This window comes from Taudactylus pleione, unplaced genomic scaffold (genome assembly GCF_031769625.1).
Source record: "Taudactylus pleione unplaced genomic scaffold, aTauple2 ptg000015l, whole genome shotgun sequence".
NCBI lineage: Eukaryota > Metazoa > Chordata > Amphibia > Anura > Myobatrachidae > Taudactylus > Taudactylus pleione.
The window spans coordinates 3,401,713-3,545,891 of NW_028284417.1; the positions used below are offsets into that span (position 1 = coordinate 3,401,713).

The 144,179-nt window shown below is 44.9% G+C and overlaps 2 protein-coding genes across 2 annotated transcripts; one reads left to right on the forward strand and one right to left on the reverse strand.

Moving 5' to 3' along the window:
* Positions 1-15,884: 15,884 nt before the first annotated feature.
* Positions 15,885-77,081, reverse strand: ASRGL1 (asparaginase and isoaspartyl peptidase 1). Its single transcript, XM_088471217.1, has 7 exons — positions 77,020-77,081; positions 69,237-69,428; positions 65,102-65,244; positions 35,780-35,934; positions 25,310-25,428; positions 18,817-18,927; positions 15,885-17,724 (listed from the first exon to the last, which is right to left on the reverse strand). The coding sequence occupies exons 2-7, from the start codon at positions 69,421-69,423 to the stop codon at positions 17,510-17,512; spliced, it is 930 nt and encodes a 309-aa protein (XP_088327343.1). The 5' UTR covers positions 69,424-69,428; positions 77,020-77,081; the 3' UTR covers positions 15,885-17,509.
* A 214-nt stretch (positions 77,082-77,295) lies between these two features.
* LOC148542079 (E3 ubiquitin/ISG15 ligase TRIM25-like) lies at positions 77,296-80,721 on the forward strand. Its single transcript, XM_088470520.1, has one exon. It carries the CDS (start codon positions 77,408-77,410, stop codon positions 79,148-79,150), a length of 1,743 nt encoding a protein of 580 aa, XP_088326646.1. The 5' UTR covers positions 77,296-77,407; the 3' UTR covers positions 79,151-80,721.
* Positions 80,722-144,179: the final 63,458 nt, after the last annotated feature.

Here is a 144,179-nt window from a genome sequence, read left to right on the forward strand (position 1 = left end):
GCAAGGGACATACAGGACGATTTTCGTTGAGGGGAGAAAATAGTCTTGTGTGTATGCTCCTTAACTTGGCGCCCTGGGAAGTGCTGAAAAGTGAGCACAAAACTGCTTCTTCAGCTTGTTGTATAATTGTAATCAACCACCAGGTGGCAGAAAAGCTTTAATGATTTTAAGACTGCCTTAGTGAAGTGGAAACAAATGTAAAACTGCAGCTGAAAATTATCTTTGCTGATTAATCTTCTCAATTAAATCACATTTTGTTTCCATGCAATAGTCTCGCACTTCATCTTTCGATAGAGAAAGGAAACTCACAGATGTTCAGCCAATAATGCAAGTGTAACATAAAAGTAAAGCTGGGTACACACTTGTTGATATAGAATTAGTTCGAACGGCGAATGATATATCGCCATTGCATCGGCGGGTGTGCACACCCGATAGGTCTGTGAATGATGCCATTCACAGACCTATCAAGCTGGCCCTGCAGCACAGTTGATAGATTATCCAGATATATTTGGCTGTGTACAGGTGACCCAACAACTGCCCGTACACTGGTCGCAGGACCCGACTGACATCACAACTAGACGGGCAAATTTTAATGTCAGTCTAGTTCTGATGTCTGGCCAGACATAACGTGTATAGCTTACAAATTGGCCACTGGGTTGCTCAAGTGGGTACCCAGCATTAGAAATGCTGTTAAAGAATTTGTGAAGGAGCACCTTATATTGGGTCCAGGTATTAAATGACATCACAAGTTGCACATACAAGTTGCATGTCATACAGCAGGAGAGAGAAATACTGAAATAAACAAAATAAGCAGTGTGTACACAAAGGTAATTACTGTTTGGCACACAAAATACTCAAGCAATATAAGTCAATCACAATACCAATACAAAGTAAGAGTAGAAATGAAATTATTTAAAACCATAATATTGAGTGTACAGTACAACATTTTCTACTGTTAGACATAAAAATATGAGATATGGTAAGAACTTACCCTTGTTATCTCTATTTCTACGAAGTCCATAGGGTTTCACAGGATACCTTGGGGTATAGGCAGATGATGTCAGACATCGGGCACCATAGAGTTAAATTTTCAGCCTCCCAGGATGCACTGCGGTCCCCCTCCTATACCCCGCCCCCGAGCCAAGGCAAACCAGTTATGTAACAAGCCATAGGCTGGAGGAGGAGAAGAAAGAGAGAGAAGAAAGTCTGTAACACACAAGAATAACATTCTCACCAGAAGGAGACTGAAAAACCGGTGACCAGATTAAAGCCCATCTGCAGTACAGGTGCGACAGGGCGGGAGTCCTGTGGAACCCTATGGACTTCGCAGAAAGAGATAACAAGGGTAAGTTCTTCTCATATTTTCTATTTCAGGGTCCATAGGGTATCCACAGGATACCTTGGGGATGTCCCAAAGCAGTATCCTTTAAGGGTGGGGACACTCCTGTGCTGGAAGGAGAATCCACCGCCCGAAGGAAGCATCCTGAGAGGCGAAGGTATTGAATGCATAATACCTTACAAAGGTATGGACAGAAGACCATGTTGCTGCCTTGCAAAGCTGAACAGCAGAGGCACCACGTCGAGCTGCGAACAAAGGACCCGCAGGCCTAGTGGAATGAGCCCTAACAAAGGATGGAACAGGAAGGCCTTCATGAATATAAGCCTCAGAAATAGACATGCGAATCAGTCATGCCAAAGTTTGCTTAGTGGCAGGCCAACCCTTCTTACGGAAGCCATAGAGGACAAGCAAGGAGTCCGACTTCCTAAAAGAATTGGCACGCTCAACAAATTCTTAGAGCCCATACCACATATAAAGGTGGCCTCACCAACCGAGTGGTCTGGAGAATTAAAGGCCGGCACTACGATTTCCTCGTTAATGTGGAAACTAGATACCACCTTCGGGAGAAAACTAGGGCGAGTACGAAGCACCACCCTGTCCCTATGAAAAATGAGAAAGGGAGGCAGACATGAGAGCCCCCAATTCTGAAACCCTTCTGGCCGAAGCAATGGCCAGAAGATATAGTGTCTTAGCTGTAAGCCATTTCAGATCCACTGAGCCCAGTGGTTCAAATGGCGGTCCTTGGAGAGCCCTCAGGACCACAGCCAGATCCCAAGGAGCCACTGGAGGAGCAAAAGGGAGGCTGAATACGCAGTACACCTTGCAGAAAGGTGCGGACATCCAGAAGAGTAGCAATCCTACGCTGAAACCACACTGATGGGGCAGAAACCTGCACCTTCAGAGAAGCAAGGCAAAGACCGTGATCTAAGCCCGCCTGCAGGAAAGCTCACACCCTGGATATCTGGAACACCTGAGGATCATAACCTCTAGGGCGACACCATTCAAAGAAAGTATTCCATACTCGATGGTAAATTCTTGCAGACGCAGGCTTCCGAGCTCTGAGCATGGTGTTAACTACAGAGCTGGAAAAACACCTGGATCTTAAGAGGGCAGCCTCAACAGCCATGCCGTCAAAGAAACACAACCCAGGTCTGGGTAATGGCAAGGACCTTGAGACGACAGGTCCGGACGTGGAGGCAACAGCATAGGAGTGTCTACGGAGAGACTCTGAAGATCAGAGTACCAGAGCCGTCTGGGCCACGCTGGAGCCATCAGCAGGAGCGTGCCACCTTCTTGCTTGAATTTGCGAATCATTCATGGAAAAAGGGAGAACGGAGGGAAGAGGAATTTAAAGTGGAAGGTCCACCGGACCGACAGAGCGTCTACCAGAAGTGCCTCTGAGTCTCTTGTTCTTGACCCGTACACAAGTAGCTTGTGGTTGTGTCGGGAGGCCATAAGTTCTATCTCTGGAAGGCCCCACTTGTTCACCAGGAGTTGAAACACCTCCCGATTATGAAGAGACTACTCTCGTGGATGCACGTCTTGACAGCTAAGAAAGTCTGCCTCCCAGTTGAGGACTCCCGGTATGAACACTGACGATATGGCAGGGAGATTGCCTTGTGCCCAAGCTAGAATGCGGGACACCTCCGTCAGGGCTGCCTGACTGCGGGTACCTCCTTGGTGGTTTATGTAAGAGACTGTGGTGGCGTTGTTTGACTGCACCTGCACAGGTTTTCCGTGCAAGACAGGTCTTGCTTGCTGGAGAGCTTTAAATACTATACAATATAAAAATCTTCCACCCTTAGGCGCTGCCCCTCAGAGCAGAAGAACAAGAACCGTATTACAAGTCACCAAACTTATCTACACATATGCAAGAACAAATACGATCTTACAGTTCAGCGCTTTGAGTAGTTCCAATGATGCTGAAATCTCCTGATGTTTTATGCCAATCCATACATAAGAAGACAAAACTGAGATAGTATCAATCCCAAATTGAATATTCAACACCCTTTGTGTGGGTAGTATAATAAAAAGTGGAGGGAAAGTACAATGCCAAGAAAGTCTCTGTAATATCCAGGCTCCCAGTGTAGGCACCACACACATGACTGATATATCAATAGCAGTTGTTTACATGTATTCTTACTTTTTATTAGCGTTGTAGATACATATAGCGGTTTCTTTAGGTCCACCTCCGATGTATCCAACTAGGAACCTCACACCACGATGTATGAAGCCCAAGAAATCCAAAAATACAGAATCATCACCAAATGATTGGTAAATTGGCTATCGATTTATTAAAACACACACACACCCTAATAAATGCCAACATGAACTACTGCGGAAGATGGATCCCGGGTATGCCGCCCAGCAGTTAATGTGGATTACAGCGGGTATGTGGGAATGCAATTTAAAAAAAAAAAAAAAAAACGACACTGACAACGCGTTTCGACGCTCTGCGGCATCTTTATCAAGAAAAGTGTCTAAGATCTGAAACATAAATGTATTCCCTTGTAGTAGGGCAATGTATAATGGAATAGTAATCTTAAGGAGATAGTACTTCAAACAGGGACATGTTGTTCAAACACTGCCGCCATATTGAATCTGGAGACTACAGCTCTGTGTTTCGGTGATATTTATATCATAACCGATGTAATCAACCACAGGTAAGGGGCGTACTCCTCTCTGGTATGGCAGTGAATAGTGTCGCCCACATGCGTCGCGCTTACAGCATGACATATTTTCGGCATGTACCACCGGAAATACCTGCTTTCGGGCGTGTGGTGTGACGCATCCTAAGGCGCCATATGGGGATTACCTAGTACGTCACTGGACGGAGGTCACATGACCTTATTCCAAAGTCACGTCTTCCTCCTAGTGTCTATGTGGTTGCCTAGCAACCCGTATTAACCATAGATATTCAAAATATTCTGCTTACAGAACAAGCAGAATTTTTTGAATATCTATGGTTAACACAGGTTGCTAGGCAACCACATAGACACTAGGAGGTAGACATGTGACCTCCATCCAGTGACGTACTAGGTAATCCCCGTATGGCGCCTTAGGATACGTCACACCACGCGCCCGAAAGCAGGTATATCCGGTGGTAAATGCTGGAAACAAATCATGCTGTAAGAGGAACCCTCAAGAATTTGAGGGATTTGAGGTTGAGGATGGGCCGGTAAAACCCATTGGGTACTGTACCAGAAAAAGATTGGAGTAATACCCCGATCCCCACTGGGACAACGGAACAGGCACTATAACTCCAGCCTGGAGCAGAGAGTTTAACACCTTCCGGAATTCCAGGGCCTTGTCTTGATCCAACTGACGGCCCATGGTGAAAAATTGGCTGGGAGGCCTCCGCCGGAAGGAGAGGGCGTACCCCCGAGAGACCACTTCTCTTACCCAAGTGTCCATGGTGGTGAGACACCAGCACTGGGCGTACTGAAGACGGCCTCCCACTTTGGGGTCCCCAAAGAGACGCCCATCCCGTCAGGCGGAAGGCTTATCGTCCGACTTGGGAGCAGGACGTCTTGTACTCCAAGCCTGTTTCTTAGGCTTCGCAGATTTCTTGGCCCCTGACTGTCTGGGAAAGGACTGTACTTTGGACTTACCCTAGGCCCTATAGGGCTGAAAGGACAAAGAACCCGACCCTGATGGGACTGTAGCCGATGGCAGACAGACAAGCAGACTTCGCTGCTGCCAGAGTGGCCACAATTCTGTCCAGATCAGGGCCAAACGGGACCTGTCCATTAAAGGGCAAGCATTCCAAACACTTTTTGGAATCCACGTCCGCTTTCCAAGAGCGCATCCATAGGGTGCGGCGAGCCGCCACCGCTGCTGAGGAGATTCTGGAAGTGAGGAGACCTGGATCCAAGGCTGCCTCATTAATGTACGTGGCTGAGTCTCTGAGATTACCCACTAATTCCATCTGCTCAGGTGAAGAGTCAGTGTCCAGAGACGCCTCCAAGCTATCAGCCCAACGCTCCATGGCTCTGGCCACCCAGCACACGGCCATAGCCGGTCTGGATGCCCCCCCCATCAAGAGAATAAATGGATTTCAGGCATATTTCAACCTTGCGATCCGTAGCATCCTTTAAGGAGGATCCGCAAAGGGGTATGCAAAAGCCAAACATTTTTGAGGCTAGTACAGTTTACCCGGATTTTTCCACGCCTCCTCTAAATGGTCCACTAACCTACCAGATATCTCCCTTAATATCCTTAAAGAGGGCGTATTTGGATTTAGCCACGGCAGGGGGGGGGTTGGGGGGCGCATGGACTGCCTGTATAAGGCCAGGTATATAGACTTTAGACTTAGACTCTGCCTCCTTAGTACGGAGGAGCTCATGGTCTGAAAAGTCAAAAATCTCAGTCATCAGACGACATATCATTCTCATCATACTGAGCCGTCTGAGAACCTAATGGCCGCTCAGGAGGCCACAATGGATGATTTACAGGGGGAGTCATCAACAGGTGTTGCACCGTTTTGGACAATGAATGTACCCACGCAGGCTCCTGCAAGACCTAGGGGGGCGAAAGCAGGAGACACTGGGGTACCATCAACTGTCTGGGGAACCCCTGCATGGGCAACAACACAATCGACTGCTGTGATAACCCCATCTGGGGGAACGCAGGGGGCATCGCTAGCTGGCCCACAAGGGTTGCAAGTGCTTTAGCAAAACAAGCCCAGGGCGGTTCCTGCACAGGCGCAGTGACAGAAATCAGGTGTGATAGAAGATAACACGCCCTACATAACCCCTCAGTGTTTCCATCACCCTCCGCTAATGGTACATTACATGTGGTACACTTTAGCTGAAGAGGAAAATCACGTTCACTCTCAGACATGATGAGTGTAATGGAGTGTATGTGACTCCCCTCATAGATAAATGCCTTTACAGTGAGTCAATGAACACCCTGCAACACCGCACCGCAAGGGCTTTAGCAGAGGAAGAACAGGGATAGTAAAAACAAGAGATATGGTAAGAACTTACCTTTGTTATCTCTGTTTCTACGAAGTCCATAGGGTCCACAGGGTTGACCTTGGGGTATAGGTTGGGAACCAAATCCGGGCACCACGCAGTTAAAGCTTTTAGCTCCCAGGATGCACTTGGGTCCACTCTCCCTATAACCCCGCCCCCCAGCCAGAGGCACATCAGATTGTAAGTAGCCAAAGGCCGGAGGAGGAGAGAAAAAGAGAGAGAAAACTGGAACACTCTAGAACCATACTCACAGAAAAGGAGATGGGAAACCGGTGACCAGCCACACAGCCCATATGAAGCCAGGTGCGTCAGGGCGGGCGCCCTGTGGACCCTATGGACTTCGTAGAAACAGAGATAACAAAGGTAAGTTCTTACCATATCTCTTGTTTTCTACTTCAGGGTCCATAGGGGGTCCACAGGGTTGACCTTGGGGATGTCCCAAAGCAGTTCAACCAAGGGTGGGGACGCTCCTGTACTGAGAGGAGAATCCGTCGCCAAAAAGGAAGCATCCTGAGAGGCAAAGGAAACCAATGCCTAGAACCTTAAAAAGGTATGGACAGAAGACCACGTGGACACCTAGTAAGGCAAAACAGCCGAGGCGCCACGACGAGCCGCCCACGAGGGTTACACGGCCCGAGAAAAAAACAAGCCTCAACGACAGAAATGCCCACCCATGGGTAGGCCCCTGAGGAAGACATACGAGGCCATCCAGTCAACATTTCATTATAGGCCGGCCATCGTTTCCTGTTAAAACCAGAAACTGCAGACCACCAATAAGGAGTCCGATTACCATAAGGAACTTGAACGGATCACATAAAGCCAAAGAGGCCGGACCACAGTCCATGAGGCCACACCAGCCGAGAGGACTGGGAACTGAATGGCCATACCATAAGTTCCAGAATAATATGGAACCTAAAAACCACTTTAAGAAGAAACACAGGGCGAGAGCAACTCACACCCTGACATGATGCCCTCCAGAAGAGGGAGCCACATGAGAACGCTCCCAATTCAGACACTCTCCTGGTTGATTTAAACACCCTGAGAGAGAGAGAGAGAGAGCTTAAACAATAGACCATGTAATGGCTATCACAACCAGCGGTTCCATTGACTGTCCCCGGAGGGAACAAAGAACCACTACTAACTCCCCAGGAGTCCCTAGGGAGGACAAGTGGAGACATAATCCAGAAAACACTCCAAAGGATGAACTGGATACCAGAGCGGAGCAATTCCATATCTTAACCATACCGACAGTGTAGAGATCCGCACTGTCAGGAAGGCCAGGCCAAGGGTGAAACCCAAGCCAGCTGGAAGGAATGCCAGAATATCTGGAAATCCTGGACACCGGAGGATCGTATCGACAGGTACGATACCATAAGAATTATGTATGCCACAGTCCGTGGCAGATCCCAGCAAAGTCTGGCCTATCTGCTCTAAACATCTCAATGAAGACAGAGCCAGGGAAGCCCGAGGACCACAGTAGGGGCGCAGTTAAAGACAAGCGATCCAGATCCAGGGAAAAACAAGGACCCTGAGACAACAGGTCCAGATAGTGAAGCAGTAGGAACGGAGCATCGATGAGGAGACTCCGAAAATCTTAGTACCAGTGATGTCTGGGACGACCTGGAGCCCCCAGAAGGAAAGCCCCTCCGTCTCGAATTAAACTTCCGAAGACCTCGAGGAAGAAGGGAGACCGGAGGACACAGGTACACAAAGTGGAAGGACCACTTCACTGACAAAGAGTCACTGAAGGTAGCTTCAGTACTCCTAGAGCTGGACTGTAACACCGGTAATGTGTGATCGAGTCAGAAGGCCATGGGGATCAATCCCCTCAGGGAGGCCCCCTCTGCTCACCAGGAGTTGAAACCTCTCTTGGAGAAGAGACTAGTCCCCGGGATGCACGCCGTGACGGCTGAGGAAGCCCGCTTCCCAATGGAGAGCTCCGGGAATAAACACCGCAGAGTTGGCCAGGAGAAGACCCTTGGACTATGTCAGAATGGGTGACATTCCTAACATTGCCACCCAACTACCAGTGTTGCCTAGATGGAAGCCACTGTTGTGACACTGTCGGACTGAACCTATTCAGGTTTACCGTGACAAATGGGTTAGGCCAGAGTGAAAGTCCAAGACAGCTTAAAGTATCAACAAGTTAAGTGGCAGGGCAGAAGCGACAGACGTCCAACTGCCCCGAAACGAATGCGGACCAGACACTGTCTTTAGCAAAGAACACCCTGGACGAGATGGCCATAGCCACCCGGACAGAGACCAACTCGCCTCCGGAGAAAGTATCATCGTTCGAACAGCGATCCGATGGAAAAAACTCGATCCATCTGGAGGGGAGTCAATTATGGCAAGGCCTGGAATGGAACTGAGCACATTCCACCCTACCAAAAGGTAGACACTCTGGTAGACCGCGCATCACAAAGAGTAATGACATATGTCGACTGCGTAGATATCCGCACACTCGAAGTTGAAGAGTGGAGATCTTGTCTTACGCCAGAAAAATTCTCAGATTCTGAGAATCCAGCAGTGCTCCCAGATGAAGAAAACCCTGTGAGGGATGCAGGGAGGACTTTTTCTCCGTTGACTAATTATCTGTGCCGAGAAGAAGCCCCGGTTATCCTGACCTGGCGGTAAAGTACCTTGGTGATCCTGCTAAAAGCAGGAGACCGTCCAGAGAAAGGAGCATTCGGATACACTGAACAGGTGAACGGTCAGAAAATCCATAAAGCTGGTAAACCCCGGTGGAGTTGAGGACAGCCCCAAAAGGCAGAGCCCGAAACTTACAAGTGTTGCTGTGGCACAGCAAACCTGAACCCATGCTGATGAGAGGGCTCTGTATGTACCCGTAGGTACGTATCCTGAATACTCGGATATACCATAAAATCCCCAGGTTCCAAACATCGGATGATGGAGCATGGACGATTCCACCTGAGTCAAGGCACCGTTGGAATCTGATTCAGGGATTTGAGACAGAGTATAGGCAAAGGAGGACCAGTCGGTCACCGCCCCAAAAAGAAAGTAGAACAACCAGTCCCTCACTGAGATAGTGAGGTTGGCCGAAATAGCTCTGCTTACCACAAAGACTGTATAGCTTTCTGGGATTGTAAGGCCCTGATCAGTTCTGAAGAAGGGCCCGTGTAACAATGCCTGTGAGGAGGCTGCATGAGCAATGAGAGGCCGTTGAGAATCAGTACCTCACTCTGGAAATTCCCCAGATGTAGACCTGTCCCGTCAGGCTGAGGGTATATCCTCAGGTGTAGAAACAGGGTCGTCCGGAAGTCCAGGACTGCTCGGTACTGGATATGGTGGCCCCCATGGAGGCCGACAGCCTAGGAAAAAACAGGCCTTTAGGCTGACCCTGAGGACAAAAAGACTTAACAGAGTTAGTCCGAATGTAGTGGGAGTAGCTAAAGACGGTATCTCCCCATTAGTGATACTGCCAATGATGCAACGATCTTGTCAAGGTCAGGACCAAACAAGAACTTCCCCATGGAAGGAGTGTGCACCTCTGCTTTCCCATAACGCAGCCATAGGGTACTGCGGCGGATACAGACGCCGCCGAAACCCTGAAAGTTAGAAGACCGGCATCCCATGAGGTAATCCCACATATGCCCACTGCATATTTTGTGAGCGGCAAAAAGATATTTGAACCTCAGACGTGTTGGAGGGGAAAAACGTCACAAAAGCATCACCATGCGATGGCCATGGTAGGACGGGCAACAGGCCCTGAAAACGAGTTGATTTCAGGCAAAGTTACCACCTACGGATCCGTAAAAGTCGTCCAGGCCGGGATGGGAGGCGTATTAATGCCTGTAACCCGATGATTAACATACAAATCCATCCCAGAAGGGGATTTCCATTACTTGTGAGGACCCTCAGGGAATGGGAAACAGGAGGCCTTTGTGACTCCTCGTATCTGGGGACAGCCAGACTCCCGCTATGAGATCCACCCGCTGGGCAGAAAACGGGAGATGTATGATACTGGTGCAGGATCGACATTCTCTATATCCAGAATGAGCCTGGCTACCAGCCCCAAAGCAGGGATAATAATACTTGAGATCGGCTCCCCCCATGTGAGAGGGAAAGAGCCGAATATACCATCCAGTTCACGGCAGAGCCACTGGTCAGTAACCACAGGGCGTATATCACGCCAATTAGTATTTCGTATAAAACGACATCCACCAGGGTGGCCGTTGTGGTAATCCCTGCAAGGGGAATGACAGACCGATGTGGTATCGGAGGTAATTCATGTACTGTGAAAAACCCCGGCGGGGAGCGACAGTCTGTTGCACAGGGGTAAATTGCAAGAAATTGCGAGATACCCCAAGTTCAAAAGGGCAGTATGGTGAAGTAACTCCAAGCGAGTGACGACAATGGGGTCCGCCCGGCGATCCTCAAAGGAGAGGATCCTGAGAAACAACGCCCTTTAAGGGGGTCGTGCAAGGGGCCCGGCACCAGATGGTGCCGCATACATAAACCTTTCTGAGTTAAAATCCTCCGCACTAATTCCTGCAGGCTATGACTTGCAGGATAGCAATAATGGGTGCAGTATCGTGTGCAATCTCCTGGTCAGATATATCTGACTATCTTGACGGAAATATTAAGCAGCGCCATACCGGTCCTGACTGACGCTAAGATTAGCTGCAGGGACCCATTATCAGCGTATGCAACTCACAGTTCCATCTAAAATATGGCAACGTGCAGCACGCAACAGTATGTGACAAACCTCACAGATATTAACAAATATATATATGTGAGGTCTCAGAACCACCCCAGGTACACCTGTATTAGGGCAGATAAAGAAAAGGGATAGATATACACTGACAGGTGAGAGAAAAAGCAGACAGTCAGCACTAGCATAAGTCACATACAATGCAGAAAAATATATATACATACATACATACATACATACATACATACATAAGCATGACATATAATATACTGCACAATGTCGCTACATTCAACTGCCCAGATTCAGTGTCTGGGAAGGCTATAGCGCTGTGTACACTCACCCAAAATGGCCAGGTACGCAGGGGGACTGGGCTCACTGACATCCTAAGAGTTCTGCAGCACCACAGAGAGAAAATGGCCACTGGAGACCTCAGAAGAAGCGTGGCCCGCGGAGGAAGCAGCTCAGCGACGCCAGACTGTAGTATTGAAAGGCGCGCTGAGCTGAGGGGAGGAGCCGCTAGACAGGGAAGGCTTCCTCCCCTGGCTAGCAATTGACCCCCCGGGATGCCGGCTCCCGCTGCCGCTATAATCCCTGGTGGGCTGTGGACACGCGGGGTATGCCACCGCTAGCGCCTCCGGTCTGTCCCCAGAGACCGGAGGCATAAGGCTGCATATTCACACGTGGATCACCGCAAGCGGTGACCACGCGACTTACCTGTCCCCGTCGATCCGGCAGCAGCCCAGGGATTCCTCCAGAGCCCGGCTAGTACAGACTCTGGGGTCCCGCTGCGATCCCCAGATCTGTACTGGCGTCGCAGCGCCGGCGGGGTGTAGGAGCGGCAGCTCAGACGTCCATTGGACAGTCTGATGCTGCCGCTCTGAAGAGTAGTAAAAAATAATAAAACAAAACTCTTTTAAGCTTAGAGGCTGCTAAGCAGCCCCCCTGCAGTAACGGTGACCCAACTCCGGCCGGGCACCAACTTAAACTGAGGTGCCTCTGGCTGGGGGGCGGTGTTATAGGGAGAGTGGACCCAAGTGCATCCTGGGAGCTAAAAGCTTTAACTGCGTGGTGCCCGGATTTGGTTCCCAACCTATACCCCAAGGTCAACCCTGTGGACCCCCTATGGACCCTGAAGTAGAAATGGCTGATAGTCAGAAGTGAAAGTACAGGCAGCAGCGCTAGCAGTAAGTCATACAATGCAGAAATAAATCCCTGCACTACCAGCACTATGATCAACTACACAGACACAGAGCCTGGTAGGAAACTGTGCTGCATACTCTGACCTTAATTGAAGGAGAGGTATGCAGGGTGACCCGGACCGTGATGCCACCTTAATCAGTGTCCAGCAGCGTTTGCACACTCTTAGAAAATGGCCGCAGAGGAGCAGACAGGAGGCGGGCCCAGGGAGGAGCGCTGACACAGCCCGCCATGGAGAGGCACTGGGCAGCGGGGAAGGCGCCGGCTGTGAGACAGGAAAGGCGCGCTCCCCTGGCATGCAATTAACCCCTGGGACACCGGAGCTTTGCCGCTCAGCCGGGGCCCACTGTCCCTGGTGGTCTAGTGGAAGCGCACGTTAATACCTGGCTCCACGTGCAGCCAGTCCCCAGGGAGCCCCCTGCCTGGGGATTTAGGACTGTATCGGTGGGCACTCTCCGCGGGACCCTGCCGCTTACCTGCCCCCTTGAATCTGGCCACAGTCCGGGTAATACGGGGTCACCGCTAGCTGTGACCCCAGACACCCACCAGCATCCCCGGATCAGTACCGGCGTTCTGGTCCGGCGGGGTGGAGGAGCGACAGCACAGACATCAGTACTGACTGTCTATGCTGTGCAGCTCATCTTGTGCAGCCACAGCTGCCTTAAAGAACTTCAGGGGCCATTACAGCCCCCCTCTAGTTTCATAGGTGCCCTGCTCTGAGTCAGATCACCATTTAACAGTTTGCCTTGGCTTGGGGGCAGGGTATAGGAGGGGGACCCCAGTGCATCCTGGGAGGCTGAAAACTAACTCTGTGGTGCCCGATGTCTGACGTCATCCGCCTATACCCCAAGGTATCCTGTGGATACCCTATGGACCCTGAAATAGAAAGTACTGTGAGAATGTACAGTAGTCACAATACAGAGCCAATACAAAAACACAGTAACAGAAAAAATATGTACAGTAGAATATTTTGCATAGAGCAGTGGTTCCCAAACTTTTTCACTTCACAGCACCCTTAGTGTCACATCAGTTTCTTTAAGGCACCCCTAGGCCAAAAGAAAATACCTAACTTTATATCTCAACAACCAAGTAGGATCAGAAAGAATGACATACATAAATAAATTGGAAAAAACAAACAGTACACTGTGCATAGATGCTAGGGATATTGGGAGTAGAGCTATAGGGCCTGAGTCTGAGTTGTATGCTAATGCTGCCACAGCTGCAATTTTTTCAGGTATGGATGTGCAAAAATATGCTAAAACGACAGCGGCCATAACCTGAGCCATCGCAGCTGTAACTGTGTACATACGCAGCACCGGACGACGATCAGGCAAACATCGACTCCTTGAGTATTTGGTCACAGAATGGCCGCCATAACAGAGACACCAGAGCCATGTTTCCTGTGAACAGGATCGCAGTCAGAGGCTGATAGACGCCCTGAAAATGGTTGTGACACGCCCGCGATTTTCTCCCCACTATCCATTACCTCACACAAAACAGCCCGTTTGTCAGTCACTTGTAAAAGATCCTCTGGGCCAGAATATTAGCAATTTAATCGCCTCAAGTGTGTATTGCGGCTGTGACGCATGCCCAGTCGGCCGATAATCGCTCAACCCTATATTTATCTTCACAACTAGACTAATCCTAATGTTGGGGGTGAAAGCAGGATAACTTATGGTGTAACAAATGTATTTTCTGCAGTAGCAGTTGGGGAAATGTTATTAGGGGTATTTGAGTAACTGGCAGTCGTATTACTTATTTAAAGGGGTTATCGATGTATATAATTAAACATTGCATAAAATTGGGAGTACTACCTCTAAATATGTTGGAGACAACAGTTATACCCTTTTTACACCAAAGTCCTGGGTCTGACCTGGGATTTGGAACACGGCCGTTGTCCGACATTTTTCATGTGCTCTGGTGACTGGGCGCAGCCATAACACTTTCAGTCAGCTGGCCACTGATCCTCCAGTCTCCGTGCACCACACGATTCCATGCACCACTCAGCACCTGTTTCCATTTCTCTAATCATATTCACTACAGTGGATACCTGACCCTGTTAGCCAATCAGTGCTCAGGCAGTACTATAAAGCGACTTCCTACTTCATACAGGGGTATTCAATATGAAACGTAAACTTCGCCGTCTATGCGGGTCGAAGTTTTCGCTGCACATCGGAGCTTTTGCCAGTGAAAAGGTATCGGGCGCGCCCCCGATTATACCCGTATTCAATATGAAATCGTCAAAAACGGCACCCGGCGAATGTGAAATCAGCGAAAACTTTGCTGATTTTTGGGGAAATTACCCCAACACGCCCAAAAAGATGGTCTGACATGGGGGATCACTCTGGATATCCCCGATTAGACCTGCTGAAGGTTCTTGGGGTCTTTAAACCGGCTAAATAGCTGCTATTTTGGGGATTTTGGAAGGTGGTGAAGAATAGTATTCATTAGTTTTTTTTTTCAGAAAATAAGTAGTCCCAGCAAATTTGGGGTACTTGAAAATGGGGGCCAACATATTTAAAAGTTGCTAAAGTGAAGTTTTAAAAATCATGAAAAATCCACCTGCCGCAAACACCTGCAATGAAAAAAAACACCTGGGGCATACTTGGGGACTCCCCTAGAATGTAGTTAGTTTTTAACTTTGTACCCCCCAATTTTTTTTTCGACCCCAAACTGAAAGTGCTTTTTTTGGGGTCCTCTGAGGTATTTTTTTAAATATTTTTGACACAGTTTACCTTTGGGGGACTGTCTTAAGGTTGCAGGGTGGTTTCCGAAATGTTGCACCCCAATTCTGCACTTTTTTTCGCCACCCATTCCTTGGTGATACTTTTCCGCAGGGTCGAATGCAATATACTTTTCGCACCGGGAAAAAGTTTTCCAATTGAATACGGTGCAAAAGTAAAACAGTCGAAAATTATGTCATCCGAGCGAAAACCTCGCAGAAACAGTGTTTTCGCTCCAAATTGAATACCCCTAATAGTCTGGTTGCCAGTGCAGCGTCTTCCGAAGCCCTGTCTTTGTCCAGTCTACCTGTGCTCCTCAGAGACCTGTTCCTCAGTCCCTTACAGTGCATGCAACTCCCAATTCCTGTGCTGTCGCAGTTCAGCAAATCCTCTGTACTATTCTTATTAAGTCCAAATCCAGTCGGGTTCAGTCCAATTTCGGTTCCAGTCCATGTCCGGATCCAGTCTGGTTCAGCTCATGTACAGATCTGGACGATTTCAGCCCAAGTCGCCTGAAGTAGCCAGAATCTTCAAGCCTCGCACATTTGTCCTTCTCTCTGTACCCGGGCCGAATTCACAAAAATCTCATAGTGTGACAGTGTATAAACTTGATATGTCTGAACTACATCGTTCACAGACATATAAGGTCAGACCTGGAGCACAGGCGATGCAGATATATCTCAAAGATATTTATCGGTGCATCAGCATGTGTGTACGGGTGACCCACCAACTGCCCGTACACTGGGTGCAGGCCCACCAACACTGACATCACAAAAGTGCAGGCAAATTTAAATGCCTGCCGAGTTGTGATTTCAGGGCAGACACATCGAGCAGCAGATTGGTAAATTGATAGTGTGTACCCAGCATTAATCTGTCTGCTCATTTTACACCTGCCCCACCTGCTGTGCAAAGCTACTTACACTTTTCTGCTTTGCTCCCAACACAAAAAAAGCCTCAGTCAGTATGATTGTGCCGAGGATTATTATTATCCTTTATTTATATGGCGCCACAAGTGTTCCACAGCGCCTTACAAAGTACATAGACAAATAAGTGAGCAAACAACAGATGACGTACAATACAATGCAGGGAAAGGATGAGGTTTATATACAATGTTACATTAGTGATGGTAACACTCCAATAAGCAACAGGTGTTAGGTGCCCGAGTGAGGAGTAGATGGCAGTATAAGGAGTAGGAACAAGAAGGTAGAGGGCCCTGCTCGTGAGAGCTTACATTCTAAAGGGGCAGGGCATACAAACAGGTGTGACACAGATGGGGTAGACAGGGAGGCAGGAGCAAATGGCAGCAGGTTAGGAAGAAAGCTGGAAAGCTTTGGTGAACTAGTGGGTCTTGAGAGCCAGTTTCAAAATTTGTAGAGAGGCGGAGAGTCTAATAGAGGGAGAGAGTTCCAGAGGTAGGGAGCAGCACAGACAAAATCTTGGAGGCGTGAGTGGGAGTACATGGTAGTTTTACATATGCTGCACACCATATTTTGCAGCTTAGTATTTCATACACTAACAATTAAATATTTTTTTTGGTGGTACAGGTTGTCTCCCATATCCAAATATTCCAAAATACGGAATTATTTTGGCATGACTGAGATAATGAAACCTTTCACTTTTGATGGCTCAATGTACACAAACTTATCTAAGGCACAAATTATTAAAAATATTGTATCAAATTACCATCAGGTTGTGTGTATATGAAACAAATGAATTTCATTGCTGTGTGTATAAGTTGTATATAACACAAATGCAGTGTGTGTATATTAGGGTCCCATTCCCAAGATATTTCATTACGATATGCAAATATTCTAAAATACTGAATATTCCGTTATCCAAAATAACCCCATTCCAAGCATTTTGGATATGGGAGACTCAACCTGTACAGACATTGGCAGGAAACAGGTGTGGGGGTAAGAATCACATAATGTGTATCAAGTAATTTAATATGCATACCTATTTTTTTATTTCAAATACTTCTCAAAGTTGCCATATTAGTAAGGCGTAAAACTGGATGTGCAGGTGCATGTGGTTTATTCTAGTAGAGCTTTGTTAATCTAATGACCTATATTATGAAGGCTTGTTCACACACCATGGGTTAGCTATAATGCAGCAACATGCATTGTCTTCTAGGTGAATGCATGAAAACCACACTGAAGATACAGGTACCCATAAAGATTTATAGATCACTATAAGAATTGTTTCTATACCAGTGTCTGCTCACACTTCCATGTGATGAAAAATGAATGGGAAAAAACAGAACGTAGCACTTTCTATGATGTTCATTGTTGGGTAAAAGTATCTACAGTAACTGCTTGTATGTAAACCACCATGTCTGAATGAGCCTTATATCACATTACATATTGTACAGTAAGTGTATGATTGAAGTTTGCAAATAATGTCTCAAGTCAGAGCAGAGCTTTCACATTACAAAAATCAGCAGATTGTATTTTTACATTTCTATACTCAAATCATGTTTGAAGATCACATTTTATATCTATTTGTATCTAGTCAATGGAAGTGGACTACATATATACTTCCATCTATAATCACATTTTGTCTCATTGCGGTATTACAGTGATATGGTAGAGTTTTATTACAATTAAATAGAAGCATCTATAGGAATAGTATTGTTTTCTCCAGTATATAGGCCATATTGAAGTTGGTCATCTTTAACGGCCGCCCATGACATTTGCTTGGTGGAAAACTTGGCTGCCCATTCACCAGTGTTGTTAACAACTATAACACCACCATAGCCATCCACCCTGGTTTTCATGTAGCTTAGACCTGCTTCTGCAGCCTCTTCTGTACACATTCCTGAAACAAAACATGAGTAGATCTTATGTCAGACTTCACAGGAGCACTTGGGGGCAGCCAGCCGTTACACAACTGCTTTCTGCAGGTACCTTCAGTGTTGTTTCAGTATAGCTTTATTAATGAACAAATAAAAGATCTGTTCAGATTGTTATCAATCTGATTTGTATATACACTGATCATTTCAAAGCAAACGATGATGTAAAAAAAACAAATGCTATCAGTCGAATAATGACACTAAATTTGTTTTAATATTGCAAATCTAAACTTGATGGTACCACGGAAGAGGATGGGCATGAAATACCGGCGGCTCAATAGCCACCGGTTCAAATCCAGACACTGGAACCCCGCAGATTCAAGATCCCGACATGGGTGGCAAGTATGCTATCCCTAACCTTCCCTTTGCGGTGACTAACCCTAACCCTCCCTTAGTGGTGCCTAGCCTGCCCAGGGGGTGCCTAAACCTAATCCCCCCCATCCCTGGGGACAATATGGGAGAGTGCGCTACTTACCTCCGTCTGGACATTCGGCATTCCGTTGTTCAGGATGCCGACGCCAGTATTCTGTCATTCGGGATAGTGGCATTTTAACTACATCCCCCATGGAAGGAATGGGTTTGTTTTAATGATGCTATAAACTCCTGGTATGTAGAGGTTAATAAATAAATAAATAAATAGAGTAAATCTCTCTCTGCATACTGTATGTATCATTGACTGTTTATAGAAAAAGGCATTTATACTGGGTATGCATAACACATATAATAAAGTTCTTGTTGAGTAGAACTAAATAACTGACGATGGCCCTCATTTGCAGCCACTTTGTTAATGATTATTTTCTGCAGAGATGGGCATGGCTATAAGGTCACAGATGGCAAACGCAAGTATCTGACTTTATGGATTATGATGTACTGATCTAAAACACTAATAATAAAACATGGGTCACCAACTAGGTAAGGACAGTTGAAGCTTTAATGAGCTACATCAATCCACTAGAATAAATGTAATATATTGCTGCAATAAATTTCAAACTGTACAAGTTCCTCTTTCTTAGTCATCACTGTGGTTACAATGCAACAAAAATATAATGGATGATTACCTTTCTCCATGTAATGTAGGATAAGTCTGCCTAGTGTCACTCTCATAATGCTTTCTCCATGTCCTGTGGTCGAGATTGCGCCTACATTGTTATCAGCATAACCTCCGCAACCTGCAAAACACAGACATAAGTCTAAACACCATAATAAAATGGAGATTATATTATATTCTCCATTAAGGTTTGAACACATCTTTCTGTGTGTATATTGCTACTGAAGAGGTTTCTGAGTAACAGTATATTTGTAGTAATACACATATCTACACTGGGGTGAAACAGTTTTTACCCCCTTCCTGCTTTCTTCTAAGTTTGCATATTTGTTAGACAAAAAGTTATCCAACACCAAATGGCCCTTTGAATGAGTAACTAAGGAGGCAACTACTTTTCTCAATCAATGAACCAAATTTAATTGATAATAGGGATCAATTCGAATAGACACAATAAGGCTTGATTAGTGCCAGTCCTGTTGACTCTAAACATTACTTAAATAGAACCTTTCTAGCAATGTTGGCTAAAAGGTCTCAACAAACAGTACAGTAAAGTGCAATCAAAACAAATTCCAAAAGAGACAAAACAGTTATTGAAATATATCAGGCTGGAAACAGAAGCAAAGCCATTTCTAATGGGGCTCCAGGGCAACTAAATTGTGGGGACCCCTTCAAGCCACACGGAGCTCCCCTCCTTCGCCTACCCCCAAAGCCTATTGCTCCGCAACTAACTAACATAATGTGTCACGTGGCGTCGGTGAGAGGACTTGGGAGCCGCTCTGCGCTGTATGCAGCGGCACGGACTGTGCGCTGCATAAAGTAACACCGGCCCGTGGCAGTGAGCCTCCAATCTGGGAACAGATGCCACTGGACACCTGTTCTCGGCAGGTTCATACCGACCCTTTGTGTGGGCCTCGGGACGACCGCCCCGGTCATCCGCCCCCCCCCCCCTCTTAATCCAGCCCAGAATGGAGCCCATACATCTGCGATGTATTGTCCCAATTCCCTGTACTGTTGATGACGGGGTCGGGGAATTAAGGAGATCCAACATGGTGGGATTCTCAATTCACTGATCCCAACCAAAAAAGTTATCGGGTTCGGCGAGACAGGTATTACCTAAATTTTTTTCTCAATCCGCTGACGGATTGTCAATCATTGGTGTCTGCGGATTAGCGCACACAGAACCTCGGGACATTTATATGAAGTCCTCCTAGTTGATCCGGAAGAAAACACAATTATGAAATTTATCTTCTGTCAAAAAAACACATTTGGATGATTTCATGGGATCTTTTCCACAGGACCACTCTTAGAAAGACTTGGAAGAATTACCTGGCTACGATGCATTCCAGCATTTTAAGACCATTTAGGGGCTTACACAGTAAAGTGATACAGTTACTAAAGTACAAACCAGGCAGATCTCTCTGCCGACCGGCCATTGCGCCGATCAGGTAAGCTATACACACCTACCGATCAGCAGTTCTATGTGTCAGCACGGACATCACAACTGGGCAGGAATTTGCCCACCAAGCTGAGATGTCAAATCACCAGGGTCCCTGCAGCATGTGTACAAGCAGTAGGCTGACCACCCGTACACACAAAATGCGCCAATATATCTGTAGATTGTCTATCAATATGTCTAGCGTTTCTGCTAGGCTGTTTTAGCGGGGCACGGCGCCCTGCCCTCCTTCTGGAGAGCAAAAAGCACCCTGCCCTCACAGCCTGCGGGTGCCGTTCTCACCCGCGGGACGCAGTGTCCCGCGGGTGGACAAACATGCGGTGACCCGGTCACTGCTGGAGAATAGACGCCGGGCGCATGCGCCCGGCATCTATTCTCCCTTTCGGCAGCGCTTGGGGGCTGCCCCGCATGTAATAGCGGCAGGTGCATTTTTGTAGAATAAAAAATATAAAATAAAAAACATTTTAGGGACTAGAAAATGGGTGCAAGCATATTTTTAAGTACCCCAAATTTGATGGGCATAGTTATTCTCCCCAGAAAAATTGCTAAATGCTATTCTGCATAACCAAAGCTGCATTTATGCACCTGCCGCGACTATTTAAAAACCCGACCCATTCAGCATGCAAAAATAGGGGTACCCATAGTGATCCCCCATGTCTGGACATCTTTAGGGGGATGACTGGATGTTTTCCCGAAAATTGCCATTTTTTGCCGCTCCCATTTTCGCCGGGTCCCGTTTCGGCGTCCTTTGAAATTGACTACAGGGATTATCAGGCACGCGTGCGATACTTTTCCGCCTGGAAAACTGTCAAAGGAGGTGAAAAGTCCAGCAGGCGAAAAGTCTGGACTTTTCACCTCAAATTGAATACGGGCCTTAATAGGACTTTGTGATGCAAGTATGTCACTGTGACATCATGTGAGGTCAGCATGGAAATTATGACATCATGCGAAGTCAGTATAGACATTATGGGGCATATTCAATTAGATGCAAAAAGTCCCGTACTTTTCGCTGACATTGCTGGTTTTCCATGCAAGAAGTATCGCACGCGTCCCTGCTTATCCCCGTATTCAATTAGAAATCAGCAAAAACGGGACTCTGTGAAACCTACAGGCGAAAAGTACTGTCAAATTCTGGGAAATCAGCCTGACACCCCCCACATTGGGGATCACTATAGATGCCCCCGAATAGGCCTGCTGAAGGTATTTGGGGCACTTAAATGATCTAAATAGCTGCTATTTAGTGTCTTTGCAGAAGTGGGGAAGAATAGCATTTAGCAGTGTTTTTTGGAGAAAATAAGTAATCCCAGCATATTTGGGGTACATGAAAATGGGTGCTAGCATATGCTAAAGTGAGCTAAACTTGAGTCTATTTCGCTAGTTTTTATGTTTGTCCCCCAACTTTGGAGTTTTTCACCCCCAAAATGAAAGTACTTTTTTGGGGTGATCTAAAGTATTTTTTAAACTTTTATTGACGCAGTTTACCTTTAGGGGACTGTCCCAAGGGTGCAGGGGGTTTTCTGATGTTTGCACCCCAAAACCCCAATTCGGCACTTTTTTTCGCCACCTATTCATAGGTTAAACTCTTTCGCTAACTCCAATGCATTGACTTTCCGCACCGGCTAAAAGCCACCAGCATTGAATACGGAGGAAACTTTTCGCATGGCGAAATGACGTCACTCACGATACTTTTCCGCAGAAACTGACTTATCGCGGCTAATTTAATACGACCCCAAAAGTGAGATTAGGAGCAAGTCAGTCTTCTAACTATAAAGATACCAGAGACAGAACACAAATCAGGAAGTTTAGCAATGCTCCCTTGGAAGTGATCTATTGCAGAATGACCGGTAGAAGAAAAATGTTTCAGGAGTGTAGCCGCACTGCAAGGTGTTTAAATAGTTAAAACTAGCTGAAGTACCCGGCGTTGCACAGGTTTAAATCTTCAAGTTAAGTTTTATGTGATGTCGTCCAAATCCATCCAGTGGAAGGCTCAGTACAAGCTCCTCGGGTTAAAGTTCTGCCCAGTGTACACCAACGGAAGGTCCAACCAGGACCTCAACCCCCTGGTATGTCTTCTGGGATCCAATGTTACCACTCTGAAGTTTTCGTCTAAATCCATCCAGTGAAAGGCACTCGGGTCAAAGTTCTGTACAGCGTACCCCAACGGGAGGTCTGACCGGGACCCTAAGCCCCCCTAAAACCTGGCCAGGATCCACCTGGACCACCTCGCGTTGGTTTCATCCCAATCGGTGCAGGGGTGTCCGAATGCATAACCGGACAAACAGCTCTCCAAAACTCTTTAAACACAAAACCCAAGCCTTTTAGAAGTCTTCCTAACCCACCACTCAGGGCCATGGGCCTGACTCAGTACCAGTCGCAAGTGCAACTATAGAAGCAGATCGAGCAATTGTTTGTCATCGCGCATGCGTATAAGCCGCACTGCATGTGCGCAGCGATCACTCTGATTATGGACGCACAGAGGAATCCATTGCAAAGTGAGTGACGGGATGTCAGTGTTTGGGGGTGGTGACGGGGGAGTGGTCGGAGAAACGCAGACGTGTCTATATGAACGCCGTATCCTGAGCATGCATAAATGATCTACTGCATTTGCATAGGCAGCTTGAGAGCTCTCTAAGTGCAATAAGACTTGCAGTGTCTATGGCTGGTCAGAGCTGCTGTACACGCTGTGCGAGTGGCCGATGTGCGTCGATGCCACCGATGTTTACGCAGAACAGCGAGATTGGACGGATATGAGAAAACAGCAGTGGGTATCTTTATGGCGGCTGAGCTTTGGAAAGCGTTTGCATATTTTAGCAGCTGCGTCCCGTATGGATTCGCAGCTGCGATCCGTACTGAATCAGGCCCTATATCCTCGCTCACTATCTCTCCCCTCTGTCACCAGTCTATCTGCCCCTCCCCTCTAGATTGTAAGTGCTCATGTGCAGGGCCCTCTTTCCTCATGTGATTTTTTGATTAGCTTAATTTGACCAACATCATGTCATTTTTGGGGTGAAAATGTGCATAGTGCAGGAAAATAGGTTAATAGATATGGGACAAGTATATGGGGGTGCTATATGAATGGGACATGTTTTTGAGATCGTGGGTGTTAAGAGGCATATTTTGACTTATTTTTAAAAGTGGCTTAAAAGGACACAAATCTATACTTAGACATTTGTATGCACCCCTAATTAAATAGATCATTATTATACAGAAAAGCTCCTGCTTTCTATAATTTTTTCATTGTTTGAGAAAAATGCTTATAAACAGTCACTGGACACAATTTAAGAACCCCAAATACTTTGATTATGGCTACTAATAGACTTCTGTACTGTTATCCAATAATAGTTTCTCTTTTTTTGGGGTTACAGGCAGATTTCCCCATTTTCACCTATAGTTAACAAGTGTAAAACCAGCAGGAATTATCAGGTGAAACATTTATCACCCATTTTTGTAATTGGATTGCACCCGTGAAAACTTATCACGTTCGCCTCTAATTACCCCATTAGATGCATTTTCTGCAAAAAAAGAGACGTCCCAAGCTAGCAGAGTTGCACAGGACCGGGCAGCTGACTCACGCCAGGCACGTCGCTCTGTGTGACATATTGAGGATAGATGAAGGACGACACATCTGAACCTTGTGGCAAAACATATCCCACAGGAAAATAATTCTGAAGCTTTGTTATAAAAGTTGTGCCAAATAAATTTTATACAAATTTTAACATTTTCTTAAGTTATTAAAGTTCAAATTCATTATTATAAAAAATAAATAAATAAATAAATAAATTTTGGGCCTGATTCAGAGTTGGAGGCAGCCTTCATTTTTGAGTCTGTTGCTGAAGTCACAGCTGCGATAATATGCAAATGCTAGTTTCAGACTGCCCTTTGTGTAGTAGCCAGTGGCTGGATGAGCAAGCACTGAAACGCACACTTTCAGCGTCTCTGTGCACGCTGTAACAACGCCGGTATTTATCGATACGCCACAAGCGACACTTGCACCAGCCGTATGGCAGGTGCAGTTTCTCCATTTGAACATGTCCGGTATGGCTGCTACACTGCATCTGAAAACGCAGCCGCTTTCACCGACACGACCGCGACACTCCCATAACAGAATTTTTTGTGTGTTCACTTCAGGCCAACTCCCAGTCAGCACCCAAGAGCACCCATCACTTTTTTGCCCTATATCAGATACTGTCAGACCCGATCGCAACAGGATGTTTGAGCGCACACTCCGACGCATGCGTCGTACGGGTTTTCAGTACTTTTGTCGCATGTGCATTATGCAAATTATCGTACGAATGCATGATCAACAATGCATTCAAATTGTGCGCACCAATTCCTTATTCCAAATATACATTAAGAAAAATCTGAATATTTGTTAACAAAATTCTGTTCAAGGAGTTTCACAATGATGCTCTTAACCTAATTCAATCATGAAAAATGTACAATTTCTGATAAAGTTTAATCCAAAAGCAATGCGCCTGCTTAGTGAATAGTACACTATGCTGCGAGGATGCTCTGAGAATACATTTCTCAGCTCTGTTAAAAGCAAGCACAAAGAAAAAGTGCACAGCAAGCACATTAAAATTGTGCATAAACAAAGCAGCAACCAGATTAAAACTGAGCATATACCATAAAAGAAAAATTAATCTACAAAATAAATGAATAGGGAAGATCCCACATCTAACCCTTTCTTTATGCAAAGTTCAGGACTGGAGAATTTGAAGTGAGAAAAAAAACCACACATTTCTAGAAAGGCTTTTTCACTTGAATTAAAACATGGAAAGCTACAATGAAGTTTCAAGGACTTGGTATCAATTATATTAAAAGCAGGCAGAAACTTCTTATTAAATCATCTGCAAATAAAATATATCCAATATTTATTTTCAGCTCAAAAAGTAAAGAAAGGAAATATATAGCATTCAAAATTGTACTTCATTTATGGAAGTTATAATTAATTGAATTTTATTAAATAATATTTTACAACATTTTCTGGAAAAAAAAAAAAAAAAAAAATATGAAATTGCACATTGTTAATGAAGACTGAGGTTTCCCTCACCTATACATGCTGTATCGCCAACACGTCCGACCATTTTATTCGTTATGCCGCCGGTAGATGTTGCTGAAGCCACATTTCCTTGACTGTCAACAGCAACAGCCCCAACTGTTCCCAAACCTCTACCAATAAAATAAAATACTGGTTAGTCGATTAGCTTTATTTTTTTTTTCGTTGCATCATGTATGGATCATAGCTAGGTATGTTTTGCTTACATTCTATCTGTAACAAAGGTGCTTAGAAATTCCGGATTTTGTTGGTTTCTTTAGGATGGGAGTGTTAGGGTTAGGTTGTGGGGAGGGGGAGGGGGGGGGGGCACACACAAAGGATTATATAAGAACAAACCAAATCAACTTTTGCACAAGAGCTGCCGCTCGGAAGCCTTTTTATTTAAATATAGCTATAGCAATGTTATAGAGCAGTCTTTCCACACTTCAACATGTAAAACACCATTGTTTTTAAAATAATCCGCTTGCGAAGGTAATTTCATTTGTAGAATACACATTTCCCACCACTGCTATGCAATCAAATTGAGTACAAGCATTTTCAGCAGAGCGAATTATGTTGCACTACAAGTGATATATCTGTGTGTAAGCAGGACCAGCTGCATTTTTCTGAATGCTCTTTAGAGTTGGAAGAGACCACACCCTTATCACAATGCCTCCCCTGGGTTTTCATTTTACATACAGTAACCTATCTGCTGTATAATAAAAAGTTTTGTTTTCAAAGCAACACATTAGGCAATACAGGGGGGATTCAATTCAGTGCGACTTGAATAGAGTTCCTGGAGTTAGACAATTGACTGTGCTGTGTCCTGCACTTAGTCAGGAGATGCCGGTTACCGTGCCTTAAGCTGGGTGTTTAGTTGCGGTAACTATAAATTTTCCGACTTAAGTGTCGGCCGCGATGCTGTTTGCACACAAACTAAGGCCCGTATTCAATTTGAGGCGAAAAGCTGGAATCCGTGGAAAAGTTTCGTCAGGCGGAAAAGTATTGCCGTATTCAATTTGAAAGACTTTCCGCCTAGGAAAATCAATGCAATGTAATAGGCGGAAAAGTTTTGCCTATGAATAGCAGACTGAAAAAAAATAAGAGATATGGTAAGAACTTACCCTTGTTATCTCTATTTCTACGAAGTCCATAGGGTTCCACAGGATACCTTGGGGTATAGGTGATGAAGTCAGTCTTCAGGCACCACAGAGTTAAAGTTTTCAGCCTCCCAGGATGCATCTAGGTCACTCTCCTATACCCCGCCCCCGGGCCAAGGCATCTCAGTTACGTCACAAGCCATAGGCCGGAGGAGGAGAAGAAAGAGAGAAGAAAGATCTGGACACTCACAAGCATCACATTCTCACCATAGGGAGACTGAAAAACCGGTGACCAGAATAAAGCCCATCTGCAGTACAGGTGCGACAGGGCAGGAGACCTGTGGAACCCTATGGACTTCGTAGAAATAAAGATAACAAGGGTAAGTTCTTACCATATCTTTTATTTTCTACTGCAGGGTCCATAGGGTATCCACAGGATACCTTGGGGATGTCCCAAAGCAGTATCCTTCAAGGGTGGGGACGCTCCTGTGCTGAGAGGAGAATCCGCCGCCCGAAGGAAGCATCCTGAGAGGCAAAGGTGTATACAGCGTAATACCACAAAGGTATGGACAGAAGACCACGTAGCAGCCTTGCAGATCTGAACTGCAGAGGCACCACGTCTAGCTGTCCACGAAGGACCCACAGACCTAGTGGAATGAGCCCTCACAGAGGAGGGAACTGAAAGACCTTCATGAAGATAAGCTTCTGAAATTGCCATACGAATCCAGCCTGCCAAAGTCTGCTTTGAAGCAGGCCAACCCTTTTTACGGAGGCCATAGAGGACAAACAAGGTGTCAGATTTCCTAAACAAAGAAGCGCGGTCCACATAAATCTTTAAGGCCTGCACAACATCCAAAGTGGCTTCACCCACTGAAAGTCCAGGTGAATTGAAAGCCGGCACAACAATTTCTTCATTGATGTGAAAACTGGATACCACTTTGGGAAGGAATCCCGGACGAGTGCGAAGCACCGTCCTATTCCTATGAAAAATCAGAAAAGGGGGTCTACAAGAGAGCCCCTAAATCCGAAACCCTTCTGGCCGAGGCAATGGCCAGTAGGAATATGGTTTTAGCTGTAAGCCATTTAAAGTCCACTGAGCCCAGTGTTTCAAACGGCGGTCCCTGGAGAACTCTGAGGACCACAGCCAAATCCCAAGGCGCCAACGGTGGAACAAAAAGGTGGCTGAATGCGAAGAACACCTTGCATAAAGGTGCGCACATCAGAGAGCGCAGCAATCCTATGATGAAACCAGACTGACAGGGCAGACACCTGCTCTTTCAGAGAAGCCAGGCGAAGCCCATGATCCAGTCCAGCCTGTAGGAAAGCCAACACCCTAGACAGGCGGAACTCCCTAGGGGAATACCCTCTAGGTCAGTGTTGGCTAACCTTGACACTCCAGCTGTTGTGGAACTATATATCCCAGCATGCCCTGCCACAGTTTTAGCATGCCCTAATAGCAAAACTGTAGCAGTGCATGCTGGGTTATGTAGTTCCATAACAGCTGGAGTGTCAAGGTTAGCCAACACTGCTCTAGGTCTACACCACCGGAAGAAAGTATGCCACACACGATGGTAGATTCTTGCCGAGGAAGGTTTACGAGCTCTTAGCATGGCTTGCACCACAGAGCCAGAAAACCCTCTGGACTTTAGCATGACCGTTTGAACAGCCACGCCGTCAAAAACAGCCGAGTCAGGTCCGGGTGAAGACAAGGACCCTGTGACAGCAGATCCGGTCGTAATGGTAACCTCAGAGGAACGTCTACTGACAGACTCTGGGGGTCGGAGAACCAGTGCCGTCTGGGCCACTCGGGAGCTATCAACAGTAGCGTACCTCCTTCTTGTTTGAATTTCCGTATTACCCGCGGAAGAAGGGAAAACGGAGGGAAAAGGTAGGCAAACTGGAACGTCCACTGGACAGACAGAGCATCAACCAGAGACGCCTTTTCGTCTCTTGTTCGAGACCCGTACACCGGCAACTTGTTGTTGTGCCGGGATGCCATGAGGTCTATCTCTGGAAGACCCCATTTGTCCACCAGACTCTGAAAGACGTCCTGGTGTAAAGACCACTCTCCCGGATGCACGTCCTGCCTGCTGAGAAAATCCGCTTCCCAGTTGAGGACTCCCAAGATGAACACTGCTGATATTGCTGGGAGATTGCGCTCCGCCCAGACCAGAATACGGGACACTTCTGCGAGTGCTGCCCGACTTCGGGTTCCTCCTTGTTGGTTTAAATAGGCCACCGTAGTGGCATTGTCCGACTGGACCTGCACAGGGTGACCCTGGAGAACCGGCTGTGCCAGCTGGAGAGCTCTGAACACCGCACGGAGTTCCAAAATGTGTATTGGAAGCTCCGGTTCCGCCCGAGTCCACCTGCCCTGAAACAAGTGTGGACCCGTGACAGCTCCCCAGCCCCGGAGACTGGCGTCAGTTGTTAACAGGACCCAGTTCGCCACCCAGAACAGGCGACCCTTGTTGAGGTGGGTCGTCTGCAACCACCAGGTTAGAGACAGGCGAACCTCCGGAGTGAGCACCATTGTCTGGGACTTGCGACACTGAGGCAATCCATTCCATCTGGACAGGATCTGTTCCTCCGTCACAAAGATCCGCTGCTGCCTGGAGTCCAATAAGGCCCCGAGGTGCAGGATCCTCTGAGACGGGGTGAGAGTGGACTACTGACAGTTTATCAACCAGCCGCGACGTTGCAGTACCGCAATCGTCAGATCCAGATGGTGTAAAAGAAGCTCTGGAGACCCCGCTATCAACAGGAGGTCGTCCAGATAAGGCAACAGTCGGACTCCCTGCGTCCGCAGGAGAGCCGCCATGACCTTGGTGAATACCCGTGGAGCAGTTAACAGGCCAAAAGGCAGCGCCCGGAACTGGAAATGTTCGTTGCAGATTGCAAATCTGAGGAACTGCTGATGGTGCAAAAGAATAGGGACATGCAGGTAAGCGTCCTGGATGTCCAATGACACCATGTAGTCCCCAGGTTCCAGTGCCAGAATAATGGACCGCAGGGTCTCCGTCCGAAACAGAGGCACCCTCAAGGACTTGTTGAGGGCCTTTAGGTTTAGAATTGGACGGTAAGACCCATTGGGTTTCTGCACCAAAAATAGATTGGAACAGAAACCCAGGCCCCGCTGGGAAATTGGAACATGCACTATAACTCCGGCCTGGACCATAGTGTGCAAAACCTTCCGCAGTTCCGAGGCTTTGCTCCGGTCTAGCGGAAGGCCTGTGGTAAAGAACCGGAATGGAGGCCTGTGCCGAAAGGAGAGGGCATACCCGTGAGAGACCACCTCCTGACCCCAAGTGTCTGTCGTAGTCCTCGACCAGCACTGGGCGAACTGAAGCAGGCGGCCCCCCACTTTGGGATCCCCCAAAAGGAGGCCCGGACAGTCAGGCCGCAGGTTTGTCATCTGACCTATGAGCCGGACGTCTGGTACTCCAGACCTGTTTCTTGGGCTTGGACAATTTCTTGGTCCCAGCCTGCCGTGGAAAGGACTGTGCTTTAGGCCTACCTTGGGCCCTGTGAGGCCGAAAGGACGACCCACCAGCACTAGAAGGTATCGTAGCAGACGGAGACATGCAGATTTTGCTGCTGCCAACGTAGCTACTATTTTGTCCAGATTTGGACCATATAGTACCTCTCCATTGAAAAGCAGACCTTCTAATCCCTTTTTTGGAATCCGTGTCCGCTTTCAAGAACGCAACCATAAGGTGCGACGAGCAGCCACGGCTGCAGAGGAGATCCTAGAGGTGAGCATACAAATATCTAAGGCCGCTTCATTAATGTGAGTGGCCGAGTCTCGGAGATTGCCCACCAACTTGGTCTGTTCAGCCGAACAGTCAGAGTCCAAAGACACCTCCAAATTATCCGCCCAGCGCTCCATATCTCTGGCTACCCAACACACGGCCATAGCCGGTCTGGATGCTCCCCCTGCAAGGGATGTTAAATTTGTAAATAAACCTTTTAATATATTCCTTCCTATAAACCTCTAAGATTCACCTGCCTAGAACCTCTAAGACAAAACCTGCCTATAAACCTCTAAACACAACGCTAATTGCGTACGCAGTATGACCGCAAATAAAGACAGGAGTGGAATCTTGTGGTTCCAACGCACAAGTATTATTCAGGTAAAAGTACAGTCAGTTACATGCAATCTATACATACATAATTTAGGCGTAAAAGGAAATAATACGGACCAAGTACGGTTATACATACGCTGCGCCTCTGGACCCAGAGATAGACTTCTGACTAGATATCCTCAGTTCACCCAAAATTCAGCATGAACTCCCAAACCAGTGTTTGGACACGTGTATTTATTCCCCCCCCCCAGACTGAAACAGGACAAAGGGAGAACTTCCTGTTGATCTCATTGGTTCCCAGAGGAGAAGCATATGTAACGACACATTTAACAGGTTTGTTTCAAATAGACTTTCCCTGCCTCTAACAGCCAGAGTCTTTCTGGTAATGCCTCCTTTAGCATCCTAACAGTTGAATCTAAAATATATATTTTGGTTGCTTGTAGGTTCTGCGGTCCATAACTAGAGAATGCATAATGCGATCTCCTCACCGATAGCACCGGAAAACTGTGGAAAGAGTATGCATCAGAACAACTCCAAGAATGACATGTTTATCTTGTATAATTCCTTAGTTAACAAATATCTTTATTTCTTAGCATTTAAACTAACTGAACCTTCTTGAATCATACAGTTTGATGCTAATGGAACTTTATGTGCGAATATGTAGTGTGTGGGTATTCGGGGTTTGGTAAGGACGCTAGTTATTAATGGGTGAGATTTAAGTGCATAATCTCTCATACACGAAGTGAACATCCAGCAGTGTGGATGGCTGAGGGTTGTAATTCTACATGCCCTCCGTCAGCAGGCCCCCACCTGCTGTGTTCAAAGGAAAACAAAACCTCTTTTCTTCTCACAGACTCTTGTGTGAAGTGCAAATGTATTATCACCTCAAACTTTTTGGGATTTGGAGCCATCTTGTCTAGGATTCAGGCAAATCCAATTGTGTAGATATTATATTACAATTGCCACAACTATACTTTATCTGCATCCAGGGATTCCCAATTTGTGTATAAAAATACCTATTGTCTCTTCTTATTTACTTCTACTCAGACAGCTGGTTTTTCCCGTTGCCCTTGGTAGGTAAACAAAAACATTGCCATCTGTTCTTAGCTCCTGGGTTATAACTTGAATTAATGCTGACCACACAAAATGGTGTCTTGCGATCTCATTTCCAACATGGAAACTGAACTTGTCTCACTCAATTATTCAGCTTCGACAGGGAATAAACGGATTTGAGGCAGATCTCCACCTTGCGGTCAGTGACATCCTTCAAGGATGACATCGAAGACATAGGCAACGTGGCACTTTTGACTAGGCGTGTGACATGTGAATCCACTTGCGCAGGGGATTCCCACTTAGAAAAATAATTGTCCGCAAACGGATAAGCAACGGCTAAGCGCCTCTGGGGCTGAAACCGTTTACCTGGATTTTTCCACGCCTCCTCTAAATGATCCACTAATTGATCAGAAAGAGGGAACACCGTAGCCTCACCCTTAATATCCTTAAAAAAGGCATATTTGAAATTGGCCACCGAAGGATCAATATCCTCAATAACTAAAGCCGTGCGGACCGCACGAATAAGACCAGGGATATACACCCTGGACTTCGCGTCCGGCTCTTTGGTACGGAGAGGTTCTTGGTCAGATAGATCCAGAATCTCCCCATCATCTGACGTCTCATCGTCATCTCCATAAGCAGCAGATAAAGACGCCATCGGCCTATTATGAGGCCGCAACACAGACTCCCCCTGTAAGACATCGGACAAATGCTGAACCGATGTAGTTAGAGCATTAACCCACGCAGGCTCCGGAGAAACCTGGGAAGGGACAGGGAGACTGTGGGGTACCATCAATTGTCTCGGGAACTTCCGCATGGGTGACGACACCACTGACCGCTGGGACAAACCCGTCTGGGTAAACGCAGGTGGCGGAGCTAGCTGGCCCACAAGGGTTGTAAGCGCCTTAGCGAAATAAGCCCAGGGAGGTTCCTGTACCGGGACCGTGACCATAATCGGCCTTGACAGTGCCAGGCACTGGGGACATAACCCCTCCGCGTTACCCTCCCCCTCCGCTATTGGTACCTTACATTTAGTACACATGAGCTGGAGAGGAAAATCAGTCACAGACATGATGGTAAGTATGTGACACTCACACCTATACTTATTGGTATAGTGTGAATAACACCCTGCACACCGTGCACCGCTTTGAGCAGAGCAAGATCAGGGACAGTAATATGGCTGACAGTAGAAAGTGAAAGTACAGATAGCAGGGCTAGCAGATTAGTCACATACAATGCAGAAGAAACAAATCCCTGCACTATTAGCGCTGATTCTCAACTACTCAGACCCTCAGGCTGGTAGGACTCAGCGCTGCATACACTGACCTCTGACAAACGGAGGAGAGGTATGTTGGGGGACCCAGACCGCAATGCCACCGCTCACAGGCTTCCAGCAGCGTTCACCATGCTTTAAAGATGGCCACCGAGGAGCAGAGGATGAAGGAGGCCGGTCTGGGGGAGGAGCGCTGACACACTATGGCCAATCAGGCAGAGCAGAGAGGCTGTGTGCAGCAGGGGAGGCGCCGGCTGAGAGACAGGGAAAGCGCGCTCCCCTGGCATGCATTTAACCCCTGGGACGCCGCAGCGCATGCCGCTCAGCAGCGGCCCGCTGTCCCAGGGGGTAGTGGAAGCGCAGGTTGGTCGCCTGGCTCCACACTGCAGCCAGTCCCCAGGGAGCCCCCTGCCTGGGGACTCAGGACCATGTGACCATCGGGGACCCACCACGGGACCCCGCTGCTTGCCTGCTATCCCCCTTGGATCCGGCCATGGTCCAAAACATCTGGGGGCACCGCTAGCCGTGACCCCAGATGTCTACCAGCATCCCCGGATCAGTACCGGCGTTCTGGTACCGGCGGGGTGTAGGGGAGACAGCATGGACGTCAGTACTAACTGTCCATGCTGTACTCCCAGATGTGCAGCCACCGCTGCCTTTAAAACAAACTTCAGGGGCTCTTCATAGCCCCCCTCTGCACAGTGCCTCCGACTCCGAGCCAGGCACCGACGAAACTGAGATGCCTTGGCCCGGGGGCGGGGTATAGGAGAGGGACCCAGATGCATCCTGGGAGGCTGAAAACTTTAACTCTGTGGTGCCTGAAGACTGATGTCACCACCTATACCCAAAGGTATCCTGTGGATATCCTATGGACCCTGCAGTAGAAAGTGCAGAATTGGGGATTTGGGGTGCAACGTTGCGGGAACCCCCTTGTAGCCTTCAGACAGTCCCCCAAAGGTAAACTGCGTCAACATTTTTTTTAAAAAACAGTTAATACCCCCAAAAAATCACTTTGAATTTGAGGGCGAAAAAAAAAAAAGTTGGGGGGAGCAAATTAAAAACTAACGAACTAGACTCCAGGGGGGTCCCAAGTATGCCCCAGGTGTTTTTCTCATTGCAGGTGCTTGCAGCAGGAGGATTTTTCACGCTTTTTTAAACTTCACTTTAGCAACTTTAAAATATGCTGGCCCCCATTTTCAAATACCCCAAATTTGCTGAAATAAGTTATTTTCAGCAAAAAACCCTCCTGAATACTATTCTGCACCACTTATACAAAAACGCTATTAAGCAGCTATTGAACCAGTTTAAAAACACCAAATACCTTCAGCAAGCCAAATCAGGGGGTACCATAGCTAACCCCCATGTCGGAGCATCTTTTAGAGGGTGTCAGGCTGATTTCCCCAAATCTGACAGGACTTTCCGCTTGTTTAAGTTTCGCTGGGTCCCCTTTTTCGCATACTTTCAAATTGAATACGGGGATAAGTGGGCACACGCACGTTGCCTTTCCGCCTGCAAAACACACGATGTATGCAAAAAGTCCAGGAGGCGGAAAAGTATTGCGGGTCCGCTCAAATTGAATACGGCTCTAAGCTGGAAACCAGCATCATGGTCCTAGTTTAGTCGGATTTTTGCTCACACCTCAGAACTCCTTCCTGGAGCTAATCACCATCACACTGGATTTAATCGCCCCAAAAAAGTGGATGATTAAAACTGTGCTAACCAAAAAAGAAAAAAATGCTGACTCAAATGTGACATGGAGTCTTCTAGCATTCACAGACATAGAAAACTTGCTTTACCTCCATTTTCCTTTTCCTGCAGATCAGGACCTTTTGTTACTTACACCTGACCCAGCTTGCTGGAGGAATTGTGGCCACAGGGGAACTTTTTATCATATTGGGTGAACTTCCCCGAAGAGTTTCACGTTTTTGAGATAAGATTAATAGGGCTATATTTACTAAGATGATTTTAAAAGCCTCCGATTTTCATTGGTTTTATCTGCGGAATTAAAACCGGCAATAGTGTTTGCATTCATTATTAATTCCATTTTAAACCCTGCAGATTAAAATCACCAAAAACCAGCGGCTTTGAAAACCTACCACTTAGTAATTACAACCTGTAGACTCCTTACCCACATCTTTGAAGAGTCTATACCTAAAGATTCCAGGACCACCTTTCTCAAATCTAACCAAATACACTACAATGCTGGCTTCTGACATTTTGACAGCAACATAATCAGTCATAGCAGCCCACCAGTAACACAAATAGACCCCGCCCGTGCATTATCAATGTTGCTTGCATAGAAACCATTATGTACTACCTCCATGACAGAATGGATTTCTTTTCACTATGGTCTGAACCCCTTGGACCCATAAAGTAGAACAGAACCAACATTGATTTGACACATAATACCTATCTTTAGCCTGGTCCTTATCGCCTCAGCAAAAACAACACCCTTGAGAGATCAGTCTTAAAATTCTTCTTTAGCCTGTAGACTACACCTCTACCCAATCCATTATTTATATATCATAAGTGTATAAAAATCGGTAATTCCATTAATCCCATGTATTCTTATACCAAGCAGATTTGCACTTTGTTATTCAATATAATAGTTAGCTAGCTGTATATTAAACAGTAATCTATAATGACCGATATCTGTTCTGCAATGTCTCCATTTTGAGAAATCCCTTCAGCAAATGCTGCTCAAAACAAATAGGAAATACATTTGTACATTAATGGAAATAACTTACCCTTGCTATCTATTTTGCAGACTATGAAGTAGTTAAATAAGTAGAAAGTCTGCTGTGGCATGCAGTGCTACTAAAAGGGCAGTTTACGCATTGATTCTAGTCAGTGACTTATGTGTAACGGGCTTTAACCGAACGATAGCCGTGTGCAATAAGCAACTTCTTAATCACTTTCTGATTAAATGCTGCTATTATGATAATCAGGATTTGGTTACTTTGTATAGCCTTACATTTGAGATGCCACTGGATTAGAACCAGGCTTCAGATTGTTCTTCCATCTAGCTCTGGAGTATTCAGTGATCAGTTGTTCACCGGGAACTTCTGGAATGCCTTGTGCCTTTGCAAATAAAGAGGCTCCTTTACACGTTAACAGCATGTGATCTGTCTGGGATAAAGAACATTAGAGGCTATATAATCCAGGTGCAAATGGAATTACAATAGGTCTTATGTAAACCATGACATCACAGAGTTCTTGGGAAGGACTCTGAGGCATAGAACACTCAATACTTACAGATAGAACATTATGAAACATATACTTATGGTTAAAATAAATATAACCAGAAATATAACCAAGGATTGGTTTTAAATAGACACTAAAAATATCTATACATAAGATTTCATATATTTGAAATGGAAACCAGACACACCCATCACATACAATGTGATCCATTTACAGAATCTAGACTAGGCTTGAGAGAGAGAAAATTCATTCTGAATTAGAGTGAGAAGCATTGTTACAGTCCTGTGAAACGGAGCACTACACAATTGGCCTGTACATTAGGAAATGTCCTCTAGATGTCACCAAGTTGCTGTGTAACTAAACAATATTTACCGTATATACTAGAGTATAAGCCGAGTTTTTCAGCACATTTATTGTGCTGAAAAAGCCCCCACTCGGCTTATACTCGAGTGATGTTCCAGGACCAGCGGGTCGCGGTGCAGACTGTGTCTCTGTGACACAGCTGCACCGCGTGTGTAGCGCTGACCAGACGGAGTTCGGTCAGCACTACACAGTGCCAAACACATCCGCCGGCAACGGCAGCTGTGTGTTTGTTGTAATCAGCAGCCGATGAGAGTCTGTCAGACTCATCGGCTGCTGCTGCTCCCACTGCGGGAGCCATCTTCCGACTCCCATAGTGGGTAATGGGAGAGACGTCATGTCATGACCTCTCCCATAATGCAAAGCAGCCGGAGGAGCCGGTAGCAGCGTCGGGACCAGGAGCGGGGTTTCAGGTAAGTTTTTTTTTTTTATTACGTCTCTCTCTACTGGGGGGGGGGATTGCTACTGGGGGCACTAGCAGGGGGGGGATATTACTACTGGAGGCACTACCAAGGGGGGGGGGGGATATTACTACTGGGGGCACTACCAGGGGGTATATTACTACCAGTAGCTGCTGCATTTCTCACAAAACATACTGAAAAATCTGAATTCAGATGCGCTATAGTTGCATGCCATATAGACACTTGAAGTAACAAAACAAGTTGGTCATATGACAATATTCGGTATTCAGCTTGCACAATGGTCCTCTTTTGCCAACACTTCTTACACACTTCACAACAATGTTTTGATCAGGCCAGAGAATACAGAACAGAAAATAATTCCCTGTTACGCCAGTGCACAATATGTATGTCGAAATCATACGGTTGTGCCTGAAAAAGTGTTTCAAGACCTAGCTCCATGCTGCATACTAAGTTCATGGAAGTTTTCTATATTCAGTGAAATTCAAAGAGAAGAAATATTTAGAGTTTTATAGGCTAGAAGACTGCAACGTGCAAAATGCATTATTGTTTGGACTACAGTAGTAAGGCCATATAAATGCGAGAGGTTATGTTTCAACAGCAAATCCAAACGTGGAAGCTGTGAGGGTTAGTCTAAACAAAACTCAGGGTATGACTTCTAACCTGGGAGAGTGTATTTTGCCTAATACCCAAAGGAACAAGAAATAAAAGCTGCAAAGTTCTGGGTCATACAGAGCCTAATGTAGTTTATACAACCTATTTATGCTCCAATTTATCAATCCTTGAAATATGAGGAAATGCAACAGGTACATTATTAAAGGTTACCATCCTAATAGAAACATAAATAAACAAGGAACAGGACACGTTTAGGAAGCCGGCGGCCGCAATCCCGACCGCCAGCTTCCCAATCCTCTATCCCGCCTAGGATTAAATGACATGCGTCTAAAATCTAGACGCCTGTCATTTTCCCTACAGCGGGAGACAGGCGCCCGGGATCCCGATCGAAGGGATGCCGGGCACCGCGAGCGGACAGCCGCGGGTTGGGGGATGGGGGGGGAAGGTTAGGTTTAGGGCACCCGGGGGGGAATTAGGGTCAGGCACCCCCCCGGGAGGGTTAGGCTAGGGAGGGTTAGGCACCCCCCCGGGGGACTTAGGTTTAAGCAGCGGGGAAGGGGAGGTTAATGTTAGGCACATTGGGGGGGGTGGTTAGGGTTAGGCACCCCTACGGAGGGTTAGGGGGGTTGGTTAGGTTAGTAAGTACTTACTTTAGGGACAAATCGGGATTTCCAGAGCTGTCGGGCTTCCACTGCCGGGCTCTGCTCTTTTGTCGGGCTGCTGCAGCCGGGAATCAAACTGCCGGTCATGCGGCAGCCAGCTTTTCATACCGAATGCCAAGGAACCAGTACATTATGTATTGAATAAATCATAAACAATGTCTAACAACATGAATTATAATCCAAGATTTGATAATAGCAGCAATAAATCCTCTAATTTAAATTCCAGTGCAAATAAATACAAGTAGGCACAAACTTTCCGCAGGAAACAGTTTTCCTATAACTTGTTTTCCTGTAAAATAGTAATGTTGTAGCATGTGCCTCATTACCACTGAGACCCTCAATTCCAGACATTGGAAAACTCAATGCCATGGCAGATGGGATCAGTAGGATTTGTTGAAAGATAGAATGTGGACTTTGTTATGTCAACCACAGGATGCCAACACAGTAATAATGTTATTTAAAACATTTAAACAGTCTTGGTATTATAACTTTTAATAGGGATGGCCATGGACAGTTAAAAACCATGAATGGTTTTCCACCGATGGTTGATGTTTTTCTCAATCGATGGCTTCCTATTTATTTTTCTTCCAACACAGGGGTCACTGAGTTTAGCCCTGCAACCTGTGTCGTTAAGACACACCCTCCAAATTTGATTGGCCCTTGGCCTGCCTACTTCCCAGCAGAGATGGCCAGCGATGGATGCAAACCTTTGATGGTTTCATGCCATCAATGTTAAATCACCAATGTCCATCCCTAACTGTAAACATGGTGCTTTACCATCATGATTAAAGTTAAAATGCTTTAAATAACATGACTAACGTGTCGGAATTCGGCCAACTAAGTAACTACCTCCCGGAGCACATACAAAGTATAATAGCTGCACATGACACAATAACCTATTTTTTTTTTTTTTTAAATGTTCTTGAAATCAGGCACTCATCAGTCTGCTGAACAGTGAATGGTAAAATGTATGAATATTCATAGAAACAGTATATGTTAAGGTTCATCTAGAAATCATTTAAAGGCAGGATCTATTAATGATCAAAGAAAAAGCATAAATTAACGTTCATCTAGAAAACACTTAAGGGAGAATTTAGCATTCATTCCCCTGGGTTGCATCGTTTGCAACTTAAAGTTTCAATAAGCTTCATGATGTAAAATACACTTAACCTTTGGACGATTACTGAATACGTTTTTATTACCTTTACCTGTTAGCGGATTAGCAGATTGACCTTCATCTGAAAAGATCAAAACAGGACTAGGGGAACATATTTAATTGGGGGCGAGAATAGCAAAATCCCGCACCTGCAAGGTTTTTTCTGCAGGTGCAGGATTTTTGTTATTCAATTAGGTGTGTTTTTTTTCTATTTTGAGCACTGGGAAGTTTTTTTTCCTCGTACCTCCAGAGCAAGTCTGATTTCTCCTAAAATAGTTAATTTTAGGAAAAATCAGTGGGACTTTCTCTGGGACACCGGCAGTAACCCCCCTGAGGACTAATTAAGCAATTAGAAGTTTCCAATTAGCTTAATTACTTACCTTCAGCATCCAGCGTCGGGTCTGTAGCAGCGGGGAGAATGCAGTGTGTGTGTGTGTTTGTTAAGGTGGGTACACACCTGACAGATGTATCTGCAGATGATAGTCGTTCATACACACTGAAAGGCCATCATCTGCTTGTGCCCTCGGGTCCCGGTGGCCGTGTCGGGGGCGCGTCCCACCCCCCTCCTCGCGGCTGCCGCTGTGTGTGTACGGGCAGTCTGCAGACATATCTGTTCATCTGCTGTGCAACACTGCCAATGCGATATGTCGGTGAACGGCGACGTTCACAGACATATCACGGGTACACACTGGCCGACGGGTAGCAGATACATTGGCCAATCAATTGATCGGCCAAAGTATCTGTCAGTGTGTACTCAGCATTAGGGTTTGTGTATGGGTGAGAGTGTGACTGTGTGTGACCCCCGGTATGTGTACCCCCCTAAGAGTATGTATGCCACCCCCGTAATGGGCGCTGAGAGAACTACATCTCCCAGCAGCCCTTGTGCCTCCCTGCAGCCTCCGGGACTCCCAGCAGACCCCTCCTCAGTGAGAATGGAGACCACCGGAGACCCCCTGGCAGGTAAGTGTAGATCTTTATTTATGGTTTTTATGCGGCGCGGGGATCACTTTTTTAAATTGGATACCGCGGGTATTGTTGGAAGCGCGCATACCCACGGTAATCCAAAATTGGGTGCCAGGGGCGCAATGTTTTTTCCTTGCTAAACTTCGCGCTCAATTGAATATGCCCCTAGGTCTAGGATCATATATATTTTATTTTTTACATTCCTCTCTTAAAGGGGCACAGGAAATGCGCTATTTTTACTCATTAAAATGTACCTTAAATGCCCTCATGATTTAAAATATGGACACTTAAGGCATAAACACAAATAATTGTATTGCATATCAATTATTGATGAATAAGCATTTGTTTTCCTAAAAAAGGGCTGTTACAAGAAATACAATAAATTTTAAGCAACCTGTCCGAGAAGAAAAATGAAAAGATAAAATATTAAAACTCTGCCACAGGATCAGCATGTAAAAATTTTAAATATTTATTAGATACATTTGTGAGTATGCATATAGGTTTATCTTTGGCATTTAATAAGTCATCAGATTTATTCCTAAACCAAAACAGCCAAGCCAAAATTTACTTTGAAATCAGTAGCAAAAACTGGACCTGTATTTATTTTAATTACATTTTTTTTAGGGTTTAGGTCTATCAGGGGTATTCAATATGGGTGCGATAACATCGTTTTTGCGTTAATATCGCAATTATGACGTCATTATCGCAGGTTTTACTTTTACACCCTATTCAATTTCAAAGACTTATCGAAGTTTTGACAAGTCTTTGATAAAAAAACGGTGATAAGTTTTCACCATTGAATAGGTGTCGAAAAAAAGTGCAGAATTGGGGTTTAGGGGTGCAGGCTTAAAAGAAATAGCCTGCACCCCTGAGATTGACATTTAAAAAAGAACTGTCAAAAAAAGTAAAAAAAAAAAAAAAAATAGGGACACCCCAAAAAATTTAACAATTTTTTCCCTTTTTTTTTTGCACCCTAATTTTTAAACAATAGGGAAATAGGTTCAGGGCTATTCTTCATGTATGCGGCAGGTGTTTTGAAGAATAGAATTATAGCGGCAGGTGCACAAATGCAGAATTTTAATAGACTTACTTAAAAAACGAAAAAAATAACCTAAGTGCTCTTCTGCATCACTTCTTCAATGTCGGGAAAAAAACACCTGCTGCGGCTATTTAAATCCCCGACTTTCAATTAAAGGCTAAAACGGGGGTACCCATAGTGTTCCCCCATGTTTTTACAACTTTAGGGGGGTCTTACAATTATTTTAAGGAAAAATTCGTAACTTTACGCAAATCCAACTTCGGAGTTTCCCGTTTTCGTTAATTTTATATTGAATACGGGGATAAGCGGGAGCGCGCACCAGACTTTAACGCAGGACAAAAAACTCTGATATGAAACGTTAACTTCACTGTCGAAGTTAACGTTTCATATTGAATACCCCTCTTTGTGTTTTAATAAAGACAAAAAAGACATGAGGTGAATATATATCTTATGCAAATATTTTAGTCATTAATTCAAAGTAGTAAATTTCTTCAGATTTTCTGCAAATTCGGTGGTACTAATTTATTAGTTTACTTGAGTCAATTTTGGAAATAACTTTCTGGGAAGGTTTCTTTATGTGATTTTACAGTAATGTGTCAAGTGCATTTTAGTACATTCAAGAAATGGACTGCAGTAGATTGCCAGGAAGGGTTATACCTGATTCCATCATCACTATATTAAGAAGACAATCAGTAAAACACCAGGAACTGGTAGCATTTTTGGTGAATAAGGAATAGGGAAATTGAAATTTGGCTTTATAGGTAGCTGAAGAAGATAAACATTGCTAAAATACTGAGGCTAGTTACTAATAAATATAAAACATATAGTAATAAAAGTAAGCATAAGTACAAAAAGATAAGAGTTATTGTAGACCATGGGGATATCCTAAAGCACTTCTTTCTGCTCAGGAGTGTACTCCACCCTTGGGAGAAGAACTCGTCGCCGAAAAAGAAGCACCCTCAGAGGCGAAAGTATCAAAGGCGTAAAACCTAAAAAAAAAAAAAAAAAAAAGTGTGGACAGATGACCACGTGGCTGCCTTGCACAATTGTTCAGCAGAGGCACCACGACTAAATGCCCACGATGGCCCTACTGACAGAGTAGAATGTGCTGTCACTGTTTTGAACAGGGAGATCAGCCTGTGTGTACACCTGAGAGATAGTCATACATAACCATCGAGCCAGAGTCTGTCAGCTGGCCATCCTCATTTGTGTGAACCATATAACACAAAAAGATAATCTGATTTTCTAACAGAGTTTGTACGCTCCACATAGATACAGAGAGCACTAACTACATCCAGGGAGACTTCACCTACAGAAAGGTCTGGAGCCTGAAAAGCTGGAACCACAATCTCTTCATTCACATGAAAATGGGATACTACCATAGGAAGGTAACACTCCCTTGTACGAAGAACAGCTCTATCCTGTTGATAAAATAGAAAAAAAAGTGACGAGAGCGCTGCCAAATCAGAGACTTTGTGTGCAGAAGAGATAGCGAGGAGAAAAAGAGTCTTTGCTGTCAACCATTTCAAGTCTACAAAGTCCAGAGGTGCAAATGGGGGAGCTTGTAGCCCTTTGAGAACCAAAACACAAATTCCACGGTGCTACCAGTGGGACAAAAAGGAGGCTAAACTCTGAGAACCCCCTGAAAAAAATTCTAACATCTGATAATGAAGCAATCTTTCTCTAGAACCAGACTGACAGTGCAGAAATCTGCACTCTCAATGTGGCCAAGCGGAGACCATGCCTGGAGAAAAGTCAGTACCCGGGAAACCCTGAACACTTTAGGGTCAGACTTTCTGTGGGAACACTATTGACGAAAAGAATGCCAAACCCTGAAATAGATAAGAGCAGAGGAAGGCTTTGTGCCTTGAGCATCATTTGAAACACAGAGTTGTAGAAACCTTTGTCTCTTAAGACGGAAGTCAGGATGTTAACAGATTCTGCCATCGAGGAAGAAGATACGGACTGTCTATGGATAGATTCCATATGTCGGTGAACCAATGGTGTCTGGGCCATGCAGAAGCCACTAGTATTACTTTTCCGCCTTCCTGGTTGAATTTCCTGATGACCCTTGGGAGGGAAAACAGAGGAAAGAAATATGCCAGCTTGAAGTCCCATCTTACCTCCAGTGTGTCCACGAATGCTGCTGATGGGTCTCTGGACCTGGACCCGTACTTGGGGACCTTGTGGTTGTGGCGTGATGCCATTAGCTCCATCTCTGGTAGACCCAATTTGCTTACCAGGAGCTGAAACAGCCCCGGATGGAGAGACCACTCTCTGGCGTGTATTTCCTGGCGACTTAGAAAGTGTGCTTCCCAAATTAGCACTCCCGGTATGAATATTGCCGAGATAGCTGGAAGATGATATTCTGCCCAAATCAGAACATTTGTCACTTTTCATGTCTGCATAACTTCTTGTGCCTCCCTGATGATTGAGGTAGGCCACTGTAGTCGCATTGCCGGACTGGGTCTGGACCGGCCTGCCCTGGAGCAGGTCCTGTGCCCTGATTAGTACTCTGTATACTGCTCGCAGTTCCAGAATGTTTATTGGCAGATGACCTCCTTGATTTGTTTATCTTCCCTGAAAGGTGTGATGACCTGTCCCTGCGCACCCCCATCCGCAAAGGCTGGCGTCCGTGGTGAGAAGCACCCAATTTTGAATCCAGAACGGGTGCCCTTTGTTTAGATGATCCTTTCTCAGCCACCACAGTAGGTAGTGATGAACCTGCAGAGTGAGAAGGATCTTCTGAGACCTTATAAGATGATGCTGTACGTACCACCTGGAGAGAATCAATCTTTGTAGAGGCCTGGAATGGTACTGGGCATATTCCACCATGTTGAAGGTGCATACCATGGACCCCAAGACCTGCATTGCTGAGTGAATGGATACACTCTAATTTCAGATCAATTTGCGCACCCGCAATTGTAGAGCCGAAAACCTGTCTACTGGTAGAAAGATCCTTTGTGCCAGGTTATCCAGTAGCGCCCCCAGATGTACCATCTTGTTGAAGATAGGAAAGACTTTTTCCAATTGTTTATCCAGCCCTGCTTCCAGCTGACAGGCAGTGGTCAGCTGGAAATGATATTGCAAAACCTCCGTAGACTGTCAATATCAGGAGACCATTTAAGTATGGCAATATCCCAACTCCTTCTGAGATGATCAGTCATGACCGCCATTATCTTGGTAAACAGCCGAGGGGCTGTGGACAGACCAAAAGGGCAATGGTAATGTTGTTGATGAACTGCCAAAACACAGAAACCCTTGGTGGATAGTGCAATACTGTAGGTACATGCAGATATGCATCCTTTATGTCCAGGTTCCATTGCCAGCATAACTGACCGTAGGGTCTCCATACGGCACATGGATGAACCCGTTGAGAGATTTCAGAATAGAGCTATACCCATTTAGCTTCTGAATCAAAAACAAATCTGAGTAATAACTCCTTCCTTGTTAGTTAAAGGAACCGGGATTATCACCCCTGAATTTAGCAGGGCATAAATGGCCTTGATAGGATCTGATGGGGGAGTTGTGCAAACAAACTTCTGGGGAGTAACCCTTTTTTAGGTAGGGGTCACGTAAGAATCCCCAGTAGGGAGGGAGATTTCTCTCCTAATGCACTCTCTGTGGGAGAGGGTAAAAATGAGAGTTAAGGTAAGAAATTAACTGTGTTAACTCTCTTTCTTCGAAGTCCATAGGGTCCACAGGGAGACCTTGGGGTGTAGGTGATGGAACTGAATCTGGGCACCACGCAGTTAAAGCTTTCAGCTACCAGGATGCACTTGGTCCACTCTCCCTAAACCCCGCACCCGAGCCAGAGGCACCTCAGTTCGTAATAAGCCAAAGGCCGGAGGTGGATAAGTGAGAAGGAAGACTGGAACACTTAAGAATCACATTCTCACACAAAAGGAGATGGAAAATCGGTGACCAGCAATATAGCCCATATGAAGCCAGGTGCATTAGGGCGGGTGCCCTGTGCACCCTATGGACTTCAAAGAAAGAGTTAACAAAAGGTAAGTCTTACCATAACTAATTTTCTTCTTCAGGGTCCATAGGCTCCACGGGAAGACCTTGGGGATGTCCCAAAGCAGTCCTTTTAAGGGTGGGGATGCTCCTGCGCTGCGAGGAGAATCCGGGGCCCAAAAGGAAGCATCCTGAGGGGTGAAGGTATCAAAGGCATAGAACCTTAGAAAGACCTGGATAGAAGAACACGTGGCTGCCTTACACAGCTGAACTGCCGAGGCGCCACCGCGAGCTGCCCATGAGTGACCCACAGACCGAGTAGAACGAGCATTAACAGAAAAAAGGACAGGCAGGCCATCCTGCGTGTAAGCCTCTGAGATAGTCATACGAAGCCATCTAGCTAATGTTTGCTTATTGGCTGGCCATCCCTTTTTGTGAAATCCATAGAGCACAAAACAAGGAGTCTGATTTCCGAAGGGAACTGGAATGGTCCACATAAATCCTGGGGGCGCATACCACATCCAAGGAGGCCTCACCTACCGAGAGGTCTGGTGACTGAAAGGCCGGGAAGTTTCTCATTAATGAGGAAACTAGAAACAACTTTAGGAAGGAACGAAGGGCGAGTACGAAGCACAGCCCTGTCCTGGTGAAATATCAGGAAGGGGGAGCGAAAGGAGAGCGCCCCAACTCTGACACTCTCCAGGCAGATGCTACTGCCAGAAGAGTTTTAGCTGTTAACCACTTAAGGTCTATTGAAGCGAGTGGTTCAAATGGAGGACCCTGGAGGGCCCGAAGAACTACTGCCAAATCCCAAGGAGCCAGTGGGGGAACAAAAAGGTGGTTGAATCCGGAGGACACCCTGGTGGAATGTGCGAATATCTGGAAGTGGAGCAATTCTATGTTGGAACCATACAGAGTGCAGAGATATGCACTTTCAGCGAGGCCAGACTGAGTCAGAGCTCCAATCCAGCATGAAGGAAGGTCAGGACTCTGGAAATCCAAAACACCTGGGGGTTGTAATTCCTAGGATAACACCACTGGAAATACGCATGCCACACTCTGTGGTAGATCCTAGCAGAAGCTGGATTACGCGCTCTAAGCATCGTGTTGACAACAGAGCGAGGGAATCCTTTGGACCTTAGGAGGGATGTCTCAAGAGCCACGCCGTCAAAGATAGATGATCCAGGTCCTGGTAAAGGCAAGAACCCTGAGACAACAGGTCCGGACGTTAAGGCAGTAGGAATGGAGTGTCGATGGAGAGACTTAGAAGGTCTGAGTACCAATGACGTCTGGGCCTAGCTGAAGCCACCAGCAGGACAGTGGCTCCGTCTTGTTTGAACTTCCGAAGAACTCGAGGAAGAAGGGAGACTGGAGGAAACAGGTACACAAACTGGTAGGTCCACTTCACTGACAGAGCGTCCACCAAGGTTGCCTCGGCATCTCTTGTTCTGGACCTGTACACTGGTAACTTGTGATTGTGTTGGGAGGCCATGAGGTCCACCTATGGGAGGCCCCATTTGTTCACTAGGAGTTGAAACACCTCTTGGTGAAGAGACCATTCCCCTGGATGCATGTCGTGATGGCTCAAGAAGTCCGGTTCCCAACTGAGAACTCCGGAATGAACAGACGAAATGGCCGGGAGGGGACGCTCTGCCCATGTCAGAATGCGTGACACTTCTGTCATTGCTACCCGACTTAAAGTGCCTCCCTGATTGTTGATGTTGTGGCATTGTCGGACTGAACCTGCACAGGTTTTCCGTGAAGTATGTGTTTGGCCACTCAGTAGACGTCAGTAACCATGACAGAGACAGATGCACCTCCGGGGAGAGCACTATTGTCTGAGCTTTGATCCGGTGGGGCAATCCATTCCATCTGGAGAGGATCAGCCCCTGCAGAGGCCTGGAGTGAAATTGAGCATATTCCACCATGTCGAAGGTGGACACCGTGGATCCTATAACCTGCATCGCCGAGTGTACAGGCACCCGGCAACTGTGGAGGAATCTGCGTATCCGTAGTTGTAATGCTGAAATCTTGTCTGAAATCAGAAAAATTCTCTGCTGTTGAGAATCCAGAAGGGCCCCCCAGATATATCCTCTGTGAGGGATTCAGGGAGGACTTCTTCCAATTGATCAACCACCGTGCGCACCTGTAGAAAGGCAATTGTCAGTTGCAGGTGGTGGCGAAGCACTTCTGCAGATCCTGCTAACAGATGGAGGTCATCCAGGTATGGTAGTACTCTGATACCCTGATTCCGCAAATGGGCTGCCATGATGGCCATAACTTTGGTAAACACCCTTGGAGCAGTGGATAGGCCAAAGGGTTGCACCCTGAACTGGAAGTGCTGCTGTAGTATAGCAAACCGGAGAGAACGCTGATGAGAAGGCGTTATAGGGACATGTAGTTATGCGTCCTGAATATCCAGTGATACCATAAAATCCCCAGGTTGCATAGCCAGTATGATGGAGCTTAAGGTTTACATCCTGAACCTGGGTACCCTGAGGAATTTGTTCAGGGATTTGAGGTTGAGGATAGGCCAATAAGATCCATTCGGCTTCTGCACCAGAAAGAGTAGAATAGTAACCAGTCCTTCTTTGGGCTAGTGGAACTGACACAATAACCCCTGCCTGCAGCAAGGACTGTATGGCTTTCTGGATCTGTAAAGCCTTGTTCTTGTCTGAAGGGCCTGTGCAGAAAAACTGGCGAGAAGGTCTTCGAAGGAATGAGAGGGCGTATCCGTGAGACCACTTCCCTTACCAAAAGCGTCCTTGGTGGTTTGACACCAGCATTGGGCGAAGTGAACAAGTCGGTCTCCCACTCTGGGGTCCCCCAGAGGGAGGCCCACCCTATCAGGCTGAGGGTTTATCCTCTGGCTTGGAGGCTGGACATCTTGTACTCCAGGCCTGTTTCTTAGGTTTGGCAGCCTTTTTGGCAGTGGACTGTATAGGAAAGGACTGCCCTTTAAATTCACCTTGGGGACGAAAGGACCTAAAGGAGGAGGCTCGAGACTTTGAAGGAGCAGATGCTGAAGGCAGAAACGCAGATTTTGATTTTGCCAATGTGTCCACAATCTTGTCCAGGTCTGGACCAAACTAAATCTCCCCAATATAGGGTAAGGCCTCCGGGCCTTTCTTAGAATTGGCATCCGCACTCAGAGAGCACAGCCACAGGGAACGGCAAGCAGACACGGCCGTGGCAGAGTCCCTGGAGGTCAGTAGACTAGTATCTAGAGCGACCTCACCAATATATGCAGCCACATCCCAGATGTGACCAACCAGCACCACCTGATTGTCCGGAGCTTCCGAGGGGAAGGAGTCCTCAAGTGCATCAGCCCAACACTCTATGGCCATAGATACCCGAGAGATAGCCATGGACGGGCGGGCAACAGCTCCTGAAAGAGTATATTGATTTCAGGCAAGTTTCTACTTTCCTATCTGTGGAATCTTTCAAGGAAGGAATGGAAGGCATAGGTAACGTTGCACTTCTAAACAATCTTGTAACATGGGAATCCACTGCAGGGGGCGATACCCATTTCCTGAGGCTCATTGGAAAAAGTGGGAAACATGTGGCCGATTGCCAGGCAGCAGCCATGTGGTCCACTAGCTGATCTGGCAGAGGGATCACTGCTGAGGTCACCTTTATTTGTTTAAATAGAGGGTGTTTGGATTTAGGGGCTGGCTCGTCATCCTCTATAACCTATATGGATCTGACCGCACGTACCAAGTCAGGGATAGTAATCCTAGACTTGGTCTCCGCCTCTTGCAAAGGAGAGTCTGGGTTAGAGGTGTCAGCTACTTCTCCATCATCAGATGACATCTCAGACTTTGATAGCTGAATGGATTGAGATGACACTACAGGACGCTTAGCTGGCCGTACAGGTCTCTCATTCTGCAACATGGTCCGAATGGCAGTAGGGGAAGCAGCCAGACTCTGCACTGAAGTAGAGAATATATCCACCCATGTTGGAGGTATACTCTGTGGTAAGATATACATATTCCACAAGAAGGAGAAAGAATGTCCTCTAATAGTGCACAGAAAATGATATGTAATAACTAAAATATAACCTTTAATATATTGTTAAAACCTTACTATAGTCAAATATCAATAAAATAAACAGATTCAGAAAATGTGAAATAAAGAACAGAAAAATGTGAATAAAATAAGGCTGACACTTGGGCAACTGCTATCCTCTAAATAAAGTTACACTCTGAGTATTCATGACCCTATAATTGAACAATACAAAGGTAATACGTGCAATTATATTACGATGTTATGTCTCACGCTGTACATGAATGATTAAGTACATGGCGAATATTCACCCCAATAAGTATAGGGTACCATTACATGCATAAGGATATATGTCACAATGACAAGGTAGTATTAAATAACATGGAATGGTATAAGACGTCTGATTAAACTATCCAACTTCTACACATCACACACTATCAATATTGGTGGAAAGGATACTTTATTTCTATTTGCATCGTAACGTTTGTTTCCATCACATACAGTCATTAGTACAGAGACTGAATAGAGAGCTTGTTGGTCTTTGAGAACAACCCGTGTATATAATAGATCACAGAAACTGGTTCTTATCACATTATGCTAGATTACAGCTTATTGTAGGATAGCTGATAAACAGGGTGAGATCAAAATAAAAATCTATAGCAATGTTGAATTAATGTATGGCCCTCTAAGTATTTAATGGGAACATTAATTCCACTAAAAATATCCATACATGTGTATACACATTTTAGAGATCATCTGCCAATTCTGACTAGACTCTTATGTTTTGTCAAATCTGTCTGTTATTCTCATATGAACACATGTTAATTGATATATGTGATGACTGGTTATGATTCATTTTTTATTCTCCTATGTGTATCTTACTTTTAAAGCTAATCTATAGCTACACACTTTTTCAATTATCCCTCTCACCTTGGAGAGATAATATGTATTAATCATGATTGTACTATTGTTCTCGTTTCTACAAAAACTTCCACCCCTTTCTTTTCATTTTGGGTTCAATTATGTTAATTGACCAATTGATATATGTGTAATAGAAATCTTTGGTCCAGAATTTGATATATATATGCTGTGAATCTTCACCAATGTGTTTCTTTTTTATTTTATTTTCAATTCATATGGATCTTTTACTATTAAGCACTTAATTTTCACAGAGACAGTGATTTTGAATCTTTCTTGTTCATCCATTAATGGTCTGATTTGACATTGGTTGTGTCATTTTTCATTATACTAATTAGAAACATCAGATTGTGACAAATGTATGCTTTCATTTGTTTTGCATATACAATACCGTTCCGATTGTGATGGATGATGTTATCGCAGCTTACCACATGATATTAGAGTTCATTACAAGTTACTCTGCCGGACCAACTTTATCTGCTTTGCATATAGCCTAATTTATACATTAATGTTCATAATTACTTGAATGATGTGGATTTAGAAGCACATGATATTACATGCAGATCAAGTCTGGCAATTTCCTCAAATTGATTTATGTGGTACAACTAAGGCTTGCTTGTGCATTCCTTTTTTTGTAAGCTGCAATTCACTATAATATGGACTATTAACAACACTAGTCCTACATTTATTGTCTTGACCTGACAATTATGCAATTTTCCCTAAATATTACTACAGCCATACAATACGTGATTGCCCAAACTCGTCTGATCTTGGAAGCTAAACTGTATTTTGCCCTGTCAGTACCTGGTAGGGTGACCCCCAGGGAATACCAGGTGCTGTAGTTTAAAACACACTTTTGGGAGTGATTTTGCATCAGGACAAGCAATACTAATTTGAAATTAATTGTATAATATACCCAATTTCTGAGTGTGTAATAAATTGTCAATTCGCCTTCAGACTTCGTTATGATTCACGTAGTCTGTCTCTCTAAGATGGATCTATACCATCTGAATGTTTGAAGAAAAAAAAAAAGACAAATATGGTACATGATTAATATTTTATTGTCGGAAATAAAAGTTATGTCTTAATTTAATTATCATTAATCATTAAGAGTGCCCCAGACAATAGCCACACTTTTTTCTCCTTTGTTGTTTGATACATTTTGGCTTTGGGAGCACCACCAACAATTATTGATGACAGATAATTATCTGTGATGGTTGAATGGTTGGTTCATTATAAACTTAATCTTAATAGTTCTGTGCAGAATCATTTTTCTTCTTTTCACAATGTACAGGGTGTGAGACATAACATCGTAATATAATTGCACGTATTACCTTTGTATTGTTCAGCAATTAACAACATATATATTCAATTATAGGGTCATGAATACTCAGAGTGTAACTTTATTTAGAGGATAGCAGTTGCCCAAGTGTCAGCCTTATTTTATACACATTTTTCTGTTCTTTATTCATATTTTCTGAATCTGTTTATTTTATTGATATTTCACTATAGTAAGGTTTTAACAATATATTAAAAGGTTATATTTTAGCTATTATCTATCATTTTCTGTGCGCTATTAGAGGACATTCTTTCTCCTTCTTGTGGAATATGTATATCAGACTTCTGTTATTGTCCCTGGCAGCACCCCCAACAAGTGATTCAAGTTAGACCAACAATATTTATGGGGTTGACTTTAAATCAATTCGGCTAGTGCATTGGATTTCCCCTTTTCCTTGACCTATGATACCCTGTGGTAATCCTGGAGTGGGAATGACAGCCTGCTGTGACACAGGAGGGGTCTGCAAAATGAGCGGTAGTCCCTGTGAGGGAATTACAGGTTGTGGCGATAGCCCCATAGGAGCAAAAGGTGCCATTACCTCTAGACAGCCTGCAATGGAAGCCAGCATCTGTGAAAAGACTGCCCAAGGGAGCTCCTGTACCGATGTCGGGGGGTTTGAGCTACCCGGTGGGTTATAGCGGAATCGGTATGATATCCCGGCTGCCGCATGGCCGGGAGTTCGAATCCCAGCAGAAGCAGCCCGACAAACAAGCAGAGCCCAGCAGCGGAAGCCCGACAGCGCTGGAAATCCCGATCGTCCTAAGGCAATTATCTACTAACCTAACCCCCCTAACCCCCCCCCCCCTTCCCCGCTGCCTAACCCTAACCTCCATCCCTGTACCTAACCCTAATCCCCCCCTTCCCCGCTGCCTAACCCTAAGTCCCCCCCGGGGGTGCCTAACCCTAACCCTCCCGGGGGAGGTGCCTATCCCCAAGTCCCCCCCAGGTGCCCTAAACCTAACCCTCCCCCCCGCGGCTGTCCGCTCGCTGCACCCCTTCGATTGGGATGCCGGGCACCTGTCTCCCGGCGTCGGGGAAATGACATGCGTCTAGATATAGACGCCCAGCATTTCACCCTCGCCGGGATATGACAGTCGGGAAGCCGGCAGCCGGCTTCCCGATTGTATACAGTTATAGCACCTCACACAGCCCATCCCGAATCAAATCCTCCTCACTGAAAACTGCATTACATAATCTGCATTGCAGAATGGGTGCAGAAATGTGTTCATTACCCTTGTCGGACATCTCTGCAGGGTAAAACACCACAATATGGCACTGAGTACAATGCAACCACGAGTATGTACAAATACTAGCAGGGAAGCAATATACTGGTCCTGTCTTATGCTTGGGTAAGCTGCAGGGACCTCCTGCCTAAATATGGCAGAGTGCAGCATGCAACAGTATGTGACTGACCTCACAAATATTGTTTATATGAATGAGGTTATATATGAACCACCCTAACACCTGTATTAGGGCGTGAAATAGAGAGAGGGTATAGCCATATGCTGACAGTAGAGACACAGACAGACAGCGCTAGTATAAGTCACATACAATGCAGGAATTACTGAAAAATAGCACTATACTCAACTACCAGTTTTCAGTTTCAGTGTATGGAAGGAAATCGTGCTACATACGCTGACCCTGGGGAGAGGTATGAAGGGGGACCGGACCTCGCGTTGTCCTGGGAGAACTGCGACCGCACCATGAAGAAAATAGCCACTGGAGACCTCAGAGGGGGCGTGGCTGGAGGAGGAGAGCAGCTCAGAGAAGCCACACCTCAGAGGAAAGACGCCCTGAGCTGAGGGGAGGAACAGCTTAAACAGGGAAGCTGTCTCACCTCCCCGATTATTAACCCCTGGGACGCTGGTTTCCCACACCAGAATGTCTTGTGGATCACGATGGCTGGTGCCTGAGTCCACACTCAGCACCTCCAGTCTGTCCCCTAAGACTGGAGGTATCGACTGCCATAACACGCAGGTCACTGCAAGCGGCGACGCACCTTACCTGTCCCCTAAGTCCGGTTGCAGTCTTGGTCCTCTCCAGGGGCCCTGGCTAGCTTTGACCCCCAGAATGCCCGAGATCCCCAGATTGGCACTGGCGTCGCGGCCCGAAGGGGTAACAGAGCGGCAGCCCAGACGTCCCTCGGACAGGCTGCTGCATGCTCAAGATGAAGTAAAATTTAATTAAAATAATAAGCTTAAGGGCTGCCTAAGCAGCACCCTGCATGACGGTGCACCAACGAAAATGAGGTGCCTCTGGCTCGGAGGCGGGGTATAGGGAGAGTGGACCCAGTGCATCCTGGGAGTTGAAAGTTTTAACTGTGCGGTGCCCGGATTCAGATCCATCACCTACACCCCAACGTCTCCCTGTGGAGCCTATGGACCCTGAAGAAGAAAAAACATTAGTCTCTTTTGGAATCTGGAAGAGTCTACCTGGAGTGTTCCATGCTTCCCCTATAAGCTCAATGAGCTGTCCAGAATGAGGGGAATCCAGCCTAAATCACTTTATGGTGTCTGAACACCAGGTTTACATGGCTTTAGGAGCTGGTACTTCATCTTCTATAATGGAGGATTGAATTAACCGCCCCTGCTAAAGAGGAACATCCACTGATGAATGATGCTCCTCCTCTGAGATAGGCCCAGAGGGAAAAACCTGTGTATCCTCTGCCTCCTCAAATGATATATCAGAATCCGAAAGCAGGGTGGACTGAAAGGATGATGCAGTCCATCTATAGGCTTAGATGGCTGATACCTTATTCGCCTGTAACATCTGCAGATAGGTAGATGCTAAAAACCAGATTCTGAACTGAGTGAACACAACTTTCCATCCAGGAAGGATGAATGAGAAGAGGAAACATAGCAGGCTGTAATCACTGTTGGTAATCAAAAGTGGGAGGCAGTGTGGAGGCTGATAAGTGGGGTCCACTAACTGTGTCATAACCTGAGACCAGAAGGACATTCAAGGTGACCCATGAACAGGTGCTGGTGAGATGGACTGTTGTGGTATATAACAATCAAACCACAGTCCATCCTGTATGAAATCCTGAGAGGCCAACTCCACAGGATTTACATGAAACCAGCACAGAGACAACAGTCTCCTATTAACCCTTGTCCTGAGACATGGGAAATACTTGCAAGTAACCTCCAACCAGTGTAGGGTTAACAATGCAATGTGACCCTTTTCACAGAAAAATAAATGTGAAGTACTCTCTAACCCCCTATACATCAGGTAGTTGGGGATTAGGAAAACACAAAAGAAAACTACTTTTTTTCAGCAGAGTTAGCATAAGTCACATAAAATGCATATAATATATTTGCAAAAGGGCATTAAAATGAACTACCTAAAAACACAAGTTTGGTAGGATCTACATGCAGATAAATATATATGCAAATGAGCACTAAATCGCAAATCACATTGGTAGGATATAAATGCAATGCATACAAATATACTTACAAGTCAGCCCCGAATCAACTTATACAAACACAAAAGTTGGTAGGATTCCAGTGCTATATACCTTGGTCCTAGGAGAAAGGTATACTCAGAAGAGAGACCAAATCTCCCCACAGCAAACATTTTCATGATCAATTGCAGCTGAGCATCTCCAATTAATTAGGAGAGAGGGGGACGGCAGCTCAGTCTTGACAAGTAAATGTGAAGTACAATTTAACCCCTACACATCCTAGTAGTTGAGGGTCAAATGGAGCAATAACAGCAACAGTTATAACTGTCTGAACTCCTGTTTCCCTTTATGCTTAGCATATATACGTATAGAGGTAACAATGCAATGTGACCACCTTCAGAAATATCTTAATGAATGTGAAGTACTCAGAGAGAAACTCCCACCCCAAGAGGATGGAGAGAAAACGGTGATGGTTATAAATGGCAGACAGAAATTAAAGACAGTGTCAATACAGAAGCTAGCAAACCGTCACATACAATGCATATGTAATCTAATTACAATCGGCTCTAAATCAACTACAGCCACGCAAAGGAATGGTAGGACATAGAGCACCGTATACCTTAGGGAGAGGTATACAGGGATACTGACCCAGACCCTCCTGAGACCAACAGCTACAGGGTGCACTGAGCGTGGACCGTAAGTGTCTCCAGGGCCGGTGCAAGGTGTCTGGGCACCCTAGGCAAAGATTGACCTTACCACCCTTGCTCCCCGCAGCAATCGGTTGTTAGGACCCCCCCCCAGGGAAGGTTAGGATTAGGGGTGGAAGAGATGGGGGGGCTCCACTGGGAGGACGTAAGGGAGACTTAGGGATAGGAACCACCCCGGGAGTTTTACGGTTAGGTACCAATAAGGGAGGGTTAGGGTACTTACCTTCCCTGTCGGTATCTTCAGCCTTCGGGATACCACAGTTGGGATTGGCTAAACAGCTGTCAGTATTTCAATCCCATTCCATACATACACATAAAATATGTATGTATGTATGTATGTATGTATATATATTTTAACACACACACACACACACACACACACACACACAGTATATACTCGAGTATAAGCCGACCCGAATATAAGCCGATGTACCTACTTTTACCCCAAAAAACTGGGAAAACTTATTGACTCGAGTATAAGCCTAGTGTGGGAAATGGCAGCAGCTGGTAGTGCCCCCAGTAGTAATTCCCCCTGGTTGTGCACCAAGTGGTAATCCCCCCTTTCAGTACCCCCAGTGGTGATCCCCCCTTTTAGTGCCCCCTGTAGTAATCCTCCCCTGGTAGTTCCCCCTGTAGTAATCCCCCCTTTTAGTGCCCCCTGTAGTAATCGCCCCCTGTAGTCCCCCCCCCCAGTAGAGAGAGATGTGATAAGAATTTAAAAAAAAAAAAAAAATCACTTACCTGAAACTCCCGCTCCTGGTCCCGCCGCTATTCGCTCCTCCAGCCGCTTTGCATGGGAGAGACGTCATCATGACGACGTGTCTCCCATTACCCACTGCGGGAGTCCGAAGGTGGCTCCCGCAGTGGGAGCAGCAGCAGCCGCTGAGAGTCTGACAGACTCTCAGCGGCTGCTGATTACAGCAAAAACACAGCTGCCGGCTCCGGCGGCTGTGTGTTTGGCAGTGTGTAGCGCTGACCGAACTCCGTCCGGTCAGCGCTACACTTCACTCGAGTATAAGCCGAGGGGGTACTTTTTCAGCACAAAAAAATGGGCTGAAAAAGTCGGCTTATACTCGAGTGTATGTATGTATGTATGTATGTATGTATGTATGTATGTATGTATACACACATACATATATATACACACACACACACACACACCTATATACATACATACATACATACACACACACACACGAACACATGTATACACACACCCCTATAACCACACACACACACACACACACACACACAGGGACACACCTATATGCACACACACACACAAATTTCCTCACCAAGTAAGCAGCTCCTTGTGTAGACTGGAGGGGGCAGAACTCCTTCCGTGATTGACAGGCTGGAACTCCCAGGTTAGTAGAAGACCCGAGGAGAAGAAAGGGATGGCCACCACACTTCCTGCATGTTCTACTGAATTCAGATACATGACAGACAGGAAAGTAGTTCAGATATGACCCATCGAACCTCCCCCCCCCCACCCCCTGACACGAACCTGCCCTGCACTCTCTGCAGTCAGTGACAGGGAACATACAGGCAGTTTGGTGGCCACCCCCTTCCCTCTTTGGTCTCCGTCCTCAGCACACAGTGACACAGATAGCACACACACATACTGACAGCCCAGGGGCCACGACAGAGACTAGCAGCCTTGAGTCAATGCAGGCGGTACAGGTACAGGTACAGTCGGCTGATTAGACCAGCAGCCACACAAGTGCAGTGTAAAAGAAGGATGTCTCTCTTTCAGACACATCCTTTTTTGTTTGGTAGACTCAGCGACTCCCTCCAGGGTCCGGTACCCTTAGGCAGCTGCCTAAAGTTGCCGAATGGTAGCGCCGGCCCCGAGTGTCTCATACACTTGGAGTGTAGATGGAGCAACATAGACGCGTGAAAACCTTCGTAGGGACTGTGTCTGGGTCGGGAGAGGGGCTGCCGGGGGATATGAATCTGCTGCCAATCCCTGGTGTCAGATGATAGGGCCCCGGCTGGTGTAGTAAGGATGCGGACAATCCCTGGTCCTTACAGCAGCGGCTTCTGGTGAGTCTCTGACACCAAAAGCAAGGACTGCCGCGCGCGATTCCCCATAAGCGAGGAATCGCCTTACCTGATGTTAAAGAATGTGTATCACCATTTGTAGACCAATTATGAATCTATCTATATAAATATTACATTCTTATACAGACATAGTCACAAAATCTGAGCATTATAGTCAGAGCCCAGAAACTAGCTTGGTTGGTCCATTAGTATTTGAACACATGTAGCCGACTCTCACACTATAAGCTAATTAACATCTCAATGCATGTGGCCAAGAGCTCTCTCTTTCATGGCCGCACCTATCAGGTGAGACGGGGGGGTTGGGTTCACACACAGAGACCAGAGAGACAGGCAGTCTCGGACCAGCAGCAACAGCACAAGGATGGGATCTCAACACTCTTCAATGGGGACTCTGGCTCCTCTTCTCCTTGATGGATAACTATCCCTCTCTTTCTCAACCCACAGTTGATTTGCATGGACCTTGATAATGGCATGGTTAAATATTTGTTTAATAATGTAGTGATCTGTACAGTAGTTAGTTTATATGTGTAAGTCTGTAATGATTGGTGTTAGCATGCTCTAGATGCTGTAGTGTTCTCTAGTCTGTTTATACTTTTTGTATTTGTAAAGAGTAATGTTTGGTGGGCAGCATGCAGGAAATTAATTCATAGTGGAATCTTTGTTCGGAAACACAGCAAGGTTATGCTGTCATGCTTTGGTTAGGAGTTAAGAATTATGGTTATTCTGTGAAACAGTCCTATGGTGGTTTGTGAATAAACAGCAAGATATGCTGTTTGTTGTGAAGTTCTGTAGTGATCAATTATAGTTCAAATAGGCTTGTTATAATTAACACTGTGGAATGAAAGCTGCAGTTTGTTAATATTGCAGATTCCATGCGATTCTTTCCCCTCCCCCCATTGAATCATGTGCTTGGAACAATCTATGGGATGCATAGAGAGGAGTTATATTCTTGTGGTTTAGCTGTAATATGATGTTATTTAGGAGATATTGAGATGGAATAATAGGCTCATAAGTACTATACACGGTTTGATATAAGCTTATGTTATGCATTCTAGAATACTATATAATGCAATATTTGCCTGAAAATATCACACAGTTGTGGTGTGAGAATGGTGTCCCTTTTACCAAAATTAGCTTCAAGGTGAGATGAGTTCCACATCTCACTAATAGATATCGTATTTGCGAAAGAGCATTGAAGATTTTCCCTATTACCATGTTTTGTTAGCAATCAGCATACAATATCCAATTTGCATATTTATAATAGTATTGCAAGTAATGTCTGATGAAGTTGGTGTAATGAAGGAAGTGAATGGATAGGTATGTGAATTACTGGATGCATTACAGAGCTATAGCATCATGGGAGTTTATCTTTGAACCATGAGGTTATGGATATAAAGAACATGTGCCATCCCATCCCCCACACTCCCTCTCTCTCTGTAATCCTCTCTGTTTATCTTATATTGTATTTGACTAATGTTGTGAAGTTTGTATAATGTGATATACTATACTGTATGTGGACTTTATAAGCATCAATTTGGTTATATAAATACTTACTTTAGTACATCTGGTGTGCAAATGTTATTGAAATGAAATTATCCTAATTACTTAAAGATTTCTGGGTAACACTTTGCGAGTTAAGATATTAATTATGATCTGTTATTAAAGAATAAAAATAGAATATTTGCTTCAGACATACAAGATTAAAACAGGCACCTGTAGATACAAACATACCTAACTACATCAACCAGCCGGATACGCTGGCCTCAAGGCAGCAAAAGCGTCTGCTGCCGATCCCCGGCGTCAGATGACAAGGCACGGCAGTCTGGTGAGGTCGTGGACGCTCCGGGCCCTGACTGCAGCGGCTTCCGATGCTTCTCTCGGCGCCGGAAAGCAAAGACTTCCGCGCACGATTCCGAGTAAGCGAGGAATCGCCTTACCAGACATCTCCGTGCATCCGGTTGCAGTCCGGGTCCCAGCATTGCTGCTAGCAAGCTCTGCCGTGACCCGCCGAATTCACCAGACCTGTTACTGGTGTTGCGGCCCAGCGGAGGTAGACGGAGTCACAGTGCATGAGTCTTAATTCTGATGCTCAGTACTGCTAACCCAAAAACATACAAAATAAATAAATAAACGCTTAGGACTGTCTGAGCAATCCCGTTGGAAAGGTGCATCTGAATGCGGCCGCACCAAACGAACAACTGAATGCCTGTGGCCAGGGTATATGTGAAGGAGGACCAGAGGCATCCTGGGAGCTGAAAGCTTTAACTGTTTGGTGCCTGGATCTCTCCAAGAATATTACCCCCATGGTATCCCTGAGGATCCCTATGGACCCTGAAGAATAAAAAAAAAGTATGTTGCAAATATAAGAACATTATAACACCAACTATTTGCAATCATGAACAGACCAGATAAAAGAAAGGTATATGGCCCAAAATCTACTTTATGATGTATAATCTGGAACTAGTGATCGTCCCTTATGTAGGGGACTTTAATTTCAGTCTCATTCCACTATAACTGGCCGATTGTGCAAATAGAGCAATGATTTTTATAGAAAGAACTCGGATTTCTAAAATACTGCTCCTTCAGTAGAAGCTAGTTGTATTCAGGTGCAGTTAGCAAGATGCAAGTCACCGCCATGCATTTTGATGTTGAAAAAAGGTCAGTTTTCTAATTTACAAGTTACCACTGCTAACCCAATTGGGAAGGACTTTTTTCAATTATGTTGACAGCAGAGTGCAACATATTCATCTACGTAATTCTCCTTAGCAGTTTCTTCAGCTGCAATTATGAAACCGCTAATCTGTATGAGAAATGCATAAGGCTGTTCAGCTGTTTTCACATTGCGTTTTAAGCAAATATTTCTGTACACTGAATTTTGCTAAGAAAAATATTTTGATAATAAAATTATACTGAGAACAACCTCTCATTCCCATTTATTATTTCGCTCCTATAAATCAGTCAGCAAGGGTTCCTAAAAAAATGTTTGTGTTAGAAGATTGTGATGCAACACTGATAGAAGTGTCACTGTCACCAGAACTAAAAGGTGCCTACACACATGGCGATATTTTACCGGATCTGGTCGATTCCGACACATCGGAACAGATCATGTAAAATATGCCCAAATTGTTAATCCCCACTCACGATCACGATGCGCGTCCCCGCAGGTCACACATCGCATCTTCAGATCTGCCGTGCTGTAGGGCAGATCTGACAATCTCAAGTTATGATGCACTGGAATAGTTAGGAGGCACGATAGATCGTTGGCCGCTTTTTCAGACCAAATCGTTCCCACGACTGCCGGGGAGCTCCCGGGGAGAGTTCAAGGGGAAAGCTTACACATCATGGGATTGTGAGCACATCGCTATGTGTGTAGGCACCTTTACCGTCAGCACATCACTCCCTGAAGGTGGCAAAGTAAAAAAATAAATAAATTCCAATCAATCTGGCCCAATGCATAAATGGACTGTAGTGATCCATGCATACCTTTAAACTTTCATTAAAATAGGCCGCTTATTTTTTCAAAGCCAATTCAAAAATATTTCTGTTGTTGAATGTATTGTAACAAGGGAAATCCAAACATACAGGCTTACCTTATGTAAGGCTAAGGATTTCTTCTCGCACCCCCCCTGGGGATGCGAGGAGGAATCCAACCAAATTGCTTGGCGCGCAGCTATTTTTCTGGTTATTGCGGCTCTAACAGCCGCGCGCCCAGCACTTTGGTCAGAGAATGCTGGTTAATGCGCCTTAACACCCTTGTTAAGGCGCGATAACCGGCATTTTCCAACCACATAGCGCACTGAATCGAATAGCTCCGGCAGCTCGCTCCCGGCGCTATTCAATTCGTGTTTAATTGAATTGAGAGGGATATAGGAGATATATATTTTCAATCCAATACAAAAGTTAATAAAATTAGAATGGGAATTCCTAGAGTCCACTTGTTATAAAAGGTTGCTGGAAAGATGCATACTGTAGAAACAAAGTAACAGTTGGATTGATGGTAATTAAACATGTAAAAGTTGTGGACCAGAGAGGTTCATGTCCACATAAACACTTCCCGTATAGTAGATGGCTAAAATAACAGTACAGATGTCTCTGGATGTTAAATAGTTCAATCTTTATGTGACCGGACTCACGCTGTGTTGCAGATAGGCTGACAGTCTTGCCCGGGGTCGGTGGACAGATAAAGGTAGGTAACTGGGCTAACGCTAATTATACACTGCGATGGTATGCAGTTTAAATAGCGATCCCTGCAGTCCTGGCTGAGGGGGGATATCTGTCGGTGTGTTGGGATAAGGTGCGTCATTACACAGGCAGCGGGTGCGCCGCTGTCACTGTGCAAGCCACCACGTCTCCAAAGCCGGCAGCGTTCCCTTGTGAAGCACACGGACGTAGCTTACCTTTAATAGCAGCTTCAGACGGAGTTGTTGATAATCGCTCAGGGTCAGCTTACTGTCTGCCCTGAGGATGAGTAGTGCCGGTGGTCCTCTAATGGCAATGCAGGGAGCTGTGGTGTTCAACGCGTTTCTGGAGTCTTCGGCTGTCTTTTCAAGGATGTGTATTAGCTTGATAGTGTCCCTGAGATATAGTCGGCAAAGTCCCGTCCCTTGGTTCCTATAGGCTAGGATACCTTCGGCTGTGATAGGTCCCAGTGTAAAACAGAGGGATGTCAATCATCATAAATGATCGGGGTTTGAATAGAATTTGAGGAAAGTTACAAAGGCGAAGGGTCATATAAATACATTCATTTTGAAATTGTGGGCATGAGAATTAAAACAGATTATTCAGGATATGTGGAGAAAAAAAAAAAAAAAAAGAATTGATATATCTTTATATAGATATAAATATGTAAGGTGAAAAATTACAGGAAGAATATAAACAAAATTTTAATTAGTGTTATAACATTAATTTTATATATCTGGTGTTTAAATACATATATGTGGAAGTTTATTATAATTCTGATCTCTCTCTCTATTTTTCTATATGGTCCCTTAGATTTGCACTTATTTTAATGATTGTCCAAAGTAGGTGGTTACACCACCTGGATACATTATGCTTTGTTGTTTATTTTTTCATTGTTCACAGCAAAGTTCTATAGAATTACTTGGAATTAGTAGTTGCGTTTCATTTCACAGAATGGTCTGGAGTTCCAAGTTCAAATTCATGCCCGCTGGAGCGACAGTCTTTAGATAGATGATCCACTTAATTTCTGATTTGCTTAGTATTTTTTCATAGTTGCCCCACTCCAATTTCTCTTTACCAGTTTTATTCACAGAAAGGATAATTGGGTGGGATCTTTATTTTAAAATGATGTGAAACTATGTTCATCGAATCCTTTCAGTATGTTTTTTTCGATGTTCATTATTTCCTTGGTTTTAGGTGTCTTGTTGTCTTCCCTACATATTGCTTCATACATGGGCATGTAATCAGATATATTACCCCTCTGGTATCACAGGTGATCTGATCTTCAATTTTCTATGTATCCTTTGTTGTGTTAGATTCAAATGAAGTTACAGGTTTGGTGGTTCTATATCTGGAGGTTGTACAATTTTTGCATCTTCCACAGTAGAAGAATCCTTTGTTCTTATTTCCCATTATGGAGGCTTAGGTTTGGTGTACAGGTGGTATGTGGTTGGAAACTAATTTTTTCTTTAAATCTGGAGCTTTCTTGAAGACAACCCTTGGGGCTTCTGGTAGATATAGTATATAGTCATAAAATCTTTTCCAGAGTACCAAGTTCGCCCCAGCTGTGTTGTTGCTTTGATCTTCCCATACACTCAAAGAGATTTGCGAACTTGGTGCCCATTGCTGTTCCTTGTAGTTGTAAAAAAATTGTTCCCACCAAACCAAAAATAGTTATGGTGGAGAATGTAATGGGTCCCCTTTAAGATAAAGGACACTTGTTCTTGTCGTAGAGTACTATCTTTTTCAAGAATGTGTCGGATGACGTCCAGCCTTTGGTTGTGGTTTATAACAGTATACAGGGCTGTTGCATCACATGTCACTAGCCAACGATTAGAGTTACAGATTATGGCTCTAAATTCATTCAGAGAGGTATCTTTAAGGTATACTGGTGGTTGCTTTTTTTTCTTCAGGAATACATACAACAAAGTAATGAAACAGGTTTGAGCTTATAGAGTTTATCCATGAGACAATGGGCCTTCCTGGGGGGTTGGTTGATTGTTTGTGGACCTTTGGTAAGGCATAGAAGACAGAGATAGTGAGTTGTTTGTTAAATATAAAATCTCTTTCGGATTTGTTAATGTTTTCCTTCATGCCTTCGTTCAAAATTGCTGCTAGTTTGTCATTGTATTTGCTAGTAGTGTCTGCATCCAGCGTTTTATACGTGGGGTTCTCTCTCTGATGCAAGTCTTTTCATCCAGAATGGCAATGCCCCCCCCGTTTGTCCGCCGCTTTTATTATATCTCTGTTGTCTAAGTTTTTTCAATGTATGTCCTTCTGGTTTTGTAATGTTGAACTTGATTTTCTTCTGTTTATTGGTTGTTAAAATATCTTCCAAATCATCTAATACCCTTCATTCAAAGGCACTTATGAATTCCTCTGTGTTTAGGACAAAATGTCGAATTAGGTCGTAATGTTGAATGTTTGTTTGGGTGTTCTGAATCTAGTACGTTGTTCTATGGTTTAGAATCCCATGCGAAGTGTTTCTTCAATATCAATTTTCTTGTGAATGTGTATATCAATGAAAATTTTAAATTTGTTAGGTAGCTTGGTGGGCGCAAAGTTTAGGCCTTTACTTAGGACTTTAAATGTGGTTTTGATTCAATGTGAAATCACTTAGATTGAAGATACCATTTTCTTCTGGTCCTCCAATTTCTTTTTCTTCACTTCTTGTACCTTGTCCAATGTGTTTGTTGTCCTTCTATACAGCATATTCTTGTTTTGTATTTTTACTTTTATGCTTCCCAACTCACCCATCTCCCCCCTTCTCCCACCACTACCATTCCTACACGATACTAGGCATCGCCTTTCTTTCTCTGAGGCAAAGAGTTGCACAAGATTAAGATAACACTACATTAGACCAGACCACCAAGACAGGAGAATATCTGATTTACCTAAAATAATAGCTACTCCATAAGCGAGAGAAATGGCTGTCAAACATATATACTATAATAATGTGTCACTAGTACATAAATTACAAATATGTTGGCTTATTCACTACCTACCTCCTGCAATTCATATGAATATTAGAAGTCAGAGAAATTTTGTAACCATAAAGGGCTGTAGGACAAGTGCATTTATACAGGTCACTATCAGGGGTGACAACTAAACAGATGACACTAGGAGTCACCAATTAGAAGGTATGACATCAGAAGTAATTTTTTCTACAGATCTTATTCACAGGAGTTTACACATAAACTTATATAAATTGTGTATTATAAGGCTATATTTCAGTGAACAATAATGATTTCTAAAAGATTAAAAAAAGACATAGCATACATCCCTTAGATATTGTAATAGAAATACCTTTTCCATTACAAGACGTGCAAGTTTTATTGGGTTAGCAATACATTTGACTGCAGAGACAGCTCCTGAGGTTAAATCCCTGCCATCCATGATAATAGCATCCATCTCAACTTCTCCCTCTTCATTCAAAACAGATCCATAGCCTAAGGAAACAAATTGTAAGGTTAATACACAAAAGCCTGAATTCTCGTATATGTTCTAGTGAAAGAAAATCATCTCCATTAATCACTCATCTAAAAATCAAGAGCACATTATAAACAAAAGATGTTTGACATCCAATTTCATAGATACGCATAAAAGGAATTACGTAAATGTCAAAAAGACTACTAAAAATACAAATTCATAAATGGAAACCTGGAGTTACTGATAAAACATTCACTGCAGCATCACAATATTTTTTTATTGAAAAAATATTCTGCAACACAATTTGCGTGTGATACGCGTTAACAGATTTTTGTGAATGTCCAGCAGAATTGTGCAAATCAACAATTATCGAGAAATGACTGCCAAACATTTAAGGTGGAACATACATACATCCCTGAATCTATACATCAGTTTTGTTAAAATCAGGTTTTTGCGTGTATTGTACTATTGTGAAGTCACGGTAGTGCCTCAGAAAAAAAAAAACTTCAGAAACTAAAATGGAAATCGACGCTAAAAACAGACAATACATGCATTTGGTATTGCGATAATCATGAACTTCAACAGAATATTTTGAATATGAATTTTGCAAAAACTAATTGGAAAAACAGTGGGCAAATCATGTACAATATTTACTTTGACATAAACTTACGGCCCAACTAAAAAAACCACCATAAAAGACATACCCACTTACTACAAACCATCATCACTAAATGACTATGACAGGAGGAATAATATAAAATATATTACATTATATACACACACACAAACAATTGGATGATCCGGCACTCCAGTGCAAAAGAGTAACAACGTCCCAGGTGCCCTCTGCTTAGAAAGTGTAACAATGTTGCGGCACTCAGGGTATTTCAAATGTCACATATATTTCCAACGTTTCAGATCGACTAGGGCTCTTTTTCAAGGAATACAGACAGAAAAACATACATGCAATGGAGGCTTACCTTAAATACTCTACCAGGTAATGAGCTTGGTGAGGCAGAAGTCCGTCCACCGGATCCCGCGCTGTGCTGTCTTGGGCGTCCTCTGCTGAGGACGTCAGTCGCACAGCACCGACTGTTGCCAAGGCAACACGATGCCATGCGAGTGCACAGTCTCACCGGCCCCACCATAGCTGTAAAAACAATAACAAACCCCCTGGATCCCCTACATATTAATGTTACATATTACATAAAAAGAATATCAATTCATAGGAGAAAAGCACTCAAAGGGAGACGACACTAGCATAGCAATCAATGGCTAAGGACAAAATATATATATATTAGCACAACACATCTGGGCCAGCAATAATAGTCAGGAAAAGTCTTGCACCGCCTGGTACAACAGATCAGTGGTGCTGAACAGAACTCACTAGAAAAAAAAGGGGGATGAGTAATGTGTATAGTAGTTCATACCACACCATGAAAGGGTAACCACAGAGTCATTTAGAAAAGAATACTCCACTGCATCTTCTCATTCAAACCACATGCGTTAGTGGTGTTAAGACTATGGATCCACCGTCCCACACACCTCAACAGTGAACCTCCACGATCACCGCCTCTCAATGACTTTGGGATGTGATCGATTATGATGTGTTTCAATGTTGTCAAACTATGGGTCTTCTCAGATAAGTGTCGAGCCACAGGTTGTTCAGAACTTTTTCCTGTTAAGGCTGAGCGTATGGCAGATCGATGTAAAGCCATACGCTCGCGGAATATCCTTGTGGTTTTGCCCACGTAATATTGGCCGCATGGACAATAATCACATACACTACGTGGGTGGTTGTACATGTTAAGATGAACATTAAGCTTATCCTAACGCCCGAGTGTGGGTGAGAAAACGATGACCCTGTTAGCATATGTCTACAGGTTGTACAGTTTAAACATTTGTAACAATCTGGGCTCTTGGTCAGGAAGTTGATATTAGATGTTAAAGAATCCTCAAAGCCAGAAATGTCCATATGTACAACAGTATCTCAACAGTCAGCATCCCCACAGCCAAAATCCTGACACCCATAGGAAGTAAAGGTAAGTCTTTTCCCTACCCTCCCAAGTGCCTAAACCGAATCCTAACCTCTCCTCACCCTAAATCTAAGACCCCCTTCCTCTGTGCCTAAACCTAACCTCTCCATCCCCGCACCCTAATCCTAACACTCCCTCCCCGGTGCCTAACCCTAACCCTCCCCCTAATGTCTAACCCTAACCCCGCTAACACTACCCTCCCCCTGCACCCCGATACTTACCTTCAGGATGCCGACGGTCGGGATACTGGTGCCGTAGAAATAAAGACATTTTGGCTTCACCTTTATCACAAGTCTCAGAGTGCCGCTGAATTGCGTATACTAGATTGGAAGGTGTGACACACCTTGGATGAAGGCACCTGAGCCAGCTGGGCATGAGCATCCCGTGAGTGCCGGTCCTTCTTTTGGAAAGATAGATAGATACCTATCTATATATCTATCTATGTGTATGTATAGCTATCTATTAAATATGCACACACATGTAGCAAGCGTATATACTACATACACACATATACAGTGTACACACAAAAACACATACATAGTGAATACCACGTACATACAGTGTCGAAGCCGGATGGCTGGCTGAGACCTAAATTGTAAAAATAATATCTGCACAACGCCATTTTGCGTTGCCCGCCCGACGCCATCTTGTGGCGCCTACACAATACCTCCGTGTACGGCGCTATATTATGATTATTAGCGTCTGCCACTGCCCTACATTAAAAGTCCTCACAATACAATACGTACATTAATACACATGATATGGACAACCCCGCAAAGCACGTACCATGGTGTACTCCACAAACACGTAGATGCACAACGCATACTAGCATCTTTACTTAAATAATTAGCCTGTTCTCGGGATGCCGCCAGCGAAAACACATTGGTCCGTGAATTTATCACGGATTATGTGGGTTTTCTCCCTAGAACAGATCTTTTTATGGGTGAAAAGAAATGGGCTTTAATTGAATTGCCCGAAGCCAGTTTTATTACCCCCCAAAAAATTATCAGGGCTAATAGAATACCGGCCTAAGCCGGACTCTTACCCCTGCATCCCCAGCACTATGGATCCACTGTAAAGCTCTGCTGGTGAATATGATTTGCCTACAGAATATAAACTTAATCTGCAAATCTTTGCGAGTGCAAAATGACTGGGTGAATTGCCAATCCATTTTCCAGTCTCCAACCAGGAAGCCAGAGGGGTACGGGGTGAATGAGAGCAGCACTGCTAGACTCTTCTGATGACGCTCATCACAGATGCAGACATTAAGTAAATGCCACATGTTACAGTTCCAGGGTTCCTATAAAATAATCGGACAGTCCTCACACATGGAAATGTCACCCTGTTCCCAAAGATCAACTGCTGAAGATTTGAGGAATGAAAACCAATACCTATTGATAACAGTTACATGAACAGTAAAGGAGATTCGTGGGAGTGAATGGGTTGTTTCAGAATATGTATTAGGCTAGGTGGAATATGATACTTTAAAACATATGCTTATTTTTTTTAAACACTAACTTTATTTTACTTATGTGAGGTGCTAACAATATTATTTTATTTGAAGAAAGGCACTAACAGGTGTACATTGCAAGCAGATGAAACACTGCAGCATTTCCTCCTTTGCACATTGCTAAAGGATTATTGCTAAATGATTATTATAAGGCAAGTTATAGTGCAAGGAACAATATCATGTTAGACATAATGATAACATGATATGTATTTGCTAAGTGGAAGATTCTTGACTTTTGCTTTCTCTTTTCAGCAGCATGTACTAGTAATAGGACATTACCTAGATAAATGTATTAGAGTTAAATGAACATACTAACTATAGGATAACCTATTGCTCACATCTTTGACAGTAACTTATGGGACCTCAACAAGTATATAACCCATTTATTGACCAAAATATGGAATCAAACCTCCATTGTTTACCTGATTAATTAGTTTTGTTCTGCAAGCATTTGGGAGCAAACATTCACCTGCATTGAAATGTGGATCATCTTCTAACACAACCACAGATTCTTCTACTGCAGTCACTGCATCGCCTCCTTGTTTCAGAATATCATAACCTCGTAGAGCAGCTCTCCTAACTCCAGAACAATGCCCTTCCTCTTTCTCCTTCCGGATTGTGCCAGCACCACCATGGATAACAATAACTGGTTTCATAATGACTAGAAGCAATGTAAAATACATAATGAGAATCACAGTACAGTTCAAGTATCACCATAACTTTAATGTAGGAGAGAAAGTATAGTCACAAATAAAATTGGTACCTCCACCACATTCCCATTCCATTTAATACATCAATGACGCAGTACACATTCTTCAATCAGGCTTCCAAAGATAGAAAAGCACCATATCCATAAAAACGGAATCCCCGCAATTGCAGTTTAGGAGAGACACTTTACATCAGTGTGTCAGCACTGCACTGATGGATGTATCACACGGCAATATGGTGGTTTAGTGGTATCAGCACAAGTTATGTGCGCTGATATCTACAAGATAGCGCGCCAATGTGCTAGGCAATGTATGAACGATCAATGGCACGGATTTTGACAGCTGCATCTGTCATTGCCCTATAACCAAAGCAGGGACAGCACTGTCGGTGGCTGCCGGGCTACAAATGAGACCTCATAATGCTTGTGAGATCTCGCGTATGCCAAGTGGAGCCGGTCGGGAGGTAAGAGTGCATCAGTACTAGTCTGCTGCACTGTGGGCTCTGGCAGGGATTGCCGGAGGGGGGAGTTTTCACTCCCTCACTCTGACAAATGAGATGTTAATACACCTAGTCGGTACTGGTTCCTGCTTTGCCTCAGTAAAGAGGCAAAGCAGAAGGTTATAGCAGCATGATGTGTGCCACTATAATACATCTCCCCCAGAGTATTCTATATGCATTCAACTAAATTGGTTTCTTAGCTGTGAACTAACAAAAGAAGATTCGGAAACTGCATTTTACACACAATGATGAAGTCAATAAAATAACAGTAAGCAGCCTTTCAAGACAATGCACCCTAATTGTCGACTGGATGGCTTATATTTTACTTTTAGTCCCTTTTCCTGAAGCTTGTGACATATCACATTTAGTTTTATTTGCCATAAATGGTTAGTGTTCCTGCTAGGCTGTTTTAGCGAGGTGCCACACGCTGGCCTATTTTAAAAGGGCAAAATGTGCCCTGCCCATTTAGCGGAACTCCGCTAAAACAGCATGTCCTGAGCCTTCTCCACCTGGGGAACACAGTGTCGAACTGCGCGGAACGATCCACACCTGGTGAATAAACTACGTGTGCATGGCATCTATTCACCATGAGGGGAGAGCTTGGGTGAAGCCCAACACTTCCTTAAGTGTTGGTCACACCCCCAAGTGTGATGAATGGGGGGTCACAAGGACACACCCCTCCAACTGACCACGCCCCATTTGGAAGCGTGTGCGCAGAAGCTCATGCAGAGACCCCCAGCGCCCTGCCTGCAGTCTAGCGGGAAAGCTAAATGGTTACTAATTTATTGAATGCTGAAGTGACAAAAGTCATGGGATAGAGGCCTAGTATTGTGTAGGACTCAGTCTAGCCTGGTGAAGTGTAGCAACTCAACGTGGCATTGATTCCAAAAGTGGACGGAAGACCTCTGGAGAGACGTTAACCCATGCCTTCTGGATAGTTTCCTACTGCTCCCTGATATTTGCAGGTGCAGGATCTTGGGTACGAATATACCTCTCTACCACGTCCCATAAATGCTTGATTGGGTTCATGTCGGGCGAACGTGGTGGCCAGACTATTCATCGCAACTCTCCAGAATGCTCCTCGAACCAATTTTGGGCAATTTGGGACCAATGACATGTTGCATTATCCTACTGGAATATTCCATCGTTGTGGGGGTCCATGAAGGGCTACAAATTGTCAAGCTATACAACGTAGCAATTACCCATCATTGACGTGTTCAAGCGGACCAGCGGACCCAACCCATGCCGTGTGAACACACCCCACACCATTATGGAACCACCACCAGCCTGCATGGCGCCTTGTTGACATCTGGGGTCCTTGCCCTCATTGGTTCTGCGCCACACCCGACCTTACCATCAGCCCGAAAAAACTGGAACCGTGACTCATCAGACCACGCCACACTGCCAGTCCTCCAGGGCCCAATCAGCAATGTCACAAGCCAAGGTGAGGCGCGATGTCCAATGTTGTAGTGTTAAAAGGGGCACTCTGGTATGTCTTCTGCTCCCATATCCCATGGAAGCTAAAGAACGCTGCACTGATATGCATCTGGTACCGATTGCATTGAATGTGATTTGAGGCAATGTCGCTTGTCTGTTACCATAGACAATTCTGGCCAGACACCACTGGTTAAAATCATTAAGCACCCGTGGCTGGCAACTGAGCAGTCCATGGTGGGTGGTAAAGCATTCCATGAGGTATTCCCGATATACACGTAGCACCATAGATTGAGAAAAGATGAATGACCACACAATTTCAGAAATGGAATGTCCCATCCGTCAGTCACCCACTATCATGCCCCATTTAAACTCTGATAATTCATGTCACCTTGCCATGAGCAGCCTAGCCGGTGTTCAAACTGACTAACGAGATGTCCGATTACAACTGAGGCAGGTCTGGGCATATCCAAGATGTCACAGTACGGTGAGGCCACCTACTATTACCTTTACATACTACTATCCCATGACTTTTGGCGCTTCAATGTATGTTACTAGTTTGTTGTATTATTTTCCAGTACTAAAGTAAAAAGTGACCACCTATACATATTTTACAAACTGTCACAGCATCATACTACTAGGCCTGTGATTTTCAACCTTTTTTAACTCGCGGCACACTACACAAGAATTTAAAATTGCCAAGGCACACTATCCGGCGATGCGGTGTGCGCGGACTATGAAAAAAAAAACCACCACATTAGTTCCCACAGGAACAAAACACACTACATTGGCCCCCACAAGAATAAAACAATCCCATTGGCTGGCCTAACAGAAAAAAAAAAAAAAAAAAAAAAAAAAAAAGACACATTGCTCCCCACAAAAAAAACAACCATACCACATTGCGCCCCACAGAATTGCTCCCCAGAGAAAAAGAAACCTATGGCTGGCCCCACAGAAACAAAACAAACAAAAAAAAAAAAACATTGTTCCCCACTAAATAGGCAAATCTATGGCTGGATAACATATGGCTGGTTCTCACTAAAAAAAAAAAAAAAGTCATGACTGGTACCCACGAAGAAGAAAAAAATGTCTGGTCCCCACAAAACCCACATTTCTTCCCCCCTTGTCACTCACACTGCAGCAGTATCGCGTGCAGGCGGGCTTCAAGGCAGGCTGCAGAGCCTGCCTGGACAGAGCGCGGGCTGGCTGATTGACGCAGGGGTTGGCTGGCAGAGCGGGCTGGAGGGCAGTGGACAACGCGGCGTGCGTGACCTGTGATGTCACGCCGCCGCATCTTTGCAGGTCACTACCTGGTCGCGCCTGAGTCTCCCAGAGGAGCTCAGCGGCCCTGGATGCTGAATTACAGTAAAATGTGCCCGGTGGCTCTGACAGCCCCGCGGCACACTTCACAACCGGCCATGGCACACTAGTGTGCCGCGGCACACTGGTTGAAAACCGCTGTACTAGGCTGTCCATGAGGTATCGTAGTCGGAAATGGTTACTGCAACTCAAACTATTTGCCATTCACTTTCCCTCAGGGCACCAGGTGACTACTTATACCCATTAATGCAATACATTACTAACTTTCCACAATCACCACGTGATTATATAAAAGTATAACTAAGGTCAACCTGATACAGAGTGTTACTTTAAAAAAAAAAAGAAAAAGCTATGTTTGATCCTAAAGGTCTAAATCAAGATAATACTTAAAATAAATAGTTGCAAACAAAGTAAAATCTTGGTCCTAAATCAGAGAATAAAGACAAAATTGATTACAGTTTATATTTAATCTGAGAAAATATTATAAAAGAAATTATTTTTATTCTTACCTGTAAAATCCTTTTCTTCAATCCATGGGGGACACAGGCTTGGCGTTCCCGCTAGGCTGTTTTACCGTGACTCCGTACCCTGTCCATTTTTAAAGGGGCAAAATGTGCCCTGCCCTTTTAGTGTGGCCCGCTAAGACAGCCTGCCCTGTGCATTCCCCACCCACAGGCTCCTGCGGGTGAGAAAAATTGCAGTGACCAATCTCCGCTGGGTGAATAGATGCTGTGTGCATGTGCACAGCATCTTTTCAGCATGAGGGGAGAGCTGGGGAAAATCCCAGCACTTGCATAACTGCTGGGCACGCCCCCCTGGGGCTGCGAGCTGAAATGGTGCGCCGGCAGCTGATTGCGCCTGACGGAAGCAACAATTGAATCGCTCCTGTCGGGCGCGTAAGGGAGCGAAACAATTGAATACCGCCCCAGGTGTTAAATCCAGGCCTTTGCCTGCGTGGTACACACTGCGGGCAATTGAATCTGCCCCATAGACAGCATTTGGATAGTTGCAATACTTCTTCAATCAGATGACCCCTTTAATTTAAAAAAATAAAATAAAATGGGTGCAATTAAATTAGCTGTGATGTTCCATTAAAACTCATGCAATACCCTTTACCCGCAAGTGAGATTCCATAAATAAAAGATTCCATGAAAAAGCTCCTGAGTAAATTACATTAAGGATAAAATGGCTAATTTTTGCTAGAACCCCCTGTAGACATGAACAAAAATTAGCAATTTGAGCATATTTTATCACACAACCATCACCTACATATCAAACAAAACGGAAGGCTACTGTGGAGAGTTGTGGTGAATTGAACAGCTCCCAATATGTCACTACCACCTGGAGGACTTCTACAGCAGTCCAAAGAGATAATGTAGCATGTAACAATACATCACATCCTCGTATGGAGAATCATGTAGTGTGTACAGAGATGCAATGCATCATTACATTGCCACGTCATTTATGTGTGTACCATTAATACAATTATGCAGATTTTACAATTACTATTTAGCAGAGATGACCTGAAAATTCCTGACTAAAAGTTATAAAAAGTCTATTCAACAACCAACCTTTCCATGTACAGGTCTGTGGTATATAGTGGAGAGAGCGTGATCACTATAAAAAAAACAACTAAAAGTAAATGAGTAACTGGTGTGTTTGCACTACTTCTTCAACCTTTGAAGCCAATAAACAGGTAATGACGACAACCCACAAAACTGCAACAATAAAACAAAAATATATAAAGTACAGTGTCTAGTGTGTTTGTGTGTGTATGTATATATAAAAATGTTTATTGTGCTGTGATCCCACCCACATAAAATGTACAGATATATTTTACAGCAAGAAACGTGGAATAATGTGTAGTTGTGTGTGTTAAGCTGCATCCACGTAAAGATTTTCTGTCCAACCATCCAACTAGTTGAATGGTTGGAATGAAAATCTGGTAAGGTATGAAAGCAAATGACAATCAGCAATTTGCTCCCAAATGCCGGAAAATGGACAAAAACTGTTGTTTGAACAAATTGTTTAGATCAAACATTTAACAAACTTGTCTGACCGACCATTTTCATCTGTTTTCTGGCATTTAGGAGCAAATTGCTGATCATCATTTACTCCCATACCTTACCAGATTTTCTTTCCGCCAATCAACTAGTTGGATGGTTGGACAGAAAATCTTTACGTGTGTACCCAGCCTTAAGGTCCCCATACATCAGAGATTGATTGCAGCAATTGTGCAATTTGCAATCTATTGTGTATAAAAATCTTTCCCTTTTTCAATCGATTGCAGAATTGCCACAATCGATTGAAAAAGTGAAAGATTTTTATACAAAATCGATTGCAAATTGCACGATTGCTGCAATCAATCTCTGATGTATGGGGGTCTTTACTCTATGCTTAAAGGCACATGAGAATGACAGAGCAATCTTCCCACTAGATATGCACAAAATAGTGTTATGTATAAAAATGCATATTAGTATAAGCAAGCGTACAGTATCTAAATACTTGCCAGCATAATCCAAGTGCAAAATATGGTGCAGCAGCTCCAAAAAACAAACATTTCGCTTAGTCATGCCAGATTGGTGGAGGGTGTGTGACTGTACCATGTGGGTGCATGTCTTCTGAAGTGCTAGGCCATCCACATTCCTTTACCAATAAAAGAGGCCCAGCATCCTCGAGTCATCGTGTGTACCACAAAAATACCAGTCATCAGAACAATGGTCCTGGCAGGACAGTGGCACGGTCATCGACATCAGCAGTTATTTGCAAGGAACCAAAATACTCTGCAGTACCAGACAGTCAGTGTAACAAGTTATACAAAATAGAATAATAGCACATGAAAAGGGAACAAGAACAGATGGGATTGAGGAAGGAGGTGCGGAGATGACACAAAGTGTAGAGAGGGCCCTACTCCTGAGAGCTTGCAGTTTAGACCAGGGGTTGACAACCCACTTCTGACACGCAGAACACTCTGAAGAAGGGGTGGGAAATACTCAGCCCTACTGCTGCTGTAGAACTATACATCCCAGCATTCCCCGTCAGTTTTGCTAGTCTGCCATGCAAAAAATTTTGCAGGGCAAGCTGGGATGTGTAATTCAACAGCAGCTAAAATGCAGGTTATTGCCCACTTCTGGGGGTATAGTTACTAACGTGCAGGTTTTTAGAAGTGGAGTTGTTGCCCATAGCAACCAATCAGATTCTACTTAACATTTATCTAGCACCTTCTAAAAGATAATAGCTACAATCTGATTGGTTGCTATGGGCAACAACGCCACATCTAAAAACCCACACTTTAGTAAATATACCAACCTTTCTGCATGGGATCCAGTCTTAAAGATGAATGGGGCAGTGGGGGAAATTCCAATGGGCATTTATGAGTTATAGGTGCACATGGAAGGGTCTTGTGGGAGGGAAGGAAGGCAGGAACACACTGGGGGCGATTCAATTCAGTGCAATTTGAATAGCGCCGGGAAAGAGTTTCCGGAACCATTCAATGTGCAGTGCCCTGCACTTAGTTGGAAGAAGCTGGTAACTGTACCTTAAGCTGAGTATTTAGTCGCGGGAACCTGCTCTCTCCAACTTAAGTGCCGCCTGCAATGATGTTAGCACATGCGCTAAGCCAGAAACATTGCCCTTTTTTATATGACTTTCTGCTCACACCTCAGAGGGGTGCGAGCAGATATTTTCTAGTTGGGAGTTTACAGCACAGTCAAAGGAATAGTTTCAGGTACTCCTTCCTGGAACTAATCAACCCAACTGATAGCAAAGTGTTGGCTTCCCCTGGTTTACTGCCCTGCCTAAATCTGACCAGTTAGTTGGGAAGAAGCTATACAGCATTTAATTCAGTAATACAGAGATTCCCAAATGCGGTCCTCAGGGAACCCCAACAGCTCAGGTGTTAGAGATAACCATGGTTGAGCACAGGTGGTTAAATCAAATTGACTGAGATACTAATTATGTCACCTGTGCTCAGCCCTAGATATCTCTAACACCTGAATTGTTGAGGCGCTTTGAGAACCGCATTAGGGAACCTCTAGGGTAATGTTAGAAAACTGAAGATATTATATTTGATTAAAACATTTCTGTTGAGCTTTAACAAGTTGTTTTTTTCTGTAGTTTATTAAACCAGAAAACAAAATTCTATCAACCCGCTAATAAACACCTGCAGCAGAGCTGACACATGGACCCGTGTAACACAGATAACTGCTGAGCGTCATAATAGGAGAGCATGAGAATAGAATCCACACACAGCGGGCAGCATGCGGCGCTGAGACTCCGGCGCAAGTACTCACCGGGCGGAGGCTGCTGTAGTGAACAGGTCAGGTGTCCTCCTCTCTCCTAGTAGTACTGTTATGTGATGTATTAGGGTCAGGTGACCGCTGCATCTTATACCCCACAGACACGCTCGCAGCTGGGAGAGAACTGGTAACAAAAGAATAGTCTCCAAATAACGCGCAGCGGCCATTTGCAGAGAGATCAGGATTATGAGAAAGCCATGTAACTCATTGTCTTCAAAGACATGTCTGCTGCTATCCTAGGGACAAATAAGAAGACGTCAGTGTAATTTCTGTACACAGACTGGTTCTCTAGTGTCCAAAGTAGTCTGCACATTGTCCTGATAGATAAAACTTTCCTCAGTCTCTCTCCGTGCGTGGCGTTGGGACCGTACTGGATGACAGAATGACTTCACCGTTGAAGGCTGAGAGGGCCAGAGCTGAACGTGCACTCACCGAGGAGTTGACCTGCCCCGTCTGCCTGGCCACCTACCAGGACCCGGTCTCCCTGGGCTGCGGCCACTGCTTCTGCAGACACTGCATCACCAAGACGCTCAGCTTCCAGAAAAAGCAGGAGAGACCGTACTCCTGCCCCATGTGCCAGGCAGTGTATGGGGACTACCCCAGTTTGCAGAGGAACCTGCAGCTCTGCAGCATTGTGGAGAATTATAGCTCCCTGCAGAGCCCTGAGCCCTGTGAGGTTCCCTGCAGCTACTGCCTGGGTGCCCCCAACATGGCGGTGAAAACCTGTCTGACCTGTGAGGTGTCCCTGTGCCAGCAGCACCTGGAGAAACACAGCAGCAACAAGAAGGGCCACGTCCTGCTGGAGCCCAGCCAGTCTGTGCAGGAGCGCAAGTGCTGCGAGCATGACAAACTGCTGGAGTACTACTGCGAGAAGGACAAGAGCTGCATCTGTGTGACCTGTTACATCGCCGGCTCCCACAAGGGCCACACCATCGTCACATTAAAGGAGGCTCAGGCCCAGAAGAGATCTACGTTGACCCAGACCGCTGACAGCCTGGCTAATAATGTGGCAAGTATAGCCAAGGACATAGGTGACCTGCACCAAGGCCTAGCTAAGGTAAGGGGCAACACAGTTCAACTTTCTAAGCCCCTAAAGAATCAGTCCGACAAAATCACTGCAGCAGTGAGGTCCCTGTTTGATGCTGTTATAGAAACAATCGTTCAAAAGGAAAAGCAGACTGTGTCCCAGGTGACTGCTCTAGCAAAGCAGATGGAGGATAAAAAAGGAACTCTGCTGCAAATTATAGAGGAATTAAACACGCTGAGGGAACAAGTGGATGACCTGATTTTTGTTAAGGATTATCTAAGGATACAGGAACGGATCAAACAGCACAATGTACAGTTCAACACATTGCATGTCCTGGACATGAACGCTGATCCGGAAATGATCCAAATGATAGAAGACAATACTTCTGATTACATATCAAATCTCTGCAGTGCTCTGGATGACGTACAGACTGACCTCTCTACACAGATCCAGCAGCTTGTATGGTCAGGAGGACGCCGGACTGTTCCAAAACCTCGGAAAGTTAAAGGACCCCGACCCATTCCAAAAAATAATTGTAAGCCTCTTCTTACCACTGACAGCTGCGTGGAACCTAAGAAAATGATTGTAACTTTTGGCCAGCACTGTGACTACAATATGGGGGTTTCCAACAGCAACAAAACAATTACTGCCAAACAAATTAATATGTATAACACAGCAACTTATAAGTGTACACTTTCTATAATTATGAATTGCTCTATTACCAAAAACATGGATCCTAGCACAGTGTACTTTCTATTTGATGTCTCTAAATCTATCAACTGGAGTGTAGGAGTCACAAATGGAATCTCGCAGTGGTATTTAATGCGTAATGGAAAAAGTCTTTCATATGAATCCAATACCACCCTTCTGCTGGGAACACAAGTTGTCAATACATTAAAAATGCAGTTGGACCTTGATGCCAACATACTAGGCTTTTATGATGTGTCATCTTTAAAGGAAATACCTTTGTTAGTATGTAACTGTGACAATTTCTTTGCAGAGCCTACAAATTATTCGCTTGGTAGGTTTAACAATCCTGTTCAAAGGTTTTTAAACCTAGGGGTTGGTCTTCTAAATGGCTCAATGACCCTGCTTTAAGAATATTGATACTGAATTATAATGAGCCAGTAACCTGACAAGAGTCCAGTTTATATACCACTTGAAATACAATTGCTCCAATTTTAACTTTTTTAGGGTTATCACTCATGATGATATTGAATGTCATGGATTTCTTAAATTAATAGTAAAGTGTATGTAAGGCATTGCACTACTCCAGCAAAGTGAAATTAACCTGTTGAATGATTACTACAAAGAACTACACAATGCTTAGCCTATGACAGTAGTGGCTGAATATGTTTGAAATCATGTATGGCAAAAGTACTGTCAAAGGACCTCATTCAGAGCCTGACGCTATTTGCGCTCGCTCTTTCAGAAAAAAGGGGCTGGCTATTCAAATGAACCGTTCGCTCTTTGCGGTCTGTTCACGCCTCTAGGTCTGAACGAGCGAACAAAACTTCCGGTCGTTTTTTGGAAAACTACGCCCCCTGGCCGCTCGCATCCTACGTCATGTCCGCTATTTATTAGATTAATCGAGTACATCGACCAGCGTATGAACTGCTCGCTATTCTTGTGGTTGGTTTTTCCTACCGCAATCTTGCGAGCAGTTCTGAATATAAAATAACCCAGTGACGTGGTCAATGACGCTGCTGTATTAATTATGCACACATAAAACGCCTGTTTTGACCTTTAAGCATGCCTGCGTTCGGATCTCCACTCCCCGTTTCCAAGCACCTTCCCCTGTTACCACCCACATACGCCTCCTCCTGTCACTCAAAATAGCAGGCATTCGCTATTTAGCGAACAAACGATTTTCGGCCGCACTGACTGGTTCGCGCATGCGTATTATGATCCGTACGCATGCGCAGTTGTGCAAACATCGCTCGGAACGAACGAGCGGCCGCTTACGAGCGGCTCTGAATCAGGCCCAAAGGTGGCGTATCAATCTGAAACTGTCACAACCAACCATTTGCTGACCTCTTCAGTAATAAATACCACCTGCTCATTTTAAACTTTTGATGAATACGTTCCATATTTAAACTAGGGGTTGATCTTATCTTTGTGACAAGACTAATTTTCCTATTCTTGAGCTGTGTGATAATGAATCAATGGTAATATTGGTTTACTCGTCCCAGGAAAAAAATGTCTGTTCTATCTTTACTTCAGGAAAGCGTATTTGTAAGAGAGCAGGGCAGATTTCTAAACTTTTTTTTTTTTTTTTTATTGTAGGAAATTAGCTCAATCTACTATCTAATTGTCTAATGCTCGTAAAATACCAAATATTGCTTCTAAATTGCAGCTGCACAATTGCCTTAGATTATTTAAATTGAGGTGTGTGTGTGTGTACATATTTGTTTAAGTAATAAATAACAGTATATTAAACAAATTGGTACATTTATGGTTAGAATAATTCTAGAATTATGTTGTTTGTCTTTTACCTTCTTTTTTCTGCACCAGTCTGTTCCCTTGACAGCTGTAAAAGTGCTTCTCATATCTAGGTATATGTTTTGCCACCGTTAATGAATTACATTGTGTTAATTTGTGCTAAACTATATTTAAAATATTTTTTAATTATGTCAATAAGTACACCCTCTTCAATGATGTTAATATAAAAATATTGGTAACGTGTCATTTTGATGTATACAAAAAAAAAAAAAAAATTCAACCTTACCTGCATACTTAAGTCTTTGTCATCTTTTATAAAAAAAATATATATATTGTTCAATGGTACTGAGGGAAAAAGGCTCAAATGAAGCTAATTAAAAGGCTAGTTCTTGTTTAATCTGAGGTTAAGATTTCAACAATTGTAATGTCTTATAAAGTAAGGAAGTTATTCTTTCTCTTTCATCCACTAGGGGACACTGGAGGTGCTTACGCTGGGATATAGAGGCGTGGATAGCTGGAGCCGGTACTTTAAATAATTTAGAAGTGTGAAGCTCCTCCCCCTCTATACCCCATCAGCCCTCAGTTTAGAAAATGTGCTTCATGGAGCTGGTCACAATCTGCTGTGATCCAGCAGCACATATATGTTTATTATTTTCTTTTATTTAGGTTTATTTATTTTGTACATCTTTTACACTATATTAGGTACCCTTCGCCACCTCTCTAAAGGTGGGGTCCGGGTACCTGGCGCCCTGTTCTTAGTAGAACAGGAAGGAGTGCACAGCTCTTATTACAAAAGCACTGACAGCTCCTTATCGCCACAGCACAGCTCAAATAGGAAGAAGAGTGTGCTGCATTCTGTGAGAGCCTCCGGGGAGCGCAGTGAGTATTGCTGCGCATTCCCCACTCCGACCTGCACCCCCCCCAGCGCACGTCGCCTGCCGCCCGCCCGCCGCCCAATGTGTACAAAGCGCTGCTTCAGGCAGGGGCATACAGACAGTCGGATAGGCTGTAATCAGTCTCTGCTCGCCGCTAAGGGCTGCAGAGGGATGGAGGGGGCCTGCAGTGCGGGGCTGAACTCCGACCTGCACCCCCCCGGCACACGTCGCCTGCCGCCCGCCCGCTTGCCACCCAGTGAGTACGTAGCGCTGCTTCAGACGGGGGCATACAAGAGACAGCCGGATAAGCTGTAATCAGTCCCTGCTCGCTGCTAAGGGCTGCAGAGGGACGGAGGGGGCGTGCATTGCGGGGCTGAACACTCCAGACTCCGCTGAGTCCTGCACAATGAGCTCCTCTGTTAGACGGGGGCAGCCATTTTAGACTGCAGACAGACTTGATAAGGACGGGGGCGGAGCTACGCAGCGCGGTCTCTCACTGCTTAGGCACAGAGCTGTTACAAACAGCGTGCCTGCCATATTTTGCAAAACTTAATGCCTGCATTTTCTCCCTCCTGAAGGCAGAGTGCAGATGCATGGCTACAGAAGGCTGGATTCCTGCACAAACATTAGCCCTACATCCCTGGTACAGAAGGCTGTGAGAAAGTGCAGGGAGTCTAATCTGTGGGGTGTATCTCCTTCTCTGTGTCCCAGACCAGCCTTATGTTTTCAGTGTGTCCTGAGTGACTGTGTGTATCAATGTCAAGCAGAACAAAGGCTTCTCAAAAGTTGTTTGTCTGTTCTAAGTGTAACACGTATGCCGCTGGGTCCACGTTATGTGACGCTTGTATAACAATGGATCCATCTATGGCTGTTACTAACTCACCTCCATGGGCCGCTGACATGGTAGGAGTTATGACGGACTTAACGTCACAGTTAGCTGAGGCACGCAGGTCTCAGTATTGGTATCAGTACACGCATATCTGCGTCTACTATTTTCTTCCTGGGTGGCTGGATTAAACAGATCTGTGGGACACCATGGTACAGGTTATGGGTACAGCGGTGTCAGTACCCTCCAATTCACACCATTAACGGGAGTTAGAGTCCGCCTCTCCCGGGGTGGAATCTCTAATTTTGGCAGTCAGTTATATCCTCAATTTACCTAAGGATATAATTCCTGTGTCCCAGAGTATGAATTAGTTCATGTACACGGCTGTTTTTCCATTGTCACAGCAGCTTTCTGTGACCTAGAAACAGCCGAATAAGCGGTTCAAAATTCCACGTCTGTTTCCGGCTAGCTATCATTTTCCATCGTCCATGTTGGAAAAGTGGGAAATGTCTCTTCATGTAGATGCGTCAATCTCCCGTCTCTAAGAAAACAGCACTTCTAGTACAGGAGCTACTGTACTAAAAGACTATACTGCAGTGGAAGCTCAACATAGACTTACCCTTGTTACTGCCTGGGTTAACAGGGCTGTGGTTTGCCGGGCTGACCAGTTGATACAGGTTTGGACCCAAGTCCTTTCAGAGCAGAATTACGTCTACTAGCACACATACGTGAGTCTGCAGTTTACCTGGGAGAAGCCTCTAGGGACAGCCCGCAGAGCCCTCTGTTTGCGCGCTTGGAAAGCAGATGCAGAATCCAAGCGTGCGGTGGAGTGTTCACCATTCATTGGTGGCTTGCTTTTTGGCCCGGAAATTGGACACGGGAGGGGTAAGTTTTCTTTCCTCCCGTCTACTGCTCCAGCTCCCAGAAGATCTTACACTGGACCTTCATTTCATTCGTGCGCCACATTCCTTTTGTGGTAGAGCCAAAGTTGCTCGCACGCAAGCAAGAAGCGGCAGAGGTAGAGGTCGACCACACACTGTTGCTTGTCGACAGGAGCCTAAACCAGCTGAGAAACAGGTGGCATGACTGTCTTCCGTCCCACCTGGGGTCCCCTGTGGTGGGAGCCCGCTTGCAGAAATTTCAACAAGTTCGGAACCAGACCTCTTTAGAACCGTGGAGACTAATTTCCCTGGAGTACCAAATAGACTTCGAGGTCCCCCCTCCACCTCAGTTCTTCACTATGAGTCTGCCAGTACCTGCAGACAAGAGGGTTCTACAGGAGGCAATCCAGTCTCTAATAGTATCATATGTGTTAATAGTATCATATGTGTTAGGTCTGGAGCATCAACGAGGTATGGGATTTTACTCAAACCTGTTTGTTCTGCCCATGGTTCGGTCAGGCACATCTTAAACCTCAAGTCCATGATTATGTATCTGAAGATATATTGTTTCAAAACTGGAGACTTTGCAGTTAGTCATAGCGAGCTTGGAACCAGGGGAGTTCCTACTATCCTGGATATCAAGGATGCCTATCTCCGTGTTCCCATTTGGGAACCACACCAGGCCTTTCTGCGCTTCGCCATATTGAAAGATCATTATCAGTTTCGGCCATTGCCGTTTGGGTTATCCTCGGCTCCCTGCATCTTCACCAGACTCATGTCAGTCATGATCGCCCTCCTTCGGTCATCAGGAGTGAACATAACCCCTTATTTGGACGACCTGTTACTCAAGGCTCCGTTGGTATCTCTTCTCTTACATCATGCCTTACTGACATATCACACTCTAATCCAACACGGTTGGATAATCAACTTCAAGAAGCCGAATCTCAATACGTTCCAGAAACTTCTGTTTCTGGGCATGATATTGGATACAGAATCACAGAGGATTTTTCTTCTAACAGACAAGGCCAGGGATATCCGGTTATTAGTTCAGCTGGTCCTCAGACCAAAGAAGGTATCAATGCTTCTTTGTCTGCGTCTCTTGGGGATGATGGTAACTGCTTTCGAGGCATTACAGTTTGGCCGGTTCCATTCCAGGGTGTTTCAGCTGGACCTGCTAGCACAGGGGTCAGGGTCCCATCTGCTTCTACATCGACAGATCCGTCTGAGCCCGGTTGCCAGAGTGGCCCTTCTTTGGTGGACACAATCTGTTAGCGGGCAGAAGATGCGGAGTGTGGGACTGGATCATCGTAACAACGGATGCCAGCCTTCGAGGATGGGGAGCAGTAGTCCTCGATTATCATTTTCAGGGTCGATGATCCCTTCTAAAAGAGAAGTGGCCCATAAAGGTGTTGGACCTCAGAGCGATTTACAATGCTCTGATAAAGGCAGAGTTTCTAAAGGCTCGTCCGGTAAGAGTTCAGTCCGACAACACAACGGCCTTCGCTTACATCAATCGCCAAGGAGGGACTCTGAGTCGCATGGCTATGCGAGAAGTATCTCGGATCCTCCGGTGGCCCAAGAACCAATAATCCTGTCGGCGTTATTTATCCCTGGTGTGGACAACTGGGAAGCAGATTACCTAAATCGACAGGATATCCATCCCGGGGAATGGAAGCTTCATCCAGACGTGTTCAACACGATACGTTGATGGGGATGTCCTCAGGTGAACCTCATGGCGTCACGATTGAATCGTCAGCTCCCAGTATACGTGTCAAGAACTCAAGATCCGCAGGCGGAAGCAGTAGATGCTCTGACAAGTCCGTGGGTCTACGACTTCGATTACCTTTTTTTCCTCCGATTCCACTTCCTCGTCTTCTAAAAAGGATGAAACAAGAGTCACCCTCTGCAATTCTCGTGGCTCTGAACTGGCCTCGGAGAAGTTGGTTCTCGGACCTTCGGTTCCTATTGTCAGATGATCCGTAGCCCCTTTCCCTGCGCCCGGAGCTTGTACAGCAGGGCCCTTTCATACACCCCAACTTAGCGCAGCTGCGTTTATCGGGGTGGCTCTTGAAACAGATATCCTAAAACGCAAAGGAATCCCAGACACTGTTATTCCCACCATGCTACGCACCAGGAAGCCAATTTTTCTGCTGTGAATTATCATCGCATCTGGCGTGTTTATATCTCATGGTGTTCCAGTCGGGGTCTTCCGTCTAGGACTTTTCGTTTGTCCCGGTTTCGGTTTTTCCTTCAGACGGGTCTGGATTTTGGCCTTCGTCTGGGAACCTTAAGGGTGCAGGTTTTCTGCCCTTTCCAATTTCTTTCAAAGGAATTGGCCCTCATTCCTGAGGTGCAGACGTTTCTTCAAGGGGTCTTGCGCGTGCAGCCTCCTTTTGTACCTCCAATAGCTCCCTGGGACCTAAACTTAGTGCTTCTGTTTCTTCAGTCGCCCATGTTTGAATCTTTTGGAGGAGGTTGATCTTAAGTACCTGTCTGGGAAGACGGTCCTCCTCCTGGCTCTCACTTTGGCTCGTAGAGTTTCGGAATTGGGTGCTCTGTCCTATAAGCCACCTTACCTTGTGTTTCATGCTGATAGGGCGGAACTCCGTACGGTAGCCGCTTTCCTTCACAAAGTTGTGTCGGCTTTCCATATCAATCAGCCTATTGTGGTACCATCGTTGGTGGAGGACTCTGACACAATCTTCTCGGTTCTTCTACCTTGCATGTGGTTAGGGCTCTCTGCATCTATATTGCCAGGACAACGTCTATCCGTAAGTCTGGGTTGCCTTTTGTCCTCAATGATGCTGTTCGGAGGGGATGGCCAGCGTCTAAGCAGACTTTGGCAGGTTGGATCCGGCTGACTATTCATCAGGCTTATGTTAGTGCCGATCGTCGGCCTCTTTCATCCATTTCGGCTCATTCCACACGTTCTGTGGGTGCGTCATGGGCGGCCGGTAGAGGAGCCTCCACGTCACAATTGGGCCGTGTGGCCACTTGGTCTTCAGTTCACACGTTTGTCAGATTTTACAAATTTGATACGTTTGCTACTTCGGCATCCCGTTTTGGCTGCCTTGTTCTGCAGGCGCCGCAGAGTGCTCCCGCCCGTGGGGAAAACTTTGGGACGTCCCCAGAGTAAGCACCTCCAGTGTCCCCTAGTTAATGAAAGAGAAAATGGGATTTTGGGACCTACCGGTAAATCCTTTTCTCTGATTCCACAGGGGACACTGGACGCCCACCTCAGCGCTCTCAGCCTGCCTGTTCGGCTTGTTCCGTATGATTCAGTTATTGTGTGTTCTTCTCTCCTTTTTCCTCCGCTTGTTCTCCATCTCCCCTCGGTCTTCGTTTTCTAAACTGAGGGCTGATGGGGCATAGAGGGGGAGGAGCTTCACACTTCTAAATTATTTAAAGTACCGGCTCCAGCTATCCACGCCTCTATACCCCAGCGTAAGCACCTCCAGTGTCCCCTGTGGAATCAGAGAAAAGGATTTACCGGTAGGTACCAAAATCCCATTTTCTACTTCAGGGTCCATAGGGTATCCACAGGATACCTTGGGGTATAGGTGTGACGTCAGTTGCAGGGCACCAAAGAGTTAAGCTTTCAGCCTCCCAGGATGCACTAGGTCCCCCTCCTATACCCCGCCCCCGGGCCAAGGCACCTCAGTTTAGTTTGGTGCCCGGCCGGCGTCTGGTGCACCTGTCGGAGTGGGGGCTAGAAGAGCCCCTGAAGCTTTCTTCAGTGCAGCTGTGGCTGCACATCTGGATGTACAGCATGGACAGTCAGTCCTGACGTCCATGCTGTCTTCCCTACACCCCCGTGGTACCAGAACGCCGGTACCGATCCGGGGATGCTGGTGAGCATCTGGGGTCACAGCTAGTGGTGACCCCTGATGTTCCGGACCATGGCCGGATCCAAGGGGGACAAAGGTAAGCAGCGGGGTCCCGCGGTGGGTCCCCGCTGGTCACATGGTCCTAAGTCCCCAGGCAGGGGGCTCCCTGGGGACTGGCTGCATCGTGGAGCCAGGTACGGAACCTGCGCTTTCCACTACCCCCTGGGACAGCGGACCGCAGCAGAGCGGTAGCGCTGCGGCATCCCAGGGGTTAAATGCATGCCAGGGGAGCGCGCCTTCCCTGTCTCACAGCCGGCGCCTCCCCCGCTGCACACAGCCCTCTCTGCACTGTGCTGACTGGTCCTGTGTCAGCGCTCCTCCCCCAGGCCAGCTTCTCTCTGCTCCTCTGCGGCCATCTCTGCAACGCATGGTGAACGCTGCTGGAAGCCTGGAAGGAAGCATCGTGGTCTGGGTCCCCCCGCATACCTCTCCTCCGCTGTGGCTCAGGTCTGTGTATGCAGCGCTGTATCCTACCAGGCCCTGTGTCTGTGTAGTTGAGTGATCAGCGCTGTTAGTGCAGGAATTGTTATTTCTCTGCATTGTATGTGACTGTGCTAGCGCTGCTGCCTGTAACTTTATCTTCTCAAAACTGTCAGCTTTATTACTGTCCCTGTTCTTTCTGCTAAAGCCCTTGCGGTGCGGTGCTGCAGGGTGGTCTCTCGCCTATTTAATACTTAATTGGTGAGAGAGGTCACATACGTGGTGCCATCATGTCTGAAAGTGATTTTCCCCTCCGGCTACAGTGTACCACGTGCAAAGTACCGTTAGCGGAGGGGGAGGGTAGCGCGGAGGGCCTTTGCCGGCAGTGTTTGTCCATGGCGCGGCCTATTACGGTTACAGCACCGGTACAGGAGCCGCCCTGGGCTTGTTTCGCTCAGGCGTTAACAGCTTTAGTGGGCCAGTTAGCTCAGCAGCCCGCGTTTACTCCGATGGGTTTGTCCCAGCAGTCTGTGGTGTCGTCACCCATGCAGGGGTTCCCTCGACAATTGGTGGTACCCCACAGTCTCCCTCTTTCCCCGCTCCCGGGTTCTCAGGAGCCAGCGTGGGTTAACTCCCTGACGAGTTCTGTACAGCACTTGTCGGATGTGTTGCAAGGGGAGTCTGTGATGCGGCCTCATAAAAGGCCGGTGGCGTCTCTGTCTGCTCCTTATGAGGATGACGAAGGGACGTCTGATGATGGGGAGATTCTTTATCCTTATGATCAGGAACCTCTCCATACTAAGGACGCTGATGCTAAGTCCAAAGTATATATTCCTGGACTTATTCGGGCGGTCCGCACAGCCTTGGTGATTGAGGACGAAGTTCCCCCAGCGGCTAAATCCAAGTATGCCTTTTTCAAAGATGTGAAGGGCGATGCCACAGTCTTTCCTCTTTCGGGTCAGTTGGTGGACCATTTAGAGGAGGCGTGGAAACAACCTGGCAAAAGATACCAGCCGCAGAGACGCCTGGCGGTGGCTTATCCGTTCGCGGATAATTATTTTGCTAAGTGGGAATCCCCTCCACAGGTGGATTCTCACGTGACCCGTCTTGTCCGTAGTGCCACATTGCCGATGCCATCCATGTCCTCCCTTAAGGATGCTACGGACCGCAAGGTAGAAATCTGCCTGAAGTCCGCTTATTCCCTTGCAGGGGGGGCAGCACGGCCGGCTATGGCCATTTGCTGGGTTGCCAGAGCGATGGAGCGCTGGGCGGATTCATTAGAGGCTTCTTTTGAATCCGACTGTCCGGCCGAACAGGGGAGTTGATTGGCAATCTCCGTGATTCGGCCACCTACATCAACGAGGCGGCTCTAGACATTAGTACTCTGGTGTCTAGAATTTCTTCAGCAGCGGTAGCTGCTCGTCGCACCTTGTGGCTGCGATCCTGGAAGGCGGACGCAGATTCCAAGAAAGGTCTGGAAGCGCCGTTTACCGGAGAAGTTCTCTTCGGTCCGGATCTGGATAAGATTGTGGCCACGCTGGCGGCAGCCAAATCTGCTTGTCTCCCGTCGGCCGCTGCTCCTTCTGGTTCTGGACCATTGTCCTTTCGGTCATCTAGGGCCCAGGGCAGGCCCAAACCACAGTCGTTTCCTTGACAGGCTGGCCCTAAGAAATCGGTCAAGCCCCGGAAACAGGCATGGAGTACCAGACGTCCGGCCCCCAAGCCAGATGACAAGCCTGCGGCCTGACGGTCCGGGCCTCCCTTTGGGGGATCCCAGGGTGGGAGGCCGCCTGCTGCAGTTCTCCCGGTGTTGGTCGTTCACTACGACAGACACTTGGGTTCTGGAGGTGGTCTCCCACGGGTACGCCCTCTCCTTCCGGCACAGACCCCCGGCTTGATTCTTCACCACGGGTCTACCATCAGACCGGAACAAGGCTACGGAGCTGCGGAAGGTATTGCACACTATGCTCCAGGCTGGAGTTATAGTGCCCGTTCCATTCTCCCAGAGGGGCCAGGGTTTCTATTCAAATCTATTTTTGGTACAGAAACCCAATGGGTCATATCGTCCGATTCTCAACCTCAAAGCACTCAACAAGTCTTTGCGGGTCCCGAAGTTTTGGATGGAGACCCTACGGTCCATCATTCTGGCGCTGGAACCTGGGGACTACATGGTGTCATTGGACATACAGGACGCTTACCTGCATGTCCCTATTCTTTGGCGCCATCAAGAGTTCCTTCGGTTTGCAATCCGCAGCGACCACTTCCAGTTTCGGGCGTTACCTTTTGGCCTGGCGACAGCACCACGTGTTTTCACCAAGGTGATGGCGGTCATGGCGGCTTCTCTGCGGCTGCAAGGAGTCCGCATGTTGCCATACTTGGACGACCTGTTATTGGTGGCAGGATCTCCAGAGCTCCTGTTACACCACTTGGACCTGACCATTGCACTGCTGCAACGGCACGGCTGGCTAATCAACTGGCAGAAGTCCACTCTAATCCCGTCTCGGAGGATTCTGCATCTTGGAGCCTTATTGGACTCGGGACAGCAAAGGATCTTCGTGACGGAGGACAAGATCTCTGCTTTACAGTCAAGGGTGCGCAGTTGTCTGCACAGCCGCCGGGTGTCCTTACACTCGGCGATGAGGTTACTGGGCTCCATGGTGTCGGTGTTCGACATGGTGGAATACGCCCAGTTTCACTCCAGACCTCTGCAGCACCTGATCCTGTCCAAGTGGAACGGGCTGCCTCAGTCTCTGAAGTTCCAGACGATTGTGCTCACCCCGGAGGTTCGCCTGTCCTTTGCGTGGTGGTTAAAGACGACCCACCTCAACAAGGGACGTCCGTTCTGGGTTCCAAATTGGGTCCTGTTGACAACGGACGCCAGTCTTCGGGGCTGGGGAGCAGTTTCGGGTCCACACTTGTTCCAGGGCAGGTGGACGCCGACAGAAGCGGAGCTTCCAATAAATATCTTGGAACTCCGTGTGGTCTTCAATGCTCTCCTGCAGGCACAGCGGTTTCTCCAGGGTCACCCGGTGCAGGTCCAGTCGGACAACGCTACCACCGTGGCCTACATAAACAGGCAAGGAGGAACTCGCAGTTGGGCGGCTCTTGTAGAGGTCTCTCGGATCCTGGTTTGGGCGGAGCGCAATCTTCCGGCCATATCAGCGGTCTTCATCCCGGGAGTGCTAAATTGGGAGGCAGACTTTCTAAGTCGCCAGGACGTTCATCCAGGGGAATGGTCCCTGCACCTGGACGTTTTTCAACTACTGGTGGACAGGTGGGGTCTTCCAGAAATCGACCTCATGGCGTCCCGGCACAACAACAAGTTGCCGGTGTACGGGTCTCGCACAAGAGACGAAGGGGCGTCTCTGGTGGATGCTCTGTCCGTCCGGTGGACGTTCCGGTTCGCATACCTGTTCCCTCCGGTCTCCCTTCTTACACGGGTAATCCGGAAATTCAAACAGGAAGGAGGGACGCTCCTGTTGATAGCTCCCGCGTGGCCCAGACGGCACTGGTTCTCAGACCTTCAGGGTCTGTCCGTGGACAGTCCTCTGCGGTTGCCGCTACGACCGGACCTTCTGTCTCAGGGTCCTTGCCTTCACCCGGACCTGACTCGGCTGTCTTTGACTGCGTGGCTGTTGAGACGGCCATGCTGAGGTCCCGGGGGTTTTCCAGCTCTGTGGTGCGTACCATGTTACGAGCTCGGAAACCGTCTTCCGCGAGGATATACCATTGCGTGTGGCATACGTTCTTCCAGTGGTGTCGACCGAGAGGTTATGCACCGCGGGAGTTTCGTCTGTCTCGGATTCTCGCCTTCCTGCAAGCGGGACTAGATCATGGGCTTCGCCTTGCTTCTTTGAAGGTACAGGTTTCGGCCCTATCTGTCTGGTTTCACCGTAGGATTGCTACAATCCCGGATGTGCGCACCTTTATGCAAGGTGTTCTCCGTATTCAGCCGCCCTTTGTTCCACCTGTGGCGCCTTGGGATTTGGCTGTGGTCCTGAGGGCTCTCCAAGGACCGCCGTTTGAACCACTGGGCTCAGTGGATATTAAATGGCTAACAGCTAAGACTGTTTTCCTTCTGGCCATTGCTTCGGCCAGACGTGTTTCTGAGTTAGGGGCTCTTTCTTGTAGACCCCCTTTCTTGGTTTTTCATGGGAACAGGGCAGTGCCACGCACTCGGCCCGAGTTTCTTCCCAAGGTTGTTTCCCAGTTTCATGTTAACGAGGAAATCGTTCCGGCCTTTAACTCACCGGGTCTTTCCGTGGGTGAGGCCTCTTTGGATGTTGTGCGGGCCTTAAGGACTTATGTTGACCGCACTTCTTCGTTTAGGAAGTCGGACGCTTTGTTTGTCCTCTATGGCTTCCGTAAAAAGGGTTGGCCTGCTTCAAAGCAAACTTTGGCAGCCTGGATCCGTATGGCTATTTCTGAAGCTTATCTTCATGAAGGCCTACCGGTCCCTCCTTCTCTGAAGGCTCATTCCACTAGGTCTGTGGGTCCTTCATGGGCAGCTCGACGTGGTGCCTCGGCAGTTCAGATCTGCAAGGCTGCTACGTGGTCTTCTGTCCATACCTTCGTGAGGTATTACAGGTTTGACACCTTCGCCTCTCAGGATGCTTCCTTCGGGCGGCGGATTCTCCTTTCTGCACAGGAGCGTCCCCACCCTTAAAGGATACTGCTTTGGGACATCCCCAAGGTATCCTGTGGATACCCTATGGACCCTGGAGTAGAAAATATGAGATATGGTAAGAACTTACCCTTGTTATCTCTATTTCTACGAAGTCCATAGGGTTCCACAGGACTCCCGCCCTGTCGCACCTGTGCTGCAGATGGGCTTTGCTCTGGTCACCGGTTTTCCGTCTCCCTCTGGTGAGAATGTGATTCTTGTATGTGTCCAGATCTTTGTTCTCTCTCTTCCTTCTCCTCCTCCGGCCTATGGCTTGGTAACTAACTGAGGTGCCTTGGCCCGGGGGCGGGGTATAGGAGGGGGACCTAGTGCATCCTGGGAGGCTGAAAGCTTAACTCTTTGGTGCCCTGCGACTGACGTCACACCTATACCCCAAGGTATCCTGTGGAACCCTATGGACTTCGTAGAAATAGAGATAAGAAGGGTAAGTTCTTACCATATCTCATATTTTCTCAAAAGGGAATAACCTATCCTTTAACCACTTGCCTGGCATGGTCGCATCTGATGCGACCAGTCAGAAGTGCCCACTAGGCGGCTACGGGAAGCTAATCTTCCAGCAGCCGGCTACATCGGAGGGACCTTCCAGTCCCTTGCAACCGTGGCTGCCCCTCCAACCTGTCCCAATCACTGCTGGTAACAGTGATCGGGCACCCCCGGCGCAGCTGCAGGGTCAAGTGTAACCCGATCACTGTGGCCAGCAGTTATCGAGCAACCTGCATGATTCTCCTCCCTAGTAGTTGTAAGCCCAGATCCACCCCCTTCTCCCTGCGTGGCAGCTGCTTCTGTGTCCCCAGGCCGCACTGGAGACAGTGATCGGGCAGTGGATAAATAGAACGCCACAGAATGCTCAAGCTATCAGAAAAGGTGATGGCTTGAGCATTCTGTGGCGTTCTATTTACTTTGACAAAGGTCCCACATGGGATCGAAACGTCGGACATAGCCTGAATATTTTGACACTGGTGGTATGTAACAAAAAGTACTGTTAACCTTTTGAGATGGTGAGTGCCCTATGAATTTGAATTTTTTTGTGTGTATGTATGTATGTGTGTATGTGTGTATATATATATATATATATATATATATATATAATATATATATCAATCAGTAGATTTCCATAAAAGGAAGGATGCACTCTCCTCTAAAAAATTTTGTAGGATTTATTCAAAATGGAAACATCTTAGTAAAATCAATGGTCATGGTCGACGTTTCGGTTCTATTCTGAACCTTTCTCAAGACCTCAATTTCAACGTAGTACAATAGTATAGCAGAAATGTTATATAATCTCAGCATCACTAGTGGCTAAAAAACAATCAGATCTTGCGACAGGCAAATTCGATTCTCAGTAGGCTAAAATTCCATGCCAGGACAGAACTATTAACTGAGCGCCACAGAATCCTGGAGAATGTCTAGTCAAACAAGACGCCCGGCACTCACCTATGACATCACCACCCGCCCAGTCAGCCCATGGCAACGGGGGTAAACGAAACACACAGCTGGACTCAGCAGAAGTGATGTCATAGGTGAGGGCCGCACGTTGCCGCAAGGCAGCAGCAGCATGGGCTGTGGGGCACTTAATTGGTGAAGGTGTTGTTATATAGGGTGAGTTATTTTGTTACTCCCTGATGACGGTTTGAAATAAACCGAAACGTTGCTTAGCATTGAATATTGCTGTCTACATCACTTACAAGTCCTGGAGTGCCTCCTATACCTACGCTTTATTTATATATATAATATATATATATATATATATATATAATTTATTGTGATATAGTCAGGGTAGGAGGTCCCTCTCCTGGAGTAGATGGACACCTCCTTACACACAGCAGCCAGGAGTTAACTCCCCAGCAGGTTGTAGAAGTCTTCACAAAAGTGAAAAACTTCTCTGGGGAAAGCTAACACTACACATGAGAACAGCATCAGCTTCCAGAACCACCAGGGGCTGCGATAGAGAGATCGAAAGATCTCTCTCCTGCCCCTGGAGCCTCAATAGGCTTACAGCAGTCTACACCATCTGAAGATGATGTAAACTATCGGGGCTAAACTCCAAAAATAATTCACTTGTTGGAGTTTACTACATAGGGGTCATATTGTAGTCACCATTGATAATAATGGGAGATTTGCCGGAGATTTCTGTGAAATCCCCTGCATTGTGCCATGAGGAGATAAGAACAATACATAAAATTATGTAGAAACTGCAGTTTCTGCATAATTTTATGTAAAAAACAGATTGATACATAGGCCCCTCAATCATTATCAATTAATAATTACTTATATTCCCTTTTATCTTTCTCCCTCTATCTTATTACTTTAACTTCTTCATTAATTCTAATTAGTTTTGCCAATGGCTTTATTAGGACAAAGCTAAGATTGGACAGTGGACACCTACTTCAAATGCTGTTTCCAATGTGAATAATACAATTTCTTTTTTTTTTATAAATTTTTCGCAGAATGGTTACAATAAAGTGCCTTAGGGCCTGATTCAGAGGTGGGCAGCCACGTCTGCATGTTTTTCCACAACCCCATCTTCGTATTTATTCTAATGCTCACTGGCAAGGTGCTATTCTGTCTTGTAGTTTACTTATACCTCTTTTCCACCAAAAATCTGGGTCTGACCTGGGTTTTCAGACATGATTCCAACCCAGGTCAGACACCATTTACACAGCACCATCGATCTGGTTATTCTCAGGGCAGCCCCGTTCACACTGAATCTGCTAAACTTGTGAGGTCATAAAAAGTGGGAGGTGACTGCTCCACAACCACCAATCAGCGCATTTTAGGCATGACCCAGGTCGGATAACACGGGTTGCGCCGTTTACAATGCACCATTATTATTATCAGTTATTTATATAGCGCACACATATTCCACAGCGCTTTACAGAGAGAATATTTGGCCATTCACATCAGTCCCTGCCCCAGTGGAGCTTACAATCTATATTCCCTACCACATGCGCACACACGGGTTAATTTTTGTGGGGAACCAATTAACCTACCAGTATATTTTTGGAGTGTGGGAGGAAACCGGAGTACCCGGAGGAAACCCACGCAAGCACAGGGAGAATATACAAACTCCACACAGTTAGGGCCATGGTGGGAATTGAACCCATGACCTCATTGCTGTGAGGCAGTAACGCTAACCATTACACCGTTTGTGCTGCCCCATACCATTACCTAGGTCCATCCTGGGTCAGACCCTGGTAGCTATCTCGGTTGGATTGCCGGGTCACTTGACCGGGTTATTTTTCAGGGACCCTTTTACACAGAGCTGCGACCCCGGTAGACCCAACAAAAACCCAGGTTTTTGCTCTGGTGTAAAAGGGGTATAAGACACACCATCAGTCGCAACATCGAAGCTTGCACCAGCCCTGTGCACGTCCACAACACCACTTTGTCTGGATAGCCACACCCATGTTACCTCCTAGGAATGTCCACTGGAATCCCCAGCTTGTAAATGCTAGTCGCATGATGTCTCCTGGCAGTACCCATCGGGACACATGCACAGTGTGACTTGGACGCATGCACTGACTGAAAACGTCGGCCTCTTGCGTTGACATCGTCACTGTGTGAATCAGGCCCTTAATTCCTATTTTAAGACCACAGTAATTGTTCTGCATGTATTCTCCCTTTCTTGACAGGTTGGGACAAAAACCTACTTAATCAGTGTAACATTAGATAGCCTTTAATTTAGTTTTGAGAAGAGTGTGGTATCATTATTTAATACAGAGCAGGTCTACAACTATCACAGGAGATCAGTCATTGCCAACTTTGTGTGTTCAAACGGTTTTTACTTTTAATGTTTGGGAAGATAAATACTATCAGAATTCCTTGCAGTTATTAGGATTCTGGGCCTGATTCAGAGCCGGACGCTATTAGCGGACGCTCGTTCATAAAAAGGGGCTGGCTATTTAAATTAAGCGCTCACTCTTTGCGGTCTGTTGACGCCTCTATGTCTGAACGAGCGAACGAAACGTGCGCTCACTATTTTGGAAAAAACACCCCCTGGCCGCTCGCATCCTACGTCATCTCCGCTATTTATTTGATTAATCGAGTACATCGAAAGGCGTATGAACTGCTCGCAGTGCTTGTGGTTGGATTTTCCTACCGCAATCATGCGAGCAGTTCAGGCTAAAATACAACCAGGTGACGTGGTCAATGACGCTGCTTTGTTAATTATGCACACCCTTAAAACGCCCGTTTTGACCATTTGGCACGCCTGCGTTCGGATCTCCACTCCCCGTTTTCGAGCACCTTCCCCTGTTACCACCCACAAACGCCTCATTCTGTCACTCAAATTTGCAAGCATTTGCTATTTTGCGAGCACACGATTTTCGACCGCACTGACTGGTTCGCGCATGCGTACTAAAACCCATACGCATGCACAGATGTGCGAACATCGCTCGGAGCGAACAAGCGGCCGCTTACGAGCGGCTCTGAATCAGGCCCACTGTGTCATCACACCCTAGCAATAACTCAGGTGTGCGGCGTCTAACGGGGCATTGGCTTCACCGGGGATTGCTGGAAGGGAATGTTGGCTGCGCTGCAGTATAGTATTCCTGTAGGTCGCGGCCCCGTGATTGCCAGAACCCAGGTGCAACTAGCAGGGTGCATGGCTCTGGACGTAACAAGGATGCTGGAAATGTGATGCAGATACAGGAGTGGAATTAACTGGATCACAATAGCGGCAGCTAGAAGGCACACACTGGGAGGAATATCCAGAAGTGTTCATAGGAGGCACTTAATTAGAGATGGACGCAGTGTCGATGTTGGACGTAAGTGGAAGATTTTATTTTTTTCATTCTGCACATGCAGCCCGATGAGAATGAATTTGAATGCATCGAGAGGCAATTTCAATGGGCGTTACTACGTGGTAACAAGGGGGTGGCTAGCCAGACCCGGTCATATTGTGGTCAGCGACAGCGGCTTTTGCTGCAGTTGCACTAATTTCGGCAGCAGTTGCACTGATTGGTCCAGGCACAGTCTGAGCCTCCATGGGGCTGGTGCAGTGTTCGACGGCGCATCTTAATACACACAGCGGCGGATTAGCGCTGCAGTCGGTGGGCATCTATAAATCCCATTGGCTGTGGCATTACCTTGAAGACACAGTTGCACTGTAGAAAAGACCCAATAGGGACTGCATTAGCTTCCCCCTTGAATCAGGCACAGAATATCCACAGGAGAAGGAGAAACTACTGTATTAGACTGTAGCAGCCAGGCAAAAGTGCAGATAAGTATCTGACACTACTGTGGGAGAGAGGGGTTTAAATAGGGAGCCTAATCAGGAAGGAGAATGCCCATTGGAGCAGGGTCACCCAATAGGATCGTCCCCTGACATTATTTGTATGTGCTCTGGCCAGATGGCAACCAGCGGGATGCTGTGGGAGCAGGGTCCATCAGAGTTAGCGGAGTGGTCACCAGTAAGAGCAGCGGGGAACGCTGGCCAGTCCACCTACAAAACCATCCAGCCATTTTTTTTTTACATCCTCCATTTTTAGAGTGTACTCTGAACACCCTATAAATGGTTTTGTAGGAAACTTCCTATGAAATCTCTAAAGTAGACAAGGTACTGTGACATTGGATGCATTTACCCAAGAGCATTCTTCGGGCCCATATACTTTGCGGTCAGTGAGAAATAGAAGTTTGCCATGAGAAATCCTGGAATCTAAAATTTGTTGTACCTCAAATTCTTCAGGATTCACAGCTAGGACAACTGGGATTTTCACGAGGATAGGAGAATCAATTATTAACAAGAGGTTTTAATAAAGATATGAAAGATATTAGGAACATGAATAATGTTGAAAGGACCAATGCATCTTGGGGCCAGCTTCCCAAACTCTGCCATTACAGTACAGGTTTTAAGGATTTTCATGCTTGTGCAAAGGTGACTCCATTAGTACCTCAGTCAATTTGATTTCACCATCTGGATTCAAGCATGGATATCCTTAAAACCTAGACTGTAATGGAGGCGTGTCATAAACCGGACTTACGAACTTTCATTATGCAAGTGCAAATGTTTCATCACTTATCTGTCCCACAGACGAGGTTTTCTAGTTGTACTTGTATTATGGAACTGATGCATGGACGTCACCATTTTGGATCTTGTCAGCTGACCACATCCCCTCCAGTCAGAGTGCTCCCTAGCTTCAGCTGACTTTGGCAGAGAATCTGTAATCTGCAGAACCTATGTAACCCCTTTCTGTTCACCAACTCACTGCCAGAACAACAAGTCACATTGCTGAAATCCTTGCTCCTGGTTAGCAAGTCTACAATTCTTGGTGTTATTATGCTGTGTCAGTATTGCTGGGTTTCCTCTCTAAAAGTATCAGCGCTGCTGAGCTTTCAAAGCTACAGATTCCTGTGCATCTTCTCAGCTAAAAAAGTATCAGCGCTGCTGAGCTTTCAAAGCTACAGATTCCTGTGCATCTTCTCAGCTAAACCTCAGTGTTTCAAGCTATAGTTTTCTCTTGTTATTCCTGTATCTCAAGCTCAGAACTGTTTCCAGCTGCACTTCACTGATTACAAGACTCTTCAGTGCGCTTAAGTTCTTAAGGTGCGTACACATGGTACGATTAAAATGGACGATATGAACGATATCATTCGTATTGTTATCGTTCATATCGTGCATTTTTCGACAATCAACGACCTGCGATGCGCGAGCACGTATGGTCGATATCGATATTGCCCATTGCCCATGCATGCAGGCCAACCTGGTCGATATCGACCAGGTTACTATAGGGACCCGCGATCATTGATCGTGGGTCGTTATAGTCTTTGGGTACATGGTGTGCCGGATGATCAATATCGATCGTCAGGCAAACCTGGGAGATTAAACAATGATATTGTTATCGTTGTCGATCGTCCCGTCTGTACACACCATTAGCTTGCTGGAATCTGCCCCTGAATTCTACAGTCTTGTTTATATCCCTGCATCTTAGTGCTGCTGAGACTTTCTCTCCTGATTGTGCTTTTAACCGTGAGCCTCACCTAATCTTACTCCAGTGTTCTGTTGCCTGCTGTTTTCAAATTCTACAGAGTTCAGTTCATATCTGTTTTTATCCAGTTGCATTCTACTCTCTGGAATAGTGCATCCTTCGTTCTCCTACAAATTCCCTAGATCACTATGTGCAGTTACATCTGATTTTCCTAAAAGCAAGTTGTCTTTCTGCTTTGTGTGCTAGTTCCAGCCTAGTACTGCATGCTCATTCTAAAAGAAATTATCATCTCAGTTCTGTGCTGCAAGCTCAGGGCCTTATTCAGACCCGGTCGCAAGCGCTGAGCGCTCGCAACCGGGTCGATGGTGGCCCACAGCGCATGCATGCACGACGGAGCCGGCTCCGTCGTGCGCATGTGCGAGACCTGGCTAGTGACGGGCAATCCGTCGCTCCGGGTCTCGCACCAAAGGGGGCGAGCTGTCGATGTTGAGTGACAGCTCGCCCCCTTTGATGGGCGGGCCGGGGGGGTGGCTGCACAAATTGAGGTGTTCCCATGAGAACGCCTGCCGTTAGGGGGCGGCCCCACTGACATCACAAGTGATGTCAGTGGGAGAGCTTCCGGCTCTGTTAGAGCCGAAAGCTCTCTGGGGCTTGCGGCCACGAGACCCTACCACAAGGGTCTCGTCACAAGCCCGTTGGTCGCGATGGTCTTGACCATCGCGACCATCATCCTGGCCGCTCAAAAAATAAAAAGCCCGGCCCTGATTCAGAGCAAGCGGCTCTGAATCAGGCCCACAGTGTTTTCTTGACATCTCCAGCATACCTCTGCAGCAAGTACATTTAACAGTGTATTCTTTTCCTCAGCTTTCTACCACATTATTAGCAGTAAATACACAGACACAGTCTTCGAGTGTTCTACTACATTTATTGAACCTAGCTCAGCTCCCAGCATTACTGTTCGTAGTCTTGTACTACTTGTCCCTGTGCAGTTTCCAGCTCTCGTCTCACTGGTTCAAACCCAGTGTTCCATTGAATGGTCACCAGTCCAACTCTGGTGTTCAGTAGCACGCATTACCAATCCCAGTCTAGCCATAAGCAAAGCTGGTCGCAGCCCAGCATCCAGCGTAGCTGATCCCAGCACGTTATTTAGCATAGCTGGTCCCAGCATGGCATTTAGCGTAGCCGGTCCCAGTACTGCATTTAGTGTAGCTGGTCCCAGCCCGGTCTTCAGCATTCACTGGTCCCAGTCTGGTCTTCTCCACACTGGTACCAGTCCAGTTTCCAGACTTCTAGTATGGTTACCTACTTGCTCTGTCACCCAATAGTCTGCTCAGCTTTATCTATAGCCCAGTGGTTCCAGTTCTTGTGCTCACAGACACATTCTGAATTCGACGGGACCAGACAGTATGGATCCTGAAAAAGAGTTTGGGAAACTCTGCCTTAGGTCAGGAATCTTGGTAGACAGTCACACTCTGTCCCCTAATTTCAGGTTTGGGAAAGCTCACCATTGCTTGTCAGCTAGAATTTATAATGAGAATAGGTCTTCTTGATGTTCTCCTTGCTTTTAACTATATTTGAGACAAATTTGGGGCTGGAACTAGAGAGCACGAGTATAAATGATTGTGGATACATTCAGTCCAGAGCAGCAGATCCACCCAGTCCTTTTTAGAAGCAGAAGTGATGTTCCAAAGGAAAGATTCCAGGTCTTGATTGTCTGTCCATTATCCCATTGGTCTGAAGGTGGTATGTGGAGGGAAAATTAAGATGAATGTGTAAACTTTTACATAGAGCTCTCCAGAACTTAGCCGTAAAATTGAACTCTGCAGTCTGAAACTATTTAGTTGGAATAGCCATGAAAACAAAAATATCTTTAATAAACAATTTTGCCAGAACAGTGGTAGAGGGGAGAGCTGCCAGAGCAATGAAATGGACCATTTTAGAAAACTTGTCTATCACAACTCATATGGTGTAAAATTTCCATGACTTTCGGAAAGTCTGTACTAAAATCCATGGTAAGATGAGTCCATGGGGTAAATTTACTAAGTATCGACAATGGTCGAGATGCCAATCTCAGGAGAGTTTAGGCATGATTTTCAACTCGCAAACTGACTTTAGGCAAAGTCGGGTGAGTTAGAGGGAGATTTCTCTCTTCTCACTCGTAAAACTCGGGTGAGATAGCAAACTTGAATCTTATCACCATCAGGCAAACTCAGAAGTACTTTTCACCTAAAAGATACAGGGCCTGATTCAGACCCACTCGCGAGCGGCTGTCCGCTCGCAAGTGGGTCGATGTTCTTCACTGAGCATGCGCACGACGGAGGGAGCTCCGTCGTGCGCATGCGCCAGACGCGACGAGCGAAGGAAAGTCCTTCGCTCGTTGTGTCTGATCAAAGGGGGCGTGCTGTCGATGTTGATTGACAGCATGCCCCCTTTGGTGGGCGTGCCGGGGGCGTGCCTCCCTGACGGGGACGTTCCTACGGGAACACCTCCCGTCAGAAGCCGGCCCACTGACATCACTAGTGATGTCAGTGGGAGTGATTTTGGCTCTGATAGAGCCAAAATCACTCCGGAGCTTGCGGTTGAAAACCTCAACCGCAGGCTCCGGCTCGCAGTTTCGATGGTCGCGATGGTCAAGACCATCGCTGCCATCAAAATGCACGCTCATATAGGCTGTGGGTGGTGACCCACAGCTATACGAGCGTCCAGGAGTCGCTCCATTTTCATGGAGGGCGGCCCTCATTCAGAGCGTGCGCTCTGCTCAGAGCGTACGGCTCTGAATGAGGGCCATAGCTCGCAAATTTACCAAGCATTGAGATGACAATCTCGGGTGAGATGCCTGCAAACTCTCTGCCAAATTGAAGTTTTAAACACTCACCTCCAGAGCTGCGAGTTTGGCTGAAACATACACAGATCATTGTGATTTGTGCATGTTTCTTTCTGTAAATTGATAAAAAGGTTAATTTTAAAAAAAAAATGAGGTGAAGTCCTCCCCCAAAAGCCAAACCAGCCCCGGACTTGCCAGCCAGTCCTGGTTCTTAAAATTACAGGGAACAAAATGTGTAGGGTTCCACTGTAATTTAAGAACCAGCACCAGGCAGCAGGGCCAGACCTGGTTTTAAATAATAGGTAGAAAAAAATTTGCGTGAGGTTCCCCCTATATTTAAAACCAGCTCTTGACCCTGTATAGCGGGGGACTGATGCCACAGCCAGGCCCCCCAGCTGCAGCATCAGCCCTGACCGCTAGTCAGCTCAGGCCAGGCATCCAAAAAAATTGTGTGTCCCGGGGACCCCTCACTTGACTAAATTTGGGGTTCTACCTGACCTTTTCTGGGTCCTGTCGGAGTGAAAGTTTTAGGAAAAATGTAACAACTTGAACAGAAAAAATAATGAATGCTAAACAGTTTTGTAATGTTTTTATAGGTGCAGCACTGCAGCTGTCTTCCACCACCAGCACGAGTCAGCTCCACCCAGACAATTTTCTAGCAAGCTCCATCCCCCACCATTTGCATCTCAGCAGCACATGATAATCCTTTCTTTTTTTTTCTTTTTTTTAGCATTTGTGCAACTGAACCTCCCCTTCCCCATCTTGTCTCTTTTGTTCCAGCTGCCAACTCCCCAGCCACACCATTTTCTTAGCAGCTGCACCATCGCCATGCATCACATCACTCATTGCACTTTTTTTTGTAGTAATACCTAGCCTTCCCTCCCCACCCCTCACTATTATTTACTTTTCTGACTGCTTCTGCCCAAACCCCAGGCCATCATCCATTTTTGGAAAGTAGCCAGCCCAGGGGACCCTCCCCCACCACTCCATTTGCAGCACTGCAGCCAGCAAACTTAGCTCCCAGGCGGACCCTTATACACGTGCCATGCACCTGCCCCACCCTAGGCCACGTGACTGGTCACTAATATGGGGGAGTGGCACTTGCTTTTAAAAAAAAAAGGCTTTTTTTTTCAGCAACTTTCCTTGTTATCAGTGACCCCATGGCAAGTCCCCCCCTGCTTGTACTGCACCACAGTAAACTCAGTATTCATAAGTAAGCAACCAAACCCCTCCCACGCTACTGCTCTGTTACTGACAACCACCTGCTACCGCACCTACCCCTACCCGCTACCGCACCTACCCGCTACGGCACATACCCTCACCCGCTACTTCACATACCCCTACCCACTACCACAACTACCTGCTACTGCACATACCCCCACCCACTACTGCACATACCACTACCGCTCCTACCCCCACCCGCTACTGCACCTACCCCTACCCGCTACCGCACCTACCCCCACCCGCTACCACACTACTCCTATTGCAATTACCTGTGACGGAAGTGCAGTCTTCAAGCCAGGAGCTGGGCTGTCAGTCTTGAAGCTGGAGTGTTCACGCCGGGGCGGTATGCAGTCTTTGGGCCAGGTGTGCCTCCGACCAGGCACAGTGTTCGAGCCGGGGGCCAGTCTCCACGCCGGGGGCCTGCCGGGAACAGTCTCCATGCCGGGTGTTTCCCGGGAACAGTCTCCACGCAGGCCACCCGCCGGGACCAGTCTCCACGCCGGGGGGTCGCCGGGAACAGTCTACACGCCGGGTAGTTTTCCCTGCAGCAGCCGGAAACATCAACTCATATAACAGGATCGAGGGGATTGGGCCAGCAGCAGAGCGCGTCCCCGGGGACCCGCCCACTTTAAAAAGTGGGTAAAATACACACTATATGTATTTGCGAACACTGATCCCCACCACCCCTGGGCAGTGGGTGGCAGGTTGATAGTGTATGTAGTGTATAAAAATTATAATTAACAACATTGTCTTTACAGTGGAACTACAGGTCCCAGCAAGCCTCCCCAGCATGCTGGTACTTGGAGAGCCACAAGTACCAGCATGCAGGGCATTAAGGGCCCCTTGGTACGTGTAGTTCATCTGTAAAGAAATGTGTAAAAAAAAACACAAGGCACACACACCGTGAAAATTAAGTTTTATTACATACGTACTCACCTGCTGCCAGATGTTCACGTCCCCTTGTCACCATAAAGTATCCTGTGGAAGTACCTGAAAAAAAGATCCAAGACTCACCTTTTGTCCCACGATGTTCTCCGCAGAAATCCAATAAGATCCATGGACACACTGTAACAACACGCTTCAGCATGTTGTTACAGTACGCTAATGACAGCTCATGGGAATGAGCTGTCATTAGTACCGGGCCATTAGCCAATCAGCGGCGGCTTAACATTAGCGGCCGCTGAATGGCTGGGACCCACGTGGGTCCCAGCCAAGGAGCGGCCACTAATGTTAAGCCCACGTAGGTTCCAGCCAACATTTAACCCGTTTTTTACAGGTTTTAACACACAAGCAGCTACCTTGGGATAGATTTGCAGAGAGAAAACACTGCAATCTCGGGTGAGTAATCTCATCTTCATCTGCTTCACCATCGGCCATCTCACTTTCAGCTAAACTCACTTCTTAACTCACTTCTTAGTAAATTTGCGAGAAGAAAAACGGGAAAATCACCCGAGATTCTGCAATGCAGATCGAGATAAAAAAAAACTAAACTCAACTATTCTCGATTCTTAGTAAATTTACCCCCAGGGCTTAGTAGGAATCGACAAAGGTCTCAAAGTTATGGAGGGAGACTGGTGTGGTGTTTTGTTCAGTGCACCTTTGGTGCAGAAAGCTTAATATTGCTTAACATCCTTGTAAAGGGACAGCCACCAATAATATTGTTGTTGTAATTTTAGAGTTCTCCTTTCTCCCGCATGCCTAGGGGAATGTACCTAAGAAAGTAATTGGAGGTGTATTAGAAAGTAAGATATCAGATTATATTATATATTTTAGATCTTGTGCTTGCAGAGTACAGAATGGGTTTAGGTATAGAAGTCTCTGAATCCTCTGGAAGAAAAGCTGTACTCAGAGTGTCGGCTTTGGGATTCTGAGTTCCAGCATAGGAAGTGCTTCTCGTTCACTCAGGTCTGTGTCTGTGGGCCTGATTCATTACAGATCACAATATTGCATATGCACGCAGTTCAACTGCGATAGTAAACTAATCCATTGCGATAGCAATGCAAACTCAACACTACATAAGGATGCCCACTTTACATTGCACACATCCATAATACTTAGCAGAATAACGAAACCATCGGTACAAACCATCGCAGCCTCACACACACTTGCACAAGGTCTGACCTTACTCAGATATTGTAACAAGAAAAACGGGAATTCTTATACAGCGCTACACCTGAAAGTGAGCAGCTAACAGTCAGATCTCAGTCCCCCCAAGGACTAATAAACTTTGAACTAAAAAATTGAAAAACTGACATAAGCGCTACCTCTTTAACCAAAAAAGTTCATGATAGATGATGATAAAGATGGTAGAATTACTTATGTAGCTATGTCTGGTACATTGAAAACAATCATAAGGTGTACACTATTTATTGACATGGAACATATAAGTATAAAACACAATACATATGACACATAAAAACTTCAGCTTGGTAACTCCGATGTAAATAACTATGTCACCAAGAAATCACAGATGCATGACATATATAATACATATAAGTCCAATCCCGGTGTTTATAATATAAGGTGGCTGCTTTACCAGAATTATACAGGTCATGGGCATAGGTGTAAAAAAGTGCGGAGAGGTAGTCCGGGTCCCTCAAATCCACAGGTCCATTGATTCTCCACAATCCTGGTGCTGCAGTAGTTCTAACTCCCTCCTGCCAACGCGTTTCGGTACTCCGTGTACCTTTATCAAGGCCTGGAGGTATAGATGATTGGGCTCTCTTAAATACCCCTTTTGATTATGACTTCCGGTTCCGGTTATCGCGGACCGGAAGTGGTCGCCCGTTTCTAATTGCAGTCCCTCTAAAACATTCTGTATATCCTCCCAGCTTGAAAGCAGCATGTAGAGATGTTCTTGTTTATTCCAAAGATTCCCTTTCTTTATTTTCTATGAACGCTTGTTTATAGCGTCAAACCGGAAGTTCGAGTCGTCAAACCGGGAGTGACGTCATCGAGGGTTACGGAGAAACATGTCCCAGGAAATATGGAGCGTGAAATTAGTTCCACATCATAATAGGCTGGGACAGCAGCTCTGAAAGAGGAAAAAAATGCACCAATGAGCAGCATTTGTAAAACTATAAATACAATAAAATGTTTAAAAGGCCTATATATATGTATAAAGTGAATAATTAGTTTGAAATACAATTTAGAGGAACCATTTGAGTTCGAAATCCTGGTTCAAACCCATTGGACTCAGGGTTTTCAGCCTATAAATTAATTTCATTTCGGCCATTGCTAAATTCTTTTCTATATTTCTATCATTCCAATTGCTTTTCACATGTTTCAAACCTAAAAAATATTTGATGTGTTCCACCGAACAGTTGTGTGTTGAATGAAAATGTTCTGAAAGATGGTGGCTTTGAAGACCCTTTTTTATTTTTCTTAAATGTTCTGCTATTCGGGTCTTAAGAGGTCTCGATGTTCTGCCAACGTAGGCCAAACCGCATTTACATTCAATTAAATAAAGAACATTGGCTGTGTGGCAAGTGATGAAGTCCTCTATTTTAATTGTCACGTTATTGACTTTAATTTCTGTATATTTTGAAGCTTCGGCTTTGATTTGTTTACATCCTGGACACAATCCACACCTGTGGAAACCCTTTGTTCGTACTGAGTTTTTAAAGTTTGATGGAAGTGCACTTTTAACCAGATGATCTTTTATGTTTTTTGCTTTGCGGTATATGAACCTTGGATTCTTAGGTATTATTTCTTTTAACACTGGGTCACTACATAATAAGTGCCAGTGTTTAGACACTATCCGTTCAACCGTTTTATGTTCCGCATTGTAATTCATAATAAAATCCCACTCATTGTCTTTGACCTGTTTGTCTGAATGGTCTCTGTTGGGTTTCAAAAGGGAATCTCGATCTTTAGCCAGAGTCTCTTCCATAATGGATGATAGAACAGTTTGATCGTAACCTTTGGCTTTAAATTGATTTTTCATAGTAATCATCTGTTCTTTACATACTGAATTTTCACTACAGTTTCTCCTCACTCTCAATAGTTGACCCTTTGGTACACCTCTTAGCCAATTTTGATGATGTTGGCTATCTCTAGGAATATAAGTGTTCACATCCGTCGGTTTATTATAGGTCATTGTATTGATTCCTTTTTCAGTAATATAAATTGTGAGGTCCAGGAAATTGATCCGTTCTTTACTGCTCTCAAATGTAAAAGCAATATTCATATCATTCTCATTCAATCTATTTAAAAACATTTTCAAATCGTTCTCTGGCCCCTTCCAGATAACTAAAACATCATCAATATAACGGAACCAAAATAAAAGTTTTTCTTCTAATTTTTCACCCCAAGCTATGCTACTATAAATATTCTTCGATTCCCAATAGGCCATAAATAAATTGGTGTAGCTTGGGGCAAATCTGGTTCCCATAGCTGTCCCGGATTGTTGCATATAATATTCTCCTTCGAAATAAAAATAATTATTATGTAATATAAAATGGATTGCTTCGATGATGAAATCCTTTCTTGCTGTCCCATACTCAGTGGTATCCAAAAACCATTTAATCGCCTCCAATCCACTATCATGTCTTATGCAGGTGTATAATGACGTGTATAATCTCCTGTTGTCAGAATCATATCTGACTCCCAAATAATGTCTTTCATCTTTACCAAGGTGTCTCCAGTGTCTTTTAAATAAGAGGGGTTTTTCTTCACTATCGGCTGTAATAATGTGTCTATAATAGCCGATAAATTAGATGTAAGACTATTGGTACCCGCAATTATGGGTCTTCCCGGTGGATTGGTGGGATTTTTATGTATCTTCGGGAGAATGTATATCGAAGGAACCATAATATTATCTATCGTAGCGAAGTCAAATTCTTCTTTAGTTATCCCACCTGTATCCAAATGTTTCTTTAAAAATTTCCCATAATTTTCTTGTGTCTTCAATGTTGGATCTGTTCTTAGTTTTTTATAGGTAGATTGATCAGCCAGTTGTCTGAAGACTTCTCTCTTGTAGTCTTCTTTATTTAATATGGCTACTCCTCCCCCTTTATCACAGGGTTTTATCACTATGTCCTGATCTTCACTGAGGGATTTAAGGGCTTCTCTTTCCTTTTTCGTTAAATTGTTTTTGATCTTCTTTCTCCTCATCTTGGTGTTCTTCATTTTCTCTAGGTCATTAATGACCAATTTGTTAAAAGTGTCTATGTAATTTCCCTTAATATGGGCTGGGTAGAAGTGAGACTTCTTTTTAAACTTAGAGATGACCTGTTGTTGTTCAATATTTTCCGTTTCTTCTTTTTGTTTTGATTTGAAAAACTTTTTCAGGGTAATTTTTCGAGTAAATTTGTGTGTATCTATAAACTTGCTGAAATCATCTCCCAAGGAGGTGGGGGCGAACTTCAAGCCTTTTCGTAATAGGCCAAGTTCTATCTCTGTGAGATTCCTCTTGCTTAGGTTAAATACTTGATCTGGTGGAACCAATTCATGTGTTTGTTCCATTCTATCCATTTGTATTTTTGTTCTTTTTTTCTTATTTCTTTCTCTCATTTTTATTTTTCTGGTCTCACTGTTTTTATTTCCTGCTCGACAACCTCGTTTTCTCAATTTTCGGATTTGAAGGGGATGGTTTATTATGTCTTTATTTTTCAGTTCTTCACTTTTTTTAACTAGTGAAAGTTCCTTTGTTTTTCTATTTCTGGAGTGCGATGGGGTCTTTGTTGTTCTCTCCAGTTCTTGTGTTGGTGATCTCTTCTCCCTCTCCTTTCTTCTAAAAAAGTGGTGGAGATATATTGATCCCTTGCATCTTCATGTACAAACTTTCTTCTAGCTCGAAATGGGGTTCTTTCTCTACTGTGAGCTGGGATTCTATTGCCTCTTCTTCTCTCTGTGGGAGAATAAAATTGCTCTAAATGGTAATGATGGGTTCTCCTTCTTTCTTTAGTTCTATCGGGAGTTCTTCCATACTGTTCTTTTCTCCTCTCATCATACCAGTTGTCACTCGTCATTTTTCGACCTCTCCATGTTCTTTGGGGGTATTCATCTCTATAGCTGGATGAATTTTCCCTCTTTTTCCATACGTGATGGGAAGAATCGTCAAACGTTAATTTATGATCCATATATTTTTTTCTAAGAGGTTTTTTATATTTCTTGGAGAGTTGTTCCGATGTTCTTCTTGTTGATTTTATTTCCTGCTCTATCCCTTCATCTCTCAAATTTCTTTTTGAAAAAGGTGGGTTTGGTTTCTCAATTCCAAATTTATAGAACTTAAAATCTCTTTGTAGTTTTTTCTGTTTTTTTTTTTATCAAATCCTTTGTATTCTTCGCTATCCTGGCCGAGATAGTTTCTTCTAACGTTTTATAAAGGGGTGATTTATTAAAAGGCAATATTAAAGTTTCAAGCTCCTCTATCCTTTCATTCAGTTCTTTGAGCTTTCTCCTTCGTTCTTTAATTATAATGTTCATCAATGAAAAGGAACAAGTATTTAATATTATAACCCATTCTTTAGCAAACTCCTCCATTCCTTCTTGAAATGATGGAAACTTTTTGATTCCTAATCCTTTTGGAATCACTTGTTCTGCCACATATTTTTCCAAGGTGGCAATCTCCCACCATAAGCGATTTTCTTTCATCAACCACTCCTCTAGATGTTCCATTGCTGTCTCCAAATTATCATCCGTCATTTCTATATCTTCATCTTCAAAATTAATTTTAAAAGCTTCCTTGATGTCTTCTGGTCTTGTAGTGCGGTGGTTAAACATGTTGCAGCTGTAAATGAATACCCTCATGGGAAAAATTGATACAGTAACAAGAAACAGAAAAAACTACAAAGAGATTTTAAGTTCTATAAATTTGGAATTGAGAAACCAAACCCACCTTTTTCAAAAAGAAATTTGAGAGATGAAGGGATAGAGCAGGAAATAAAATCAACAAGAAGAACATCGGAACAACTCTCCAAGAAATATAAAAAACCTCTTAGAAAAAAATATATGGATCATAAATTAACGTTTGACGATTCTTCCCATCACGTATGGAAAAAGAGGGAAAATTCATCCAGCTATAGAGATGAATACCCCCAAAGAACATGGAGAGGTCGAAAAATGAAGAGTGACAACTGGTATGATGAGAGGAGAAAAGAACAGTATGGAAGAACTCCCGATAGAACTAAAGAAAGAAGGAGAACCCATCATTACCATTTAGAGCAATTTTATTCTCCCACAGAGAGAAGAAGAGGCAATAGAATCCCAGCTCACAGTAGAGAAAGAACCCCATTTCGAGCTAGAAGAAAGTTTGTACATGAAGACGCAAGGGATCAATATATCTCCACCCCTTTTTTAGAAGAAAGGAGAGGGAGAAGAGATCACCAACACAAGAACTGGAGAGAACAACAAAGACCCCATCGCACTCCAGCAATAGAAAAACAAAGGAACTTTCACTAGTTAAAAAAAGTGAAGAACTGAGAAATAAAGACATAATAAACCATCCCCTTCAAATCCGAAAATTGAGAAAACGAGGTTGTCGAGCAGGAAATAAAAACAGTGAGACCAGAAAAATAAAAATGAGAGAAAGAAATAAGAAAAAAAGAACAAAAATACAAATGGATAGAATGGAACAAACACATGAATTGGTTCCACCAGATCAAGTATTTAACCTAAGCAAGAGGAATCTCACAGAGATAGAACTTGGCCTATTACGAAAAGGCTTGAAGTTCGCCCCCACCTCCTTGGGAGATGATTTCAGCAAGTTTATAGATACACACAAATTTACTTGAAAAATTACCCTGAAAAAGTTTTTCAAATCAAAACAAAAAGAAGAAACGGAAAATATTGAACAACAACAAGTCATCTCTAAGTTTAAAAAGAAGTCTCACTTCTACCCAGCCCATATCAAGGGAAATTACATAGACACTTTTAACAAATTGGTCATTAATGACCTAGAGAAAATAAGAACACCAAGATGAGGAGAAAGAAGATCAAAAACAATTTAACGAAAAAGGAAAGAGAAGCCCTTAAATCCCTCAGTGAAGATCAGGACATAGTGATAAAACCCTGTGATAAAGGGGGAGGAGTAGCCATATTAAATAAAGAAGACTACAAGAGAGAAGTCTTCAGACAACTGGCTGATCAATCTACCTATAAAGAACTAAGAACAGATCCAACATTGAAGACACAAGAAAATTATGGGAAATTTTTAAAGAAACATTTGGATACAGGTGGGATAACTAAAGAAGAATTTGACTTCGCTACGATAGATAATATTATGGTTCCTTCGATATACATTCTCCCGAAGATACATAAAAATCCCACCAATTCACCGGGAAGACCCATAATTGCGGGTACCAATAGTCTTACATCGAATTTATCGGCTATTATAGACACATTATTACAGCCGATAGTGAAGAAAAACCCCTCTTATTTAAAAGACACTGGAGACACCTTGGTAAAGATGAAAGACATTATTTGGGAGTCAGATATGATTCTGACAACAGGAGATGTCACGTCACGTCATTATACACCTGCATAAGACATGATAGTGGATTGGAGGCGATTAAATGGTTTTTGGATACCACTGAGTATGGGACAGCAAGAAAGGATTTCATCATCGAAGCAATCCATTTTATACTACATAATAATTATTTTTATTTCGAAGGAGAATATTATATGCAACAATCCGGGACAGCTATGGGAACCAGATTTGCCCCAAGCTACACCAATTTATTTATGGCCTATTGGGAATCGAAGAATATTTATAGTAGCATAGCTTGGGGTGAAAAATTAGAAGAAAAACTTTTATTTTGGTTCCGTTATATTGATGATGTTTTAGTTATCTGGAAGGGGCCAGAGAACGATTTGAAAATGTTTTTAAATAGATTGAATGAGAATGATATGAATATTGCTTTTACATTTGAGAGCAGTAAAGAACGGATCAATTTCCTGGACCTCACAATTTATATTACTGAAAAAGGAATCAATACAATGACCTATAATAAACCGACGGATGTGAACACTTATATTCCTAGAGATAGCCAACATCATCAAAATTGGCTAAGAGGTGTACCAAAGGGTCAACTATTGAGAGTGAGGAGAAACTGTAGTGAAAATTCAGTATGTAAAGAATAGATGATTACTATGAAAAATCAATTTAAAGCCAAAGGTTACGATCAAACTGTTCTATCATCCATTATGGAAGAGACTCTGGCTAAAGATCGAGATTCCCTTTTGAAACCCAACAGAGACCATTCAGACAAACAGGTCAAAGACAATGAGTGGGCTTTTATTATGAATTACAATGTGGAACATAAAACGGTTGAACGGATAGTGTCTAAACACTGGCACTTATTATGTAGTGACCCAGTGTTAAAAAAAATAATACCTAAGAAACCAAGGTTCATATACCGCAAAGCAAAAAACATAAAAGATCATCTGGTTAAAAGTGCACTTCCATCAAACTTTAAAAACTCAGTACGAACAAAGGGTTTCCACAGGTGTGGATTGTGCCCAGGATATAAACAAATCAAAGTCGAAGCTTCAAAATATACAGAAATTAAAGTCAATAACGTGACAATTAAAATAGAGGACTTCATCACTTGCCACACAGCCAATGTTCTTTATTTAATTGAATGTAAATGCGGTTTGGCCTACGTTGGCAGAACATCGAGACCTCTTAAGACCCGAATAGCAGAACATTTAAGAAATATAAAAAAGGGTCTTCAAAGCCACCATCTTTCAGAACATTTTCGTTCAACACACAACTGTTCGGTGGAACACATCAAATATTTTTTAGGTTTGAAACATGTGAAAAGCAATTGGAAGGATAGAAATATAGAAAAGAATTTAGCAATGGCCGAAATGAAATTAATTTATAGGCTGAAAACCCTGAGTCCAACGGGTCTGAACCAAGATTTCGAACTCAAATGGTTCCTCTAAATTGTATTTCAAACTAATTATTCACTTTATACATATATATAGGCCTTTTAAACATTTTATTGTATTTATTATAGTTTTACAAATGCTGCTCATTGGTGCATTTTTTTCCTCTTTCAGAGCTGCTGTCCCAGCCTATTATGATGTGGAACTAATTTCACGCTCCATATTTCCTGGGACATGTATTTCTGTAACCCTCGATGACATCACTTCCGGTTTGACGACTCGAACTTCCGGTTTGACGCTATAAACAAGCGTTCATAGAAAATAAAGAAAGGGAATCTTTGGAATAAACAAGAACATCTCTACATGCTGCTTTCAAGCTGGGAGGATATACAGAATGTTTTAGAGGGACTGCAATTAGAAACGGGCGACCACTTCCGGTCCGCGATAACCGGAACCGGAAGTCATAATCAAAAGGGGTATTTAAAAGAGCCCAATCATCTATACCTCCAGGCCTTGATAAAGGTACACGGAGTACCGAAACGCGTTGGCAGGAGGGAGTTAGAACTACTGCAGCACCAGGATTGTGGAGAATCAATGGACCTGTGGATTTGAGGGATCCGGACTACCTCTCCGCAATTTTTTACACCTATGCCCATGACCTGCATAATTCTGGTAAAGCAGCCACCTTATATTATAAACACCGGGATTGGACTTATATGTATTATATATGTCATGCATCTGTGATTTCTTGGTGACAGTTATTTACATCGGAGTTACCAAGCTGAAGTTTTTATGTGTCATATGTATTGTGTTTTATACTTATATGTTCCATGTCAATAAATAGTGTACACCTTATGATTGTTTTCAATGTACCAGACATAGCTACATAAGTAATTCTACCATCTTTATCATCATCTATCATGAACTTTTTTGGTTAAAGAGGTAGCGTTTACTCAGATATTGCTAACAACTACACAAGCTATGAGACTTCAGACTGCTTATGGCATCATGGTGGCTAATGTATGCACACCCCTGCAGCCGCGTGTGAACGAACGGGCATGCCTGCATTCCCCCCCCGTAACTACCCATGAACAGCACTTCCTGTCAACAACTCGGCGATGGGTCTGCGTAGCGTCTGCGATCGTAGTCCCCACCGCAGAGGCCAGGTCGTGCACACTCACGGTGATGCATACGCATGCACAGTGCGAACTAATCAGCTGATTGCATGCGTATTCGCAGTTGCGTATGGTAGTGAATCGGCCCAGTGTCTCTGTTGCTCTGTGGTGCAATTTCAGCTTGTCTATCTGCATCTACTAATTGCCTGATTTAGCAGCTATGAGCTGCACTTGTCCCTAGGTGATTTAAGACTGCTCCACAGAACTTCCACTCGGTGGCGTAACCAAAGGGGGTCGAGCAGGGCTAGCAGAGGGGGGTGCTGCCAACCAGGGCATCGTTCCTGCACCGATCGCCCCCCTGCCCACCACCATTCTGCCGCAACTGCCTGTCCCCATTGCGCTGCCAAGCAAGGCCTGTGGAGCTTGGCAGCATTACTGCAGCAGAGCAGCAGGGCCCTCTATTAGGGTTGCTGCCTGGAGCGTGAACGCGATGCCAGCGTCACGCTCTCTGAATCTGAAGCTTCAGCCTGCTGCGGTACTGCCTAGCCTCACCATCCCGCTGGCTTCCGAATTCCGGCTGAAGGTAAGTAGAGGGGAAGAGGGGGGAGACCTGGGAAGACAGAGACACAAATGAAGGCAAGGGGGATTGGAGGGGAGAAGACACACAGTCAGATTTTTAGACACACACACACAGGGGCATATAGACTGAAGGGGGGGAGACTCACAGGGACATACAGACTGAAGGGGGGGAGACTCACAGGGACATACAGACTGAAGGGGGGGAGACTCACAGGGACATACAGACTGAAGGGGGGGAAAGACACTAAGGGGCAGATTCAATTAGCCGCAGGATTTTCCCCGCGGCTAATTGCTGCGCTGGACCTATTCAATTAGCGGGGATTCCTCGTGCACGAGTCCCCGAGACCCCGCACACGAGTCCCCGCAGTCAGACTTCATGTAGGTGCGAGGTAAAATCCGTGTCAAAGCAACCAAATTGCCTCGCGCGCGAGGCAATAGCACATTGATTCCGCAGTTTACACGGAATCAGTGTGTTTCCATGGGTGAGTCACGATTTTATGGCACGGGAAAAAGGCTATTTAATTGAATAGCTGTTCAACACGCCATGGGAATTTAGGCTGGTAATTAGTCGCGGGGGAAATCCCGCAGCTAATTGAATCTGCCCCTAAGGGGCCCATTTATTAGTGATCGAATTTACAATGCGTTCTGGGCATGACAGTACCGCCCATGATTGAATTACGAGATGTGATCATATTACCTGAATGTACCTTCCAGCACATGCAGGGACAGGGGCTCTGAAAGGCATTAACTGTGGGGGCCAATATCTGGAATGCAATATTTGGAATCTGGCAGCATCGCATCCCCTGTAGAAACCTATAGGAGATGCGGCTGCCTGCAGGACTGGAGGGATCGTAGCAGGTATCAGTACCTGCTGCAGTCCCTCCTTCATACATCTAGGGGAAACCTAATTTTAATATCAGGGATTAAGCCACATATATGCAATGATAAATGGGCCTCAGAGACACACAGGGAAATAGAATGAAGGGGGGGGAAGAGACACACACAGAGACATAGAATGAAGGGGACACATACACACACAGAGACATATATTGAAGGGGAGGGAGGAGAGAAACAGAATTAAGAGGGGGAAACACACACAGAGACATAGAATGAGGGGATGGGGAAACACACACAGACATAGAATGAGGGGGGACACACACGGAGACAGAATGAAGGGGAGGGAGGAGAGACACAAACATAAAATTAAGGGAGGAGATGATGGTGTGCTGAGAGACGACGCAGGGGGGAAGATGATGGTGTGCTGAGAGACAATGCAGTTGGGAGGTAATGGTGTGCTGAGAGACGACGCAGGGGGAGATGATGGTGTGGCTGAAAGATGCAAGGGGGAGATTATGCGGCTTAGAGACACAGGGGGCAGGAAGTTACACAGGGGGCATTAGTCTGGTTGAACCGCTGTTGTAACATGATGACCTTGTTAATATTCCTGCACAGACAGGCATCTTCAGGACGATGTGACCTACATGAATAGTGAATACCAACTGAAGACGCCGTCTTCCCAGGGAGGATACATTTCCTCAGAGGTTCCACATTGTGAGAAACCACTGTACAGGTAAGGTGCATATGGAAAGGAATGTTTCCAGAGTGATGAGAAACGGGGGGCGTGTCATGTTGGCATGCTCCATTTTCAGTGACCATGCCCCTTCCAGTATGTGCCCATGCCTATTTTTTGCCACGTGCCTTTGGTGCACACATATACATTTCAGAATGGGGGGGGGCGCCATTCTTCATCTTGCCCTGGGCTCTAAAAACCCTAGTTACACCACTGCTTCCAGTGCCAGACAAACTCGTCTAAATCATGGGCCAGTCTATACGAGATATCTGTTGCTCCCGAATCTTGTTCCAAGTTCTTCCATCGTTTTCAGCTTGTAAGACTTGCATCAGCAATTACCTGTTTATTACAAGAGTCTATGGGCCTGATTCAGAGCCGGACGCTATTAGCGCTCGCTCGTTCAGAAAAAGGGGGTGGCTATTCAAATGAACCGTTCGCTCTTTGCGGTCTGTTGCCGCCTCTATGTCTGAACGAGCGAACAAAACATGCGGTCGTTTATTTGAAAAATACGTCCCCTGGCCGCTCGCATCATACGTCATGTCCGCTATTTATTTGATTAATCGAGTACATCGAACAGCGTATGAACTGCTCGCTATTCTTGTGGCTGGTTTTTCCTACCACTATATTGCGAGCAGTTCTGACTATAAAACAACCAAGTGACATGGTCATTGACGCTGCTGGATTATTTATGCACACCCATAAAACGCCCGTTTTGACCTTTAAGCACGCCTGCGTTCTGAATTCCACTCCCCGTTTTCAAGCACCTTCCCCTGTTACCACCCACATACGCCACTTCCTGTCACTCAAAATAGCAGGCATTCGCTATATAGCGAACAAACGATTTTCGGCCGCACTGACTGGTTCGCGCATGCGTATTACAAACCGTACGCATGCGCAGATGGGCGAACATCGCTCGGAACGAGCGTACGGCCGCTTACGAGCGGCTCTGAATGAGGTCCTTTGTCTCATCTATTTGCCTGTTTACTTATAAGAACTTATATCTGTTTCTTACACGAGACTTTGGCTCATGATTTGCCCGTTCACTTAAATAATTCTGCTTCTCTAAATATCTGTTAATTGCAAAGGACTTTTGTCTCCTCTGTTGCCTGTTTCCTTACAAGATGCTGTGTTTCCGTTACCTGTCTATTTGCAAGATCCTATTTCATCAATCACCTGTTTATCGTACAAAATTCCGTTTCACTAGTTACCTATTTGTTTGGAGACACTGGCCCTCATTCAGAACTGCTCGTTAGCAGCAGTACGCTCGTTGCGTTCCGATGTTGAGAAACCGCGCATGCGTCGGTGTTACACTGCTCGTGTGCGTACGGCAGTTTGCAAGCTTTTTTTCACTCGTTCGGCAAATTGCGAACAGGAAGTGACATGTCAAATGTGATTGACAGAACAGGCCGTTTTTGGGCGTTGACGGGGGTGGAGATGGGAAAACGCAGGCGTGGCGAGGCGTTTTTTGGGCGTACATAAATTAGCTCATGCGAACGTCAAATGTGTTCGTACCAAGTCATACGTCACTGGCTGATCCTCTTTCCGTTCAAACTGCTCGCACAGCTTGGGGTCTGGATTACTCGACCACAATGGCAATGGCCTTGTCCTCTGGTCCGGGCCTCCTCGATGTTTCATCGATTTATCACGGCTTCTCAGAAAAACAATGAACTTTGGATTGAAAACCAGCTTGTAATGTGTTTTTTTTTTATTTCTTTGGGTTAGCACAAAACCGTACGCAGCTGAAAATATCAGCTGCTAATTTCAGGATTACACAATCAATTAGCGTATTTTTGAAGGAATGTTTTTTACAATTTTGTTAGGGTTTTGTGATATTGTAACAATATTGTCATCATGTTTGTGTGTATTGTAACCTTTTGCATTGGCCTGGAGATTTTTTTTTTTTTTAACAAAGTGTTCCTTAAAGAAACATTTTTTTTTTAACCCTTTTTTTTATGTTTTTTTTTTTAAAGCTAAGATTTCGTTTTTGCCTTGTGGTACAGGATTAACTATAAATCATTTTTCAAATAATGTCACAATACAGTTGAGAACATTTTTTTTTTTTTAATTTGCTGAACACATTTTTGAACAAATCATGTGCATTTTGCCTTAAAAGTTTGGGGTCATTGTTACCCACTAATATTTTTTACATTTGTCTTTAAAAAAAAGCCAATTTTGGCCAAAAAAACCCAACAAATTAAAAACAATTCACAAGAAAGGAGAGGGAAGTTTTGGCCCTTAAGGAATATGGGGCAAGCACAGAAGGAGTGTGGGAAAAGTAGCCAGTGCTGTCATCGTTTCTTTCCCCGTTTGGCTGGGGTAGGGTGGGCGCCAGACCGGGTCCGGGATGTCCTCTGGCTGGCCTGTCCAGAGGCAGATGTTGTGGCCTCTGGACTAGGCACAGGGCTAGGCACATTTGGAGGAATGGCTGTTGTTGTGCCAGAGTTGGAGGATCCAGATGTTCCGGCAGGAAGGGAGGTCGGCTCCACCATGTGCTGGCGAACGAGCTGCTCCAGGGCATTGGCGATTCGGTTGTTGGCCCTGGTATTTTCCGCCAGGGGCCTGACCAATGGTCACGTTGGCCGCAGCATTTTGCTCCAGGGCCTCAGCCACCCGTAGCAGACTGGCGTCCATCCTCTGCAGAATCTCCGTATGGTAATCCGATTTAAAATTGAGTTCTGTGAGGAGTGCCACTGCCTGCGAGGGGGATTGCCCAGGACTGGCTTCTGCAGGGTCCTCAGCCGGATGTACTGGTTCCTCCCCTGCAGAGCCAGCAGAAATTCTGCGGCCAAGGCTCCCCTCTGGAGCAGACTCATCCGCCTGTGTCTCTGTGAGAAAAAAGAGAAAAGTGGAACATTACAATCTACATATTGTCACAATAACATTTCAGAGTTGGTTACATCACAACATTTACCTGGGACAACATGAGGAGCCGCAAAGTCTGGCATGTCCGTATCCATGTTGGACACGCCAAACACCTCCACATCCTGCACACACCCCTGTGCCAGCTCTTCCAAATCATTAAACTCCAATGACACAGGGGTGGGACCCCCACCTGTCCCCATTGCATGCCTAGCCCTGTCAGCCATTTTTTGCTTCAGGCGATATTTGAAGTCTTGCCATCTGTGGGTGAAAAAGTAGGCATTATTCCTGCATTATTTGACCCTTTTTATTTTTGTGGGTCCAGTTTTTACTTACCGGCGTTTGACATCCCGGGCTAGACGGACATAATCACCCACCCTATTGACAGCACTGGCTATCTCCTCCCACATTCTCCACTTCTGGCTTACACCCATATTCCTGTCTGCCTGTGGCAGGATGTCCACACACTTCTGAACCAAAACCTCCATCTCCTTTCTTGTGAATTGTGGCTGCCTTTTCTTTTTGCCAGCTTTGGCCGGAATACTGGGCCCAGCAGCCTCTTCCATGTCATCCTCAACACCTATTTACATTAAATTATTGTTAAGTTAGATGTCAATCTTTCACTATATTCTGCTTCTAAATAAGCCTTGATTAGAAATGTGAGAAATACTTACCAGCCGCCTCTTGGCAATTGTTTGGCTGGTCTGTAGCCATTTTTCAAGCAAAAACAAGAACTACACCAGACCGTTTGTTTTTTGCCATGACGTATTTATACATGCGTCATTATTCGGCCGCATCATTGATTGTGCGTTCCTATGATCCGTCCTTAATTTGAGCGGGAAAAGAAACACTATTTATGGCTTTTGGGACTCGAGTCGAGGTGGCGGGTGTTGTTTGTTGGAGGTTACGTTGGTCGGAGTGGATTGTTGGCGGGAGTTGTGTTTGGAGGTGTTTTGGAATTTCTTAGAGGCGTTTTTTTTGTGTTTAACTTTGCATTCGCATTTTTTGGTGTGGTTCTTTTAGTTGTGGTGTATTTTTGGTGTAAGTTTTTTCCAATCATCCTTTTGTAAAATATGGCTCTCCTTTTTGTTTGGTTTTGGCCCAAAAATAATTTTTATTGTTTTTTTTCTTTTGTAGGTTTATTTTGGCTCTGCCCCAATGACCTTTTTGTTCTGTGACTTCTTTATCGTGTATTGGTAAGTTTGGATTTTAACTTGTTTGTTAAATGTTCATGACTTGTTTTTCGCATCTTTTGTGGACATTACGGATTTCTTCCTGGTTTTTGGGGATGTGAAAACTGCGAACTATTTAGCGCACTTTTGTAGGCTTGATTCCCCTTGTTAAACTGCGAACTATTTAGCGCACTTTTGTAGGCTTGGTTCCCCTTGTTAAACTGCGAACTATTTAGCGCACTTTTGTAGGCTTGATTCCCCTTGTTAAACTGCGAACTATTTAGCGCACTTTTGTAGGCTTGATTCCCCTTGTTAAACTGCAAACTATTTAGCGCACTTTTGTAAGCTTGATTCCCCTTGTTAAACTGCAAACTATTTAGCGCACTTTTGTAGGCTTGATTCCCCTGGTTAAACTGCAAACTATTTAGCGCACTTTTGTAGGCTTGATTCCCCTTGTTAAACTGCGAACTATTTAGCGCACTTTTGTAGGCTTGATTCCCCTTGTTAAACTGCGAACTATTTAGCGCACTTTTGTAGGCTTGATTCCCCTTGTTAAACTGCGAACTATTTAGCGCACTTTTGTAGGCTTGATTCTCCTTGTTAAACTGCAAACTCTTTAGCATTCACAATCTGGGTTGTTTTTTGGGGGCCAAATTGTGGAAGTCGTCGCAATGTCGGTTTGCTCTTTGTAGAAATGTGTGTTTACCCCCTTTATTTTTGTGCCTTTTCAAAAATCAAGCTTACAAAATGGACACCCCAAAATTTTTACTTTTTATGGTCTGTTGAAATGTAGGTTTTGGAAATCATGACAATACCCCGGCATGTAAGCATTTTTGGATTGTATCGTAAAGATAAGTATTTTTCAGTCTTTTTTTGGGGCAACATACCTTAACTACAATTCTTACCATTTCAGGTTCATGTTGGTCGTATTATTGTGGCCATGCTACCGGAAGCCGACCAACCTCAATCTCGTCCCAGGCGTAGGCATCGTAGGCGTGCAAGGCCCCAGATATATAGAACACGTGTCACCCTTTTTGGAATGCCCGATGAGGTGTTAAGGCGCTACCGTCTTCCGCCCCAAATCATCATAGACACTCTCTCATTAATAGAGAGTGATCTTGAGCGCCAAATTGACAGTCCTACAGCAATTCCACCACTTACGCAATTTATGGCGGTGTTACATTTCTGTGCCTCAGGATCCTTTCTAACCACGGTGGGAATAGTTGCGGGAATATCCCAATCCTCCTTTTCAAGGATCCTGAGGGCAGTGATGGAGGCCCTTTTCAAGCACCTCCATCATTTTATTAAAATGCCTTTGGATGTGGGTTCCCTTAGTGTGGCCAAGGCCAATTTTTACCAAATAGCTGGCTTCCCACACATCATAGGGGTTGTGGATGGTACTCACATACCACTTCAGCCTCCAGCACGGCTGGAGGCCATTTTTAGGAACCGAAAACACTATCACTCACTGAATGTAATGGTGGTATGTGATGCCTCCCTCCAGATCCTGTCTCTGAATGCAAAATTACCCGGGAGTGCACATGACTCATTCGTCATCCAGCAATCAGGGATTTGGCAAAAATTAAACAACCTGCTGGTGATGCTTGGCTTCTGGGTAAGTGGAGACCTTTAGTAGATACCAATGCAAAGCTTGATACACAGTGATCCTGATGTTGTCACGTCTTTTTCACAGGAGACAGTGGCTACCCTTGCATGCCCTGGCTGCTCACTCCTTATTTGGCTCCCACACCAGGCCCACAAAGTTATTTTAATTCCGCACTTACAGCCACCAGGCATGTGGTGGAGCGCTGTATCGGCCTTTTAAAAGGCCGATTCAGATGCCTCCACCGCTCTGGTGGCGAGCTCATGTATTTGCCGGATATGGTTTCGAAAATTGTGGTCCTGTGTGGGATATTTCACAACATCGCCATAAGGAGTGGTGTCCCAATGCAGCCAAAGGATGCCTTGCCTGAGGATGGCCCCCCGAGGTTGGTCAGAGGTCAGTATGTGGGGGGGCCATACGCGATGATGTGGTGGCCAGATTCTTTAGGTAATTATTGACACAAAATAAGTTATTTGACACAATGTAGAAAGGTAATTATTTTTAAATCAAATTAATCGGTTTTTTATTTCCCATCTTGTGTTTTCTTTCATAATATTTTGGAATGAAACGATGACTAATTCCTGCTCCCAAAAAATGACTTCATGTGGCCACATTGGATATATCTTCTCGACCCAATTTTGCAACGCCACATTTGTGGAATCATGTTGGCATGCTAATTCATCAACCAGTTCTTGATTGTTTTTTGCCTTTTTTATTATGGTGTAGGCTGGATTTTTGAGATTGTTTTCACTGTGTGCATTGATTGTGACCCAACACTTTTTGTTTATTATTTATGTTTAATAAATTTTCGCTTATTTTAAAAACATCATTTCTTTTCGACATTACAAGCAAGTGTAAACTGGTTCACCCAAAGAAAAGTTGCTTAATGGCTAATCCTGTAATGTGTCAAATTGCTCAGTATTTTACTATGCTTTGTGGGTTAAAAACAACACCAAAAGGTATTATGTAGAATCAGTATGTTTTATAATCTCGGCCTAAGCAGGTTTTAAAAAATATTTACCGAACCCCAAAAAAATTTAAAAACACAAATGCTGGTAACTCTCCAAACCTATTGTTAGTGTTAGGTGTTTCATGTGCCTGCTTAAAAAAATCAGCTTTACACAATCTTAGTTACATTACTTTCAAATACTTGCTGCAATAGTCTACTTATGTAAGTTTAAACAATCTAAGATTTACAGACAAGGAATGAGACTGTATTCAAAATGTAAATGTTTATTGTTTTAAAATATTTTGTAAACAAAAAAAAAAAAAAAAATTAGTGACGCAGGATCCCCGTCATTCTATCCAGGACCACCAGCAGGCCGATAACATGCCCCCTTAACATCTGGACACACCCGGCTAGGTCCGCCAACCGCCTCTGGTCCTCTGTGGGTTATAAAATTGTGGTGCTTACTAAAATTAATCCTTAATTTATGATTCTAAAAAAACTTCAAAAGCAAAATCGACTTAGCCAAAAGTGACAATTGTTTTAAAAAATCCAAAAAAAGACCAAATCAATTTTCAAATAAAAAACTAAAAAAAAAACCCCCCCCCCAAAAAAATAAAAAAAATAAAAAAAAACATTCTTGCTACCGTAAACAAGAGATACAAGTATGAGTGTTTGGACATGTGTGATATGTGTATGGGGAAAACATCTGCAAATTTTTTAAACAAAGATATATATAACCAACCTTTTAAAATCCTAAAAAATGGAAAAGGCACAGACAAAGGATTACATCAACACATGAAAAAAAAAAAATGGTTAAAAGTGAAACATACCGTTCAGAATGACGCCTGGACCAGGAACCACACCATCGTCCTCCTCGGAGGTGGGACAATTGCCTAAGGAGGTCGGCGGGGTGATTACTGACAGTGGTGATGGGGTGGTCAAGAGAGGGGTGGGTTGAGGGGAGGGGGAATTTGGAGGGATGGGAATTCACCAAGAGGGAGGGGCGTCAGGGTCTGGGCAGGCTGGGGTGGAGGGGGAATTTTGGGGAGAGGAGGTTTGGCTAGGAGTTGGGGAGAGGGGACGAGGGCGACGTCTTCGCAGGCGATGACGCCGTAGTCTTCGCTCGGCCCCTAAATGATGGATAACAAATTGAGGTTAGTTTTTAAATTCACCTTTCTAAACGCTAATTGGTTAACAAACAAAAAGGAAAACATGCACACACAGATATGTGTGAAAAAAAGAAACAGGCCAAGCAAGAAAACATGCACACGCAGATAGGTGTGAAAAAAAGAAACAGGCCAAGCAAGAAAACATGCACACGCAGATATGTGTGAAAACAAGAAACAGGCCAAGCAAGAAAACATGCACACGCAGATAGGTGTGAAAACAAGAAACAGGCCAAGCAAGAAAACATGCACACGCAGATATGTGTGAAAACAAGAAACAGGCCAAGCAAGAAAACATGCACACAGAGATAGGGCCGCAAATAAAAACATGAAAACCAAACAAAACATAACTTACTTTCCGCTATACGCTGGCGAAAACATGCCAGCAAGCGGGGCGTCCGCCTCTGAAGGTCGGACCACCTGCGCTCCAGCTGGCCGATCTGTCGGCGTGAGCTGAAGGAACGCAGGCGGCGGTGAACCTCCGCATAGGCGGCACCCTTCTCCCGATTGCTGATGGGGGGAGGCTGGCTGGTGATACGCCGGTCCATCACTTCTGTCAGGACAATAAGCTCCCGCTTGGTGAATGCAGACGCTCTCATGATGGCAATGGTGTATTTTTAATAAAACAGTTTTAATAAAGACCAGAAAAAAATTTTGATTGGCTAATGTAGTTGGGAAATTAACAGGAACCGTTCTATTGGTTAGTGTATGAGTCATGTGTTCTACAGGCCAAAAAATCTATTGTGAGTTATGATAGGCTTGATGCAGTGACATGCGTAAGCTAATTTAAATAAAGAAATGAAACCAGTAAAATATGCGTGGGTAAAACAACGGAAAACAATTTGATAATTGGATCAAACATGTATTTTGGATAAAGAAAACCATTGTTTAAACCGTACGTATTCTGCGGGTAAACAAAAACACGGACAAGAGTAAAGTTTATTGAAAATGAAAAAAAAAGGTTTTGAACACATGTGAAGAGCAATTAACCTAATTGATATATTGATTGGCATGATACGATTGAAGTAGGTAGGCAGAATGAACGAGCAGGTAATCGAAATCTGACAGGCCCACTTCCGGTTTGTACTTGTGCGAGCGTTCCCTGCAAGCCACATTGGGGATGTACGCTCGCTATTTGGCTCGCTCGTTAGCTAGAGGAGGGGTTGGGAGACTTTGGGGAGGAAGTTTAGCTGCGTACGAAATTACGAGCGAGCGCTTAAATTAACATATTTCGGCACGTACGCCGAATGTACGAACGGCCACTTGCGTCCGGATCTGAATCAGGGCCACTGTTTAATCTTATCCACTTGCACAATCCTGTTTGCCATTGTCACTTGCCTGCGTATGTCGGTTCCTGTATCTTACCCAGTGTGTTCTAATATAAACTCAGTACTTTATCAGACTATTCCATGTGAAGTGATCTTCAGGTTGCACGTACACACACGGAGGTTCTGAGTGAACCGTGACATCTGTCCAGTTGTCCATTACAAACCTGTGCAGTAACCACGCTGCTTCCCTTCAGCTCTAGTGCAACTTATATCTCAATCGTTCTTGGTTCCTGCATCAGCAGCTCTGTCTACTGATTCCTGTTATGCTAGTGCTCATTCTCTTGTGCATCAGCACACCTGTGCTCATCACCTCCGAGCTTCGTGCTATACTCACCTGTTGCTTCCTGCATTCAGTTTGGCGCTTAGTCAATTCTATTACACCATTGCGCTTCTCTGCTTCAGCCTGCAATTTCCTTGCATGCAGGGTACAAGTCCTACCTGCAGACATTACCTGCACATCTCCTGCCTGCATACATAGCCTGCTTACGACGTGCAGTCTCAACCAGTATAGTCCTGCAAGCACTATTTACTACAGTCTGCTAATTATCTTTGTGCGGTTCCAGGTGCAGCCTGTGTATTCCTGTGTACAGCTCTAGCTACAGTCTGCCAGATCATTGTGCAGTACCTATTTTAGCAGGCCTCCAGCATTTTATACCTGACATCATCTACAGAGTGCTCATATTCCTAGTGTGTACTATATTGACTGTCCTAAACCTATGTGTTACTTATACATTACTTCTAGTGAGTACTACCTGTATTCCTGTGTACACGGCTTTAGTTAGTGTTACCACATTTGCATCTCTTTCAGGCTCAGTAGTTTCCTAAGTAAGAACTTATTGTGGAAGAGCTTCATATGACCACCTCACTTAATTCTTTACAGCATTACCAGTCTGTCCAGTGGTCCCAGCTCTCAGTCCAAACCAAACCCAGACTCTGAGAAATGTATCAAAGGAATTACATTTTTGATTTCTCAAAGAGAAATCCAAAATGCCATTCAGTTTACAGTATAGATGGTGTTTCTGCAGGAGACCCAGAACTTCTGAAACATGAGCTCGATGGGTCTTAAGGTCACGAGAGAAAATCTGGATATCATCCAAGTAGACTAACACAGGTTTGCATAAGAGATTGCGAAATACCTCATTCATGAAGCTCTGCAAGACAGCTGGTGCATTTCAATGGGCGTGAACCGGTACTCGTAGAGCCCTTCTTGAGTATTACATGCAGTCTTCCACTTGTTGCCTTCTTGCATTCAAATTAGATTATATGCTCCTTGTATATCTAGTTTAGGGAATATTGTGGCACCCTTGATATGATCAAACAGCTATGTGATAAGTGAGATATCTATTTTTGAGATTGCATTTAAGCCAACATAGTCTATGCATGGTCACAGGGAGCCATCCTTTTTATTTTTAACAAAGAAAATCCCTGCACCAGTAGGTTGAAGAAGATTGCTGAATAAAACCTTGTTGGAGATTTTCTTGAATATAATCAGACATTGCCTGAGTTTCAGGGAGTGAGAGCAGGTAGACAAGTTTCATTAGAACTTTGTGTGGTGTCTAAGATCATGATTGAATATACTTTGCTAAGACAAAGCAGGGGAGCAGGGGTGTATCTAGGGGTCTGAGCGCCCCTGGCTAAGTAATGGACTGGCGCCCCCCATATTTTCTGAATAATTATTTTCTGTCTTCCCAGCCATCCCCCTTCTTTCTCCCCAGCCATCCCTCTTCTGTGTCCCCAGCCATCACTCTTCTGTGTCCCCAGCCATCACTCTTCTGTGTCCCCAGCCATCCCCCTTCTGTGTCCCCAGCCATCACTCTTCTGTCTCCCCAGCCATCACTCTTCTGTGTCCCCAGCCATTCTCCCTTCTGTGTCCCCAGCCATTCCCCCTTCTGTGTCCCCATCCATTCCCCCTTCTGTGTTCCCAGCCATTCCCCCTTCTGTGCCCCAGTCATTCCCCCTTCTGTGTCCCCAGCCATTCCCCCTTCTGTGTCCCCAGCCATTCCTCCTTCTGTGTCCCAGCCATTCCCCCTTCTGTGTCCCCAGCCATTCCTCCTTCTGTGTCCCCAGCCATTCCCCTTCTGTGTCCCCAGCCATTCCCCCTTCTGTGTCCCCAGCCATTCCCCCTTCTGTGTCCCCAGCCATTCCCCCTTCTGTGTCCCCAGCCATTCCCCCTTCTGTGTCCCCAGCCATTCCTCCTTCTGTGTCCCAGCCATTCCCCCTTCTGTGTCCCCAGCCATTCCTCCTTCTGTGTCCCCAGCCATTCCCCCTTCTGTGTCCCCAGCCACATATTCCTTTGTCATTCCTCCCCTGTAGCCCATCCCCCCTCTATGATATCTCATGTCTCCCCCAACCTGCCCCATAACATGTTTCTCTATCCCTGTAACACAGCCCCCCTCCTCTATAGAAACATATTTCTCTATCCTTGTAGTAACACAGCCCCCCCTCCTCTATAGTAACATATTTCTTTATCCCTGTAGTAACACAGCCCCCCCTCTCTATAGTAACATGTTTCTCTATCCCTGTAGTGTACAAGTGATTATATTTAGCCTAAATATAATCACTTGTACATCACATTCTAAAACAAATCATCAAATCCCAATAAATGACAAGCTTAATGACTTACCTTCTTGAAGAAAGCTCCTTCTGGCTGCATCTTCCGGATCAGCTAGCCAGCACGGCTCCTCATGCGCCACAGCTTCTCTCCCATGCGGCGCGGCAGGTGTGACATCACGCACGCTGACATACTTTATTGAACAAGGGGACTGAAGGGGACAAGTGGAAGTTGACACTGACTATCTGCAATCAAACAGGTAGTCAGCGCGGCATGCAGGTTGGAGCGGGCCCCCTCTTCACCCGAGGAGGGCATAGTGCGGGTGGCAGTAGCGAGCCCCCTCTTCACGCATGGAGGCAGTAGCAGCGGGCTCACTCTTCAGTCATATTGTAGCGCAGGCGGCAGACAGTAGGAGCGGGCTCCCACTTTACTCATGGAGGGACTGGGAGTAGCACCAGGGGTAGGAGCAGGCTCCCTCTTCACTTAAGCGGGCAGTAGCAGCCTAGCAGGAGTGTAATCACAGCCTGATTGTACCCCTTGGCCGCGGGTGGCACCGCCGGATGACACCCCCCCCTCGGCGGGCGCCCCTGGTGAGTGCCATCCTGGCCAATGGGTAGATACGCCCCTGCAGGGGAGTCCCCAAGATAGAACTTGAAAAGTTGTCCAGTCCAGTTGTGGGGAATAAAGTTGGAGCCAGGGAGGACCAAGAACTAATGATGGTGATGAGTGAGACAGGACCAAGAATAAGATTCAATTTGGAGCATAGCATTCCAACTTGGAGACAATAGGTATGGTCTCCTTCCGGAATGCAGCTTCTATCAATGGCAGTGGAGAATAGAGGTATTACCAAAGTTTGAGTTGGGGGTCTTGATTTTGCTGACCAGAGAAGAAGAAATGAAATTCCCAACAGCGCAGGAATCCAGAAGACCAGCCATCATAACAGATCCAGAAGAAATGTCCAGAGAGACCTGGGTTCTGGCAGAGTCTAGAAATTCTTCTTAGTTGGCCTCTCTGGTACCAATTAGGAGTTTCTGTTTCCCAGACACTGAGGGCAAGTTGCCAAAAGATGGTCAAAGGAAGCACAATTTGTTTTGGAATCTTCTTCGCCTTTCCTGAGGTGTTAAACTAGAGTTCCCCAGTTGCATAGGCTCCTAATTGGTCTGCACAGGGGCCTGAAACTGGGGGTAGGTGGATTTTAGGGTGAGAAAAATTAATTTTCTCATAAATGCATAGATCATTTTTGGAACACAGGGAAATGTACTCATCAAAGGAGGACAGAAGTCCCTAATTCAACTTTGAGGCTGTCAGCAAGACCCTAAGAACAAAACAGCGATCAAAGACTCATTGTTCTACTGTAATGCTGAAACCATGGTTTGGAAGTGTTCTAATAATAATTTGGCTGTGCGATCGACATCACACCTAGTCTATCACATTTATTAAGAAAACACACAATTATACATGTATAAAAACATCATATATTGCATAATTTCATTGAAAAGTAAATGTCTGTGGATTGACATCAGCGCTGGTGGTCTAAGGACCCATATGATAAATATATGTATATGAAATTGCATCAATGGTGCATACACACGTAGCTATCAGCCAGCGATACGATATTGCTGGCTGATCGTCCTGCACCCTACCTGGTGTGCTGGATGATAAATATCGATCATCCAGCACACCACCTACTCACCGATGACTATAGCGACCCACAATCAATGATCGCGAGTCCCTATAGTAACTTGCTCGATATCGAGCAAGTTGACATGCATGCACGGCCGATGGACGATATCGCTATTATCCATACGTTGCCGCGCATCGCTGGTCGTCGGTGAGTTTGTAGGGACCTAAAAATGAATGATTTCAACAATATCGTTATCGTTCAAATCGCTCATTTATATCGCTACGTGTGTAGGCACCACAGGGGAATGCAGTCTATATGGAATGGTAATAGACAAAACCTACATTCCTAGACCCACTGAATATTGACCAGTTTGCATTGGGAACTCAGGAGATGTGATAAGCCCACAGCAGGGTCCAGTGATGGCTATTGTCACTTTCAGAGTGTGGACAGGAAGTGCAGGCGATCCTCAGGTGTGTCTGTATAGCACAGGCAGCATTGAATGGTAAGCTGATCGCTGCTGTGGGAGTATGTGGGACTACTGTAAATAATGCAAGTATAAAGGTGTCGCAGAGTGTGCTGAACACGTTTCCGTCATATATCACCTTTATCAGGGCATACACTCAGACATAATGAATTTTTTTAAATAGGTGCAGCTTGAATAAGTTAATTGATGAATTCTTTAACCTGTAATCAGCTGTGATAAATTGTATCCAGTCACGTAATTAACATGGTGTTAACACACTCTTGCAACATCTCACTATGAGACTACTGAATTGATACATATTAAATCTTATATTATAATAATATCTTAAAACATACAGTAGTAGAATTTGCATGTAGATATCTAGGTAAAATTACCTCTAAGAGACTAATAGGCAATTTAATATAACCTATTGTTTCACATCTATTGTGTTGAAAAGTGTGTTACCATGCGAAACTAAATAAAAAATAAATTATATTTTTGAGGGGAAAATAAAAATAGTGGGGTAAGGGGAGGGGGACAAAGGAGGAGACAAGCATATTGGTCTAATTCAGCATACTGTGAGCACCAGCTAGTTCAGCATACTGTGAGCACCAGCTAGTTCAGCATACTGTGAGCACCAGCTAGTTCAGCATACTGTGAGCACCAGCTAGTTCAGCATACTGTGAGCACCAGCTAGTTCAGCATACTGTGAGCACCAGCTAGTTCAGCATACTGTGAACACCAGGATTCATTTACAGGATTTTTTATAATACAAAAAATGGGTGGAGGGTAAAACACATATTCCCTAGTAGATTGTCATTGTAAAGCCTATTGTCTGAGTTGTGTAATACATCCAGATCTCCAGAAACCGATTTAGTAATGATTTTAAGTCATGGACATATGGAGAATTAGATTTATTTTTGAGTTTAGTGAAATTGGAGATTCAAGTATCAGTGTTGGGGGAAGGGGGGGTTAATTTTAAAATTCCAAAGCTTTCAACAACTGTAGTGCTTCTTGGTCATCTGGGGACAGGTGATCGTGATCCGAAGAACTTCGAAGCCTGTCCATGGGTCTGGAATCTGCTCCCTGTGCCTCATCTGCCTTCTCACTGCTGTCCGGCTCCCACAGTATTATTATGCACTGCCTATATACAGTATATGCATGAGGACCCTCTGTGCTGTATGCTGCTCTAGTCTGCACTATTGCTGTTTTATACCTTCTATTTCTACGATTACATTCTATACGCTAGTGTCTCTTGCTTTCCTGAAGCTAGCAGATATTGTTTTCTGGATTTCTGCAGTTCCTGCCACTGTTGCTGGACATTAGCTTTCCAGATTATACTGAGCTCATGAGTCAGAAGTCCGAAGCCTCGGCGGCCCCCAGGCTGGAAAAATTCTACTAATTGCAGGCATTCCCATGCCTTCAGGGTCTCAGTAAGGACCCTGATTTCACCCTATAGTCGCTTATATATTCTGTTTGATTTTCCTTCGGAAATTATATTGCTGTTCATATCGTTTCTGTGAGAGTGTCTTCTTTTGCCTTTTTCTCCTGGGCTGGAGGCATTATGACCTACTGGTTTACTGGTATAGCTGCCTCCATTTTTTGTATTTGTTTGGCTATTTTAGTGTTTTAGGGTTTACTATTTTTTTTGTTAGGGCCTAGGCATACCTATTTTGGTATGTGGGGTGAGGGGTGTTGGGTTCTCTATGTTTTTGTTTCTCTTTTTCTTTATGTGTGTGGCTTTTGGGATTTTCTTGTTTCTAACACGAGCTTTTGTTTATTGTGTGGTGGGACTGGCGATGCGCCCGACAGTAATATATTTCTCCTTCCCAGCTGGTGTATGGTTGTGGGGGTTATTTCCTTCTGATTCCATATCCTCCCTTCTGTAATGGTGAAACTTATGTCTTTCGGGTCCTTAATGATAAAACGATCGGTAGTCCTGCGTCAGGTAAAAGACCACTCCCCAGATATAGTTTGTTTATTGGAAACACATTTGTAGGGAAGTCATATCCTTTCACTTAAAAAACCATGGGTGGGTTGGTGTCACAACCCGGGTCTGTTTTCCTTGCCGCCGAGTCGCTTACCTATGCTGCCAGTGCTCTCTGGCCCTGATTCAGAGCCGGACGCTCTGACAGAGCGCTCGCTCTGAATCAGGGCCGGTCTTCTTGTTTTTAGAGTGGCCTCCTGGCCGCTCGCATAGCTGTGGGTGACCACCCACAGCTATAGCGAGCGGCCAGGAAGATGGTCACGATGGTCAAGACCATCGCGACCATTGGGCTTGCGACGAGACCCTTGTGGTAATCTCTCCCACTGACATCACTTGGGAATGCCTCCGTCTGGGCAGCCACTCCCCCGGCCTGCCCACCAAAGGGGGTGTGCTGTCACTCAACATCGACAGCACGCCCCCTTTGGTACGAGACCCAGAGCGACGGTTTGCCTGTCGCTATCCGGGTCTCGCGCATGCGCACGACGGAGCCGGCTCCGTCGTGCGCATGCACACTGGGCCACCATCAACCCGCTCGCGAGCGCTATGCGGGTCTGAATCAGGCCCTCTGTCACATCCTGGTCATACAGGCTGCAGTATTTCCCGGCCTGTTAGGCCTCAGACAACATTAAAGCCTGTGCTAAAGTTCTGTGATGACAAGTCCCGATCAGCTGACTGCAGCGTCCAATTGAGTGACAGCCTAAGCCTCCCTGTACCACCTGACTCGGTTAAACCTATACTGGGGAACCCAGGGGTGTAAATCTCAGCTGCTGACTCTACCTAATTGCCAGTACAATATCTATCCTCAATACTTGCTGAGTAAGCTATACTGTGCTCCTATTGCATTCCTGTTTGTGCAGTTTTGTTCCAGACTGCTACACGAATCTCTGCGAGTGTTCTACACCTGTGTCAGCTATCCCACTAGCTGCACAGGTAATCTCTGCCGGTTCCAGTTACCCCAACCAGTATCCTGCCTGCTGCCAGTGAGCCTGCTGGTTCTTCTCCATCTTTTCTATTCCTGGTACCAGTTTCCACTACCCATTCCGGTGTTGGTCTGCTTCCGGTCCTGCTATCGTTGCTCCCAGATCCTGGACTATAGCGACAGCCCAGTTCCAGCCTGGTTAATACGTTGCTAGGATCTACCACTCCAGCATCTCCGGTTACAGTCTCAAGTAAGAAGAGTGTCATTATATAATATCTTCAGTAATAATCCAGTACCAGCCTGCAACACATACCAACCTGTCTCCAACACCGAAGTCCCTGGTGGTCTAGTATGTTCTATCCGACATCTCTCCGCCGAGACCTGGGTTCGATTCCCCGGTCAGGGAGGTATTCTCTCTCATGTCAGGAGGTCTCCTTAGACCTGCCAGCTTCCTATACACACCTCAAGACACCCATACAGACTCTCTTCAGATACCGGGTAACCAAACTAATACAAGTCTGACAGTTGGGCATTCCACTCTACTTTCCATTCTAATTCTAGGGGAGTCTCTGTTCTGGTGTGTCAATCTCTATGTTTTGCTTGTAATATGGTTTGAGTGGATCAGTTTGACCGATTTGTTTTCCTTGCAGGCACTATCCATGCTGCTCCTTTTGTTCTATTAGCTATTTATTCTCCCCCCTCCTTTTGGGTGTAGTAGGTATTACCGCCGGTCGCATGGCTGGCGGTTCAAATCCTGACTGCGGCAGCCCGGCAAGGGTGAAAATCCCGATCGTCCCTAAGGTAAGTATCGCTAACCTAATTCCTCCCCTAACCCTCCCTTAGGGGTGCCTAACCCTAACCTACCCCCCAAGTGCCTAACCCTAATCCCCCCTCAAGTACCTAAACCTAATCCCCCTTCTCCGCTGCCTAAACCTAAGTCCCCTGGGGGGTGCCTAACCCTAACCTCCCCCCCCGGGGGTGCCTAACCGCAACCCCCCCTTCCCCAGCCTAAACCTAACCCTCCCGGGAGCCCTAAACCTAACCCTCCCCACCAACGCGCGGCTGCCGGCACCCGGCTTACCTTCATTCGGTATGCCGGGCGTCGGTCTTCCAGCGCCTGGTTAATGACAGGCATCGAGCTTTCGACACCTGTCATTAGTACCACGCCAGGCTTAGAAAGTCTGGAAGCCGGCGGTCGGGATTTAGACCGTCGGCTTCCAAACTACATCCCCTCCTTTTGGCTCAGATGTACTCTCTAAGGGCTGTGAATTTCTTCAAATTTCACGAATACTCTTGTAATATGTGTAGGTGAATTTAACACAGTGCTTGGTGAGTCTCTGTATGGATGAAGGGAGAATCCTGGGCATAGGGGTGGGGGTCCCACTCTTTTCTCGCGCCTGATTTTGGAAATGGGGTTGATAGATGTTTGGCTTTCTGGATGCCCGCTGTTTCTCTGCATCTTATAATTTTTTTTTTCCAGAATTCGATATGGCCTTACTTTCAAACTACTTACTTCCTGCCGTCTCTGAGATAAATTATCTGTGTAGTGGGTTTTGGATCACTCCCTTTTGTGGTTGACTTTAAATTTTCATTTCCCCAAGGATGCCTCCTTTTGGAGACTTACCCCTTTTTGGTTGACACAAATGGGGGTGGCTTTTAACAACATGGACAGAGTATTTTGCTGATAACCCAGTTTGCCTATCATTGGTTTGGGATACTTTTAAGGCAGTTCTATGGGGGTCCCTGATTTCTAGTGTTGCACATCTCCAGGTCTTTAGTAGAAAAAAGGAGGAGTTAGAACATAAAAGTAGAACCCTTGAAGTGCAATATCTTGCCAGTTGGCTTCCAGAGGATAGGGTGGAATGGCTTATTGTGCATAATCAATGGACTGATTTTTTGCTTGATAAGTCTAATGATGCATACACACGGTCAGATTTCTTGGTCAATTTAAATAACATTATCATTTGATCGTTTTAATCAACCTTTTTTTGCCCCCTCAAATGATCAAACGATGCACAGGCACGGATGGTCGATATTGATTTCGACCATCACCCGTGCATGCAGGCCAACCTGGTCTATATCGACCAGGTTAGCCTGGTTACTATAGGGACCCTCAATCGTTGACCGAGGGTCGTTATAGTAGTTGGGGGAATGGAGCATTTGCTGGATGTTCGATAACGATCATCCAGCACATGCTGGTCAATCAGACAACGATATCTGATTGTTGTCTGATCTGACCGTGTGTACGGTCCATAAGCATTGTCTTCTATTTACCACTCATGTCCCTATAGATTGTAAGCTTGCAAGCAGGGCCCTCTTACCTCTATGTCTGTCTGTTATTACCTTGTTTTGTTCTATAAATGTTTCCAATTGTAAAGCGCAACGGAATATGCTGCGCTATATAAGAAACTGTTAATAAATAAATAAATAAATAAATGACCACTATATACAGCAGGATAGGGCTAGTAGATTTGTGGTCTATATGGCCCGGGCTGTGGTCTCTCCTACCACTGTGCACAGATTGCAGAACTCGGCTGTTATAATTTGTGAAGATTCCACCTCTATTGCTGCTGTATTTAATGCTCATTTTACCGATGTGTATCACTATAGGGCAGGGGTTCCCAACCACGGTCCTCAAGGCACACTAACAGTCCAGGTTTTAGGGATAGCCATACTTGAGCACAAGTGACTTAATTAGTACCTCAGTTATTTTGATTTAACCATCTGTGCACAATCATGGATATCACTAAAACCAGGACTATTAGTGTGCCTTGAGGACTGAGATTGGGAATCACTGCTCTAGGGGGTACATTTACTAAAGTGAGAGTTTTTAGAAGTGGAGATGTTGCCCATAGCAACCAATCAGATTCTAGCTATTATCTTCTCGAAGGTGCTAGTTATGTAGCATCTGATTGGTTGCTATGGTTAACATCTCCACTTCTAAAAACTCGCACTTTAGTAAATATACCCCTAGGGGTCAATACTCCCCTTCCGTACTAACATCCTACTTAGATCAGTTGTTACTTCCCACTTTTTCTGACTCTAGTCAGCAATACTTAGAGTCTCCCATCTCATTAGAGGAAATTGAGGATGCAATTCATTTTCGAATCAGAAGGCCCTTGGGGTGGATTGACTCCCTATTGAATTATATAAAACTCATTTAGGTTTTATTGTTCCAACATTATTGGAAATGTTTGAGACTTTGTTGAAATTGGGCTCTCTCCCCCCCCTTCAATGGCTGAAGCTCTTACTGTGAACTTTCCGAAACTGGGTAAGGACCCCATATACCCAGACTTCTACCATATGGCTCTGTCTGTATGCTATTACCTTAGACATATCCCTTGACGCAGCCAAGGCATTCGACTCAGAGGAGTGAGTATTTCTTTGGGAGGTACTTTCTATATTTGGAATAGGTCCACGCTTTCTTGCCTGGGTTAAACTTCTATATTTACATCCCACCGCAAGGGTTAGTATAAATGGCTTTGTTATGGAATCCTTGTTATTGCAGAGAGGAACTAGACAGGGATACCCACTTTCCCCATTATTATTTGCTGTTGCTATTGAACCACTGGCTTGTGCTGTTAAAGCCTCTTCAGCTATTTCAGGTCTACGTATCTCGGAAAATTAGGAACAAATCAGTTTATATGCAGATGACATGATTTTATTTTTAACACAGATGGAGTGCTCTCTGCCTGCTTTGCATAACCTGGTGGATAGTTATGGATTTTGCTCTGGTGTTTGAATTAATTAGGATAAATCAGTTGTTTTCCCTTGGGTAGCAAAGAGTCCTTTCAAATGGAGAAGGAGTAACATGACAAATGGAGTTTAACTTGAAAAGGTAAATATTTGAAAGTAAGGCAACTGTAGTTTTTGGCGTAGTGGTGCAAGGATGATGACGTTTCCTGAAGACTTGTAGAGGCTTGAGAAGATGCAGAAGGTGTTTCTTTTAACTGGCAAACGTGCAAATGGTGAGATACAGATCCAATATGGTAAACAGGTTTTGAGGTTTGTGTTAAACAAGAAATATCCAAAGTTCAAACATGAAACAGTCAGCAGATAGCAATCCTTTAGCAATGCTTCCAGATGAGCATACAACAGACTATGGCCCTCATTCAGAGCCGTACGCTCTGAGCAGAGCGCACGCTCTGAATGAGGGCCGCCCTCCATAATTATGGAGCGTCCTCCTGGACGCTCGTATAGCTGTGGGTCACCACCCACAGCCTATACGAGCGTGCAGTTTGATGGCCGCGATGGTCTTGACCATTGTGACCATCGCCACTGCTAGCCGGAGCCTGCGGTTGAGTTTTTCAACCGCAAGGCCCGGAGTGATTTTGGCTCTATCAGAGCCAAAATCACTCCCACTGACATCACTAGTGATGTCAGTGGGCCGGCTTCTGACGGTAGGCGTTCCCTTGGGAACGCCCCCGTCAGTGAGGCACGCCCACCAAAGGGGGCGTGCTGTCAATCAACATCGACAGCACGCCCCCTTTGATCAGACACAACGAGCGAAGGAAATTCCTTCGCTCGTCGCATCTGGCGCATGCGCACGACGGAGCTCCCGCCGTCGTGCGCATGTGCAGTGCACAACATCGACCAACTTGCGAGCGACCCACTTGCGAGTTCCTGGTAGCCATGGGAATCTCACGCAATACAAAACAAGCATAAACTATGCTAGTTAAATTATATATATATTTTATTTTAAACATTTGTAAAACTTTTAATTTGACATAGTACATTTATAATTTTAATTTTTTGCGTTCATGTCTCTTGAAGCTACTGTGGCAGCTGACCAGAAAAGAATGGCACCTAGTCTAGAGAGAATGGCTGTTGCTCTGGATAGAAAGACAGCTGCCCAGGAAATGTAAAATCTATTTGATAAATCTTTGCTGCAAAGCCTAACTGGAACATGTATCTGGCACAAAGAGGAGTGTTGCGTATTGCACAGGTAAACCTAAGCCACGGGAAATACATGCTCTTACACCTACTACAGCCTCTGGTGCTCATCTCACTCATAGACAAGTGCATCCTCAAGGTAGACTTCAAACAAATGCTTCCAAACACTTAAAATGAGAAAAAAATAAATCCTCACATTTTAATTTTGAAACAAAACTAAATATTTTGGTTTCAACTGTCTTCACATTGTTGACTGAGCTATATATCTTTATACATGTGATGTAGGTTCTTAAAAATTGTCTTTGACAGTATTATGTTGTAGCAGAGCTGGCCCTAGCCAATTTGGTGCCCTAGGCAATATTTTGGCTGGTGCCCCTTAGCGCATATTATATATATATATATATATATTTGTCAATTCCGCACTCACTTAAAGCAGACAACTGCTGGGGTGCAACTTCAAATCGTGGTTCCGGAAAATCCAAGTAGCCACCAATAGATAAGGAGTTTTTTAGGGGTGCACTCACCAGACTTCAAGTAAAGATTTGAAAAAAATCAGCTTTATTCCAACCAACGCTAATCCAACGTTTCGGTCCTCTTAGGACCTTTGTCAAGGAGTAATAATCAATTACATACAACATCCTTAAATACCCCTAAACCCTCCCCCAAGATCAATACACAAACATATACATAAAACAAGACATGGACACATTTAACACATAACATCCAGCAGCATCACCATACTAATTGTCTACTTATCCACGGCATATAACACCGTAGCTTGTGTCTCTCCGAGACCAGCCCAATTAGCCATAGCCGGCAGCTGACAGCTGTGGGCGACATCTCCATAGCCCACGTGGTTTGCGCATAGCGCTGACGTCACATCCCGCGACTCCGAGCATGTGACACCCACAGGCAATCACAACAACATACGCAGCATATCACCCAGCACAGTGTGTGGATCCACATAGAGATCATGTAACCTAGCAACCCACCGTGTCATTAAACAATCCCACCTTCTCGTGGATACATAAAGCAGACCTAATAAAACAGAGTATACACAGGGTATGTCTAGCTGTCGATCACCATATTTTTTCAAACCATAACTGCAACAAGCCAGATCCTATAGCAATACAGATACATATACATACATGCATAGACCTCAGCACTTATCAATATTGTTTGTCATGGGCACCAACTATCGAAGAGCCACTGAAGAATATAGAAAATACAAAAAATAATAAAACATATAAAAATTAAAAATATTGGACTTCCGGTTGTGGTGAGGATGTGGTGAGACGCTTCAGCGCTCAGCTCCGTTACCACCCAGCTTCACACGGCGTGCACGGCTGTTTATCAGCCTCCATCGGAGAACAAACGCTTACCTCACTAAGCGGAGACACTCGTCCGGTGTATGGAAAAATATTTCCCCCCACAGATGCCCAGACGACACCAGACTCAGAAAGCTGAGAAGCTGCGCTCAGAATCCAAGATGGCGGCCGCGCCTGAATCGCTGGCGTCTCAGACGGAGTTGAGCAGTGTTATGTCTCAGTCTGATACTCAGCCTCCCCCAGCACTACTGCCTAATACAGCCACAGTGAGTACTCCAATCACCTATGACACTATGGTGAAAGCCATACAAGACACTATGAAACCCTTAATGCAGGAGCAAACTGCACACTTTACACAGGCAATCAAAGATATTAAGAATCAAGTACAGCAGCTTTCCACCAGAGTGGAATCCTCTGAGTGTAGATTGGGGGAGATTTATCAAGATGTATATACTTTGAAAGGTTCTGTCTCTCAAACTACTAAAATACAAAACCAGATTATTAATAAAATTGATGATCTGGAAAATAGATCCAGGAGAAACAACTTGAGAATACTAGGCCTGCCAGAAACCCTTAAAGGGGCTGAGCTATATTCTTTTCTTCAATCAACACTCCCTGAGTTACTGAAAATCTCTGACTCCTACCCTAAGATCATTGTGGAACGTGCACATAGAGTTGGTCCAATCCGAGATCATTCAAATCCTAGGCCACGGGTAGTGATTTTTCGCTGCTTAAATTATGCACATAAAGATGCACTATGGCTAGCATCTAGGAAAACCAGAAATTTATTGTGGAATGATAGCAGACTCCTCATTTTCCAAGATTTTTCTATTGAAGTTACTAAGGCGCGTAAAGCCTTTTCCCCGGTGTGTACTCGACTTATCAAAATAAGCCGCAAGTTTGCGTTAATGTTCCCTGCACGTTTAAGAATCTACAGTGGTTCCTCGTTTATTGATTTTACAAGAGCTATGGATGCAGAGGCATATTTGGATGAAGAACAGACCGCAGAAGAGGCAAATGAATCCCATAATGACTACTCGTGATCTCCCTACAATCTCGCATGTTATTTCATACCTCACCTCGCTTTTACTTGTGACGACGGTGGCGGATGTCACCTCCATTTTTCTCTCTGGGACTCTAGTCAATTCATGACATCAGACACCGGTTTAGATTATATTGTTATATGGTTATATTAGTATTCTATGTTTCGTTCAAAGCATCTGTCATATGACACAATTTAAAAGAATACTTTCTTTATTATGCTCCTACATTTTCAGAACATAATTTGTAATGTTTCTGACATTACCGCTATTGATAATGCTATTTGTCTTCAATGTTCTCTCATAACACTTAATATTCTTATATATTGAGTTTAAAAATGAAGTTGGATGTGGTTTAGGAGCGGATGTCGCAGAGTTTGTTATAACTTAGTTTAATAACTTACTTATTTGCTCTTATACTGGAAGTTATATATATATATCTACATAATTCTAATGTGGTTTCCTCTGTTCGAGACCATATTCTTATCATTTTTCTTTTTCTTTCAAAATTTTTTTTTTATTATTATGATCACCATTTTGGTGGTTCTGTGTGATAATGATTTTTCTTTTTTTTATAACAGTCATGTACTTCCATGGAAATTAATGTACCGTGAGTTCAATTTAATTATGCCTTGGTATTTTCAATGTCACAAATTAAAGTAGGAACTTTAAATGTAGGAGGCATCCACTCACCTATCAAGAGAAAAAGAATCTTGACATATCTAAATAAATTAAAAATAGATATTATATGCTTACAGGAGACCCATTTGTTAGATATTGAAATTCGTAAACTCGGTATGCTGAGGTGGTCAGTGGTTGCCTCAGCTCCTTACTCGACAAAATCAAGAGGTGTGGTGATTTTAGCACAACGACACCTTAATGTTCAACTACAAAATTCGTACAGTGATCCGTCAGGTAGATTAGTAATTGCCGATATGAAAATAAATGATACCCCCATTGTTTTGTGTAATATCTATGCCCCGAATGTATATGATAAAACTTTTGTGATGTCCCTATTGACAAAACTGTTCCCTTATTCTTCCTCTTCTTTAATTATATGTGGAGATTTTAATGTAGTTTCCTCCGCAAAACTAGATAGAAAATCACAGTCCAGACGTTGCACACAGACACCAAAATTTGGTATTCCGTATATAAATGAACAACTTAACCTTATTGATATATGGCGGGCTAAGCACCCAATTGATAAAGAATACACATGTTTGTCTGCGGCACATGGATCCTTATCCAGATTAGATTATATTTTAGTCTCAGATCATTTATTTACACGGATTAATACGACAGAGATAGAACCCATTTCTATATCGGACCATGCCTTGGTATGGTTTTCGTTGTCTATGGCTGCTGACTTGGGGTCGCATAGACAATGGAGATTTCCGTCATACTTAACACAATCTCTTAAATTTAGAAGTAAAATAGAAACTTTTTGGGAAGAATACAAGATTAATAACTCAACTCACGAATCAGAAGACCCACTTCTGTTCTGGCAGGCCTCCAAATCCGTACTACGAGGAAATATATTATCATACACTGCTTACACAAAAAAAGAATTCTCTAAATCTTACATGGCGGCTCAGAGAGACCTGACAGAGGCCTACCAAAAATACAAAGACACCCCTTCTACCATTCATAAGGCTGACTACCTCCAGAGAAAAACACAGTTTGAAGAAATTCTTAATCAGTTAGGTGATCGATCCTCATTCAATAGAGACTTCCAATTTCACAAATTAGGTAACAAATCAGGACGACTGCTATCCAACTTAATACGGGGCTCGCTTCCTTCCACCACCATCAAACACATAACTAAACCTAATGGTACTATCACTTCAGTTAGCTCACAAATTTTATCAGTCTTCTCCTCATTTTATGAATCTTTATATACCCAAAAATCTTACGATGATAAAAATCAAACTTCTTTTTGGTCCAATATTAATATACCAAAACTACCTGATACTTTGGCAGAAAAATTGCTTTTACCAATCACAGTGGAGGAAATTCAGAATGCCATTAAAGCTTTAAAACCAGGGAAAGCACCTGGGCCTGATGGGCTTACAGGTGATTATTACAAAATTTTAGAACCAAAGATTATAAATATACTTGTTAGTGTGTTTAATATTATATTGAACGATAAAATTATACCTAAATATATTAATGCTGCTCTGATCAAATTACTTCCTAAACCGGGAAGAGACCCTACTTTACCAGGGTCATATAGACCGATTTCTCTGTTAAATACGGATTACAAATTATTCACTAAAATATTGGCAGAGCGTATTAAAATTTTAATGCCACAACTAATTCATAAAGACCAATCTGGCTTTATTTGGCAACGTCATTCAGTGACTAATATTCGTAAAGTACTGTCTGCAATTCACTACATAAAACTTCATAATCCAGAGACTCCCAGTGTTCTTATTTCACTGGACGCCGAGAAGGCGTTCGACCTAGTATCATGGGTCCACCTATTTGACACAATGACAAGATTTGGCTTCCCTAATGAATTTGTTAATATTCTTAAATCCCTATACTCAAACTCATCTTCCCAAATTCTATGCAATGGATTTTTATCCTCCCCTTTCCCGATTCTTTGTGGAACACGTCAGGGATGTCCATTATCACCACTGCTATTTGCCTTAGCATTAGAACCCCTGGCGGTGGCCTTACGACAATCCAAATTATTCAGTGGTATCAAAATTGGACATTTAGAATTAAAAGTCAGTCTTTTTGCAGATGACATGATGTTACTTATTTCCAACCCATCACAATCCATTCCAAACATTTTAGATATCATTTCTGAGTTCGGGTCTTTCGCTGGTTATAAAATTAATGTTGATAAATCGGAGATTCTTACGGTCTCGGGATGCTCAACCCACAATCCCTTACCCTCACCCCTTTCTATATTCAAACGTGCTAACTCAAAACTGAAATATTTGGGTACCTTTATAACGTCAGACCTGAAACATCTATATACAAGCAATTTCACACCATTACTTAAAAAAATGTTCCATCTCTTAGACCTCTGGAAAAGCCTCCCCCTTTCCCTGTTGGGGCGAATTGCTTTAATAAAAAGTATAATTATCCCTAAAATAACATATATCATACAGATGTTACCCATATCACTTAACAAAACAGACCTTACATCCTGCACTCAAGCATTCTCCAAATTTATCTGGCAGGGAAAAAAGGCCAGAATAAATATGAATAAATTATACCTTCCACGAGCAGACGGAGGGTTGGGTTTCCCAAATCTAAAAATTTTCTCGCAGACAATTTTTTTCAGATATATATCAGATTGGCTGCTTGACAGAGATCTATACACTGACATCTCTATAGACAAGGCTATATTAGCCCCTTTCTCACCAGCAGCATTACTACACTCTCCCCGTTCATTAATTCCTCGAGATATACTCCACAATCCTTTGTTTTTCGATACATACAATGCCTGGTTATTTATTAACCGTAAACTTAATAGAAACTTCAGTAGCTCTCATTACACTACATTTTGGGGAAATCCGGCTTTCACACCTGCCTTGGAAAATATCAGATTTTTACAATGGAGAGACAAAGGAATAATGAAAATAAAAGATATTTTTGATCCTGGAGGAAATCTGAGATCTTTTGGTGATCTTCGAATAGCTTTCGATTTACCTCATGCCCAATTTTTTATGTATTTACAGGCCCGACATTTTGCAAACTCCCTTCCTTCGTTAGGGTCTCTTGATGACTCCACAGACATCTTATCTGATTTACTTGTCTTTATTAAAAGTAACACATACCATACCAGACTTCTCTATGGAGACTTACTAGACAGAAATGTGAGGAAGATATGGAGGGTCACCAATGCTAGATGGGCATCAGATATGGCATGCAACCCAGAATCCTTGGATGTATTATCACGATTTGATTCCACCATGAAATACGCCCAATCGGCTCTTCTTCAGGAAGTCCACTTTAAATTTATAAATAGGGCATATATAACACAACAACAACGCAAACACATGGTTCAGGATGAATCTGGAGTCTGTCCTAAATGTCATCATTATCCAGCTACTTATTACCATAACTTTTGGGAATGTCCAAAGATTAGACTATTTTGGAATAAGATTGTGGCATATATTAACGTATTGTTTTCTATTAATG

Coding starts and splice junctions, on each gene's coding strand:
- ASRGL1 (XM_088471217.1), bottom strand. CDS start 69,423: ATGAAACCAGTTATTGTTATCCATGGTGGTGCTGGCACAATCCGGAAG. Junction 25,429..35,779: donor AATCCAGTGGCATCTCAAAT/GTAAGGCTATAC, acceptor TTTTATTGGTAG/AGGTTTGGGAACAGTTGGGG. Junction 17,725..18,816: donor CCTACATTACATGGAGAAAG/GTAATCATCCAT, acceptor GTTTTGTTTCAG/GAATGTGTACAGAAGAGGCT.
- LOC148542079 (XM_088470520.1), top strand. CDS start 77,408: ATGACTTCACCGTTGAAGGCTGAGAGGGCCAGAGCTGAACGTGCACTC.